Source organism: Sarcophilus harrisii, chromosome 3 (assembly GCF_902635505.1).
Source record: "Sarcophilus harrisii chromosome 3, mSarHar1.11, whole genome shotgun sequence".
Taxonomy (NCBI): domain Eukaryota; kingdom Metazoa; phylum Chordata; class Mammalia; order Dasyuromorphia; family Dasyuridae; genus Sarcophilus; species Sarcophilus harrisii.
In genome coordinates this window covers 518,723,482-518,867,660 of record NC_045428.1, presented here as the reverse complement: position 1 = coordinate 518,867,660, position 144,179 = coordinate 518,723,482, and the positions used below count along the sequence as shown (strand labels likewise).

Here is a 144,179-nt window from a genome sequence, read left to right as displayed (position 1 = left end):
GAAATTATGTGCTTCAATAAAAGAAATAGTTTAGCTAAGTATGGTGGTTTAAACCTGTAATCTCTGCTGCTAAGGAATCTGGGGATTGTGGATTGTTTGAAGTCATGAATTCTGCATCTGCAAATCTGACCTCAGACACTTAATACTTCCTAACTATGTGACCCTGGGCAAGTCACTTAACCCCAATTGCCTCAGCAAATAAACAAACAGATAGATAGATAAGTAGATAAATAAATAAATGGATAAATGAATGAGTGAATGAATGAATGAATGAGCAAGCAAATAAATTTTGCATCTGAGTTGAGTTAAACCAATCAGGTAGGTATCTGTAGTCTGACAACATTATGGTGAAAACTGAGAGACTGGGGAGGAGTGGGGCATAAGAGAGGCAACAGGTTGCCTAAGGAAGGATGACCCTCCTAATTTCAGAAAAAAAGCCAGATCAAAACTTTTGTGTAGTTCGGTAGTGGGATCGAGCCTATGAGTGACTTCCATTTAAGGAAAGACCTAGTTTTCAAAAAATCAATTATATTAAAGGGAGGTGAAAATAATAAACATTTACTATTTATTACTATTTATTACATGCTATATACTATGCTAAATGTTGTATACCTATTATCTCAATTGTTCTTCATGGCAACCCTGTGGTGTAGCTACTATTATTTTCCTCTTTTTTGCAATGGAGGAAACTGAGGCAGACAGAGGTTAAATGACTTACACAGATTTACAAATCTAGTAAATATTTAAGGCTGGATTTTAACTTACATCTTCCTGATTCCAGATCTAGTGAGCTTTTAAAATTTTAAAATAAAATCATAGTGACCACTCTAAAAGGTCTAGTTGTCCTGTCATTGACTAACCTTTTACTGAACTCTTTAACAGAATTCGTATTTGGTATGATCTCACCAAACTTATTATAGACCTATATGCTTACACCTGGGCTAGTAGTCATGTTAGAATGACTGTCAGTATATTTGAGCTCTGTGGGTTCAATCTATATCCTAGGGATCTCTTGCCTGTAACAATAGAAATAGTCTCCTTCACTGGATGCATCACGTTGATTGCCCAAACCTGAGTCAGAAAATCTTTGTACAACTGGGAAACAGTCTCTTTTCATCAACCTTTTTCTAGGTGAGTGACCACTAGGTCTCTCCATCTGCTCATTAAAAATGCAATTAATTCTCCTAGGCCATCTAGATGACTAAATAGCTAAAAATCACCAATTTGAAAAGGACAATCTAGGCAGAAGAATTTGAGTTATTATCAAAGAAGAGAATAACAGAAATAATACCATACTGGAAAAGTTGTAGATTTAGGATCATAAGATCCAAAATTTTTCATGGGAAGTCAATGTAAGAATAATGGATGATTATAAAGTCTGACCAATACAACCTGCAGTGATTTAAAAGGCAAATAAAAAGGGGATCTATCTAAAGATATCAAATTGGTTGTCAAAAGCACTAATTGGTTAGCTAAGTTTTTTTTGAAGAGAGGAACATAAAGATAATGAAAGCAAGAATGCATAATTTAGGATACATATAAAGAGTAGCATGCTTCCATAAGAATAATCACAAGAAGACTAATGTTCCGAAGGAGCTGATTTTTTCAATGAATGCTAAGGAAAGTTAACAAAAATATTTTGAAGCTATGTTTGGGGGCAAGAGAAAAAAATAAAAGGGAATGAACTGATACTTAGAATTGATGGAATATTGGAAAGAAAAAACAAAGGAGGAATTGACTCATATTTTACTTCATTTTTCTCTACCTTCCTAATATCCTAGACTCTATTCCTTATACTCATCAGTTCCCATAATCTCTACATTGCTCTTCCTCAGAAACCTGTTGGGATAGGTTTACCTTAGATTTCATGATCACTGCAAACTAGTCATCTCCCTAGAACCTGGACCTTGAAGTTTTTTTCTTTAGAACAGATCAGTGATCCTTCCATCTCTTCCCTAATTTTATTCATAGTGAGCCTGCTTTTTTTCATCTGTATCTTCACAATTCATCACTTTTTTGCTGATGTCACTTCTCTCTCTGCAAAATCATAAATTTCCAGTTAGTCATTTCAATTATCTATCCTCCTCCAACTCTGAATTCTTCATATTTTCAATTGCCTGCGTTTTAGGTCCTGTGAGTCTCCAAATCTGGAGATGAATCCTGCCATCTGTCTCCTTATTCCTAAGTCATGGAGGACTTCTGAAAAGAAAGTTATAAAATTACTCTGATGATATCAACTGCCAGCTTAGGCTCTCCAGCTTTACCTGAGTCATCACTACTACACACACACACACACACACACACACACCCCTCTTATACTTCTCTCTTGTTAATTCACTATCACATTCCCAGAATATCTACCCAAACTCCCCCAATTTCATCCTCATCCTGGTATTTCTTAAGTTTCCTCTTTTGCTGGAAATATTGTGACTTTCATATCTAAACTCCCTTATTTCCTCACACTACAAAATTTCAGCATCTTATCTTACCTTTTCATCTTTTAAATCCTTCAATAAGATCAGTGATGTCACTGATTCAGATGTGTCTACAATGATACAAATCACAATTCATCCCTGCTTACCCATTCTATGAGGGCATTAGATTCATTTCTTCTCATATTTTCAGCACATTCAATGTGCTAAGGAACTACCAATGGAATTGACCATCTTTCATCCAGTTCCTTCTTCATGACTTGACCCATCTTCTCTTCCTCTCTTTACCTCTTCAAAAAGGTCTCATTGATTATATGTTCTGTTTTTTAGCTACCTTGTATGTCTCCATTAAACTCCATATTTATACCCACTTACTGTGCTACATGTATTATAGTTATATGAAGAAGCTATAATTGAAAGACTGCAGGACTTGAAGTAGCAATTCCTGAATTCAAATTCTGCTTCAGAAACTCACTAGAAGTACAATTCTGGATAAATCACTTAAACCTCTTCCAAGCTCATTTTTTCTTGTATAAAAGAAAAATCATAACCTTACAGGACTGTTGGGAGAATCAATTAATAATCCACATGGAAAATATATTGCAAACCTTAAATCATTACATAATTATTATATATTATCAGAATACTGGCATTAAGAAGATAAGCCTTTGTCTCTGAGAAAAGCTTGGGGTCACTAAAACACTTTTGCAATTTCTCAAAGACATTCCAGCTAAGACAGGCAAGCAGGCAATAAGTTTTTATGTTCCAGGCACTGTGCTGAGATGTGACAAAACAAACAAAAAGGAAGAAAGTTCCTGTTCTCAAGGAGCTTATGTTTTATTGGAAGCAACATTATAAAGAGGAGTTTGAAAAGTAGGGGGAGAAAGAGAAAGTACTACTTGGAGACATCGAGGCAAAAACCCAGTTTGGAGAGGAAAGAAACATGGCCAGCTTGGGCCCGTTCCTATTTGTAATGATCTGAAGGTGTCATCAGTCTTGTGTGTGAACCACTTTTTCACATAATTTGACTACTACCCAGAAAGGTGGGAACTTTGGCATGCCACTTAGGACCCCTTCATCTCAGTGGCATTGAGCTAATCTATAGCTTCATCTAAACTTAACCATTCAATCACCTTTTTAAGTCAAACAAGCAAACAAACAATCAAATAAATAAATAGGTAAATAAATAAATGAAAATGAAAATAAATGAAGAAAACCTTTTCTAAGTCATCTGTCTGCTTCCTGACAAGCAAAGTGTAAGTTAAGTGTCCTTTAGGTCCTGCCCTCAGACCTGTTTTCCTCTCTCCCTTACTCTTACTTACATTTTAAACAAAGAACAATTATGGGAAAATCTATAAAGAGGCAGGATTATGCTCCAATGAAATAGCAAGAATGTTGGACTCAGAGGCAGCAGCCTCAGAGCTGATCTAGACTATATTGTTGCTGTTTATCCTTCATTTTTGAAGAAGACCAATGACATGAGGAGGATGATGTCTTGACTTGCACATGAATTGGATTTAAATGAGACAGAACTGTGCAAAGTCATCATCTCACTCTCTTCCAGAGTCATTAAAGTCCAATGGTAGGACACAAATCAAGAAGACTGGCAATGACTGGAGATGCAATGATAACCTTGAACTTTCTAAATCAAGATCATTTCCCAGACTTTCTCTAAGCTATCTAAACTTCTCAAATATAAATGTCATAATAAAAGTATACCATTGTTTAAAAAAAAAACTATAGATCTCCTATTGTCAGCTATATACTTAGTTTGGACTCCACCCTTAAATGAGTCATTGTCTTCTCTTCTTTTAAAAAGAAAAATTCTAAATGAATGAATGAATGAAACTCGATAATTCTAAAAAATAACTACATGGAGAGGAGGTTTTGTTAGTTGGGACAAAAAAATGACAATCATTAATGGGGGAACCTTCTGCATATCACTTATGCTCTCTGAACCTCAGTTTCCCTATCTGCACTAATTCACAGGAATATTTTGAGGGGAAGACATAACATACATAAAGTATTTTATTCAGAGCTATTGTCATGTTAGGATAATATAAAAACTGACTCAGCCCAATTCTGCATTGAATGAAACCATTCATTTGGAAAATACAGTTGTCTTCTTGTCTAAAAACAAACAAAAATTTCACAAAATAAATGAGTACTAAATTAGATTTTTAGATTTTGGTTCTATTCACTCATAAAACCTCTCTTTTCATTATTTCTTTCTTTATTAAATGAGGTGGGACTCAATGAAGTCTGAGATCATTTCCATTTTTAACATTTTGGCTCCTCCATTCAGAGGCCTGAAAGGGAGAGTTAAAAACTCCTCCCCAAGATTCCACATAAAAAGGATTTGGAAGGGCAGCCACATGTTCAGTTCTTCCTAGAAGCATTCCTTGGATTCTTCAATATGGGTGCCCCCTCCCTCCCTCTGAATCTATCGTTTAGTTTCCTTTGGTATATTGTGTTCTATCAAATTGTAATATCAAGAGCAAGTATTCTTTTTCTTATTTGTATCCCTAGTGTGAATTCAGCACAGTGAATGACATATATGAGGTAATTAATAAATGTTTATTGTATTGTACTGTATGAGCTCTTTTCTTTAAGATTATATAGTTATTTTTGTTGCTGTTGTTAATCAGTCATAACAACTCTTCATGAGAAAACTCCGGAGTTTTCTTAGCAAAGATAATGGAGTCATTTTCCATTTCCTTTTCCAGCTCATTTTCAGATGGGAAAACCAAGGCAAATAGGGTTAAATGACTTGTCCAGAGGGTGACATGGCTAGTAAGTGTTTGAGACCAGATTTGAATCCAAGAAGATAAGTCTTTCTGATTCCAAAACCAGTGCTCTATCTGCTGTACCATTTATGTAACTACACCAAATGTCAAATTCATACAAGAGCTTTTATTTCAGTTTAAAGTAAAACCCATGTCATAGGAGAGAGAGAGATGGTATTCTATGGCCAATTCCTTAGTGTTCCTCAATTTATAATCACTGGAAAATTACTTAAAATATTTTTCCATGTTAAATAATAGCCTAAAAGCACATTAGATTTCATTACTGACCAAGTTATTTTCTTCCCCTAGCAAAATCATTATTTGAGCCTGACTAAATCCTATAGGGACAGACCACCAACCTTTCTTATTTTTACCTTTCTTCCAAACAAGCTTCTTCATTAGTCATATGACCCTGAAAACAAATCTAACATAAAAAAATTCTGGGAAAGCTATCATTAGTGTCATTTTAACCCTCAAAATTTCATCTTTGCTTTTACTGCTCAGCCTTCAGAACAAAAGCTCAAAGGTGGAAGGCCTGTCAATTCTGTTGGTAAGATAACCTTACTGCTAGGAAAAGGTCAGCAGCACTGTCAGGACACTGAAAATCTTAGAGTTAAACATTTCAGAAATGGAAGGTGCCTCACTAAATCAGCTGGTTCAGACCCTGCATTTTCCTAATGAGGAAAAATGTGGGGGAAGGAGGACCCTCACAGAGAGTTTTTTTGTTGTTGTTGTTCGTTTGCCCAAGATTATAGAGGAAGTGCTTCTAGAACCCAATTCTCCAACCTTAGTTATTAAACTATATTCCCCCTTCAGTGATCACAAAGCAGACCAAAGAAAAACTGTCTAGTAGAGTAGAAAAAATCCTAAATCTTCGGATTTCTATCTATGATTGATAATAACTAATATTTATATCACATATGTATGATTTATGATAATATAATATATTGTGGTCTTTAATATTTGCAAAGGCTTTATAAAGAGTTTAACTTGCTTTTTGTTGTTACAGTAATTTCAGTTAGTCTGACACTTCATAATCCCTTTTTGTTGGCAAAGATACTGGAGTGATTTGCCATTTCCTTCTCTAACTTATTTTACAGATCAAGAAACTTGAGGTAAAAAGAGTGAAATGATTTCCTCAGGATCATACAATGAGAAACTGTACACATTAGAATTCAGAAAGATGAGATCCTGATTCCAAGCCTGGCAGTCCTACTGTGCCGAGAGAGAGAGAGAGAGAGAGAGAGAGAGAGAGAGAGAGAGAGAGAGAGAGAGAGAGAGATTTAAGATATTTTCTTAGGGTCTTTATCTTTTCTCTCACCCTCAAGGCAAAAGAGCAAATGAGCAGTTTGAATTCAAATTCAGTTGGTAGGAGCCTTTTGGAAAGCATTTGCAGAATGAAAAGATTCATTAGGAAAAAGTCTTGAGGGTTTTTGACTAAATTATTAAAATTTGACAAAAACTAGTGGAGGTATAGGAAGTATTAACAAAGACCAAATATTTTAGTATCCACAGGATAGGCTCTGGAGTTTGGCTTAGATACCTGGCCTTCTTAGGCTGAATAGGCTCTGCATAAAGAAGGAATAGAGAAAAAATTAACCACCCAAAAATCTTCCCCACATCATTCACCATTTTAGTATTGCTAAAAGTCTAAATTACGTGGTAATTATTTTGTATATATCTTTATCTGTATTTATTGCTTCTCTCCAATAGAATACAAGGTCATAAAGATCAGAAACTATTCTATTTTTGTCCCTATATGCCCAACATCCAGCACAATGCCTAAAAATTTGAGGGTTTTCAATAAATGCTTTTTGAATGAATTAATTCCTTTAGGTTAAAAGGTGCTCTAATAAAATGCAAATGATTCCAAGAGAGGTTCTAAAATAGGCTGTTATCAATCAGCAACACCTTAATGTGAATTAGTATATACAATTCAACTAAACCTTAAAGGAAGAAATGCAAATAGTGAGGAACCAATTATTCTAGAGTATATAGCCTTGGAAAGTGAGCTTTAAATATCTAAAGGGAATATGGAGGGGAGTAGAAGTCAGATAAGGATTAGGGGTACCCTGAAAAGATTCAGCAGCATTTCCCCTTGGACAATTGCTTCTCAAGTTGAATGCAAATAGTTAATGCTAGCATATGCCAGTACAAGTACAAGAGCTGAAAGAAATCTTAGAGCTTTTATAGTTAATTAGTCCTTTTCCTGTCATAGATGTATAAATTGAGACCCAACAATATAAAGTGACTACCAAGATCACAGAACAAGACAGTCACATTGCTGCAATAAGTCATTAAATATTTATTAGGTACCTACTATGTGCCAGTTACTGAAAACATAGATATGAAAAAGACAGTCCCTGTTCTCAAAAAGCTCGTAATCTAATGGGGGAAGACAACACAAAAAGGAAGCTGAAAGGGAGGGGGAGAGATATATGTTAGAGAAGTCCAAAGGAGTGGATCCAGGTGGTAAATTTAAAAAGTCAGAACTTCTGGTTTTCTGACCATTATTCTTTTCATGACATCATATATCCATCCCTAACTTAATTCTCTACTAAGAACATCTGGCATTGAGTAAATTTGCACTTTCTGAAAATGGTGTAAGAGTTACTATCCAACAACCATCTAGTCCCATTCTATCTCCCCATTCATTCCACTCATTGCTGGACCAAGATGGTACCTTCACTCTTTTCATATCACACGCACCTTTATTTTCTGTCCCCCATATAGACTAAGAAGACCTTGAAAAAGATTTTTTTGCATGAAAAATGGCATGTCATACCGGGATTTCCACTAAAGCAGTTATGGAGTCTTGCCCAGGAACTTTCATAAGTGCCTCCTACTTTTCAAAAAGAATTGGTAGAATGCCTTCTAGGGACTAGGAACTGAGCTAAAGGTTGAGAATACAAAAAAAAAAAAAGCAAAAGACAATCCCTGATCTCAAGGAGCTCAAGTCCAATGGGGGTAGATAGTATGTAAAAGAAAGATATATGCAGGATAAAACAGAGATAATCATAGAAAAAGACATGAGTGTTACTCTTATATGGTGCTTCATGGTTACAAAAGCTTTCACTCATCTTAGCCTCACAACAACCCTAGATTAGATAAAACAAGATATCATTATCATCTTCACTAAAAGATGGAGAAAGAGATACCCAGAGATGTAAAACTGCCTATCCTGAAATCTCACAGGATGGATATGGGATTGAATCTAGATCTTTCAAGTTCAGAATTCTCACCACAATATTTGGGCATCTCCCAAGATTAACAGCATCTAATGCGGTTTCGGATTGGACAGAAAACAAAATAGAACTGAGTTATGTATATCTTAATTCCCCCTTCCCACCCCAGAACAGAAACCATGTCTTATCAGAATTTTGACTCTTTCCCAGTAACAATATCAGAGTTCTGCATATAGTAAGTATTAAATATTTATTAACTTGAAATCGATTAATTAAATAGTACTGATGTTCACCTAATTACCTGAGTCAATTAAGTGAAATATTCTATATGCAGCAATAGATCAAAAGATTTGATTAGTGTCAGAAGAGATGCTTAGCATATTTTTCTAAAAGAAAATTAAAATGACCTTACTACATTTAACTTGAAAAGGCACTAAGAGGAGTATGCACAGATTTTTTTTCAAGACAGTGAAATTTCAAGGCAAATGGAAATCTGAGTTAAAGTCAAAAAAAAGAATGATATCTTCTAAAGAACAATGAAAATATGGATTTTGTTTAATATTAAGATTATGTTAAAGAGGAAAGAGCATGACAGTTGGGGACATGAAACCAAGTTTAAATCAGCTCTGCCACCATTTCTTAAATGAGTAGCCATGAGTCAATAAATCTCTCTTAATGTTAGGTGGGGTTTTTTTCATTACCTAGAAAATGAATCTGTAATTAAGTGAACATCAATATTAATTAATCTAATTCAAGTTAATAAACAAATATTTTCTACTAGGGAAGAATTAAAATCCTTGTGGGATAGGGAAGAAGAAAAGAGTATATAAATACATACCTATTATGTTCAGAAGACTGAGATCCTCACCAGGAAAGAATCATAATTCTTGGGGGGAGAGAAAGAGAGAAAAAAAACCAAATATATGTTTTTACTATATTTCAGGCTCTGTGCTAAGTGCTTTAAAAATATTTCATTTGATCCTCACAATAACCATGAGAGGCAGAGACAAATTTTATGATTTGCCCAGGATCACACAGCTAGCAACTATCTGAAATCCTATTTGAATTCTTGACTCTAGATCCAGGGACCTAAACACTAAGCTGCCTCTAGAAGATGAGATATAATTCTACTTGTACAACCTGTCTCACAGAGTTATCATGAGGAATGTGTTTTGCAAACTTTTAACACACTAAAAGTGTGTTATTTTTATACAAGATCAGTAGAACAAAGAGAATAGGGTCTTGTTCCAAGTGTGTACATAATTTAGAGACAGATTCTACAATAATAAAATTTTTCTCACAAAGTTGACCTGACTGTCCCAGAGACCCAAAGAGGCCTGAGTCTCCCCTATCCAAGAATCTTGAGATTAAGAGTATCACTAGCTAATCAGGCAACTTCCAATACAATTGTTGTTGTTGTCTGTCTTTTGTTCTCAAAGAGGACCATGACATTGGGAAGGAGATGCCATAAGGTGGATTTAAGTGAGGGAGAGTTGTCTCACTTTCTCCTCCAGAGCTATCTAGGTTCAGTAGCCAGATATAGATCAGGAAGCATGGAGATGGTCTTTCCAATATAATACAGCTAAACCCTAAGACTAAAGGAGATACACAAATGAGATTCCTACAGATGGAAAGGGCTAACAGAATCAACACAATATCCCTACCCACTTCTTGGATGGTTTTAACACAATATCACATGGTACCATTTGATCTCTACTATCCTTTTGGCCAAATCTATGATGAAATATAAAATAAATTATGTATCCACACAGATATAACTTATTTTCTGTGAAAGTCATTCTGAGAAGCTAATTCAGCAGAAACAAAAAAATGGTTTAATGCAGAAAATATTACTTCACCCTTCATGTATGCTGGACCCTTATTCTTTAAAAGTTCCTTTTGGACCCATAACTCAATTCTACAAAAGATAAGAAGTCTTTTACAAATGACTTCATAAAGATTTTACCATTAAACTTAATGAGTGTGATTTAATCCTAAATTATTTAATAGAAAAAATAAAACTTTATTAGGCAGGGTACTGAAATATTAGAAGACAGAAAAAACTAACCAATATATTGGAGACTTAGCTAATGAATATACTATCCTTGTCAACATACATTCTAAGTAACATTTTTACATTAGTTGAATCATTTATCTTCATTTTCATTTATCTCTAATGGTCTTATTGTGCCAACAACATAGGTATGTTCCTGTCTAATTGGCATTTCCCTGGATTTCCCCTTGAAAATCATTCAGATATTCTGACAAATGCAAAATGCTTCATCAAAGTGACTGTATTCATGAAAGAGAATTATGAGGCTTTATTTTTTGTTGTAACAGAAATCTGGAAAGAAAGTAAATGCCCATCAATTGGGGAATGACTAAACAAACTGTGATACATAGGTAGATAGATAGATAAATGATAGTTACTATGCTACAGAGAATTAATACAGAGAATGAAAAGGCTTCCATGAACTAATGCAAAGGGAAGTAGTGTCAAGAAAAAATTTGATTATAACAATGAAAATGGAAAGAATGGCCACAAAACATTCTAAAAGAAATGTACAAAATTATAATGATTTTGGTAAATAATAGATTATAGTAAATAGGCTCAGCCCCCAAAAAAAAAGAAATAGGAAAAAAACCATCTCTCCCTGCTCCTTTTCTGAGGTAAAGCAGAGGGTCCATGGGAATGGAACATTATATTGTCAGTAGACAGGTCAGTTTTGCTAGAATTTTTTTCTTTTCTTCTTTTTAAAAAAAAAAAACTTTGTTATAAGAAATGGCTCTCTGGGAGAGGGAAATGAGGCCATGAGAAATTTAAATGAAATAAAACAAAAGATATAAATTACTATTTTAATAAAATATTTTTAAGTGTTAAATGACTTTAAAACAAGGGGCTTGCTTCTTCTTTATTTTGTGACAAACTACAAGATTAGTTTGGTTAGGAATGAGTGATTCTACATCCCTAAGTTCATCAAAAAGATTTGTTGATTCAAGGTTCTAAGATCTTATCAATTTCACCTAAAATGGTGATGCCTATATAGTGGTTCATGAAACCCATAAATCTACAAAATGATTTAAGTGTTAATCCTTAGACGGGAGAAAAGTCAAGATTTTATATTGTAACTGTTTATTCTTGTAGATTAGTTAAATGATTAAAATTTGGGATGAAGAGTAATTAATTTCTATATATCAGCAAGAGAACATATAATAATTTTCTACCATTTTCCACCACATATTTTGGTGAACAGGCATTTTTATTTTATTTTTGCTTTAAATTAAAATGCAGATATAAATTTGATGTAGAACCAGATTAAAAACTTTTTGCTGGTATAGAGCCAAATACTGCAAACATTTGTTCTAATGTTTGCAAAGAAAAAAAGTCTAATAGAAATTAAGTCTATACATACATATAAATTATTCTGTTCCATAAATATCTTCAAGTTATAATTTATGGCACTTGAAATGTTATTTATATTCAAAAATTATAATATAAAAATCTTAATAAGAAGTCTTGCAGATAATAGAAAACACATAAGGTCTTGCTAGATTACTTTTTTTCAATCTTATGGGATGTCCCACTTAAATATTTGTAATTATTTTATAATTAGAATTTTATAATTTTATATTTAAAGTTTTCATTATTGTAAGTAGAATGAAAATTTATATTTCATTATTATAATTGCAAAAAGAAATTTTAATATTGATTTTAGTAAGAGTTATCATCATAATTATTATAAGTGCTTAATGAATAAATCTAGAAGAATATTATGAGTAGTATATTAAATTACCCTGCAGATTTCCAATTTTTTTTGTTGTTAAAAGGGGTTCACAGAATAAAAGTCATTTGGAACCACTGATTTAAAGGTGCATGATGGAAGTTCTTTTCAAAATTAAGATTACAAAGCTTCCTTAAAAAAAAAAAAATACACAAATTAAAGCGGTGTCATGCGCAGGGGTCCTCAAACTACGGCCCCGTGGGCCAGATGCGGCAGCTGAGGATGATTATCCCCCTCCCCCAGGGCTATGAAGTTTCTTTATTTAAAGGCCCACAAAACAAAGTTTTTGTTTTTACGATAGTCCAGCCCTCCAACAGTCTGAGGAACAGTGAACTGGCCCTCTATTTAAAAAGTTTGAGGACCCCTGGAGTCACTATAGAGAAAGGAGCACTAGTGTTAGAGTCCAAAGATCTGAATAACATTCTTGACTCACACCTATTAGTTATGGGATCCTGGATGTCAGGGTCCCTGAGACTTGTTCTCCTCATCTATAAGATTAGAGATAATGATATTTGCACTGCTTACCTGATTGGAACCAAAACTCTTTATGCCACAGAAACCATGCCATAGAATTGTGGTGATTATTATTATATAAAAAATATGGAATTTCTCCATTCGGGTTTGCCTTCATTCTCTACAAGAAAGAAGGTAGAAAAAGAGAATTGTCCTGTTGATAACAGTTGTTCTGGTACCTGGTTTCCTAACTGACTGGTTTCCTAATTTATTTGCTTTTTCTTTTATTTTTACAGCTAATTTAAATAACAATCATGGTGTATCACTGTAGAATGTTATGTCAACAGATAAATCAAGAGAAGGAATTTCTTTGCAAGGCATATGAAAAAAAATGTAAAATGGATAATACTTAAAAATCAGGTAATAGTCAAGGTGCCTCTATTAGAATTAGAAAGCCTTCAATAAACATTATTCTATTTATTGCCCAGAAAAGCAATTCTGAGGACCTATAACACACCACATATCTTACTGCCTAAGTTTGTCTAGCATTTATTGAATTGAACATTTCTATTAAGAAAAATCCATATTTAATTCAAATCAGTGTCTAGCTGATGTCTTGAGCTGCTTTAGCCAATCAACAGCTGAGCTGCCCTTTGTCTATAGCTTAAGCAGCTGTTAATGGGAAGAAATCAACCCAGCCTACACCTGTGGCCCAGATGTTCGCCATCAGCGGTTGTTTAAGCAAAAGTTTAGGAGAGTTTTGTTGCCCATCAGGCAAATATATAGAAACCTGGAAATGAGGAGGAGGCTCAGTTACTAGTGTATAAATTAAGGAGAGGGTAGATAAGGAAGCTTTTTCAGATCCGTTTGTACATCAGGACATAAAGTATTTCACTAACTACAGTGGAGTGTGTCTGGCAATGGGAAAGGGATTCACAAAGTCAGCCAGGAACATTCACTCAATAACAGTCCAGTCAGGTTTCAGCCTCAATATTGAAAATTGTGCCAAGTCTCCTGATGGATCTCATGGAAGCAAGACAATGCCTCCCTGCCAATTCTTCTGCATCAAGCAGCTGTCTTTGAGACTGTGTGCTTTCTTACAAAGTGTTTCTATGGCAAAGCCAATAGCACTGTCCTAGCGACTCTCAGTTCCTAGAGCAGCCAAAACCCTTTTCTCTTACTCCTGTCCTTTTCACCATCAGTGTAATTTAACTAGGCACAAAATAGAGTGCAAAGAACAGTAGATTTTGGAATCAGCCTGGGTTTGAATGTCAACTCTGCTACTTGTGACATTGAGCAAATCATTAGATCTCTCTGGACTTCAGTTATTCATTTAGAAAATGAGGATGCTGGGCCAGAGAACCTTTCAGGTACTTACTGGCCTAGAACAGAAAGAAGAAAATATGGAGAAAAAAAATTTGTCCTTGTTTCTCTGGTAATAATTCCAACATTTATTTCAAAGAGATTTTAAAACATCATGCTATCAAATACTGATGTCACTTGTCAACCCAGAGTGGTCAGAAATGTCATCCCTTTAGTTCTGATCATCATTCCCACCTTGCCAGGGTCTCTACTGCCACTTGCAAAGATGACATTTTGCTGTGGAGTGCTTCTGACTCCAGTCCAGAAATGGCAGTAGCCCAAATAATTGTCCCGAGCTGTGCCTCAAGTCAATTCAGGTAAGAACCTTAGCTGACTGAATCTTAGCCAATGATAAAGTGACATTAAATAACAGCAGAAAGGTTTCTGAGGAGGCAGTTAGGATAACTTACTTAGTCTTGGGAAGAAGAGATTTTGAAAATCTAAAAGCACTATACATATACATCTAATGTGTGTATATATACATGTGGATTATATATATATATATATATTTATATATGTATTTATGTGTGTGTGTTATATGTGCTATTATTATTCTCTCCCAATTTAGAATGTAATGAGGAAAAAACCCCTCTAAGACAGAGGTGTCAAGCACATAGTCCAGAGGTGCAATAAAGCATGTAATACTTCCTTGGTCATTTAATTTGGGGAATTCAAGGTCACCCTGTTAGTAAGCGACAAACACAGGATCTGAATCCAGGTCCTTTGACTCTAAAGCTGGTGTTTTTACTACAATATTTCTTCATTCTTTACTTTTCCTCCTCCAAAGTTCCTGCACCCAATCTATCACCAAATCTTGTCAAATCCATTTCCACAAAATTCTCCAAATTTGTTCTTTTCTCTCTACTAATACTTTGCTAGAGTTCTACCTTTATCACTGACAATTTAAATTCTGGCTTTGGCTTCTAACTGGCTTCCCTGAATCTAGGCTGTACCTTCTCCAATGCAGATTCCATACAACTGCATGACATATTTCTAAAATCCAGATTTGACCAAATCATCCCCTTACTCAGAAAATCTCTAATGGCTTCCTCTTGTCACTAATGTAACTTCTAAAATCCTCAGTCTGAAATTGAAAGGCCTCCATGATCTAACTCCCACAGAAATTTCCAATAATATTGTATTCTATATTGCCTTCTTTCATGATTCTCCAGAGGTCCTCAAACTACGGCCCACGGGCCAGATGCAGCAGCTGAGGACGTTTATCCCCCTCACCCAGGGCTATGAAGTTTCTTTATTTAAAGCTCCACAAAACAAAGTTTTTGTTTTTGCTATAGTCCGACCCTCCAACAGTCTGAGGGACAGTGAACTGGCTCCCTATTTAAAAAGTTTGAGGACCCCTGGCCTAAACCAAGGGACCTACTACCTGTTTCCTAAGCACAGCATTTCATCTCCCACCTTAACAAAGATTTCCCTCATTCTGGTATATACTACTCCCACCCCTTACCTCTACATTACAGAATTCTTAACATTCCTCAAAGCACAAATTAGATTCCATTTCCTACATTACATATTACTTCATTCCCCAGTTATTTGTATTCTCTTTCTCTTGAAATTATATTACTCTGAAAATAATTTGTATTTGCTAAATAAGAGTTGTGCTGATTCCCCCACCATGTAAAATGTTTTTTGTCTTCGTATATGTGGCACTTGGCAAAGAGCCTGTCACCGAGTAGACACCAAATAAATGCTTGGTGAATTGAATTGAAATGAGCAATCATTTTATTAAACTTTTGGACTAAGGTAGCAGGAAGCAAAGATGAAAAATTCCCCCAGTAGAGGTGCGCAGGGCAAGATTTTATGATTCATATTAATAACTTATATTTGTACAGCACTTTTTGGTTCCAAAATACTCTATTGCAGCATTTCATCTGACCTTCTGAATAACCATGTAAGATAATTCAAAAGCAGAGAGTATCTAGTGCCCTTGATTTACAAAAAGAGAAACTAAGGCTTTGAGACGCTGAATTACTTGTACAAGGTCATTATAGCTAGGAATGGTAAAGTCATTGCATTCATTTACACTAAAGGTCCAAATTAGGAGTTCAATGGTATAATTTGAAGGGTAACAAGAAAAGTAGGAATCCAAGAATATCTCCTCAGCTGATATCTAAAATTCTACCACTAAAGATCCCTTTCTTTGCATTAAGCATAGCATAATTTAGGGTTATATATATATATATATATATATATATATATATATATATTCACAACAGGGATAAGAAATAAAGTTCCATCTTACCTTAATGCTGATTGAGGCCTGTTTCTAGAACCCTGATTTTGTTCTAATCTAAATTAAATAAAATTGTATGCTGTGAACCCGATAATTCTGTAAGAACATTAGAATCATGTTATGTTTCTAAAAGATTTTCCTAGCATGTTAATCACCTTGCTGAAATCAGTGAGAACTAGTGAGTTCAATATGATTTTCAAAACTATCAGCCTGTAAAAGCAAAATTTAAATTAGAGAAAGCTACAGAAGAATTGGACTGGAAATGGACATTTTGATTGATCAGACTCACAATAGGATACCTTAACAAGTGACCAGCCCTGTGTTTTGACCATATAGATAATCAATAGATATCTAGATTGACTTTACTAGCTGATGTGTATCTAAGATACAGGCTGTATTGCATATGGATTTGACATATCATATTGGTATCTTTCTATGTCTTTATTTAGTTTTCTCTGATTTAAGAATTTTTAAAATGCCAACTTGCTGCACAAAAAGTTGTAAATAATCATTTTTCATCTGGTCAGATATTATGCCATTACTGTTGTTGTCCTTTATTCTCAAAGAGAACCAAAATGACATCACTGTGTTAGAATCAAGTTAGTGTGACCAACTGTGGCTGATCAGACTAATAACAAGTTTGGAATGTTTTGCTACAGGTTGGACACAAATAATCCCTATGAACATTTTTAATGCATTATCTAACTTGGAGCATCTCGTGTTTCTTCTGAGTTAATTCAATTATTTTTTTGCTCATACAATATGGAACCTTCTCTGAAGAGGGCACACACACCATACCAAGTAGTCCTGTGCCAGTATTTCCCTTGTCTTACAACCATTTGTAAGCTCCTGAGACTTGAGAATGTCTTTGTATCACTTTTTCTGACCACCTTGTGACTGCCCATTACAAAGGGTTGCAAGAGTGTATTATAAACAACATTAATTAATAATATTAACTATTAATTAACCACATTAATTATCAACATTACCCAAATGGAACATAATCTTCTCAGTTACTGTGAACATCTTAACTACTATTTTATATGTCATGGGAAAGTTGTATTAAACATACCGTATGAACTAGAAAAATCCAGACAGTGTAAACTTTAACTAATACAAAGTTATGGGAAACAAAGTCCATCTTCCAAAACAAAAACTAAAGCAATTCCCAAATATAACCAGTTAGAACAGACACAGCAATGTGCTATACTGGTCTTAGACTATGTGAAAACAAAACGACTTTTAAAACATTTTTCTTATGTTACAAGGCTCTAATATTCTTCCTTTTCCCATGCTTCTTTCATGCTTAGCCCTTATGACATAGCAGAATACTGAATATATCTCTCTGACTGGCACAGCATCTCCTAGTATGTAATTATATATGTACAAAATGCTATGAGAAAAGGGAGAGTGAGAAATCCTTTCCCCCCTCCCACCCCACAAGAGGCAAAAAATGATTGCCTCCTTCATAGCTGACCCTACACTAAAAGATGTCACACTCTTCAGAACTCTTCCAACTTCAGCTCCTTTAAAATTATCTCACTTTTTAAAGATCACTAAAGGCACAAACGATTCTTTAATCAAGTTTGATCACTCCTCTGAAAGGAATAACAAAGTATAAGTCCTACTTTACACTGTAAGACTTTAAAACCTGCTGTGACTATTATTTTCCCCATTACTTTTTTTTATTTCATCATCTTGTCTCAGTTGTTTGCACTCTTTAATTCTATAATTTCACCAAGTGGACTGAGGGAGCTTATCAGAATTTCCCCCCACCAATTTCCCCTAAAAAGATATATAGTCTGATTATAAAGTAGTAAGATATCCTTTAGAATCAGGACAGACTTGTTATAACAAAATAAGTAATTTTTCCCATCAGTGTCATAACATTAAAAGTCTAAAGACTTATTCCAATAAAGGTATCTTGGCTCAAAACATTTTAGGAACTCTCTTTGTGGATTGGCTTTCAAAGACATTTCATCTAGTCACACAAGGAAATAACACCTCAGGATTTTTTTTATATTAAATGATATGTGCTAACTGTATCAGCCACCTGTTCCCCAGATATACCTCCAAATTACTTTAGGGCTATTTCCAAAAATCATTTTCACTCTTAGAAGATAAATAATTGCTACCAATAAGAAACTTCAAAATAAGGTCCTAAATATGATTCCAAAAAGAGCAGTTTCAAGACTGTTTTAAATAATTGGTTTTAAGCATGTTTTAAGTTATTGCCCAGTTTCCCAAAAATGTAATTTTGAAAGAAACAACACTCATTTGGACATATTCAGTTCAACAAACACTATTTAGCACTTCCTGTATGAAAGGCTCTGTAATAAGCCTTTGGGAAGCCTCAAAGATGAAGGAAGTATATGAATTAGCAAAAGAATTTGAGAAGGAGCTATCCAAAAAGGTAGGAAAATGAAAATAAACTAGTATTGTAGAGTTCAAAGGAAAGAGATTACCCATAAAGAGAGATAGTCAATAGTGTCTGAAATTCTTAAAAGCATGAACAGTAAGAAAAATTCATTGAAGATGCCAATTAGCAGTTAATTGGCAACTTTGGAAGCTCCAAGAAAGAATTACAGATGGAATCCAGATTTCAAGGGACTGAGGAATGAATGAGTTGTGAGGAAGAGGAATCAACCACACTTAATGTTTTCTCTAAAAGTTTAGAGGTGAGAGAGAGAGGCACGAAAAAGAGATAGAAAAATATCTTGAGGGAATAGTAGGGTTAAGATTTGGGGGAATTTTGTTTGGATGGAAATTAAAGAGTTGTTGACTTTTTTTAAGATATGAGTGGCCAAAGTAAGTTTCTAAAAAGAGAGGAAATAGTGTTAGCAAGATTGAAGAAGAGAAATGGAACAAGGTCCTGAAGAAGATAAAAAGAAAAAATAAAAAAAAAAACAAATGGAAAGGTTAGAGAAGAAGAAGAAGAAGAAGAAGAAGAAGATGATGATGAAGAAGAAGAAGAAGATGAAGAAGAAGAAGAAGGAAGAAGAAGAAGGAAGAAGATGAAGAAGAAAGAAGAAGAAGGAAGAAGATGAAGAAGAAAAAGAAAAAGAAGAAGGAAGAAGAAGAAGAAGGAAGAAGAAGAAGAAAGAAGAAGAAGAAGAAGAATCCTCTCATGTCTGGGACTTGAGGGAAAGGGAACTAAGTCAACATCAAGTTTTGAAGTAGAAAAATAGCAGAGAAAGGTGGTTTCAATTTCTCAGAAAAGTTGAGTCAAGATCATTTACTGAGAGGTAATGTAAACAGAAACTTAGAAATTTACAACAAATGTTTAGGTAGTGCTGGAGCATCAATGGGAGATTAATCATGAGTTCCTCCAGCAATATTCAGCTAAGTTCAAATCTATGGTTTATGACTGAAAAACAGAAAGTGGAGAATTTCAGGTATGATGAATCTATTGGTAGAGATGAAGCTTGTTGAATTTAAACAAGTTGATGAACTGAGAGGCCAGAGAGAAAGAATGTATGCAATGTATAGATTATATATGCATATATGTATATATATGGAATGCGTATTATTACATGCTTAATTTTTTATCAATTTCTTATTTTATATAAAGCCAGACCTGGTATATTTCATCATGCACTAAATTCAGAAATAAAGCAGTTATTTGGTCATCAGCAGCTGTTGGAAGCATTTATAAAGGACATACTATGCACCAGATATATCTAGGCATAAAATTTTATGGGGGAAAAATGGATAGTAGAAAGCTACACCAGTGTTCAGACTTATGATTTAATTTGGTATGGAGAAATCCTGATAAGGAAACTCCTCTATGAATGCAGGGTAGTATCTTTTCTAAAATTTATAGTCTCAAAACATAGAGTTTTGGAGAGTTGTTTGGGGCATTGAATTCAAGGGCTTGCCCAAGGTCACACAACCAATATGTATTAGAGGTGGACCCGAACCTAGATTTTTCTGACTCTTAACTTGTCTCATATAAATTAAAACTCAACCCAAGAGTAGTAATCTAAGAAGCCGAGTTTCATGTTTCAAGGAAACTTCCCTGATTGTTCTCAATGTGGATTAAGAAGTATGGCTCTAAAAAGGCCAGTTATTCAGACACCCAGAGTGTTGGTTAATATGTTTCTTCAGTCATTAACTGAGAGCTACATATTCAATAGACCTTTTAATTAGGAGAATCACATTATCAATAAGAGACGCTCTTGAGTATTGTTTTTCTCCGGTGATAGAACTGCTTTGCACTCTATCCCCCAGGCACTCCATGGCCAATGAATGCAAAACCCTTGGAGAAGAGAACCATTAATACTGAATTCTGAAATAAGAAAGTCTTTCTACAAGTGTAAGGCAATCCTCAAGAGCACTGAGAAATTAATTCACTTGTTCAAAGCCACACAGTCAGAATGCACCAAACAGGGCTTGACCTCAAGTCTTCCTGACTTTAAGAACATACTTTCTCTTGTTCTCTCCCTCTCCCTCTTCCTCTCCTTCTCTTCCTCTCTCTCTCTCTCTCTCTCTCTCTCTCTCTCTCTCTCTCATTCTCTCTCTCTCTGTGTCTGTCTTTCTCTGACTTTCTTTCTCTCTCTCTCTCACACACACACACATTCTCTCTCTAATTCTCTCTCAACTCTCTCTTGTTCTCTCTGCTATAAATGCTCCCTGTCCATTTTACAATGCTAATTATCTACTAATATGTGATTATGTGAATGTGAACAATATGTCAACAAAATGATGACAGTCAAGAAAGCTAAAGCCCCTTTAAGGTACATTTAAAGAGTCATCCTGTGGAGAAGTGAAGCTAACAGTTCCACTGTACTCTGCTCTGATGAGACAAATTCTGAAGTGTTATGTTCAATTCTGAAAACCACGTTTAAAACTTCTGGAGAAGATCCGGAGACAAGCCGTTATTATAGTGAATTAGTCTCAAGTCCATGTCAAATGAGAATTGGCTGAAGGAACCAAGAATATTTAACCAGGATAAGTGAAGACCATGAAAATATAATCGTTGTCTTCAAAATGCAAAGGGATAGCAGATAAAAAGCGATTTAGACTTGTCATTTGGTCTTAGAAGCCAAAACTGTAATTAACAGGTAAAAGTTTGCAAGAAAGATAATTTCAGCTCAATATTAAAAAAAAAAAAAAGAGATTTCCTAACAATGAGGAATACCCCAAAATGAGATAGAATACCCCTGGAGGTGGTGGATTTCCTTCATAGGAAGTTTCCAAGGAAAGGAGATAGCATGCCTATTTTCTAGATATACTATACAAGGATTTCTTATTCACGTATTTTGCTGCAGTCCAATTTTTTTCAGTCATGTCTGATTCTTCATGATCCCAATTAGGTTTTCCTGGCAAAGACACTGGAATGATTTACCATTTCCTTTTCCAACTTATTTTATAGATAAAGAAACTGAGGTAAACAGGGTTAAAGGACTTGGCCAAGTTCACACAACAAATAAGTGTCTGAGGCCAGATTTGAATTCAAGGTATTGAGTCTTCTTGATTATAGGTTCAGTACTCTATACACTGTGCCACCAGGCTGCCCAGGTTGTTCAGGTAGGGGCTTAATTAAATGCCTGTAAGGTCCTTCTCACTCTAAACCTCTGTGACTCCTTGAAAGAAGAAATTTCAAGACAGATAGGTGAATTTGTGAGGATGAATTTATGGAAAAGAATAATCCCACAAAGTATTTACTTTTCCATTGTGAAAGAGATAATCCTGGATAGGCATCAATCTAAATATGGCAATGCTTACATTCCTAATGGGACTCAGTACACAAAAGTACATTTCATTTTAACAAATCCTAAACTATGAAAATGCAAACTCTTCAATTTTTCATTTTAGAAGATAATCCTCACAGAAAAATTCACCACTAGGATCCTTAAAATAATAAATCTCCCTTCATGTTCAGAATTTTTTAATCAATGATTTGGATGAAAGCATAAATGGCAAGCTTATTAAATTTGAAGATAACACAAAGCTGGAGGGATAAGTATTACACTACACAAAAGAAATAGGATTTTGTAGACCAGAACAATTGGCTAAAATGACAAGAATGAAATTTGGTAGGAGTAAATATAAAATTGTATTACATAATTACAGGATGAGGAAGGCACTCCCAGATTACAGTTTCTGTGAAGATTTAGAAGTTTTGATGGATTTTATGTTCAATATGAGTCAACTGGTGACATGATGACCAAAATTCATGTTATGATCTTAGACTCAGCTTCAAAAACAAGGAAAGTCATAATCTTCCTCTATCTCTACTTTGCTCTGGTCAAATTACATGTGAATATTGTGGGTACCTCCCACTTTGGAGAGTGCATAGAATAATTAATGAGAAAAGAAGTGGACAAACAAGTTATTCAAGTAGGGCTTATTAAACTTTTTCTACTCACAATCCCTTTTCATCCAAGAAATTTTTACATGATCCCAGTTTTGTAGGTATATAAGATAGGTATACAAATTGAACATTTACTAACAATAAGTCAAAATTTTATGACCCCCATATATAGTTATTGGACCCCATATGGGGTCACAAAGCACAGTTTAAGAAGCTGAGTATTACAGTATGGCAGATCATGCACTATTAGTATCAATTTATATGATCAAGTTCCTTATTGATAATACAGTCCAATTCTATCCATTAAAATGATAAAGAATATAAGATTCAGTGGCTTGCCCACAATGAAAGAAGAGGATGTTTAGAGAAAAGAAAAGTTGGATACAATATAATAGCTATCTTCAAGCACTTAAAGATTTATCCAGCTTGACTTCAAACAGAAGACTTAGGAGCAATGGGTGCAAGTTACAGAAGAAAATTTCAGGTCATTATAAGAAAAAAAAGGATAAAATGTTCAGAAGTTAAATGGGATTGAAGGGCGTGAGCTCCCTGTCATTTGAAGTCTTAAATCATCTCCCATCTCCACACCTTTGCATTGGCTGTAACCCAATCTAGAAGGGACTCCACTCTTACCTCCGCCTCTTAGAATCCTTCACTGCTACATGCAATTTGCCTTCTACGTGAAGCCTTTGCTGATCCTCTCCCTCTCAAAATTAACCTTGTATTTATTTCCCATATATTTTTGCAATATATGTATGTATGTATATATGTATGTTTAGTTTCCCCAGAATATCAGATAGTTCACATACTTTTTCATTTTGGTTGTATCTGAAGCACTTCACACAATGCCTTGTATTAATAAGTATTTAATAAACACTAGCCAATTGATTAAAGCAAGGATTAAAAAATATTTGCCAGAGATGTTGCAGAGGATATTCCTTTTTGGATTTGAAGTAGATAACTTCTCAAGTCCATTCAATCTTTGAATTTCTCTGCTCCTGAAAGTGAAATTCAGGTTTACAACAAATTAACTCACACAAACTTTTGAGGCATATAATTTTGTGTACAGCAAGGTGACTCCATGCTAGCTAGCTCTGTAACCCATTTTTGTTACATTTCACAGTTGTAAATACGCAAACTAAATTCTAAGGTGTGCTCAAGAAATCAGCAAAATTTAGACTGCCCAAAATAAAGCTAGTGAGACTGTTTTTATAGTGCCATGCATAAATCTAATCACATTATTATGACAAATGAGAAAATACTGCTGCAGAAAAACAGGGGACAATGGAGATCGAGCTAAATGAATTATGATAGGAAAATAATTCAGTCTAGGATAGTTGGAAAAGTTTCTGTACCTAGGTCTGTAGTTATTGAAAAAATGAAAAATCCAAGAGGTGATTGGATGAATGAATGTGCATAGGAATAGTCTTGGACTTAATAACAGATTTAAAGCTCTTAGGGAGAATAACTTAGATCAACTAGTCTAGAATCATCATTTCATTGATGAGGAATCTGAGCCCCAAGGAGGTGAAGGGAAACGTTTAAAGGGAACCCAGGAAATTGATTTTAAAAAACAGAATTCAAAATCACATCTTCTGATCCCAGTTCTAGCGACCACAGTTCTCACTAGCCTTTTAAGCCTGTTTGTTCACCTACAAAATGGATCTGATAAGACTTGCCTCACCAAATTGAACAAGTTTTTCTAAGGAAATCTTGGGAAATGTTGTGACTTTATGTACATGGAAATTACAATTACCATCATTTAAGATGAGTCTTGGCATCATGGCATGGTGGGCCTAAAGCCAAAAACATCTGAGTTCAAATGTGACCTCTGATACATCCTGCCCCAATGGCCCTGGAAAGTCATTTACCCTCTCATTGCTCTAGATAACTTTCTAAGTTGCAGAGCAGGCATTTCCAGAGAGGTTTTTCTTTCCAGGGAATTCCCTGTATCAGTTAAGTCTCAAGTCCAGTCTCCATCTCTATTATGTTCTGTTATGAATAATTCTTTTAATACAGACAAGGCCCAAAGATGTACTTCTAGAATATGCTACCCCAGCACTCCTATGCCAGTGATGGAAGAAAATGTCGGGGAAAAAATAAAACTTACCTTCAGGCAACCTAGCAGATTTGTAGCCAGCAAGAGACAGAAATGTATCACCAAGATTTTCTGTGTGTGACCTTTACTTTGGAAGGAAGGCATCCATTATGTATTTGAAAGGGCCACTCTTCCATCTGGCTTGTGAAAAGGTGAGCAAAGTAAAAAATGCCCTTTTTTATTTTCTCATGTACAAAGATATCTGATTAGATCCAACAATTACATATTTTTCTTTCTAAAAGGCTCTCTTCCTTTGTACTCAAGTAGAAACACACTATAGGTGTAGCATGAATATCTAGGAACTTCCCACTGAGAATATCAAAGTCAAACCCCTAGTTTTTATGTAATACAATTCAAGAATGAGGGCTTTAAAATTATTTGGATAACTAGATAGCACAGTGATAGAACACTGGACCTGCAATCAGAAAAGTCAAAATCCAAATCTGACCTCAAACATTTATTAAATGTGTAAAATCTGAACAAATTTTCAGTTTGAATTTTCTCATCTGTAGAATGGGAATGCCACCATCTATTTCACTGGGTTATTGTGTTACACATTCACTGTGTGAATAAGATGTTACTGGTAAAGCCCCTGGACATAATAAATATTTATTAAATGTTTTTCCCCTTGTCCTTTACAATTTGGTGTATAATGGGTGCTCAGAAAATGTTTTTTTAAGTGAATTGAACCTCTTCAAACAGGTATTATTCCTTTTGAATAGGAAAAAAAACAGGAGAAATTATAACAACTTGTAATGCTATATTTCTATTTGCAATATGGCTATAATATGTAATCATACAGGTATGAGTTTTACCTTGGAAGGCAGTCATGCATTGTGCACTTGTTTTAACAAGGTGGTTTTTAGTTAGGACCACTGAATTTGGAGTCACAAAATCTGGGTTCATGTTTCTGATTCTGCTGCTCACTCACTAACTGTACAACTTTAGATAAATCACTTGCTATAAGCTCCATCTAACTCATCTGTAAAATGAAGATAGGCAAGGAAATAAGTCAATGGATAAAGCTGATGGATGCAGTCAGGAAGACCTGAGTTCAAATCCCATGTGGTACTTCCTAATTAGAAGGCCTTAAGCAGGGATCTGACCCTTAGAAAGCTTAAAAGACTTCTTCCCTGAGTCTTAAACTGGATCAGTTTCCATTAAGGGAGCTCCCAAAGGAGGACATGGCACATCTTTGAATGAGGGACTTTAAACAGGGTTGATAATACCCGCCTCATATCCTAAGATTGCTTGTAAATGTCAAATAATATTATTTATGGGAAGCAACTTAAAAACAAGGTGTGACAAATCAGTTATTCTTAGAGAACTTAACATAATAATGTTGTTCAGTTATTTCAGTCATGTCCAATGCTTCACAACCCCATCTGAGGTTTTCTTGGGAGATACTGAAGCGGTTTGCCATTTCCTTCTCCAACTCATTTTACAGATGAAGAAACTGAGGCAAGCAGGGTTAAGGAACTTGCCCAGAGTCACACAGCTAGTGAGTGTCTAATACCAGATCTGAACTCAGGAAGCTAAGTCTACCATTCTAGACCCAGCATTCTATCCACCGTGCCACCTAGCTGCTCCAAGCATTGTAATAGCATTCAATATATATTAAGTAGTTTATGACCAAATTTTAAATTTGTGAATTATAAAACCTATTCTAAACTGCCCATGTTGAGTTTTCTTAAAGCAGTGTCCTTCTCTACAATCTGAGATTTTTTAAACAACCATTACCCAGTGACCAGATGAAGCTAACTATGATATGACTCAATATCCAAGCAAGCATTATTTTATTCTTTTTTTCAAGGTTAGACTTTACTTGCTCCATCCCTGCCTCCAGTGAGAAGATTGTGGTTCATTTCTGATGATACCTGCATAACTTTGGGCAAATTATCTCATCTCCTTGGTACCAAGTTTACTACCCTGTTAAAACAGAGGGTTGAACTAGATAACCTCTGAGGTTGCTTCAAGCTCCAGATCCAGGATGCTGACCAGCAGCATCCATCTTATTTAGAGTGGAAGCACACCTAGCAGATGCACAGCAGCCATCCGACAGAGAGGAAGGCTGCTCCTGGAGGCAGTGTAGGAGGCGTATCTGATGCCCAATGAAAGGTGCCAGAACACATTGACTGTAATGAGCTGTTTTCAAGAACAAGGGGTCACAATCTGGAATAAAGGTTACACCAGCACATAAGTACAACAGGGAGAATATCAACAAACAAAGTGGTGTTGGTATGTTTTGGACTGAACAAAACCAGCCACTGAATCCATATGCAATAGAAAGACTATTGGGGTCAGAGTGCATCACAGGAGTTTGCAATGAAGCTTTACCATGAGAAAGACAGTGATTGGTATATAAAAGAAGAAATTAAACACATAACATACTTATAGAACACTAGCTATGAAGTAATCCTTCCACTCACAGCTCTTTCTAGAGTTTTTTGTGTAGTGCTGGGTCCCTCACTTAATCAGAATTTAGAGAATATTGAAAAAAGGCACAATGAAGAGTACAGATTAGAAAATAAAACATAGAAATATAAGGGTACAGGTCAATTAAATTAATAGAATAATCATACCACCCAATCATAGCAACAAAATATTCCAGCCAAAATTCCAATAAACTTGGGATGGAAAATGCCAATCACATCTCAAGAGAGAACTACAGAGACTGAATATAGATTGAAATAGTATTTTCACCTTTTTGTTTGTTTCTTTCTCATATTTTTTCTTTTAGTCTGATCTTTCTTGTACAAAATTATGAATATGGAAATGTGTTTAAAAGGATAGCACACATTTAACTTATATCAGATAGCTTTCTGTCTTGGGGAGGGGGGACATAAGGGCAGAAAAAGAAAAATTTGGAACACAAAGTTTTACAAAAATAAATGTTAAAAACTATCTTTACATGTATCTTAAAAATAAAATACTATTGAGAAAAAAATCCTCTAGTCAAGATATGTTTATCAGGTGAAAATATCTCTCTACTAAATTAATCTATCAAACAAATACAAACCTTGACACATTCTGTGAATCCCTACAAAACAGTAAGACAGTTTGAAAATCAGTATTTGCACTTCTCTCTGGGCCAAAAGAGAAAGCATTCAAGACCTTGTGAGAAAATCATTGGGGTCCAGAAGGAGACTTCGGGAAGAACAGAAAACCTCTGCCTCATTCCCCCTAACCCCTTTGTTAGCAAGAGCAGGACTTGTATGAACTTCAGAGTGTCAGAGAATTTGGATTTCTCATTAGAGTGCCAACAAGGTCTTCTTTAGTATCTATGCCAGAAGTCAGGGCCAAACTAGGCAAACTGAGGAAAGAAAGGTTCAGAACTATGCAATGAGCCTGATAGAAAGTTGCACTATATCTAAAGGGAAGTTAGATAATAAATTAGAAACCTACTACAGGGAGAAAAGGATATATGAGAAAAAAAAAAAAAGATTTCCAATAGTCTAGAACCCTCAGTGGAGAATTAACTAATCACTCTGCAGGGACTCAGCCTAAAAGTGTCAATGGAGGGTGAGATAGTAAGCCCAGAAAATGCACTACAAGTGGCTCTTTTCTGGAATCATTTCTTTCTTTTCTCTTTTTCTATTTAGGAGTTTTAAAATATCATGCTAATTTTTGTTGCTGTTATTTTATTTGTCTTGTTTCCTCTAAAACATTACTGCTCAAATATTATATTGTAAACATTATTTATTTAAAATATTTTTATTATAACCAGCTTAATTCTGACCTATTAGCAAAAGAATACCAACTGTTTTATTACATCTGTAATCTGCTAATAACAATGACTGACATTCGTAATATGGCTATAATTTCTAATTTGCTTTGTTAGAATTTATTAAATTATTTGGTTACTCAGGTTTTGCTCTTTGATGACTTAGTAAAAATTGGCATCATGAAAAAATGTTGTGATTGTGGTTTTTAAAAAATATTGTCAATTTATTTAAGCTATTCATAAAGAACTGCTGCTGACATATAGAGTAGACCCCATATTGGATGAGGGGGATGTTATTAACTTCGTGAAAACCAGAGTAAAAGAAGTAAGAGACTGTAGAAAAATATATTTGGGAGTGAAGCCAGAGAGTTCATTAATTGTATGATCTGTGAATTACCAGAATCACTCAAACATGCAAAAGTAGTTGAAAAAAAATACAGGTAGGGAATAGTACCTGGAAATTGGTTCAAAGTTCTTCATCTGATGAGGAGAAGTTATGTATGCAATCAACTTGCATTATTAATGAATGGAAATGATGAGTCATCCTAGCAGTTGAGACTTAGTGTGAAAATATGCTTAAGGTTTCACCAATATAGAATCTTCAGGTAAGACTTTTCCCACTAAAATTAAGTCTATACATTAAAAGTCAAAGATGTTTCCTTTATTGCCACCTACACATCTATGATTATTATTTTTATGGACTAGAGAGGGAAGGAGGTCTTTCTAATCCTTAAAAATAATAATTATGACTTTGTTAAATCATTCTTATTGGGTTTTCTTGACTAGGGATCAGAGGTACTGATATAAAATTAACTAAAAATTGAGAATGTTGACTACCTTGCTGTGCTAGAAATTGGAGTAAGTAATCTTCATATTCCAGTCATTCTATGAGAAATATTTAAAAACTTATTTACAAAACCTCTTGAAAGTTTTGGTCTTGAAAGATTGTGACAAATATTACTCCTTATGTGAGATACATTTAAGTAACTTTCAAATTCCCTAAAGATATATTGTTAATACAGTAATGGACATTCTGACTCTGGTATGCCTTTGATGGGAACCAGTTTCTAGTCTATGTAGAATACAAGCAGAATGCTAGGATTGGGGTTCAACACCTACATGTTTTGACCATCCTTACAGCTTTTACAGAAACATATAGAAAAATAAAATCAGGTTTTCACAGAGAACAAAAGAACCCTGGGTCTTTAGCTTGTGAAAGAAATTCCAAGAAACTATTTAGCCAATTATCTACTAATAAGAGAAAAGAAAAAGTGGTTGAGACTTAACAGCAGGCACATTTTCAATCCATGAGTGGGTACACAATGTGCCCAGAGAGAAACTTATAAGATTCAAAGCAGTGATTCATAAATATTCTGAGAAAAGGTTAAAAAAATTAAATTGTCTATAATGAATGATTCCAAAGAACATTTCAAAAATATGATGGTGAATAGCATCATCCAAGAGTTCAATAATCAATATACCATCATAAACTTTAAGATGCCTTGGCTTATCTGTTCCACAGCTTTTGGTTTTCTATGTTGTTTCTGTGTGGTAGTTTTACCAAATTCTGATGATAGAATTATGAAGAATTAAAATTAGAATTAGAATTAGACAAGACTAATTTTGTGTCTGTCTTTTCCAACTGTGACTATATTTAGTGACTTTTAAGACTCTTTAGTTATTGATGTCCCAGAAGCAAAGAGAATTAAACAGAAGGTGTTCCAAAAAGTAGCTATTTCTTTCTCCTCATATTGAGTCATTCAATTAACAAAATTAGCCTTGATATCTTAACCTCTATTGACCCAGTCAGTCACAAGGAACAATCTAGTTCAAACAACCTATTTAATTGATTTGGAAAGATTGAAGGATAAAATGATGTGACCCTGAACAATAACTATATTGATGTTGAGTGAAAAGACTCTATTACATGTGTCTTCTATAAGATAACAAGCCAGATCAGAATCTAAGGTTTGAGAACCTAACTTGGATAAAGCACTTCCCACTGAACTGTGGGGTTCTCCCAGGTTCTCCCAAATCTTTTAGAGATTTGGAGAGAGAGGGATTGGGGAGAGAGACAGAGAAAGCAAGATAAAAAACTAAAAGGAAGATATGAATTTCAGAGCTGAACTAGAAAGAATTGATGGCACATGAGGCAATATACAAAAGGAAAAAAAAACAGAAAAGGGAAGGAGTAAGGAGAACCATCTATCCTAACAGATATCTTGGAGCAAGGCTTATGCTGAAGCCATCAGTTACACCCTCCTCTTCAAAAACTTACAAATGCACCAATAAATAGAACTATTCTTTCTCCATTTTTCTCTTGCTTACAAACTCTATAATATATTCTGCTCTGCTACCATGAATTTTTATTTCTAATATTAGAGACCATGGATTAACTATAGATAAATATAAATTTGACTCAAGACAAAGATCCAAACTTTTTCCTGTACGGAATTTTCTTTACATAATAGCTCTAAGTGATTTTGATCATATTTTTAACTTTTTATTTAACACAAACTCCAAAGAACAGTGGGAAAGAATCCCACTGGATTAAGGCCATTATATTCCCCTGGAAGTAAAAAATAAAGAAATAAATGTTTTTGGGTTGTTTTTTTTTAAATTTAGGTGTACCAAGGCTTAGATGATTAAATCTTTAGAAGCAAAGAGCATAGGGAGAAAAGAGTGTTGATATACTGGGAACTACTCTCTCTATAGTGACATTTACCTTCACTAGTCTTATATGAAGACTAAAGGGAGCTCAGACTATTTGGAATGAAGAAGAAAAACCTGAGAGATTATCAAATATCAATTTATAATTGCATTACAATAATTGTACAACCAGGTAAATTATATTAAGACAATTATAATGACCAATGTTGAAAGAATCAACACAAACTGTAAAGAAACTCAAGGCAAAGTCCTCAACATTATTACATGTGATTGATGTGGTAAATTCATACTTATTCTGGATAGTTTTTTAAATCCTGGATGACTTTATTTGTTGCAGTAGAAATAAGTTTGGCCCAGAATTAAACAGAAGGAGAGGAGTGGGCTGAATTGCCTTCAGGAAATTTCAAGGCTCCTTTAATGACTCCCACACCCTAGAGTTCTCAAAAAAAGGCCTTTATTTTCAAAACTAATAAACTATCAGTGTTTTGTGATTATAGGTTGTGGAACACTCTAATCTTCAAAGTATTCAAAATAGGCATTGAACAGAGAGCAATGGAGAGATATGTGCAGGCTGCAATGTGTAATCAATGAGGAATATTGAAGAAGTGAAAAAAGTATGCTATCAGATCAATGTGACAGTGGAAAAAAAAAGAAGATAGACTGATTATATGATAAAGCCCAGGATAGAAAGCTCAGGTGCTTTACCTATATTCTTATGCTGTCAGGAAAAAGCAAATAACATTCCCAGCGTATTGAGTGGACAAGAAACTTAGGAAGGACATGAAAAAGAGTTGACTAAGGTGGACAGGCTCTGTATCACTTGGTGGAACAACTACATTGATGAACTCAGATGAATTTAAGTATTCTTCCAGTAATAGCTTCAAGTCAAGGAACTTCACAATCTCAGAAAAATCAAAATTATAAGTGACCCAGGTGGCAACAGAAATACATACAAATGACAATAGGAGGTAAATAGACAGAAGTATATTACCAACAAAGATTTGGGCACAAGAAGGTAAATAAAATAAACCAACAAGGATATGAATAATTGGAAAAAGAGGTGGGCCAATCACATAGTGACCATAATGGGTGACCACTGAATACTAGACTGGTATCCATAAAATATTAAAAGACCCACATTGAGGCATCTAACATGTCAGCAAGATCCTCTGTGGAGGATTTAGAAAGGACATGGGAAAGAATTGTCTGGTGGTCAGAATTCTGTACTTCAAGTCATGAAAAACTGAGTTCAAATTCTAATTATTTGGTCCTGAACAAGTCACTTTATCTCTCTCAGCCTCATTTTTATCGTCTCTAAAGTGGGATAATTATAGCACCTCCCTAAAGAGAGTGATTCGAGAGTAAAAGGAAAAAACATATGTAAAGCCCTTTGCAAACCTTAAAGTGTTATATAAATAAATGTTAGCTAGTATTATTATTATCATAGGATGACAAAATTCAAACCTTAAAGAAACTTTTAGTATTGGTCAAGCCCAAAACCATTTTATAGATTAAACTGAAACCTTCACAATTGTTTTTAGGAAACACTTTGTAAATTTGTAGGAATAACATGGTACTACTATCTGTTCTTTTCACCTCTGCACTAACATTCATATGTATCACCTACCTAACTCAAGTCTCATTGTTTCTCACTTGAACCATGCCAAATAATCTCCTAATTGGCCTTCCCCCAATCTCTTCCCCTCTCCAATTCATCCTACCTATTGCTGCTAAACTTATTCTCTTATGTGACCTCCTTGACCAAAAATCCTCAAAAGCTCCCATTAACCTATGAAATCAAATTCAACCTATTTTGGTATTTAAAATCCTCCATAATGTAACTTCAAACTAACTTTTCAATGTCATTTTCCACTCTCTACATCATATTATATTGGATGATTTGATATTTCCCAAATATGCCCCATAATTTCTTGTTTCTGCTTTTGTTCATACTTCACTTCACATTCTACCTAATACAATCCCTATAAATATTTCAAGACCCAGATTCAAATCTCACCTCTTCTCTGAAGCATAAATTGTTCTCACAGACAGTGTTCTCTCCCTCCTCTAAACTAATTTGACACTGTATTTTGTTTGCTTATTGTACTTTCACATGGCATCATGTTTTATGTGTCTCTGTATATAGTCAAAAAGCATTATTAAGTATCTACTATATACCAAATACTATGCCAAGTGCTAGGGAATACAAAAAAGAAGCAAATGGTAAGGGGCAGCTAGGTGGTGCAGTGGATAGAGCACCAGCCCTGAAGTCAGGAGAGCCTGAGTTCAAATCTAGTCTCAGATATTTCACACTTCTTAGCCGTGGGACCTGGGGCAAGTCCCTTAACCCCAATTACCTCAGCAAAAAGAAAAAAAAGGCACAAAAAGACAAAGGGTAGTCTCTGCCCTTGCAGTCTAATGGAAATATGTACAAACAAGCTGGGTACAAGATAAATAGGGGCAACTAAGTGGATAAAAGACTGGACCTGGAATCAGGAAGACCTAAGTTCAAATCTAGCCTTAGAAAGTTACTAGCTTTGCAACCCTTGGCCAGTCACTTAACTCTGTTTGCCCCAGTTTCCTCATGGATAAAAGATCAACAGAAGGAAATAGCAAACCCCTCCAATATCTTTGCCAAGAAAACCCCAAGTAGGGTCATAAAAATGAGATGTGACTGAAGATGACTAAACAAAATAAGATAAATAGGAAATAAATAAGAGAAGGAAGACCCAATAATTGTGCAGTTTGGAAAGGCTTCAGTGAAAGGTAGGATTTGGGACTTAACCAAAGCCAAAACCAACGAGATAGGGAAGGAGAACATTCCAGATATGGGGAATAGGAAGAGAAAATGCCTACAAGTGAGATTTGGAGTGTCTTGTCATATAACAGTCAGGAGACCAATTTTACTGCATCAAAAAATATGTCAGAGAGTAAGGCATAAGAAAATTGGAAAGGTAGAAGGGGGTCATGTTATGAAGGGCTTTGAATAACAAAAAAGGGATTTTATATTTGATACTGGAGTTGATAGGGAGACATTGGAATATATTAATTGGATAGTGTGATGAAAATCACTTTATACCCCACATCTACCGTAGTGTAATAGCACATAATAATAGTAAAAGTAGTCATTTGAATAGTATGATTCCAGAAAAACCTAGAAAGATTTGCATGAGTTGATAGTGACCAAAAAACATTGTGCACAGTAACAGCAATACTGTACATTGAAGAATTTTGAATGACTTAGCTATTCTCTGCAATACAGTGATCCAAGACAATCCCAAAGGCCTCATGATAAAAAATGCTGTTTCCAGAGAAAGCATTGATGGCATCTGAATATAAAATGAAACATAATTGTTTTCACTTTCTTTTTTAACTTTCTATTCCTTCTTTCTTCATTCCTTCTTCCTTTCTTCCTTTTTTTCTTTTCTCTTTCTTTTATTCAAGTTTTCATACAGTATACGACTAATATGGAAATGTTTTGTATGACTACTTGTATAATTTATATCAGATTGCTTTTCATCTCAGGGAGGGGAAAGAGTAAGGAGAAATAGAATTTGGAATGCAATACTTTCTTAAAATAATATTAAAAATTGTTCTTACATGTAATTGGGGAAAAGTAAAATATTACTTTTAAATTGCAGTAGTCATTAATAGCCATAAAGCTCTTTAAAATTTGTAAAGCACTTTATAATATAGTCTCATTTGATCTTCTCAACTCTCTAAGGTAGATGCTAGTTATGATTATCCCCTAATTTTATTAGGGGTTTACAGAGATTTAAAGTCATATCCGTGGTCACAAAGCTGCTAAGATTTGAACCCGGGACTCTTTTGCTTCCAAGCCTAGATTTATTTCTATTATTCATTGCTCAATCAATGAAAATTCAACTAAATTCAATCAATGGAAATGAGAAAGAAGAAAAGAAAGTCAAATAAACTAAAGATGAATATGAGGAGGAAGGAAAGCTATTTCTTGGTGACATTTGCGTCTCTGTACCTGGGAATCAATAATAAAAGGCTTCCATAGTCCTTGAGGACAATGACGCTTGGAATAGATACTAACTAAATTGAAAGAGAACCTCAGACATAAGAGATCAATATATTACGACAGATATCTGAATATCAAATAAGAATGATTAAGGACAATGATGAAATGTTAATGCTTTGTTTTTCATTTATCATCTTTGAAAAGATTTAATCTTCCTTCTCTTAAATAGTAAATGCATTGTTTTTTGAAGGGGGTCTAGTGGGATGCAAATTTCTTCTGGCTTTCCTGGATTTTTTTTCAGAGATGTATCTCAAATTCCTGTTCTGCAAATGGTTTCTGTCTGAAATTATCTCCCCTTTACAATGCATATATCATATGTATTATTTTCTGTAAGCTGACTCAATCCATTAGAATTTAAGCTCCTTGAAGACAATGCCTCTGTTTTTGTATGTCTTAGAACCACCATTTAGCATAGTGCCTAGTACACAGTTAAGTGCCTAATTAATCCTTGTTGGCTGACTAAATAGGAAAAGGAACCACAGCCTTACATATGCCATCTGGCTGAGGGCTCTGACATATTCTCCAAGGAGCCCCAGTGTGAGAATGCAACAATTCTGAAATCTTAAGGATTTTGTGCTATAAAATTGACTGGAACCATTTTCTCATTGGGTAGAGTTCATCAAAAAAGCTTGTCACCAAATGTGGCTATGAGTTTTCTTGGCTTAAACTTGAATCACAAGTAAATCAAAAGAGAAGTATCCTCAGTTTGGGCATTTACTATTTTGTAACCTAAAAATCTTATGCTTATTTAACCCTTCTGTTCAAGTCACTTATTTCATAGACCTTTGTTTACACAATAGCAAGATCTGAGGACAGGTGAGAGGTTAAACTTATATACAGTAAGAAAGAGTTGGAGGGGGAAGGAAATGTGAAATGTGTGATTGAATCAAAATTTCCTAATCAAAAATTTCAAAGACACCCAAATATATAGATTTTAATTTTGTTGTTACTAGATTCCACCTTATAATGTCATGGTGGAAAGCTTTTATGGGTTTGATCAATATTTTCTCTTGAAAAGATTTCAGTGGTTTTCCTAGAAAACATTCTATACCTTTAACAGAAAGTCAGTTGTAGGAAGGAAATAGGCTATCTCACCTTACTATACTGTAGAAATTTAAGGTATGATGAATTCATTTCCCTATGCCCAAGTCATGCCCTTCTAGTATATTAGACATGATACCCACTAGGTCACTGACTATAGAACCACATAAAACACTAAAACATTACTGCTTTAAATGGCTTCCTTGTGACCTGAAATGCTTCTTAACACCTTAGTATGACTCAGACACTGGGAACAATCAGACTCAGTAATAATTACGATGATACCAACTGTTACTATCTTTATCTGAAGAGAACAATCTGTTTAATCTCCCTGCTGATCCCCTCCAGCTTCCTCTAGTTGTTACTCCACTCCCCACCCCACCCAAATCATTGCATTTATTTTGTCTGTATACTATACAAACTCATTTGTGAAGTCTTTGCAGTCCCTTAGTAGCCCGTAGGTTCCTTGAAGACAGGAATTGTCTTGGGGTTTTTTATTGTTGTTTTTATTTGTTTTATATTTTCTCTCTAGTGCCCCACACAGGACCAGGGATTGAACCTGTGATTTTATTGAATAAATGAAGCTTTATTAAGTGCTTACTATGTGCAAAGCACTGTACTAAGCTCTGATAATACAGATAGAAAAAATAGTCCTTAAATTCAAAGATCTCACACTCTAGTGGGGGAGACAACACATATGAAAGGTTTTACTTGCAAATTAGATGATCCTTTGGGTGCAATAGTAAAGAAGATCCAAATAACTCTTCTTTATAATCATTTATACTGATGAAATTATATCAGTTCTTAATGTTGAATCATTTGACAACACTAAGGAGTTTTGTAATAAGAATCCTTTGTTACCAGGACTTCAGCAGCTGTGGCTACAGCACCTCCAGGCCACTGTGGAAGCAGCTGCCAGAATATATTGGTATAGGAAAATCCCAACCCAACTCCAGGAAATCCCAGGAAACTCCATCTACTCTCTCTGAAACATATAATCTTAGGTTCCTAGAGCCCTTAGTGTTTAAGTGATTTAACCAGGATCATGCAACCAGCATAAATCAAAAGGCACTAAGGTCCTCCTGGATTCAAAGCCCATGTGTCCCTGGACACATGGTACATACTTTAAAAATGTTTATTTGAGTTATTGGCTAGTTGCTATGAAATCAGAGTTCCCATTTACTCATAATAGGGAATAGGTTTCCCTAAAAGCTAACATAAGCAAAACAGATAAGTCTTGGATTTGGTTGACGCTTTCATCTCTTGACATAGCTTCCTAATCATCTAAGGAGACAAAAAATCCCACCTATGTGGGACCCATTCTACTTGGTGAATTTCTGAAGATCACACAAATCCCTGTACCCTGACATGCTAACTATAGGCATTTCTGTATGAAAATGAGATTATAGATTCTTGATGCATATCCTTGCTGTGTTAGGGCAAAGGAAACTTCCATTGTTTATCTTCCCAAACACTTTCCATTGCCTCATTTAATCTCAACATCAAAACTTTTATAAGAGAGAGCCATTGGCATTGGACCTGCCACTAATAGTGTTTGTCCATCAAGGTAAGAATCATTCAATCAACAAACAAGCATTTGTCAAGTGTTTGCTGTGTGCCAGGAATTGTGCTAATCACTGGGATACCACAAATCCGCTCACTCTTTTTTCTTTATGCGATGTCCACATATTGACACACAACATAGTTAAAAATAAGGTACTGTGGGAGGAAGAACACTAGCAGTTGGGGGGAAGGGTGAAAAAAGGGAGTGTAAAGAGAGAGTATATTCCAAATATAGCAGACTGACAAAGTTAGGGAGTGGGGTTTCATGAGTAAGAAACAAAGAGACTCAGCTTGACTATCTTGTAGAGGGCAGGAGGAAAAACCCTTCATCATTCTCAAAGTGAAGGACCTCTTCTACCCACATTCCTCAACCTGCCTTTCATAATTGCTTTTCCCCTCCACAGATGACAATTCATTTTAACTTGGCACCAACAGCATACAAGTATTAGAGGCAAGGAAGAAGAAACAAAAGGTGTGATTTTCTCAGTCCTCCACCAATGGATGGCCCTGTCTGGTCCCATCCAACATAATTAAACAAGACTACAGAAAATCAAAATCTGTCAGCCACTCCGAAGGGCACTCCATTTCTGACTCGATAGTCAGGTATGTCCTGAAAAAGACAAAATGTTATACAAGAAAGTTTAGATGAAAAGCAGTAGAATCACACAGATTTGGCAGTTTAAAAACTTTATTACTACCCACAAGGAGAAAAGGAGAACAAATGCTGATGGGAAACCAATGTGGTGAGAATTCCCCATTGCTTCTAGCCAGTGGCAGCAAACAGTGAGGTAGCTTCCAATGTGCAATGGCTTTCTGGTTGAAGGCCTAATGCCTCTCAGGGCTAAAGCTTATACAGAATTTTAGACAAAAAGCCAACTGGCACAAGTAGGGAACTACCCTGACATCCATAGGGAAAGATAGTAATATAATCAGGATCCATGAAATGAAGATATATTCTAAATTGCCTAATAATGGATGAGGAATATGGGTTAGAGACATAAGGAACTTAACTCCAAATGGACCAGTCCAGCAAGAGACTGGGGATGGACGGTAATGCCTTGTCTCACAGTTTATTAGCCTTGGCTTATTAACTATGAGCTTGCTGGGGCCACACCAAAAAAGCCAGTTTTCACAGGCTCATGTGATAGAAAATAATCAAGCTTCTAGAATAATGGTCTTTGGGGTTTTTTTCACAATAGAAAATAAAATTGAATATGCATCCCTAAAACAAATATAATTACTTATTTACAAATTATATACATCTATCACTCTAATAACAATGTTTAGCAATGGTTTCATGTTGGAGTTACTTGACTCACAGGGAAGCTAAATATTCCTCTTGGATGGCTCCCATCTTAAAGGATATGAAGACACTCTTCCAGTTTCTCTCTTCAGGGGCCCATGTTTATGGATCCTTTCCTTTATTCAATATTTTCACTCCACCCCTAAAGAAACAAATGGGACCCATTGAATCTAGAGAAGAAATATGAAAGATATTTTCCTGAAACCACCAAGGTAACTCTGAAGAAAGTGGCTTTAGCGCTCATCTTATCAGACTTCTATCCCTGTAACACTACTGTTTAGCATATTCTTTGCTCCAGAGAAACCAAGATGGTCTGGATTTATATTGTTTATTCTCTTCCTTCTCTAATAAAATGAACTGCTTCTGGGCCCAGAGGACTAGACACTATGTTCTCTTCTTTTTCACTAAGAGAACCCTTTCATTTTTGGACCCACTTCTAGACTGGGTTAAGTCCTGGAGAGCTTGGATTCTAATGATATAGATTATGACCCTTTTGTGATACTGTGACTCCATAATCCCTACTCTTAAAACTTGGATTTATGTTCATTTCTATGCTCCCCATAAAGAGGACAACAGAATGATACTCACTGTTAAATTATATGATATATAATTCATCATAATGTAATAAATAAGATAAGGAATAGGTATCCTATTTCCTACAAACAAGAGAAGTCCTAAGCATAAAACATTTACAGAAAGACTTAAAATGATTCTGTAAGATAACTAAAAACTATTTTTATATTCTCCTTGGAGACTGAAACTGAAGCATCATCAGACTATAAAGCAGTTTTAGAGATTGATGAAAAGACATTGCTACATTTCACCTCGGCTCAGCACTGTCCTCTCTAAGTCCATATGTACTGAACCGCCACTAGGTCTTGGGTTCCTGCTCTTGTAGATGAATGTCTCCTCTAGTACAAAGATTCCCCTTGCTTCCAGGAAAATCTAAGACCTTCAGACCTCTTGAACATACAAGCCTGAGCATATCCATTTTGAGATAGATTTTCTGTCACTAGCTAGGATAAAAAAAAAGAAAGAAAGAAAGAAAGAAACACAAAGCAGAAGAGGTAGCCAAAGGTCCAAGCTCCAACTCATCTATCTAAACCCCAGCTGTAACTGCTACATAGAAATAGTCAACTCGCTGCCAGGGTGGAAAAGAGTCAACCCTACCCAACCATTCATAGTGTGGTAGGAGCAATATTTCTTAGGACACTAAGCTAATCCCGCCCCCGCCCAAAATCTTTTTTTTTATGAAGACTAGACTAGTTATGTTGCATTGTGTTTTGTTTTTTATTTCTCTTTAAGAGGAAACTATTAAAACTTTCCTAAAGCTTAATTATTAGGAGGAACAGCTCAGTTTGTTGATGTACTTTCCTAATCTCCTAGGTACAAATATTCACCGAGAACTCTGGATCTTAGTCTCTCTGTTTCTGTCTCTCTGTTTCTCTGGCTCTCTGTGTGTCTCTCTCTGTCTCTATCTTTCTGTCTCTCTGTCTCTGTCTCTCTGTTTCTCTCCTCTCTGTGTGTCTCTCTCTGTCTCTATCTCTCTGTCTCTCTGTCTCTGTCTCTCTGTTTCTCTCCTCTCTGTGTGTCTCTTTCTCTCTGTGTCTCTTTCTCTCTGTGTCTCTTTCTCTCTGTGTCTCTTTCTCTGTCTTTGTCTCTCTCTCTCTCTCTCTCTCTCTCTCTCTCTCTCTCTCTCTCTCTCTCTCTCTCTCTTTCTCTCTGTTTTTTTGTTTTCAACTTCAGAAAACTGTCCTCAGCTAACAGCATGGAGTTGTTGAATGACCTTCCCTTGCTATGGTTGAGAAGACTTCTCCCTGTTCCCTGTTAACTGTTGAATGAACCACAAATGTTTCATTTCATTCCAGTACGAGACCTAAACTAACGAGATTAGTCTACAGGAGATCCAGTCATAACACATGGGAGTCCAAGTCACACTATACTACCTGGAGCGTCAAAGAGAAAGGGGGGTGCGGGGGAAGGAGGGAAGGAGGCAGGAAAAGAGTTGTTCTCTTCTTAAAGACCCATTGACTCAGTGCTCTTCCTGCTCAGTGGCCAAAATGGATATTGCTCTGCTATTTCCAAAAATGTCCAAATCTTAGCTGATACATGAGTTCTGTAGAACAAAGAAAGAAAAGGTATACATATCTTCTGTGCAGTCTCTAGTTACATCTGCTTTTGTAGGATCCTAATACTATTATTTATCAGTAAAAAAAACTCTGATTAATTTTGAATCCCTAAAGGAAGAAATCCCCCAGAATTAAAAAAAAAAAAGATTTCCTTCTTTCCATGTAGCCAACTATAACTTCCCTCACAGCTCTCTCTGAGCAAATGAAATACATACAGATCAGTCATGCATTGAGCTAACCACAGTATTATCTTGATATGTGATTGTTGAGAGTAAGTAAATAGTAACGTAAAATATGAGTTTTAAAGAAACAGAGATAAGCTTTGGAACAGATACTCTCTCAAAGGAAGATAGGGAAGCTAAAAAAATGACTCCATTACATGGAGTTGATGCATAATTCAGCTACCCCACAAAAATATGCAATAGAGTTCTCTAAATCACACTGCAAAGGAACTCTATCCTCTCCTAACCATACTGCTCACTTCTTGCTTCTTGTAAGAAATTTTGACTCCCTCTTTCTTCTAGGATGATTAAAAGGAAGGAGTTTCTATCTTTTCCGGTACCAATACACTCTCATTGCTCCCAACAGTTCATTGAGGTAGGCATCCAGGAGTTTTCATCTACCTACTTACATCTCTAATGTCCAACTATATTACGAAAATAGAAATAGAAATGTAAAAGGATAAAATAGTAATGAAGTAGTATTTGATCCTAGAGTGAATAAGAATTTATATGAGTAAGGGGGTGATGTTAAAAAGACATTCATTTTAGGGAAATCTCTTTTGCAGCTTTGTGGAGAATAGAGCAAAGAGAGATTTGAGTCAGGAAGACCAATTAGAAATGGTTCCTGGCAAAAGATGAGAGTTTGGCTCTACAGAGAAGAGACGGGTGTGAGAATTGAAAAGGTAGAAATGCTAAGATATAGCAAATGATTGAATAAAAGGGGTAAGGAAGAGCAAGTAATTGAAGATGATACCAAAGGGAATTAGAAGGATACCCATGCCCCTCAATAGTAATAGTGAAGTCATGAAGAGTGTGAGTGGGAGGGGAAATTCATATAATGAGATATGTGTGATTTGTCATATCCCATCCAAACCCACCTATCTTGTCCCACAGGCCCACCAACTGAGTAGTACTTACCAAAGCCATGAAGTAATAATTGGATGTGGGGAAATGATGAGGGAGAGTTTGTGGAAGAAAGGGATGGGGAATAGAAGCTTCCCAATGCAGATACTCTTATGAATGACAAGTAACAGGGCATTATGACCCTGACTACTTGGCACTTAGCTAAATAGAGGGAAGATTAGAAGTTAGCACAAGTGGGAATAAGGGAGTGTTGGAAAATAAGAGTGGGATTGAATATATTAAAAGCAAATCCCCAAACTAGTAACTCATTCTTTTTTTTTAGGGGAAATATTATTTTTTTTCAGAGTCATTCTTTTAGAACAATATTGTTATCACTTAGTATACAGTGTTCTCTTGGTTCTGCTCATTTAGCCTTTCATTTTTTGTGCAAGTTTACTCACAGTTTTCTATTATTGAGATCATCATTTCTTATAGCACAGTAGAATTTGATCTCTATTATATAACACAACTTATTTAGTTATTCCCCAATTGACAGACATCCACATAATTTCCACTTCTTTGCCATCATAGAAAAAAAGTTGCTTTAAATATTTTAAAGCATATAGGGTTTTTTCTTCTTTCTCATTATCTTTGGACATTGGCCCAGTAGCAGTATTGTTGGGTCAAAGGATTTAGGCAGTTTAATAACTCTTTGGGCATAATTTCAGATTGCTCTCTAGAATGGTAATTCACAATTCCACCAAGAGTGAATTAGTGCCCCAATTGTTCCACATCCCCTTCAAATGGTATACACTTCTTCAAGGAGTCATGATTCTGATTCTGTGGGAGCTACTGTTCCCTATTTCACCTTTCTAAGCTCATTTCAATCTGGTTGAAACATCATCTGATGAGTAGATTGTATGACAGAATCATAGATACACAGCTAGAAAGGACTTCCAATATCACCTAATCCAATCCCCTCACTTAACTTATAAGACAACAGAACCAGGTGACACAGACCCAGTATGCAGGGCACTAAATCTGGAATCAGAAATTTGACTGTTCAAATTCAGCTTCAGATGCTTTGCATGACCCTGAGTCATTTAACCACTGTTTGCCTCAGTTTTCTCATCTCTAAAATGGAGATGATAATAGCAATTACTTTTCAGGATTGTTATGAGGAGCAAATGAGATAGTAATTGTAAAGTGCTTAACACAGTGCCTGGCTCATAATAATTATAACATAAATGCAAGCTATTTAGTGTTGGAGTTGTTTTTTTTTAATAATAATGTTTTGGGCAAAAACTTAAAATCATCACAATTGGGTTTCTCTTGTATAAGCTCATACTATACTTTAGTCATTCCATATAGCCAAAATATACATTTTCATTGCTAGCAGGAAGCTTTGGAGCAGCTAGTTTTTCAATCTCAGGATTCTCTCAGCATCTTTCTTCTTTCCAGGTGTGATGGAATTCACTGGCAATAAAGTCTGATCTGTAAAGCAATAGATAGGAGTTCTGGATTCTGCTTCCAGTTCTGCTTCTCATTCAATCTGATTTTTCAGGAGAGTATCCATTTCCTTGTCTATAAAATTGAAATGTGTTTTAAAAAAGACTTCTTTCTCTAGAAATCAAGATATAAAAGGGTTTCTTTTCTTAGACAAAATAGGCACTTTCTCAGAAAAATGCTATACCATTTTCACTAATGATCAGGAGACCATTTTGTTAATTCTCTTTCCAGATAGTGTAGATCTCTGTGGGAGAAATACTAGCTGAATTTGATAGAAATAAATTCTTCACTACAAATGGAAATAAAACTAATCATTTAGCTGGATTATATAGCTATTTGGTTATTCTGAGCTAATTTAGTTATTTTATATAAGGTTATCATAAAAGATGAAGTCTTTCGATTTATGTAGTTTTCTGAATACAAGTTATTTCCTTAGCTTTATTTGCCTTTTCCCTTCAGTCTTCACCCTGCAAAATATAGTGGTGCATACTTGCAGGGCAGAGAATCTTTACAAATAGCAATCTTTAGTGTTTATCTTTAAAAAAAAACTGGCACTCCAAAAATAACATGTAGTAAAAAAAAAAAAAAAAAAACACTTCTATTTGGTCTGTCCTCCTTTTCTGTTGCTACCTTGCAGTTTGTGACATCTAAATAGTGGGAGGTCTGATGAACTGAACTAGACAGGCTGCAAGGAATTCCATTCCTGTTGAAATCCGCGATCCCTTGGTGGAGACAGCTCCTTTCACTTGGTGTGATTTCTTCTGTGTGACTTTGCAAGGGGCTCTGGTATTACTGCTAAATGTATGGCTCAAAGAGGGAACAGCACAAGGCAAAAGGAAGCAAGCTAACTGGCTCACAGACGGGAAAGAGAGAGGAGCCCACAGCACAGCAACTGGCTTCCCTCTAACATGCAATTTTGAAGTCAGCAAAATTGAAATCAAATTACCATCATATTGTGTGGGTGAAGGATTAAAAAGAGGAGACTACCGACTGGCTTAACGAGGATGAAGGATCCAGTAAGTCAAAGAACAACCAAGTACATCTAATGTCTGGACTCTGAAGCCTCATGTAAGTTTTCATTATGCTCTGTATTGCTGAAAACTATTTTTAGTGCTATGTTATTTGCCTTCCAGTGTGAAGCTGTGCTTGGCTAAAAGGCAGTCATTACAATTAGTATTTCTAGTGTGGCCAATTGCCTGGTAATCGGTACCGGAGACTTTCTTTTTTGTTTTCTTTTGTATATGGAAAGGCATAGTTCATGCTGAAATTGCCAATAGAAGTCTGTAACAATCCAAGTTTAATATGGCATGAGAGCTATAATCAAAAACATATCCAATTACAATGAGAGTAACACTGGATGTATTTTTCATTAATAGGTTTAAGGTAGAAAATACAGAGACTTGTTCTGGGGGACTGCAAGCTATGTTAATAAAACTGTGTTTAATATAGTGCACTCAACAGTATCAACAGAATAAGATGTAGCTAATGAGGGAGCCTGGGTAGTTACAAAACTTTTTTGCTCAAAGCATATTTTTCTGCCTGAATTCTCACTTTCCGTTTTACAAACTCATTCTGCTTTGTAACCTTGTTGAAAGAGAACACACACACACACACACACACACACACACAACCAAAATAGATCTGTTAGTGGATTTGATTTGGGATTGTAGAGGAAAAAATCACAACCACATACTTCTGTCATTCCAATCAGTTCTTTAAATATTTCTTTAATGATGAAGGGGCGGGGGGGGGGGGGGGGGGGGGGCAAATCAACCCACTGCCAAAGCCCATTACTTTAGATTTACATGGTGTGGAGATAAAAAAAAGATGGATGAATGGTGACCAGAGGTTATAACTTGCTAATTTGTTTTTTCACATTTCCTCTTTGCAAAGTTCAGGCTGAGAAATGGATATTCTTGTGGAAGAGGATAGTTCTGTGACCCCAACTACAAACTCCTTAATACAATTAAACCCTGATAGGAGACTCTACAAATCTGATTTCCTCTCTGGGGAGAATAGCACTTCTGATGCACTTAACTGGACTGTGGACGCTGAAAATGGCACAAACTTCTCCTGTGAAGGTGGCCTTGCACCCCCGTGTTACTCCTTACTTCATTTCCCAGAGAAAAACTGGCCCGCATTGCTGACAGCTATAGTGATTGTTCTCACCATTGCCGGAAACATACTTGTCATCATGGCAGTCACACTGGAGAAGAAGCTGCAGAATGCCACCAATTACTTTCTGATGTCACTTGCCATTGCTGATATGTTGCTGGGCTTCCTGGTGATGCCAGTGTCAACATTAACCATCTTGTATGGTGAGTGTCACTTGTGTTCCCTGATGCACACTCACTCACAAGCTGGTCATGAAGGATGTGTGTATATGTGGGATCCAATGTGAACCAGAGAAAAATAGAGAAATAATAGCCATGTTTAAGAACCATCTTTCTCATGATCTGGTAGTTCAGGAAACATTAATTAATATGGATGTTAGGTCATATGGGAAGGGGAAGCCAGTTACCATGGAAAAAGTCAGAGTATCAATGTTTAGGGATAAGTATATATAATTTCTTCCTAACTCGTCTAAGTTTTAATGCTTCTAAACCAATATTTGTTTCGTATTGGTCCCAAAGCTATCATATCATCCCAAAGCAACAACTTATGGTTTACTTCTCATTAGGAATCTGTTTGATTTCTGGTCTTTCGGATGCTTCCCCAGAAAATATTCCAGCCTTCCTGATAGAAGAGCTTTATCTTTGTCACCCAGTTTTCTGCGCTTCTAATGTAGCAAAGCTTTCCAATTACTCTGGAACATTTGCAGAGCAAACGTTAATGGTGCAGTGAGCTCTGCGTTAAAATATGCAAATATCTATTAGAATAAAATTAATTACTCCCGTTTTTAATCATTTTTTCCCTGGAAGTTTTTTGACTGTGCACTTTTCAATGACATCATCAGCCATTCAAATATGTGTGCACATATTAAAACGCAAAATATGCAGTGGTTAATGGTAATGAAGGTAGATAAGGATTCACAGCATTTGAAACAACAGTCAAATAAACCTATTTGTGAAGTCTGCAAACATTGGGACTACTTCTGCTGGGAGAGTGTATGGTACCCTATCCGGAAGATGAGTAATACAACTGGGTTTAAATAAATAAAAATATTTCAGGCAGCTCACACACAGAAACTGACAGCCAAATAAAGGTTAAAGAAAGAAGTTGCGAAGGAGTTTCCAATTAGAGGCGTTTTCTGGACAATTTTTAGGACACAACTGGGATAAAAAAAATCAGTGTGAGAAAGGGGGCCGAGGAAATGAAGGGGCCAGCCTGCACACGAAGGGGGAAGGCTCTCTCCCTAAAAGTCTTAAAGTTCACTTTGCGGCCGGGCGGTCACCCCCAGACCAGCCAGAAATGAACGTTGTCTTTCCACCGCGCCCCACTCCAAGGTGAACACAGCCTGGAGGTTATTCTAGCAAGTACAGAGGGAGAGAAGGAGAAAAGGAGAGAAGGAGAAAAGGAGAGAAGGAGAAAAGGAGAGAAGGGACCGGTCCTGGATGAGGGAAGAGCAGGCGCTGGGGGGAGGAGTGGGGAGAGCAGGGACGCGCCCCGAGAAATGAGCGTGATTTGTAAGAATAAGTAGCTGGCTACACTTTCTAAGTAAATGAGTGGAGAGCCGGGAACAGGTCGTCACTTGAGAGAACAGCAGCACCCCCTGGTGGCCTTATGCTGGCAATCCTTTCCCTCTGCTCCCTTTCCACCACTTGATGCTGTGGTGAATACCGGGCTGGATACTTTTCACCCAGTTATGTTCCTCCTTCTTTGGGGGTGTCACTTAGCGGACTGAAAGACCCTTTTTAAAGTTCCAATCTCCACTGCAAAGGTTCCTAAGCCCCTGCTGCTTAGGAACCTGCCAAGGCAAATCAATCGGCTTAATGTGGCTTCCTTAACAGAGACCAACATCCCTCCTGTCTAGATTTGGGCTGTTTGCCCAAAAAACCTCAGCAGAAGTCCAGCAGTGAGGCTGGCGTCCCACACACAGCCCCTACGTTTCCGAGCATTCGCGCAGGCACTTTCACGAGAGTATTTTTACACTGGGGAGAGTTTCTGAATATATTTCTGGTCTATCATGAGGTATGTAATCTCATGATAGGTTATAAAAGCAGTCATTGCAACTTGGCACCTCACACAGAAAGCTGACGCCTTTCCCAAGCCTCAACAAGACTTCGGGAATTGTTAATATGAATGAAACCATTAATAATTGGGTAAGATCACCTGATAAAAGTGATTTAAGCAATTTAGCTTTTAAAAAAATCTCATACTCCTATACACTTTGAATAAAACAGAGAAGGCAAGTTTTAAAGTGTACAAGCACCTAGTAAATATATAAATGTTGCGGATTGCAGAAAGCTGTTGCCGCATTCATGCTGACCCTTTTTTTGTTATTGTAGGATACAAATGGCCCTTGCCCACGAAACTCTGTGCAGTCTGGATTTATTTGGATGTGCTTTTCTCCACTGCCTCCATCATGCATCTCTGTGCAATCTCCTTGGACCGCTATATTGCTATTCGGAACCCCATTCATCACAGTCGCTTTAACTCAAGAGCTAAGGCATTTTTGAAAATAATTGCTGTTTGGACCATATCAGTAGGTAAGTGAGAATATTTTGCATCTGTGTCCAAGCTGCAGTTCTCTGCTTTGCCAGAACATTTGATACACTGGATGCCCTTTTTAAAAATGACATTCAAAAATGTATAGTTTGGTTTGCTATGTAATGTAATAATCTCATGACTTCCAAAATGTTGGGAATATATAGCAGGACAGACAGCACAATTCAATTCTTCAGGCATTTATTAAGTGCTTTTATATTCCAGGGAGTACTGTGCTAGACACAGGGATTGCAAACAATAAAACAATACTTGGCCTCAAGAAGATTAAATTCTACCAGTAGACTTAAATATACTTACATAAGGAAGAATATCTTAATGAGAACCAGCATGGAATGGTAAATTCCTGAAAGGCAGGAAGCCCTGATTTCAAGTCTTGCCTCAAAATACTTTGACTGTGTGATCCTGGATAGTTATTTAATCTCTTAATGGCCCTGAGCAAAATTTCAGAACAATTGCTGTTTTATACTGAAAGAAAGAATTTCTTCATAGGAATTGCTGCCTAGACTGAAGAAATCATTATTAGGTCTGGAGATCAAACAGATGGATGGACAGAGAGAACTAAATTTATATTCTATATGTCAGCATATGTACATAGATATAATTGTACATATTATATATATATATATATATATACATATATATTCAAACATACATACATATGCCATAAATTCTTCATCACATTCCTCCAATTTACAACTCCAAACTCTAAGTACTCACAAGAACCAAATCAAAAAGATACTCAACATCTGCTAAACATCCATGATGTTCAAAGTGTTGTTAATAATAGTTCTAGCCTAAGAATAGGCTCTGACAATGGCTAGAAGGGGTGGGATTGGAGTGAGGTGTTGGGGCTGAGTCAAACATCCCCTCCAGCCACATACTCCATGCATCTGAGTGTTTCTGTTTACCTTCTGATTACACACTACGCATCAGAGGTTTTTAAGAGCAACACATTTGCCAGGATGATCTCATATATTTACAATAGACTAGCCTTGATCATTCATCATAACTGGATGTCCAGAAAAGGAAAAGCTCATGGTTATCAGTCATTTGTTGCTGACAGATACCTTCTCAGCATGTTTAGCTTTTAGATAAGGATTCCTTGAGATTAATTTGTTTTAGAACATCAAAATGTGTCAGTGGGTGATGTTGCATCTTTCCTGGAGTGACTGTGTGTATGGACTAAGGAAATAGGCAATTTTAGTCTAAGAAGAGAAATAAGTTCTAGTTTACATGGCTGTAATCTAAAATAAATTAAACCAAGGATCTAATGAAAATCAAGCAATGAGTTAAAATAAATTGAATGCAATCAAACTTTTTTCTTCTTCCTCTTTTGTTTGGTTTTCATGGGTATAAATAAAACTTACATTCCCTATAGCACATTTTAACTTTTGCAAAGCTTTTTCTCTTTTTATATACACTTTGAGAATTAGACTTATTACGTATGTTCATCATTGGACAGGATTGAAAAGTGAAGCATGGGGAAAAGCAATATGATGTAGTGGGATAAACTGGGAATTTGTTGGCTAAGATCCTACATTCAAATCTTGACTCTGGCACTTACTATGTACATATTCTTGGGCTCTGATTGGAGTCTTGATCTTGGGCCTAACATCATTTAAGTTCCATATTTCATTTTGCTCATCAGAAGGGGACTGAATTTGTTGACCTGTAAAAACCCTTCTATCCCCAATTTATAATCCTATGAGATTAAGGGATTTGCCTTAAGTCTAGCAATTAACTAAACGTAGATCTAGTTCTAGAATCCACTTTTCCTCATTCAGAGTCACAGGCCTACTCTCCCTCCCCACTCCATTTACCAACAAGTCTACTATAGATGAAATATCCCAGTTATTTATATTTAGTCTCATACAACATGTCATTTTTAGCCTCTTCACTGTACCAATCATAATAGCCTGGACATCTGTCACTATTTCTTCTAAAATGTGGCACTCAGAACTGAACACAATTTTTAACACAGTTACTCAATTGGGTTCTGATCAAAATATAGTGAGATGGCTTAGTCATTCAGTAGACTATGTTTTTTATCAAAGATTTGTAGAAAATTAGCTTTGAAACAGATTCTACAGGTCCTGCATTTAAACCCATACTGATCAGGAATCCCCCTTCAAATTATCAGTCATCCTCAACTTCACTGTACTACCTAGCTAGTTGAATTTTTGGTAGGCTCCTTACTCTATTTTGCCTCAGATGCTTACTAGAGTTAACAACATGGTGGTGAGTTTAGCCAAGATGAGTTTATCCTGGGAGGGGCATCTTGATCACTTTTCATTTATTGAGGGTGGAGAAACTTGACTCAGAGAGAGACCAATTAGGAAGCTACTGCAATAATCCAAATAAGAGGTAATGAGGACCCAAGCTAAGGTATTAGCTATGGGAGAAAAAAGAAGAGGATGAAAGTGAGATATTGTGAAAGTAAAAAAGAAGGTAGAAAATGTTCGGAAGCTGATTGGATAGGTAAGGGAGCAAAAACTGAGGAGTTGAGAATGACACTACAGTTGTGAAGTTGTATGGCTAGAAAGATGGAAGTGTCCTCTACAGAAATACAGAAATTTGGAAAAGTGGATCTGGAGGCAAAAATGATCTAATGAAATCTGTGAGCCAGATTTGGAATCCATCCATGTCAGTTCATCTTGCACAATTCACATATCCACTGAAAATGAAGAGAGGAAGGTTCCTATTCACAGTTCACTGGCCCAAGATTTAAAGTTTGCTCTCCCCTCAAAGCACTTGCCAGAGTCATGAAATGATCTTAGGGCAGAGATCTGGAGGATTTTTACTTGGGCAGCTGTTAGTGTGAGCATCTGGGAAGGGTCCACACCCAGTAGGAAAGGGTAAAGGTTGGGATTTAGTCACAAGAGGCCTTTGCCAAGGTATAAAAGCGATCAGATAGAGTGGGGAGTGTTAGTGATCATGAGTAAAAGGGTGGTCTTGTTGGAGACAAGCACAGGGTTTGGCTATCAGGTAGGAGAGTCAGGTGTGACCCATGTAGCCACACTTTTCCTCCATGAATAACTACCCCACTGCCCCATTGCCATAATCTAGGAGCCCTGTCAAAAAAAACTGGTATGAGAATTATAGTACATAACATGAATGACCCTATACTGGCTTTAAGCTATTCATCAGTTCCCCTTTTAAATGTTCACAAAACATCTCATTAATAATACAATAAATTTCAAAATCTTGCAAAGAATCAAAGCCAAACACAGTAACCTATAGTTTTAGAAAATCAGTCTATTTCCTCTTTATTAAATAAGAATGATGTTGACTCTAACTCTGTGACACTTTTCTCTCAATGATTTTTCAAAGATAGTAGACAAGGAAGCATTTATTAAGTACCTACTACATGCCAGTCACTGTGCTAAGTGCTGGAAATACAAAAAAAAAGAGACAAAAGACAGTATCTTCTCTCAAGGAGCTCACAATCTTATTAAACAAAGAAATATGTGCAAACAAGCCACATGCAGAATAAATAGGAAATGATTAACAGAGGGAAGGCTCTAGAATTAAGAGAGATTGAAAAAGACTTGCTGTAGAAGATGGGATTTTGATTGAGAATTAAAGGAGGCCAAAAGATAGAGATGAGGAGGAAAAGGGGTTACAATCATATGTTGTTGGGTTGTTTTTTAAATTCATGTGTTCTTCATAGCCACGATAACAATACTCATTAAAAACTGATGGGGGAGCTCTATCTTCAAGAAAAATTAGTCCAACCTGTGGCCATCACCCAATTGGTGAAGATAATTAAGGGTGATTAGTACAAAAAATTAATTTTGGATAAACATAAACACATTTTAGGAACAACAAGAAGGTCAATTTAGATTTACCAAAAAGTGCATGAAAAAAGTGATGTATAAAAAGGCAGGAAATGTAAAAGGGTTAAATTGTGAAGAATTTATATGCCAGAGGACAATATGTTTGATCTTAGAAGTAATTGACAGTCATTAGAGCTTATTGATTATGGAGGCTGATATGCTGAGACTTAGATTTTTAAAAATTCACCTTGGCAGCTGTATTGTTGATAGATTGTAGAAGGAAGAGATGAATTAGGGAGGTCGATTAATAGGTAATTACAATAATCCAAGTGAGGGGTGATGAGGGTCTCAACTGGAATGGTGAATGTAGTAGTAGAGGGAAAAAAAGATGAGAAAATTATTGCAAAGAAAGAAATGATAAAAATTGGAAATTGGATATGTGGGATAAATGAGAGTGAAAAATCAAAAATCAAAATCAAGGTTGCAAACCAAGTAGCTAAGGTATGGTAGTATCCTTGACAAAAATAGAGAAGTTTGGTAAAATAGTGGGTTTGAGAGGGAAGATAATGAGTTTTGGTTTGGATATGTTGAATTTGAGGTGCTTCTGTAACATCAAGTTTGAAATGACCAAGAAAATGCCAGTAATATGAGATTGGAGCTTTTAAAAGATATTAGAGCTGGATATATAGATCTGGGAGTCATCTGTATAGAGATGATCACTGAACCATAATGAGATAACTAAATGCTAGAGTGGAAAGAAAGAAGAAAAGGACAAAGCCTTATAGGATAACCACAGTTAGGGAGATGATGTTTTGCCTTGATTTATGTATGTCTTCCCCCATTAGATTTCAAAATCCTTAATTTTGAGGGAAATAGAAATATGAGGAATTGTATAATGATAATGGATCATCTGATGGAAAAGATGGGAGGTGATGTGTCTATTCTTTCAACTGATCTTTATCTGGTCACTGGACCCAGATGGCTCTGGAGGGAAAAGTGAGGCAAGTGACTCTGCAAAGTTCTATCTCACTTTAATCTAATTTACTTGATGTCATGATCCTCTTTGAGAACAAAGGACAAACAACAACCTTCATCTCTTAATCAGAGACTAGAGGAGAGAATAAAGGACATAAAGAAAGGAGGGGTAAGTATGTAGCAAATGCCTTTTATTTTCTCATTAAATATGAAGCAAGTAAAATCTAAACCCAAAGATCAAGAGATTATCCAAATATATTTGTTGCTTTCTTCTCCCATTTAAATAATGGTTCATCGTTTATTAAAAATCAACAGGAACCTTAGATATCATCTACTCCAACACTTTCACTCTGCTAAAGAGAAACCACCAAGGTACAACCTAGTCAAATGACTTCCATGGTCTACTTATTTGCAATGTTGAGAATCTAATCCAGTTCCTCTGACTCTTACCTTAATGTTCTTTTCACTACTTGCTATTTCATCATTTCACTGCTCCACTCTAACAGGATCAATGTTTATCAGTCAGACTATTTCTTAGTTTCTAAGATCTGTTGAGGGAAAATACTGAAACCATTAAATTTAGTGAGATTAGTTGATTTTCTATGGCTTTCATTTTTCCCTGTTAAATCTGACCTTATTAACCATGGGCAATCAAGCATTTACTATCTTAAACAGTAATTCTTTCTCCCTTCAAAATTAACAGTGGCTTAAATTAAATCTATAACAATAAATATCTAAGAAGGAAAGAGAAATCATTTTAATACAAAGGGAAAGAAATGGAATTTCAGTTAGCAGAGACTTATTAACTAGTAAGAATTTATTAACAATGTTAAATAAAATGTTTCATCAACTTAGCATAAATATGTAAAAAAATACCTAAAAATAGATATATATGGATGTTTTCTCACCTGCACAACAAAGAAGATGAAATAGATGGTCTCTAAATTCTCTTCTATCTCTAAATCATATGACCTTAAGATCTATATTCATTTATGCATACACTAACATATTTGTACATACACAATCTATAGCTACAAACAATGAGCTAGAAGGGTGGGGAAAGAGGGAATATAGGCCTTGGTGAAATCACTAAGAAGCAAAAAGTATAATAAATTTATTATTATAAATAATAATTTTATAAATAAATTTATGGAAAGCTTATCAAATCATTCAGAAGAGTCTATGTATTTGTATAATGGAATCTGACAACTCATTCTTCCCCAACCAAAGAATCCCCATTGCACCAGATTATTTTATGCAAAAAATACCCAGTAGTTATTTCTTAAATCTCTTTGTGTTTTTCTTGTGTTTGCATTGCATTAAACCCAGTGAAATGAACACTACCATCTCTTGTTTGAATTTCCATCTCTCCCTGGAGTGTTTGAAAATGTATTGGCCTAGATGAGGATTTCAAACTAAATCTCCCACTGAGATACATTGTTAGATAGCCTAATTCATTTTCAAGTTCCTGATCTTGTGTAGAAATAATCTTCAGCCCTTTATCTCCTGGTAATTCTATAACTAGGTAAAAGGTGGTATTCATCAGCAAATTTTATAAAAATTGACATTTTCATACAGTTCTTAAAGTAGAAATAATTTGCTTCTTGTGGTTACATTTCATTCATCCAATCAGTCTACCAATACATGTCCAGACACCAGACTTAATACTCGGAATACAAAGACAGGTAAAAAGACAGTACCCATGAAGTTCAAAATCAAATAGGAGACACAATATGCAAATAAATATGTACAAACGAACTATGTACAGGATAAAAAGAAAATAATTAACAGAGAGAAGACACTAGAATTAAGAATTGGGAAAAGGGAAGCAAGGAAGCAGAGTTAAGAAAGGAAAGAATTCCAAGCATGAGAAACGGAAAGAAAATGCCACAGAGCAGAGTATCTTGTTCCTATAAGAACAAGGATGTTAATTTAATGGTATCAAAGAGAATTGTGGGAGGGGATATAAGATGTAAAAATAATGTAAGGGAGTAAGTTATAAAAGGCTTGGATGCCAAACAGGATTTTATAAAGACACATATGCACATATATTGAAATTGAGTTGTTCATTAGTATAATAAGCTTTACTACATAGTTAAGTAAAATGGTCATATATTGATTCAATAATGATACTAGCTGGGTGACCTAAAGAAATAGTATTTTCAGTCATTTTATTAATGATTTGTCTAGGACCTCATATTGACAGCACAAACAGCTAAATTTGTTTTAGATTTGGTCTAAAAATTGCTATTCTTAGCACCCTTAGCACCCTCTGTTCCCTTATATTTAGAAGGACAGGATAGTTAATTTTAAAAAATGGATATGGAAGGCTTGGATTCAATTCCTATTTCAGATATTTGTTAACTGCATGAACCTGAGAAAGTCATTTAATTTTCTAAGTGCCTATTTCCTTATCTTTAAAAATGATACTATAATAATGGCACTTACTTCATCAACTTCTTGTAAGGATTAAAAGAGAAAGCATGTAAAATACTTTGCAAAGTTTTAAAAGCTGTGTAAATATAAGCTATGATTGTATTATTGTCATCATCTCATTCTCATCTTCTTCAAAAGAGTTCAAGTATAAATAGTATTGGGATAAATTGCTAGTCTTTGATCACTTTTTGTATTTATATTTAATGTTCAATGGATTATTGTAAAAGTCAACAAGATACTTTTTTCTATTGAATAGCAGTAGTTGGAATGTTATTGTTATTATTCTGATAATGCTGAGGAGGAGGAGGAGGAGGAAAAGGAGGAAGAAAGAGGAGGAGGAGGAGGAGAAGGAGCAGCAGCAGCATAAGTTTAATGGATGATCATGATTAAAAATTCTTCACCAAAGTATAAGATGCCTAGTAAAGTATAAAGGTGAAATGTTACGAAGAACTTTAAAAGTCAAACTGAAAATTTTGTGTTAGATCATAGAGGTTGTGTGGAGTTACTAGAATTTATTGAATAGTGAAATAATATCATAAGAACCATATTTAAGGAAGATCATTTTGACAGCTGAGTGAAGAATGGATTAGACAATGACAAGAATCTTGAGGGAGACTAACCAGCAAGTTATTGTACTAGTCCAGGTATGAGGTGATAAAAACATGAACCAGAAGGGCTGCAATTTCAGAGGAGAAAAGAGGGCATATAAGAAACATGTTACAAAGGTAAAAATGGTAGTATGACTACTGATTGAATAAGTAGGATGAGAATGAGAATTTCAAACCTGAGTAAATGGGAGGATAGTAGTACCCTAAAAATTAATGGAAATGCAAGTCTGAGTGACTGGGAGGATAATAATACCCTCATAAATAATCAAAACTAGGAAAAGAGACAGTTTTGAGGGAAAGATAATGACTTCAGTTTTAGACAGGAGTTTAAGGTGTCTATGGAAGATCCGGTTCAAGATTTCTAAACAATAATTGGAAATACAACTCTGGGGTTTATGAAAGACATTAGAGATTGACAAATAGATCCAAGAGTCATCTGCATAGAAAGGGTCGTTGAAAGCATGGGAGCTCGAGACCATGAAGTGAAATAGTATAAAGGGGGAAAATAAGATAGTCCAGTACAGAGCAATGGGGGTCCCCCATAGTTAGTGGATCTGATGTGGATGAAGGTCCAGTAAAGAAAGCAAAAAAGGAGCATTCAGACAGAAGAGAATCAGGATTAAAGCACTGTCACAAAAACCTAGAGGGAAGAGAATATCAAGAAGAATGACTAACATTGTCAAAGCTTGAAAAGAAATCAAGAAGAGTAAGAATTAAGAAAAGATCATGAGAGCTGACAATTAAGCAATCATTGATTACTTTGGAGAGAACAGTTTCAATAGAATGATGAGGTTAGAAACCACTGCAAAGAATTAAGAAGAAAGTAGGCATTTGTAGATAGTCTTTTCAATAAGGTTAACCACAAAAGAGGAGATATAAAGATATCAATCCTCTGACAGCTTGATTCTTAGGATATTAATAAAATATATTTAGGTAGTATTATCATTGTATTATATTGTTTAACTTTCTCATGCGCAATTAATATGTGTCCTGTTTTTAAGTCTAATTATTTCTTTAAAAGGTATTTTATCAATGTATTCATAAAGTTGCTATTGGTAAATTGGCAAGAAGACCTCAATCTATTTTACATATTCCTTATTTATTTTATTTTTCCCCTGAAGCAATTGAGGTTACATGACTTGCCCAGGGTCACACAGCTAGGAAGTATTAAGGAGACTAGATTTGAACTCAGGTCCTCCTAACTTCAGGGCTGGTGCTCTATTTACTGCGCCACCTGGCTGCCCCTCCTTATTTATTTTAAATGGGATTTCTTTTTCTCTTTTCAATTCTTGCTATATTTTTATTGCTAATATATAGAAATGTTGATGATTTTGGTAGAACTATTTTATGTCCTAAAACTTTGCTAAATTTATTTTAATTAACTTAATAATTTTCTTAGTAAGCCATCATATCATCTGTAAAAAGCAATAATTATGTTTTCTCTTTACCTATACTTATTCCTTCTATTTGTCTTGACTTTTTGCTATGGCCAGCACTTCTAGCACTGTATTAAAATGGAGTGGTGATAATGATATCCTTGTCTTTCCCCTGATTTTACTGGAAAACTTTTAAATTTACTCTTTTATATATGTTTGTCCTTGGTTTTAGGCAGATATTATTTACCTTATTAATGAAAGAGCCAGTTATTAATATGGGTATTTAATATAAACATGTCTGAGATTTTGTCAACAGTATATTTAACATCTATTGATGTAATCATATAGCTTTTATTACTATTAATATTATCATGATTTTTTAGTATTTATAATATTCAATATATTGAATTAATCCCAAATTCTTTATATAAATGCACATTGGTCATAGTGTATAATCTAATGTTATTTTAGGCTTTTGATAATAGATTATTTAAAATTTATCAATTTCATTTGTCAATATTATTTTGAGATATTAGTTTATGTTTTTCTCCTTTTTTTGTTGTTGTTTTTTTTGTTTGTTTTGGCTGAGGCAATTGGGGTTAAGTGACTTGCCAGAGTTACACAGCTAGGAAGTGTTCAGTGTCTGAAGAGCATTTGAACTCAGGTTCTCTTGACTTCAGGGCTGCTGCTCTATCCACTGCAGCACCTAACTGCCCCCTAGTCTACATTTTTCTTTCTCTGATTTGTCCCTTCCTGTTTTGGGTATCAAGATAATATTTGTAACATAGAAGGAAATTGAATAGAAAGGTAGGTACCTTCTCATTATTCTATTATTGCAATCAATTTATGTAATATTAGAATTTACTATTCTTGGAATTTTTGATAAAATTCATCTGTAAATCCATCTGATCCTGGAAGTTTGGGAAAGGAAGTCCATTTATGGTTTATTCAATTTCTTTTTTTTTCTGATATTAGGTTATTTAATTTCCTTTGTTCTTTTCTTTCCTCTTTAATAGTGAGTTTTTCATTTTTCATTTTTTCTCTTTTTATAAATCAGCTGTTTTTATCTACTCTATTAGTTTTTCCAAAAAAATCAGCTTTGATTATTAATTCAATATTTTTCTTTCAATTTTACTCATCTCTTTATTTTTCAGAATTTCTCCTTTGTTGCTTAGCTGGGGGTAAGGAAGCACTCAGATTGGTTAATTATCCAAGAATAAACAGGTTATAAGAATAGAACATATTATTATGACAGATTAGTGACACTGACAGTAATCCCTGGCAAAATTCTAAATCAGGTGGCTAGATACCTTTATTAGGAACCATCATGGGTTCACTAAAAACAAGTCAAATCAGAACAATCTCATTTCTTCACCAAATATGTACTATCTCTTGAATTCAGAATAAACAAATTATTTCATTTTATCTCTATGTTCAGGTGAGGAAATATAGGTTGAATTAAAAACAAAGCTATAGGGAATTGAAAAATATATTCAAAAATTTTATTTAATGATCTGAAATATTGGTCCTGTTGTGTTTGGCATTTGTATCATTGGCTTTGGAAAAAAAAAAAAAAAAACAAAGAAAAAATTCCATTCAATTTTTTAGATGGTCAAAGGTAAGAACAATATCTCAAGTGTTTGGATGACAGAATCAAAATTGAGGAAAATCCATAGATTGAAATATGGGATTTTAGCTAACAAAATGATATTTTAAGAAGGATAAATATAAAGTCCTGTACTTTGGTTTAAAATTTCAACAAGATAAAGAATACCTGGCTTAATACCTTTTCATATGAAACAATCCCAAACATTTGGTTCAACTACAACATCAATGTGAGCCAAAAGTTTGATGGAGCTGCCAAAAAAAGATAATTTGCTATTATGCTACATTAATATTAGCACATTAATACTACTAGTGTTAAGGACAAGGAAAGCAATTTTCACATCGACCAATCAAAATTGTACATTATATTTTTGTCCTATTATTTTTAATCATAAATTCTTTCCATATCCATAAATCTAAAAGATTATTCTTAGCTCCTCTAATTTGTTTATGATGTCACCCTTTTTATCTATTTATCTATTTATCTTGATAAATAAGGTTATAGGTTGATCCATTCCTAGCTCCAGTCAAACTGATTTCTAGTTTTCTAGCAATTTTTGTTTACTAATGAGTGAAATTAGGGGTTTCTTTATTTCTTAAGCAGTTTTTACTATTATTTCTGTGTAGTATACCTTGGAGCCCCTTTCTTTCCACTTTTTCATCATTACCCTTAAGATACTTTTTGTTCCTCCAGATCACTTTATTATTTTTAATTAGTTTTTATAATCTTTTGGTAATGACCACTGAATGAGTAAATTAATTTGAGTAATATTTTCATTTTTGTTATATTTACTCAAATCTACCCACAAGCAATTAATAATCTTTCTATTATTGTCTGTCTTCATTTCTGTAAAGAATATTTTTAGTTATATGTGTAGTATGGATATATTTCCTGTGTGTGTCTTTATTGGTAGATTTCCACATGTTTCATATTCTTTATTTTCCATGAAATTTCCCTCTTTTCTTCTTGCTGTATTTTGTTGCCAATGTGTAGAAATGTTGAAGATTTGTATGGATTTATTTTGTATCCGACCACTTTGTTCTTATTTCAATTAATTTTAGTTGAATTTCTGGGGTTCTCTCAGTAAACCATTCATATCATCTGCGAAAAGTGATCATTTTATTTCTTATTTTTCCTAGGTCTAATTCCTTTATTTCTTTTTCTTGTCTTATTGCTTGAGCTACTATTTATAGTATTATATCCAATAGTAATGATGATCATGAACAGCCTTGCTTTATAATGTTTGAGAAAAGACCAGATTATCATCTCTCAGGGACATTATAAAGGGATTGTTACATTAGTTGGGAAGTTCTACTAGACTAAAGATTCTTTACCTTTTGTGTTGTGTGGACACTATTTATCATTTGGTGAATTCTATAGACAATGAATAATTAATAATTTTTAATAATAATTTTAATGTGTAGAATACATGGCATAGGATTGCAAAGAAAATCAACTGTATTGAAATAAAATAATATATGTGTGTATATATACATATAATGTGTGTATATGTATATGTATACTTATATATAAGTATATGTGCATATTAAGTAAATTCACAAACTCAAGGTTAAGAATCTCATATACTAGGTGATCTCTAAAGTTCCTTCAAAATCTATGAAGACTGGGTGGTTGACAAAATAAGTTTGCTTCTATGTTTTGTTATATACCTTCCTCTTAACAATGATTAGCAGAAAGAAAAATTGACCTAAACCATAGAACAGACTCTGCATAAAATCAAATTATGTCCTTGCCCTGATGTATTTAGTGTGTCAAAACTTTGTCCCTTAAAGGGATAAGAGAATGAGGAGTTTGTATATTTGCTGGTGTTTAAGTATAAATAAGTCAACTGAGAGAGGAAAAAGTGTGGTTCAAGCTGTGAATAAAGAGAATACCCTACTGAAATCAAAATTCAAAGAACCAATTGAGAGAAATGGACATCCAGGTATGGAATAATACCAGAAATACCAAACCTAGGAGGAAGGTCAATGGAATTAGTGCTGGGAAGCATCACACTGTCAATGAATGGCAGTTTGACTCATCCAAAAATAATGTGCTTTTATAGTGCCGTGCCAGCCTCTCCCTCCCCACTTACCTGCCCATCCTGCTGCAGACTCAGATATCACACAATGAAGATTCATATCAAGATCCAGGATGAGGATTTAGGCATCTTAGACATAATCTCACACACATGCCAAACAAATTACCTCCCAAACCACTGCACTTTATTGCTATCTATTGAAGGATTTGAACCTTCATTGTAATATATGTGATTTAGTGACAATTAAATAAAGTATTCATTTATTAAGCATCTATTAGGCACAAGGCATTGTGCTAATAAGTTTGAAAAGACAAAATAAAAACTGCTCCCTTCCCTCCAGAAACTTACATTCTAGTAGGGGGAAAGGGTGGGGTGGAAAATCAACATTTACACAGAGGTATTTAGATGGCACAATGAATAGACTTGGAAGCAAGAAGACCTAAGTTCAAATTCAACTTCAAACATTTACTAGCTGTGTGAGCAGGGGCAGATTACTTAACTTTTCTCCCTCAATTCAAAAATACAGAAAATAATAGCACCTACCTGATAAGGTTATCATGAGGATAAAATGAGATAATGTTTGTAAAGCACTTTGTAAACTTTAAAGCACATTATAAATTGTAGCTATCATTAGATAAATGTATAACTTAAGAAGAAAATACTAAGAGGGGCAGCTAGGTGGAAGGGGCAGCTAGACGCCTCAGTGGATAAAGCACCAGCCCTGAAGTCAGGAGGTCTTGAGTGCAAATCTGATGACCCTGGACAAGTCACTTAACCCCAATTGCTTCAGCAAAGAAAAAAAGAAGAGAATACTAAGAACTAAGAGAATCTTAGGGAGTAGTGACTGAGTCTGCCCTTGAAAGAAGCTAAGGATTCTGGGGAAATAGGTAAAGAGAGGGAGAATTCTGAACATAAGGTACAAGCTGTACAAAGATATGGAGCTAGAAAATGGAATGTAGGTGAAATGAAAGGGAGTAAAATATAAGAGACAGTTTAGCTAGAGACAGTGAAGGACTTTAAGTGTCAGTGTGTAATTTATATTCTAAAGGCAATAGAAAATCATTAAAGATTCTTAATCAGGAAAGTACTACAATCCACTTATCTCTTAGAAATATTATTTTGACAGTTATATTACCCTCCCCACTTTGATTCTCTCTATTTTTCTATTATCATATCTAAATTGAGAGACAATCATAACTATTGTGGCAATCTCAGCAGCTTAGCTATAAAGATGTTTAAATACTTAGCTTCCAAAACAACAGAAATGAAAAGGGAACCATAATGGGTTATGTTTGCATGCAGAAAGTAACAGTGTAGATTTTTTTCTTATGTACATACTCAGAGCATTGGAATATTCCAAAGTTGGAGAGCATTGATATTTACAATAACTTCTTTAATCCTGAAAGTATCTCTGACATGAAAATACAGTAGCCTATGCTTGTTGACTGACTGACTAATCAAACAACTCCCAACAAACCTCTGCCCCTGCCCTTTCCATTTAAACAAATTAGCCAAAATTATATCATTAACTCTTAATCATGGAATCTTTACTAAGAGAAGGTCAAAAGATAGAAATCATAATATAACATAACAAACATAATGTTACGTTACATAACAAAAACCTGGGTTGCTCTTTATACATATACATGGTCCATGGAGATGAATGGGCATAAACTAACTGAAACCTGGCAGTGACGCATATAAATAAGAAAATCCATGTTTGTAGGACAGGTCTCAGGACTATAGACCTTTGTGTTATTGAAACAACCTACACGATGGAGGAAAAAGAGGAGAAAAATGAAGAGGAAGAGGAGGAGTAACTCCTCATCTGAATCTCCCCACTCTCCTGCTGGATGAAGCCTTTTCTCTGCTACTCTCCAGCTAAGGAAATAATACTAAGTTCTTTGAGCTAGCAGTACTCTTAAGCCTGGGATATTCAGAACTTCCCAGATATTGTTCCTTAATTCTAGCATCTATCTACAGATCTTTTCAAGTCAGATCACTAGAGTTTGAGAGGTTTTTTTTCCTCTAGAACTAAAGAAGGAATTAAAAGGCCTCTAGACCAGTCTGAGTGGAGAAAGGGTTCCACTCTCTTAAGCTATATTTCATACTAAAGAGCAAAACTATCTTTCTCTAATCACCTTATCAAACACCAGAGGATTCTGCATTCTCTGGTTAACTCAGTATCAGAATTTTTCCCTAATCAAAACAGCTTCTTTCATCAACTATAGAACAGTCTTTGGAGAGCTGGTTTCAACTGAGCTCAATTCAAAGCAACTGCTTTGAAGCAGTTTGAGATAATGTTTGTAAAGCACTTTGTAAACTTTAAAGCACAATATAAATTGTAGCTATCATTAGATAAATGTATAACTTAAGAAGAGAATACTAAGAGGGGCAGTTAGATGCTGCAGTGGATAGAGCACCAGCCCTGAAGTCAGGACGTCCTGAGTTCAAATTTGATGACCCTGGGCAAGTCACTTAACCCCAATTGATTATTAATAAACCCAGTGGAAGATTTTTATCTGCTTCACTTCTGTTCTGTTGACTTTTTAGTCCTGTTGTCTTATAATGCTGGCTTCTTTTTTGGCTTCTCTTCTGTTTTCTCATCTGGTTTCTTCTGTCTTTAGTCAAGGTCTACTCATTTGTGATGACCCACCTTCCCAGCTCCAAACTTCAGTATCTTAAAAATTCACACACAGATTAGTTTCTGGGAAACAATGCCCCGCAGTCATCTTTACTATCCATAAATAAGTATTTTGGCTGCTTTCTCTCAGGTCCTCTCAGAAATGTCTTTATTTCTACTCCAGCGGCTTTTCTCTGTTTTAAAAATAGATACCCTTTTTTCTGTCCCTTTCAGTAAGTAAATAATCTACATAAGAAAAGAACTGAACCTTATATAAATGAGGAAACTCAATTACATTTAGAATTGTAAAGACAGAATATCATCAAAGGAAGTTCAGGGATAGATAACCAAAATTGCAGTTATAATGATATCATTATTTTACATGAAAAAGATGTGAGATTTTGGGATTTTAAGCTCAGTATGAATATGATATGACAGTTATAAAAGCTAATTCAATTGCTCCTTTGAGAAAGGGATTTTCATCAGAATAAGGAAGGCATTAGTCTTTCTATACACTAACCTTGTCAGATTACATATGGAATAGTGTGTTCAATTCTGGATAGCACAATTTGTAAAGATATAGACAACTTGATAACGAAGTTGTTACCTTGTAGAGAGGACTGAAAATCATGTCATATAAAGATCAATTGAAGGGATTTGTTTCATGATTGGAAAATAGAAAACTTCTGGGGGCATGATGATTATTTTCAAAGAGCTGAAGGCTGTCAAGTGGAAGAAGCCTCTATCTCATCCTTCTCTTATACCCATATAATAAGTAGACTGGCAAATATGAAAGGAAAGTTTTGAGGATCTCCAACTTCTGAATATCTTTTCCCTTGTTTTCCATGTACTCAATGTGGGTTGCTATAGAATCAAATATATCAAGACTCCTAGGAATCGGCACCCAAGAGTGAAAGAAGCAAACCATGAGGTTTTGATTTTTGCTGTTGGCAAAAAACGAAAAGTCACACTTTGTCTTTTCAAGAACACAATGTATTCTTTCAGAAAGAAGCCTAATTAATTCAGCAGAAACCTTTTGGAGCATTTTTTCATTAAGTAAATGGGATTAGTATGACTTTCATTAAGAAACATTTACATTTCTTATAGAAGCAAAAACAGTTCAATGAGAGAGATTGCTGCTTCTAGGTAGTAAGATTACTCAGGGAAAGAGGAGACTCTTAACTCCTTGCCATATGTTTACAACTCATCTGAGAGCTAGCAGTGGGGACCTACCATAACTATATTCTTTAGGAAGATTCTTCAACTGATCCCATGTTTGCTGTCATTATCAGTAAGAGCTAGGAGGCAAATTCTAGGAGTAAAAAAATTAATGGGCTAAACCAGATCACATGGGAGATTTTTCTTTGTGCTTCCATTACAAATTCCCCTTAAACAAGAAATAAAACTTCCTTTATCAATGGCAATATTCCCTAAGCCATGTTCATCAAACCCTAGTATTCTATACAATGTGAATAGAATTTCTATAAGAAATCTATAAGATTTCTATAATAAAATCAATGCTAGAAATGTTTTTGTCTTTAAAATATCAAATGTGAAATTACCTATGCTTTATAACTTCTTATGTATTATTTTGATCCTATAATGAATCTGTTCTCTAATCAGTGCTCCCTCCAATTCACAGATTGTGCATATCCATTTGCTTTCTCTTATAGCCTCTTGTCCCTGGTCTCCTAAATTATGAGCACATAGAATGTGCCTATCCAAGATGCTGGACCCATCCTCTAATTCTTTTAACATTATATGGATACTATTGTGGCACACAAGATACTTATCTATAGAATCAGATAAAGCAAGACCCCTGGGAGTTAGTTTTAATGATTAGCCCACTTCCTTTTATTCTTCCTTCTTACCTCCATCTTTTAAAAACCCGTTTCAAACATCACTTTCTAGAGGAACCTTTCCTGAAGTTCCCAATCCAACTTTCAGAGCCGTCTCTCATAAAGCTAACTTGTATTTATTTTATGTGTGCATATATACATAAATGCTTATGTATGTATATATTTCCTTGCACAATAGAATATAAATGCCATGATTACATGGGATATTTTATTTTTGCCTTTGCAACCCCATTCCTACCAGTGCTTGATGCTGAGTGGGTGCTTAGTCACTGCTTATTGATTATCTCATAAGTATTCTCTATACCTAGGATCCATCAGCATTTGTAGGTCAAATGCAAAAGATGTTCGATAGACAAATGCAATTGCCAAATGCACATGAGTAGAAAGGATTTCTTAAGATGTCAGTTTGGGTCTTTCTTCTATGGCTTTAATATGTCCTTTTCATGGTTTGTAAATGCAAAAATGTCATTTTACTTGAGCAATTTAGAGAGGATTGTATATTTATAAAGTGCTATGCAAGCATTTTCTTTAGCTGCTCTTACCTACAAATAAGTTTTACAAAAGTTGATTATCATTGTTATTCAATAGAAAATATATATTAAAATTAAGAAATAATGTAAATAATAGCAATACCATGCTATTCTAATGAAGACAAATAAACAGTCCATCAGACTGATAACATAGTCATGCCATGAATTTCTAAAGTACTAGAGTCAGCCTACTTTCTAATTTCTTTATTTTATTTTATTTTTATTTTTGCTGAGGCAACTGAGATTAAGTGACTTGCCCAGGATCATATAGCCAAGAAGTGTTAAGTGTCTGAAGTCAGATTTGAACTCAGGTCCTCCTGACTTCAGGGCTGATGCTCTATCCACTACACAAACTAGCTGCCCCTATTTCTTCATATTTCTGCAAGATTTCACCCTTACCTTCTTTTCTAACTTTCCTTTCCTAACTTGCACTGAAAAGTTTAAATTTCAAAATTTTCCAGGTTTTTACAAACACATGTTAATATCTAACAAAGCATTATTTTTTAAAGATGGTTATATCACTTTTAAAATATATTATTATATCTTTATTTTTAAAGGAAAAACAGTGACTATGGTAGAGCTGATTTCTCTTTTTTTTTAAAAAAAAAAGCATATTTAACTTACTAACTGACTTAAATTGTTGAAACAATTACACAATGATAAAGCTGGAAAGAAATCATTAGAAGTCATTTAGCCAACTTCCTCATTTTATGAATGAAGAAACTGAAATCCAGAGATATCAACTGAATTGACCAAGGTCACACAGCCCCAGATCACAAGTGGCACAACTGAGATTCAAACCCAGGCTTTATAGACTCCAAGTCTAGTATTCTTACCAGTACATGAGATTTGATTTGCCCAGATGTAAAGAGCTGAAAAATTGATCAATCAATTCACAAGTAGTCATTAAGTGTCTAATATGCACTGAGTCCTGTTTTAAATGCTGGAAATAAAAATATGAGTGCTCAAGGACCTTGAGGGGATGGGAATAGGGGTACAAAGAATACAGCATGTTCACACATAAATAAATATAGGATAAGTGTAAAATAAATTCACATTAATGATATCAAAAAAAATCCTTTCTAGCTGTGATTATTTTTAATTTCTTCATACAGCTGGTGAGAACCTAAAGAGAGATACTTTTATATAGGCATAAAGTTTCTCATCCTAAGTATAAATCATGAGCTTTCAAAATTATATAAGTAGCAAGTCATATGTCAAACGTATATAACAAGGAACAAGCTTAGCACTACTTTGGTGGGCTGACCAAAGCATTTGATGCAAATAGTAACTTTTATCTAGATATCTAGGTAATATAATACATAAAGCGCTGGATTTGTAGTTAGAAAGAATTGAATTCAAATCTTCCTAGACACTAGCTGTATGAATTTTGGGCATTAGTCTCAGTTTCCTCATCTGTAAAATAGAAAAAGACAAATAATTATTAAGCTTCCACAATGTGCCAGTCATTGTGCTGAGCATTTTGTTCATTTTTATTTATATTTTCAGTTCCACATTATCTTCCTTCATCCATCCTTCCCCCACCCATTGAGAAGATAATAAGAATAGCTGTTATAGAGTCATGCAAAACCTATTCCCTTACCAGCCCATCTTCTGCAGGTAGGAAGGGAGCAAGGAAAATAAAGAAAGGAAAAATACACATACTTCAGCCTATTCTCTGAATCTCTCTGGTGGTAGATATGAGGTGTCCCTTGGAGTTGTCATAGTTAATTGTATTGATTAGTTACTAAGTCTTTCACAGCTGATTTTCTTAATATTGCTGTTGCTATGTAGAATCTTCTCCTGATTTAGCTAACTTCAATTTACATCAGTTCATATAGGTATTCCCATCATTTCATATATATATATATACCTATATATATATATATATATATATAATAGTATTCATATACCATTCATATACATTTATATACCATCACATGTTCAACCTTTTCTCAATTGATGGGCATACCATCAATTTCTAATTCTTTGACACCACAAAAAGAGCTGCTGAGCACATTACAGGTATTATCTCACTGATTCCTCATGACAATCTTGTAATATAAATGCTATTACAATATGGGGGACAAGCAGAATAAAGAAAGCACTTTGTAAACCTTAAAGCACTATGTAAGCACTAATTATTATTATTATTATTTGTCATTATCATCATTATTATTTCCATTGGATGGTTTTGGCCATCTTACTAACACAATGTAATTTTTAATCAAATAACCATAGAGGCAAGGACCCAGTTCTTACAGCAACACTGAAGAGAACATTTTTGAGCTGATCTTTTTCTTGCCATTGTACTGGATGAATGCTAACAACCTATTTAATCAATAGCCATTTGATGGATTATTCAGCAAGGAATTTGAAAAAGATAGGTTGGATACATCAGCACCTTGGTGTTAATATTGCACAAGGAATTATTTAGTACAGTTTCTAACATTCAATTTTGATTGTACATGAAGTAAGTGTCTCTCTTCTGATTTATGTTCTTTTGTTTTTAAGCTACTCATAACTCATATTTGTATAGCACTTTGTTGTCTACAAAGGACTTTCTTCACAATACTGAGAGGTACTATCTTCATGATATCTTGGTATCTTGCTAAATACTCTGCCACAGGACTCTCTATCCCACTCTCCTCCCCAACTTTCTGTTTCTTAATCTTATTCATCAAATGATTTTTGAGCAAGTCATTTTATCTCTGACCTTTGTTTCCTCAGCCATAAAATGAAGAAGTCAGAGTTAGACTCCAACTAAGTGACCTCTAAGAGCTCTGTTCACCCTGATTCCTTTGACATATGTATATCTCTAGTTTGTTTCAAGCTCTTTTCTTAGTAAATCACATATTTCCACATCCCCAGGAGATGTTCCCTGACTGTTATTTAATAGGTATCTGTGAAGGTCAAAAAAGACAAATATTAGCAGATATTTTCCTACAATTTCTCTGGTCTTGTTTACTTGCAATTCTATTTTGTAGAAGTTTTTTAGAAAGTAAACTGGACATTTTTCTTTCATCTATTTAAATTCCTTATTTTTAGGAATTTTTTCAGAACATCCTCCAGCAATAATCTCTTAGATTTACTGGCATCTCCTCATCCTTGAAGTAATACAAAGGGCTTTATATTCTTCACAGGAGTTATTCCCCTCTTCTTGAAATACTCTTATCTTCCCAAAATGTTACAGGACTAGTACTTCTTCTTAAGCAAAGGAAAATATTTTTAAAGGATGTAATTATATACATTTGCAATGGGTTTTGTTTTCCTTGCCTTCTCAATGAATGAGGGACAGGGAAAGGAAGATGAGGGGAAAAAATTCACAAATGAAAACAAAATTGAAATTCTAAATAAGGAGAAAACAGATGTGGAAAAACAGCAATCTCTATGAGTGACATTTGGAGAAAACATGAAATAAGCAGAATATAATTTTCTGAGCTGCCACTTGCCAAGATCTCCTAAAATGATACTTTCAACCCAGCAAGCCCCCAGAAAGTTTCCATGTAGCTTCGTAGCCCACACAAATCATAAATACACATTAAATCTTAATAACAAACATCACAGCTTCTGCTTATACTTCATTTTCAGCCTGTGTGAACAGACACACAACTTCCCTTCATAAAATTTTTCAGCTTGATGTTCTTAACCCAATCTATGCCCCCAAAGCCGCATGCCCCATGAGCACTTAAAAGTTTTCAGATCATTCAAATGAGGATATATTGGGATTTTGACTTCCCTAGGAGAAAAAAAGAGATCCAGGATGCCTCTATTTATTGCCTTGGAAATACGGGAAAACAACGTGTCTAAAAATAGTAATAGACTTTATTTTTCCCAATATGAATACCCTGTCAAATTCTCTATAATAGTTTGTGTTATCTGGTTGTCCACAGGAACTGGTTACTTAAAGGAAAATTTGCTCTCTCTTTGCAGAACCATAAGCTCTCTCCAGCTGGGGCAACTAATGAATCACTTTTTTTCATTCTTTTTTATAATCCCCAAATTCTGCACATTAGATGGGAACAAAGAAGAAAAGAAGTGAAATTCTAGAACCTCTCTTAATAGCTTCTTACTTATATATTTAATAAATTTTCTTAAGTTTGTTTTTAAGGCTTTCATTTTTTAAAGAAAACTTATCAGTTCATAATGTTAGACCCAATTCTTTTTGCTTAACATCAGACAGCCATATTAACATAAAATGATAAACAAGGAGTTGGAATGAGACAGTGAGAAAAGTCCTATGATTGCTTGAAAACTCAGCTGTACTAAGTACAGATTGGGGAAGAAAAGTCTAGATAGCAGCTCATGTGAAAAGAATTCAAAACTGAATGAATAAGCAAATCCAAAAAATGACTACATGTCATCTGGGAAGAAGGTCTATAGTAGAATCCCCTAGAGAATCTGTGTTGGAATTTGTGCTCTTCACTGTTTTTGACTGGTACAGGTAGCAGACAGGAAGGAAGGGAGAGAGCAAGGGAGAAAAGGAGAAAAGGAGAGAAGGAAGGAAGAGAAGGAAATAAAGGAAGAAACTGAAAATTAGAGAATGAAAAGGAAATTTAATAGAAGATAAGACATTAATTATTTTTAAGAAGTCAAAAGATTTAATGAATGAATAAAAATGTCCTTTACAATTCATTCCTATACCCTCTCATGTGATCCTCTCATGTCATTGCTCATGTGATGACCAACAATGCATAATAGAGAACATCAGAATAGATGACTTAATTAACCCATTAATATGTTGGCATAGAGTTTGTCTATGCCAGATTAACCCCCCAAAAAGGAAAAGAAAATGTTCTGCTGCTTTCAACAAAGGATGTTTTCTTGGCAAATAGAATAAATGACCTGACTTAGCCCATAGGAACCCAAAGAAATATAAGCACAGCCAAGAACAACAAGAGGTAGCATCCAAAATGATTTGCGAATATATCAGCCAATAGCCCAGTGAGAATGCCCAGAAAATGTATTAAATGTGCAACAGAAATAGATGTTAGCATAATGAATTACTTTTCTAAAGCCAGCCAATTAGTGACATCACAATAATATAAACTAAAAGTGTGCTCTTATTTTATTACCAAATCATACCCTCAAATGAAACCACATTAATTGAGTAAAATATTATAAATAAGAACTAAACTCATCGGAAAAAAACAATTTTATCAAAATCTATGCTATCCAACAGGAGAGTGGTAAAGAAATGGGCTCTAATACCATGAAAAGAAGAGGACTATTAGTTCTAGATCAAAAAACACTGGGATTAACAAATGATTCCCAAATGTCAGAACCAGAAGAAACCTTAATAATTATCTAATCCAATATTATTGGATTATGTTATCCATATGCTAAGAATTTATGTTAATTGATTCCTAATTCATGGTTCTTTGTATCGCACCATAAAGAATCAAAAGTGATTAAGAAAAAAGGCAAGAGATGAATTCTTTGTTTTTGTGTTTATATCACCAGCTAGATCCCCAGCTAAATGCTAGGTGCATAGTGACTTGTACTTGGCCACTAGAGCAGTCTTTTCATCATTTATTAGTACCTCTTCCAATAATGTAGTTCATCTTAAGACCATAAGTCCTCCAGAAAGGATATAGTCAGTATGTTGAAGGCCCCTTATGTATTCTTGACATTGTGAAAAAATTCCAATGGAGCATATAGTATTTCCATTAGTGGTTTTTTGGTTGGTTTGTTTGTTTTTTGCTCTTGACATTTGACTGGCCCATATTGCCCTTTAATAAAATCCTTTATGTTGCTTCTAAGACAGATATCATCAGGATTCTATGTTATTGGGCATGATAGAAATAATTTCTTTTATTATTATGGAAGCACTAATATAAGTTTCTACCATTTAAAATGCATGCATTCACTTCAATAGGCACTACTAAGTATCTAAACAGGATTTAAATTCAAGATGAGTCTTACTGACTCCACTTACATATGTCCCAACAGGACATATATAAAAACTTCTCTAGCTGAAATGAGGAGTTGCTGAAATGATCATTGCCTTCTTGGTTGTAGCACATAATATAGTCCTACATACTTTACCCCATTCTATCAATTCTTGTGAATCTCCTGGTCCCTGACTATATGACTGTACTTTATTTTAAAAAATCAATCCACAAGAATGTGCCGGGTACTAACTATGCTATATACCATAGTATAAAGACAAAAATGAAAGAATTCCTGCTCTCAGAGTACTAACATTCTATTGAGAAGGACAAAATATATGAAAATCACAGATATATAGAGAGCATAATTCAATGAAATCTAGAAAAGCAATCACAATGACCTTCCCGTTCCTCTTAGCTATCTGTACTTTTGAATGCACTTTCTCTCATTCACACGTTACTCTACCCTTTAGTGTGGATATCTTTCTAATTCTCATATGCTTACTTGGTTTCTGGAAGACTACTTAACCTGATCTCTAATGCATGAAAATGTCCTGACTTCCGTTTTCATATTTTGTTTTCTAATTTATTGACATTCCCTAACTTTTCATTTGTCTTTGTAAAGACTATAATTAAAAGGCTCCTGATCAATGAAAGGTCAAAAAGAAATTATGCAATGCCAGGCATCTCACACTGGAGATATGGAGTACTGAATCTGGAGGCCCAAGCAAAGTGTAGATCAAATTATGAATCCTTATCAGTATATAAAGGGTTTAAAGAATATACAAAAGATGTAGTGGGGGTCAGGTGGAAAGACTTTATTTAATCAGAAACATGAGACTGAATTTAAGTTTATCAGAGTCCCAGATAATTGGCCACTGACCCAGCTTCCTGTAGCTAAATTATGCTGTGGTGAATGGGACTTTTCCCTGACTCCTCAATTGCCCTAAAAGAAATTCAATTATACTTCACCCTATTGCCTCCAGCATCATTATTCTTAGGGTAAACAATTGTCAAAGAGAAAATAGATATCATTCCTTCCCTCTTCTATTCCCCCATAGTTTTCCAAAGCCCTAGAGCCATGACTCAATAGGACATTGTCAGCAGAAGGTCTTGCTCACTTTGGGTTCACACAGGTGATATGCAAATTCTTGAAAATTTTTTAACTCATATCCTTCCTTCTCACACCATTCAGAACTGGGGGCAGCTTCAATGGTATGTTTGGGCAAAGTCATCTAGTTTTTCAAGCATGAGCTTTATCTGGGCTACCCCCTGTCACCACTGGCTACATTAACCTCTTGGAAAATGGTTGCCTCTAAGCAAGAGTAGACCAATAAACAGAAAAGATTTCGAAAATTATCACAAGATTACAAAGACTAAATTAACATAGATTGAATGATGAAAAAAAAACAAAGAAATTTGATAGTAAACTGGAGAGATCTTTAAATCTAACATCACCAGTGTCTCATTACTGTTTTGTAGATATTTTGAAAGTTTGTAAGATTGACTCTTCAACTGTCAATTTCTTGAGGCATAAAATGAGCATATAAAATGCCATCGTACATCTTTCATTGAAGAAAGATACTATCAAAATGAGAATTATGACTTTTTTGTTTCTTCTTTAAGATAAATCTATTCTGCAGAAAAAAATAAATAAATATACATAAAGTGAAAGAATAGAGAAAGCATTACATCAAAAATAATTTGCTCACCTGGAAAACTTGAGGTTCTATATTTATTTTAAAATAATTTCAGAAATTATTGAAAACTAGTAAGAACATTAGTTATCATATATAAATCGAACTTTAAATGCTTGTTCATACTTATATGTCAATATAAATAGTGAAGACAATTTACTGTGTTTCCTTATCAACAAAAGTCATATTATTGTGGATATAAGTGCAAAGGGAAGACTATGAATATCTAGACAAAACATAGAATCCTAGTATCTCAGAGTTATAAATTTAGATGCCAACTCATACTTATCATTAATTCTGTCTACATTTTCACCAAGGGGAAATTCATGCCCTTGACCTAGAGCTCTCCAGAGGGTTCCCTATTTCTTCTAGACAACCCACAACACTTTTGAGAAGTTCTAATTTTAATTTTTCCTCACTTTGAGCAAATATCTATATCGTTTTAATTTTTGTTCATTGGTCCCAAAGATTTACAGTATGAGAAAGTCAAAATTCCATGCATGAAATGTTTTTGAGAATATTTTGAAAACAAGCATGAATACTTGGTTTTATTATGCCAGAAAGTAGTTTCTTTTTTGCCAGAAGATTGAAAGATTTCATATTCTGCTAAATATAGAAAATTATAGGTCCCCAGAAGGAGTTAGGGGGCCCAGTGAATAGAGGGTTAGACTGGGAATCAAGAAGACCTAAGTTCAAATCCTGTCTCAGACCTTTCTAACTCTGTGACCTTAGGCAAGTCATTTAATTTTATTTGCTTCAGTTTCTTCAAACTATAAAATGGGAGACAATGACAGCATCTAATGATAGCAGAATTTATTTAAGAATTAAAAGATAACAATAATAAAGTTTGAATTTAGATAACATGCCATTCATGTAAAGTGTTTTTCAAGCCTTAAAGTATTATATTTATTATTATTATTATAATCAGCTATTGAAAAAAAATTTTAAATGGCATTCATTTTGGTGAGAAAAATAACATGCCAAATGATGTACTGTTTTTTCTGATACTAGGAGAGCAAAGGTGACTCTACCTGCTCCACAGAACAAGTCAAATCTTGTTTCCCCATTCTCTTTCTTCAACTGAGATTAGGGACAGAGAAACTAAACAAATGCCACTGAAAATATTAATTTAATGTGCAAAGAATATATTAAACACATCACATTTCAGGGAACAAAATAAAAGTTAGAGGAAGTGGTATAGTCAAATAAATGTTAGCTCTATAATTAGAAAATCTGGGTTCAGATTACTGTCCATCAATAATCCTGAGTAAATAATATCTCCTTTCCTCTGTAGGATTCAATTCCTTATTGATAAAATGAGATTGCTACTAGAGTAGATCATCCCTAAGATCCATTGTAGCTCTAAATCTCTTATCTTATAACAATAAATCTGTAGTGTTATTTTCAAATACAAAAAAAAATCATTTTGTTAAGTTTAAATGTGAAAAGAGTACTAATGATAAATGCCTGAATGTATAGGAGGCAGCTAAATGACTCAGTGGATAGAGCACTAAGGCTGAGATCAGGAAAACCTAAGTTAAAATTTAGCTTCAGATACTACTATCTTTGTGAACCTGGACCATGTGATCACTTAACCACACCTGTCTCAATTTCCTCATGTGTAAAATGAACTGGAGAAGGAAATGACAAACCACTCCAGTTTCTTTGCCATGAACTCTAAATGGAATCACAAAGAGTCAGATATAGCTGTAATGACTGAACAACAACAATATTGATCTATTAACTAAAATCTACAATTATTAAGGTTATTCAGTCCCTTCGAAATAGTGAAAAAGGAAAATTAATATCAATAGTTTACAATGTTTTCCGATTGTAAAATAAAGTAACAACAGCCATTATTTACATATCTCTTCATAGTTTGCAAAGCACTTTCCTTATGTTATCTCATTTTATCTTTACAACAACCCTGTAATATATGTGATATCATTATTTCATTTTATAGATGAGGAAATTAAAATTTAGAAAGGGTAAATGATGTTTTTAGGTGACATAACTAAGAACTATCTAAGGTAGAATTTTAATTCAGGTCTTCTAAATACTATGCTATAACACTCTATCCATGATGCCACCTTGATAATTTAGTTACTTCCATGAAAAGCTTGATCAAAAATATAAGATCCATTTTATACAACTGAAACTTGGGAAGATAAGCTTAATCCAACTGAAATCAAAATAGACTCTGTGTTATCAATCTATATGGATTTATTCAAGTGAATATAGACTAGATCATATCTGATTTATGAATAAAATAAGGAAGTTATTGCTGACTTTTTAAAATTTGATTGAAAATGTGGTTCTCTCCATTAGAAACTGTCACGATTACACAATAAAGGAATAGTTAATTTATTACTACATACATATACGTAAGCATATTATATATGTATATATATGTATATTGCATTTATATACTACTTTAAGGTTTACAAACTGCTTTGTTAATGTGATCACATTTGATCCTCACAATAATTCTGTACACATAGGAGCTATTATTAACTTTATTTTAGAGACCAGAAGACTGAGGCTCAGACAGTATGTAAATGTCTTGTCTGAAACAACATAGTTCATGAGTATATATGGTGGGATTTTAATCCAGACCTTCCTGACTTCAATTCTACTTTCTTTCTTTCTTCTACTCTAGACTAATTCTTAAATAAGGCAATTCTTTGGTTTCTGTAGATTAGATTACTATGCATAATCATGTTTCAGCAAAAACAGGGCTATTTAAGAAATTATTTGCTCTAAGATATACTAGAATAGAAACATAACTAACCAACATATTTGATCAACAAGCTGGACATTTTATTATTTGAAAAGCCAATAAAGCATTTATCTCTTTGAGTAAAAATATCATGAAATCCTAGGCATAAGAAAATAAATACTTCACTATTGATTCATGCCTTCCATGGGTTCAACCATCCACAACACAGAAGAAAGAAACAAAAATGGTCCTAATACAGCCAAGACAATATTCATCAAGCTCATGAATTTTTTTATGTTCTACTTGCTTGTTTAAGAAAGCAAGGAAGTGTGAAATAATTTTTAAAATCCTCTTTTGTTTTTAATTGCTAAAGAGAAAAGAAGTTATGAAGAATAAAGGGATAAATTTAACTACCTGAAAAAATCTCTTATGTGGAACAACTCATTCCCTGATAAAACTAGATAAAGGCAGCATTATGGGGTGTACCTTTTGCAGAATATGTATATCAACTATGAAAAATAAGAAACATTTAATTAAAACCAATTATGTCAGCAAGCAGATTGGTCCATATTACAGGCCTGGGAATACAGAAGAATCATTTCCAAGAACTTCTCACTTGTCCAGGAAATTTCAATGAGCTCCATCCAATCATGCAGTTTACAACCAAGTCTTTTGCTCCCAGTTCAATACTTGCAAAGTGAAATAGAACATGGAGGTAATTAATTTAGGTTATTCATTTTTCCCCAAAAACAATTATTGACAAACTTATCAACTAATTGATAAAAAGGGACTTTTTTGTCTTTATCTGAATAATTACTAAAGGGTTCCATTTTGTTTGTCTGGTGGACTCACTATCATTTTCATGAGGCCTGAGTTTTCATGACCATCTTTGGCAACTGAATCATTTTAACTAAATTAGGATCATTTTCCTTTATTTTTTTCCCTTATGTACTGATCTTGAGTTACTTATAAGCTTCCCTTCCTTTTCTTTCCACCTTTCCCTTCACTGAAGTTTCTCTTTTCTTAGTCATCCATAATTTATTATGTTTTGAAACTTGAAAGAAAGACTAGAATTACTCGTTATTATCCTTTTGGTAGAGTAAGAATTAATGCACTGAGTCCAAATTAAAGCTTTACTACCATAAAGTCAGAGCAAAATCCTGACTCGAACCCATTTAAGTTACTCTAGCTCTTCTTGAAAGTTATTTGAAATCATCCTCAAGACTTTTGGTTGGCTTAAGGAACTAATGGCTTATACAGCTGACTTTACTAACTGATTGCTTGAGTAAAATGCAGTCATAAGGAACTCCAGGGGCTCTCTGATCCTTGACTGATAAAAATGGTAGGCAACTTTAACAAGGGGACTTCCCTCAGCTAAATCAACTGAGGTCCTTCCTGTATATCCTTGTAGATGATTCTTCTGCTCTAACTAATTCTCATTTTTGTTCATTGTTCAGTGACCTCTGAGTGTCAGATATAAATCTGGGGACTGATCTGTGTCAATCAGAAACCAAAACCTATACTATTAGATGCTCTTAGAAGAAAGAGCCTGGATTAATTTTGGGGATTAATTATACTTCTTTTGGTTTAATGTAAGATAACAACAACAACCTGGAAAAATCGCTAAAGTTCTAGATGGAACCAATTTGAACTTAAAAGACTCAGGATCCAAAGAACAAGGTGTACTTTACAAGTTAATTATAAGCTTCTCATTCCCACAAGGGCCCAGTCTGCTTCTTTGTGTTTTTCTCCTTCCTTCCTTCTTTCCTTCCTCTCTGTACCTGGTTGTTTTCTCCCCCTTGTTTTTTTTTTCCCATGTTCTCCCCAGGCCTACTATTATAGAACAAGAAGTACTGATTAAAATTCAAAATCCATATTTCCCTTTCCACTTAATCTTCTATTTTTGCTTGCAACAATAACAACAAAAAATAAAATCTAATAAGACTCTTTTAAGGGATCAATTTTTCCCACTGCAATGATAAAAAGATACCTTTGCTAACATTTCATTTGTGGAATCTTGCCCATGTCCCAGTTATTTTTTCATCATGAAAGCTTTTCATGATTTTTTCCCAGTCATGAAATGTAAATGGAAGCAAATATATTCTACTCTGGCCTCAGGCTCTAGAAGTGTTAAAGCCATAAGCAAATGATAATAATAGTAACACATCAGATTTCATTATCTCAGTAATGGAATTTGTCAGGGTCAGCCACGGATGGCCATTAATGAACACTTTGCTGATAAATAGGTCTCCAACTAGGTGGTAGCTTCCGTAATGCTCCTGCTTTAACAAATAAAATATATTTTGATTAAGGAGCTTCTGCTCAGCTAGAGAGCAATTAACTAGCTTCTGGTGGAAAGATCATTCAGGATCTCTTCACTTAAGGAAATATCCTAAGCATTAATATAGATCACTTTTGACTTTTCCCATCAAATAAAAATATTTTTCTACCTCTAAATAACCAATCTGAAGCCATATTTCATTATCTAAAATAATAACAATAAAAACACATGTAAATAGTACTTTGAAGTTTGCAAGACACATTTCTCACTATGACACCATCTGGTAGGTACTTCATTGATCATTATTTCCAACTTTCCCATTCCTAGGAAACACATACTCAAAAAGTTTAATGGCTTATCTAGGATCATACTGTTTCTAAGTATTTGAGCCAAGACAACAAACTGAGGTCTTGTAACTTCAAGATTTCTTCCAGTTACCCCATGTTTCAAAGGACTTGGCTTCAGTCCTCTCTTTTCTTCCCCTCCCCCTTTCTTAAGACCAAATCAAATGCCACCTCCTACAAGAAGCCTTCCCTAAATTTCCCATTTACCTTCCCACATAGACTCAAGTATGTTGTTTGCACCTTTCTTCTGAATTTCTGCATTTTCTTGCATCATAATTATTATCTATGATTAGAAAGTAAAAACAGGATTGCAGAGTGTTGTTTTCAACTGAATCAAAAGACCATGATCCTATATTAATTTTCTTTAGGATACATGTGGCAAAGAGGAAACAATATGGAGAAGTGATGGATAAAATACTAGACCAATAGTAAAGAAGATTTAAGTGCAAATCCTACTTCAAACACTTACTAGCTGAGTGATTTTTGGCCAGTTACTACCCACAGAAATTATCTCACTGATCCTCAAAACACTCCCAGGAGACAGTGGCTGTTATTATCTCTATTTTGCAACTAAGGAAACTGAGGCAAATAAAGACTTTTTTTAAGAGTCAGGTAGCTAGGAAATGCTAGAAGCAGGATTCAAATTCAAATCTTCCTGACTCCAGGTTCCCCATTCTATCCACTTCATCACCTACTGGCTTTCTGCTTATCTGAGAAAATACAAAGGAAAGATACTATGTAAATTCAAAGGCCAGAAAGTGAAATTTGCTACTTTCTTTTTGTTGATTACTGATGAGTCCAACACATTCAGTATTCTAGAGAGAAAGACTTCTAAGGTAAAAGCTAGAAGTTCATAAAATTATATGTTCACAGACTTTAGAGCTAAAAGAGACCTGAGAGGTCATCCAGTCTAACCTCTTCCTGGTGATTTTCCATTCAATTCAATTAACACTTATTAAGCACTTACTATTTGCCAGGCATAAAATAAGAAAAAGAAAATACCTATCCTTAAGGATCTTATAATCTAATGAAAGAAAGGCAACACCTAGAAGAAGATGAACTATTATACTTCCTAACTTTGGGTATAGTCCAAGACTCTGGATTTTATCTGATTGCGGTATCACTGTATATTGCATCCAGAGTAGTTCTCTGGAGATCTCAGTACCAGCCCAAGTCCTTTATCTCAGAAGAGGAGTGAAGAGGTGGGACTCACATAGATGGTCAAACATGGAGTCTGTTTATTCCAAATTTTCTCAATCTTACATATCCTAATACCCTTATATAACTATAACACACTGCACATGTGCTAACTGTAAACTGTGCATGTGGAACCACATAAACAACTTGCTATTGTGTGTAGATGACTCTTTGCCACCTGGGATCACTCTGCTTCAACTACAACACAGGTTGTCACCACCCCCTGACTTCTCAGGCAGTCTGAGAGCCATTAGGGGAGATGGGGAGCTGAACCAGACATTGTCAGCAGGTTCCCTCTAGGCTGAAGGATATTTATTGTACCTCATTCCAAGTTTCCCCACTATCTGTGACCCTCTATAACTGTAATTACTTTGTAGCTCAGTTTCCAGATCTATCAGGTATGGGAAATGGATTTAAAGTCAGAGGATTCAAATTCCAGACTTCTTCAACTTTATGAACATACCAACAACTACCTAATCTATTTCCTTCCTGGCCCTACTACAGATTTTTTTTTGTTTTGTTTTCTGAGACTCAATTGTAAGACCTACATACTGACAAATTATCAAGAGAATAAATGTATCCAGTTTGTTCTAGGGCCAGTAGCAATACCTGAAAAATGCATAGCTTCACTTGGACTTCAGGATACAAGTTTTCTCCTTTGGGAATTTTCTTTAGTTAATCTTCACTTAGGATAATTGAGGTGAAAGCTGTGAAAAATGGATATTTTATCTTTCTTAGCCTAGATTCCTTCTCACATTAGAAGTTAAATAGCGTGCAAGAATGCCATGGATAACAAAATGTTTATTAATGAAACAACCCTAACAAGATAAAAATATATAAAATATGTGCAAATAAAGAGATGCATTTAATAGTGACTACATAGGTACTGTAAGCTCCATGAGGGCAAGGAAAGCATTTTATACAGTTTTGAATGCCTCATAGTCCTAGCATAATGCCTTGAAACCAGGCAATGCTGAAATGAATGTTTGCTGGAGTAAACAATTGAATAGGATGGATGAAAATGGTAGTTAAGCTGTTGCCCAATATAAAGCTGTTCCATTGCTCACATAAATGTTTAAAAGTGACCATATTAGAGGATGTAATTTTTCATATCATGCAATTTTAATACTAACATTTGTGATTCAATTCTATTCCATTTGCACAAGGAAAGAAAATAGAAGCCCCCTTTTTCTACCCTATACCCTCAAAAGCCTTATAAAATGTTGAAAAATGCAATTGTGCTATGATTAACCATCTAACATTATCACAAGTGGGAGAAACCTATTCTCACTTAACATTTTCATTAGTATGCATTTCTTCCTTGGAAGCACACTAACAATGAAGAAAAACCTAGCTAATTCATCAAAGCATTGATTTGGTTGGAGTTGATTAAATATCTTCATTGCTATCCACAAATTTAGAAAAGTGGGAGAATACTACATTGGAAAATTCATTTAATTATTTATCAGAAAATACAAAACATTCAAACTTTTTACAACTCCTAAAATCCTGCTACATTGAAAAGAACATCTTCACGGGAAAGACATCTTACTGGAAATCTTCAGCTTTAGTGAATGGGCACATAGGAAGTCAAATTTTCTGTCTAGAAGTATTTTCCCATTTAATTCTTCTAGCCTCTATTCAGAAGATACTCAATAATCTCAGAAACTGCTCAACATCAATGTGACTGCAATAGGATGCAGATGGGCACAGATTTCAATGAAGAGTACCTCTTCCCCCTTTGTATCCAGTATGGCCCTAGTAATATATTATTGCTAGCTCTAATCTACCTTTCTCTGTCAGAGAGTATATATAATAGCAATAAGGAGGATATGGGAGCAACAACCTAGAAAAGAAAATCCAATGAAGTCTTACACTAAGACAGGTACAGAAATTTCCATAGTAATTATTGTAAGTAACAAGGACCAACATAGATAGGCTGGAGCATTCATCACTCTCTGGATGCAGAAAATGGAGCAGGATGACTGGAGAAAATCTAACAAATGGCCTCTACCAACTAAAAGGAAAATGAAAAACTCTCTTACTTTGGAGTATGTGCATTTTTCTCTCTCTCTCTCTTTCTCTCTTTCTCCTCTCTCTCTCTCTCTCTCTCTCTCTCTCTCTCTCTCTCTCTCTCTGTGTGTGTGTATATGTGTGTGTGTGTGTGTGTGTGTTTTAACCAGCTCATGGTTTCATTTCTAAATTCCAAATGCATTGCCAAGTTGGCAACAATTCAATATTATTCTCCCACTTTGTCCAACTGTTCTAAAGTAACTCCAAATCCCCAGGTTAATGTCTATTGATCAGAGTCTCATTTTTTAATAGGGAACATTTTTTCTCCCCTTCTTCTGTACTGCAGGCTCCAGAGATTACATCAGAGAAAGTGTAGATGTGGATGGAAGAAAAATATCTTTATTTTCAATATCCTCTAACTGAAATTTATTATTTTTTTTGATTATTGAAAAATATTTTGATAAGGAATCTATAGGCTTCTCCAAACTGCCATAGAAATCTATAGTATAAAAAGGGGGGAGGGAGAAAGGACTAAGAACCTCTGTTCTGTATTATAGGAACAATAAGTAAAGTACAGCAGGTTAAATACATAACAAACTTCTAAAAATCATAATTAAAAGCAGAAAAATCAAATGATGCATTTAAAAACAAAGACAAAACCTCCTCAGTTCAAAAGAACACCAAGTTCAAGTGAGCAAACAATTCACAAGGACAGTCACCCTCCTGTCGTGTTCATTCTCCTCTCTATGCCAGAAGTCAGACCAGTTGCAAATAATGGCTTTGGCATTGGTTAGATGCTGAAATCTCTCTCTCATTATTATACCTCTCACTCATGTCTGTATCTGCTTCTCCTTCCTATTTGCATAGATTCTCTTGTTTCCATGTCTCCTATACATAAACCCTTTTTCCAAAGGTGGAAGTGATAAACTTGGAAAGCAAGATGAGGTTAATTTTCCATCAGCCCTTGATGCCTCCTCTTAGGTCTTTCTAGCTCCCTTGTAATCATGATTGCTAAGCTGGACCTATATCACAATAGAAAAAGAAAGTCTAAAAATGCATATATTCATTCATTTTAAGGCCTCTTCTTTAAAAATTTTTTATGGAAACTACTAAAACTAAAACTAAAATGAAACATTTTCTATGGAAACTACTAAAACAGGATTTCCCTACTTTACTTCTCTCAAACTCCACATCCTTAAACTTCCTAATGTCAGAAAATGATTCTCTGCTTTGCCTAATGAGTTATTTTTCATAATAAATGTTCCTCTTTGGTTGTCTTCCTTGTCCCCAAAGGCCATTCTTCTTGTTTGCTCTCTAATAAACTGTAACTGTTGCTTTTTGAATAGATTGTACAGGGGATGTAGTACATTAGGGGGCCAAATTTTAAGTCTATAGGTTACAGAATAGAACTCTTTCTTCAAGTATACAGCTTGAATTGGTTGTTCTCCTGTTCCCATTTCTATTTGCTCTCCTCACTAGGGTATTATTAGACTCCATTTATCTTTCATACAATGCTTAGAGCTTCTCGGGAACAAACAATATATAAATTGAATGAATAAATGAATAAATTTTAAAATATTAAGAAGAAAAAGGGGAAAATTCAGTATTTTAACTAAACAGCAGGGACAAGGAGCAAAGGGAAAAAAGATGTCATAAGAGGAGGAGGTTAAACTAAATTATCTTAAAAAAAACTCTTTTTCAAATATAATTTTTTAATGCTTTGAAGAGATTGAGGCTCTACAGCTGTAATTGCTACTAACTCCTGTTAAATTAGAGAAAACATTTTTCCTCTATGAACTTCTCTTTTCTTATCTGCAACACTAGAAGTTTCAACCAGATGGCCTCTGAGATCCTTTTCAAGTTCTTTGCAAAAAAAAAAAAAGAGGAGAAATATGTAAAAGATCTTTTTTGGCAAATTCAGATTACTCTTCTTAAGTTAGAACTATTTCTTATCTTACAAGAAGTGTGATGAAAAGAGAGAGAGATTTGGCATCAGAAAACTTGGTTTTAAATCTCTGATGCCAGTTATATAGCTTTAAGCCCACTTCCTAATCCATCCAAACTTTAAAAGCATTTATCAAACTCTTAATTAAATAAGGCACATTGTTAGGCTCTGAGAATATGAAAAAGAAAAATTTGTTTTGAGATATGTCTGTTTTAGCTTGAAATGGACAACTGTTTAATTAAACAATAGTTGTATATTGTTTTCCATGCAAATATTCTTAGGTTCTCCTCTCTAAGACATTTTTTCTTCCCTAAAAAGAAAAGGACAATGTGATAATTCCTGAATGGGGAGAAAGCAAGAGCCCTCTGACTTACAGGTAAATTGATGAGAATGGGAGAGAATGTGAAAAGATTTTGGAGGTGTTGTAAGTTTATAAAGGAAATGAGTAAAAAAGAGTGAAGTGGAAATCTAGGATAAGATAATCCTAAATCTAGGATAAGAGAAGACTTTCACCTCACTAATCTTATTTAGCTATAGTTTTAAAATCTATAAAAAATATTTTCCCCATAGAATTCTTGTGAATTAGGTAGGATAGCTACTATTATCCCCATTTTACAATCGAGAAAACTGAGGCTCAAAGAAACTAAAAAACATGTCCAAAATCATGTAGCTAGTCATTAGCAAAGCCAGGGTTTAGAGTCAGAACTTATGTCTATAAATCCAGCATTCTTTTCCCTCTAATACATTGTCTCTGAGTAAAATTATCAGTACTCAAAACCAAAGGGAAATGCTAGCCATGGTGTGTATGGGCCAGGAAACAATCTGATACCAACCAATCTAATAGAAGGAGGCTGAGTCAGGAATTTAGGTGGACATAAGGAATAACATATTGACTTCGGTCAGGAAAATGGGCCCAGTGCCCAGATAATAAAAAAAAAAACCTTGGTTCTCCAAAGATCTAGAAAAAAAGGTTCAGCTACCTACAGATAGAAATAGGGAATTGAGGGAACTTGAATGAAAAGAGAATTTCTTTTCTCTCTCCCCATCCCTAAATAAGAATAAGGATATGATTTATACTATATGGAGACTATAATACATTAAAGATATTACCTATACTGAAGTTTCTTAAACTGTGGGTCATATCCTTATATGGAGTCACATAACTGAATGTGGGAATCATGAAATTATGATTTATCATCAGTAAATGTTTGATTTGTATACCTATTTTATATGCCTATATACCCTGAGTCATATAAAAATTTCTCAACACAAAAGGGCTTGCAAATGGAAAAAGTTTAAAAAACCCTGACCTATCCAAGGCAATACAACTACATAGCAATGAGATGGATAGTCACTTTAGGTGAGCAGAGCAAGGAGAATCAGTGTGGTTGATCTCAAATTTCTTCAAAATTTCCAAACTTTTATTTGTTCTAATATCTGAAGAAGAGACCAATTTCCTTTCCAGGAGCAATTCTAAGACCCAATATCCCTATCCTATGTCCTCCAAGACCTGATTTCTTTGGTTATTCTCTCCCTCCTACTTCCCTTTATCTCCTGGTTCCCTCCCTACTACCTACAAGGTCATTCAGGACTTTCTTGTCCTTAAATAAATCTTCATTTTGCATTGCCCACCCCTTCAAATTCTCATCTTATGTCTTCTTTACACAGACTTCTAGAAAGTCACTTATACTCATTGTTTCCATTTCCTAACCTTACAATGACTTTTCAATCCTTTATAATCAGGGATCACTCTACTGAAATTACTTTTTTTCTAGACCATTTATTTTGATTTGCTAAATCCAATAGTATTTTCTCAGTACTCTTGGTTATATTTGAAGCTTTTTATACTTTTGGCTGTCATTGTCTTTGGCTCCAGTAACATAATTCTTCCTTAATCTGACTGGACCAACCAGGACATACTCTAAAAGTAGCAAATAAAAAGATTCATGCAAGCAACATATTGATTTAGAAAACCACAAATTAACATTATCTATGTTATATTATATTTTTATTTATTTTATTGAATGTTTACGAATTACATTTTAATCTGCTTCTATATACTCTAAAGTTTGGCTGCCACTTAGGGTCCATAATTAATACCTCAGTTCTAGATCTGTCATAGACTCTGTGGTGGTTTGTCCCCATCATTTCACTCCAAAGGGGGAAGGAGGTAGCACACAAGGTTCTTGAGTTTTGATATATGGATTACCTAGTCATATGTCATGATATTTCCCAATGCTGTTAATTATTCAATTTGGTTTCTGTGTGCTTCCTTAAATCTCTCAAACTCATTATATAAAACTTTAATCGGAATACCAAGGTGAGCATCTAAGGTTAGGGAGGAATAGCCTCTATCTGACAGGAATGCTCAACTACGAACTTCTCAGGAAAGTTTTGCACATTTTTGTCTGAAATATCTAGCTCTGACAAGACAATATATATATATATATATATATATATATATATATATATATATATATCAAGGTTGATTAGCACCTTTCCTTCTTGTTATTGTTGCTGTTTCAGTAGCATCAATACTCTATAATTCTCTATAAGCCCATTTTGGTTTGCTATTTCCTTCTTCATTCAGCTCATTTTACAGATGAGGAAACTGAGGCAAAGATGATTAAGTAACTTACCCAAGGTTACACAGCTAGTAAGTGTCTGAGGCTAAACCTGAACTCAGGAAGATGAATATCCCTTACTTTAGGCCTGGCACTCTTCCCACCAAACAACCTGGCTGCCATAGCACCTTTCCATGCCTTAGCAAATGACCTTTCACAGGTTGCCAAAATTCATTGCCTGGTGGAAAGCCACCATGAACTGTTAGACTGGTCCTCTGAAGTAGATACACAGTCCATCTCTGGTTCTAAACAATTCCAAGTTTTTCCAGCTTGACAGAATTGATCAGTTTTTTTCAATTTATGGGCTTCACATTCAAGGATATATAAAGATTTGAGTCTTCTTGACTTGAAATCAAAGACTATTTATCAATTGCACTACCTAGCAATCTACTGCTTACTGCCTATTATCAATTAGTACTATTCTTTTTACACTGGGGCAAGGAGTAGGAGGATGGGGAGGGGGCATCAAGGAAGAAAATGGAAACTAAAGATTCATCCAGAAAAATCTAAGGATTGAAATCACCCTACCTTTTCCTACCCAAAATAAAAATAAAGTTCAAAATAAAACAACCATCCACCTGTAACAATTTTAAATGAAATCAAACTAAATGAAACTAAAAATTACAATTGTGCATCACGTTTTCACATCTGAAAAAGAAAATCTGTGCTAAAGGATAGATAACAACTAAGAATCTACTGACCAGATGTCAGCATTTCACTTGCATCTCATTTGTTTAAAAGAGAAAACATAAATATGCATTCATTTGTTCTACTCTCATCCTCCTTTGATGTCTCATGGATCATAGATGACTTGGCCATGATCCTGAATTTTGAAAGGCTCTGCCAATGGAGTTCAGTCTCCAGAGGGACAGCGCTAGACCTCTACTGGGTTCATTACCAAAAGTTGTCTACCAGGAAATGAATTTTTCTGGTCATGGCAGCTCATAAAACAGTCTATTAAAGGACAGCTCAGTTGTAAACTGTTCCAATGAAAGACGAAACCACAGATCTTTTACAACATTTAAGTGCTGTATACATGCACTTAGTGGCCATGGGTGAAAGGCCTATACTCTGAATAATGTTTTTCACTGTTGTTGTTCAATCATTTTTAATCTCTCTATGTGACCTCCTGTAGGATTTTCTTGGCAGAAATACTGGAGTAGCTTGTCATTTCCTTTGTCAACTCATTTTACAGATGTGGAAAATGAGGCAAACAGATTTAAGTTGCTTAATTTAATTTAAGTTGCTTAATTAAATTGCTTGGAATCACACAGGTAGTTAAGTATCTGAGATCAGATTTGAACTCAGGAAGATGAGTCTACCTGAGTCTAGGCCCAATACTCTATACACTGCACCTGCGTAGCTGCACTGTTTTTCACTAGTTTAGAAAAATATATTAATTAAAATAGACCACATAGTTCAGCTACTGTCCTCATTAAATCCACAAACTTAAAGTGTAGAAAGATTCCATATCTCTGAAAATTACTAATATTGAACAAAAACCTTGAACAGTTTCTGTTTCAGTGATGGCCAGGGGTATCAGTGCATCCACTCTAATTTGCATCACCTTGATCTTTGAACAATTTGTCTTACCCACAGGATCCATCTTCAACACTGAAATAGTTTCCTTGTTTGAGCAATAGTAATGGGATACATTGTATCAGGGAATGAGAATATTAGCTTTCATAATTCTCTTCTCTGATATCATGTAATATACACACCTAGGAAAGTGACCTACCCTAAGAAACACTCAACTTGATTCATCTCCTCAAGTAAAGATAAGTAAAGATGATTATTAGAGAATATACATTCTTTTTTTTTTCTTTTTGCTGCAGCAATTGGGATTAAGTGACTTGCCCTGGGTCACACACAGCTAGAAAGTGTTAAGTGTCCAAGGCCAGATTTGGACTCAGATCCTCCTGATTTCGGGCTGGTATTCTATCCACTGCGCCACCTCGCTGCCCCTAGAGTACATATATCCTAACAGCTATAGTAAGGAATCATTATCTGCCCCCTTTCTCATAGTCTTTCCTCCCTAAAGAGGAAAGAGTACTTTCCCAGTCACAAACTATGTTCCATTTTTCAATTTTCAGGGAGCAAGTACTCTGAATCTTAACTGAATCTCAGAGATGATCTCATCTCAGGATTCTTAACCTAGAATCTATAAACTTGTTTTTTTCAATATTATGATAACTAAATTTTAATAGAATTGGTTTTCTTACTTGTATTCCTATGCATTTTATTTTATGCATTTAGAAACATGATTCAGGGAATAGGTCCTTAGGCTGGACCTGTTCTGACATAGCATATGTAGATAATACATAATTATGGAGCTTTTCCCTGCTTCCAGCTTCTAACTTCAGATCAAATTCTCCCTATGATGCTCTCTTCTTCATGCAAAGAATGTGCTCAGTCATGTTCTTTCAGTTGAAAGTATCAAGGTTTTCCACAGTTCTTTCAGAGCAGCAGCCCTCAACCAAGGACCTCCTTAGGGAAAATAGAAGCGGCCCATTTGTTCTCAGTACTTTGGCTAAAAGAAGCTTTTCATCTCCAGCAGGAAATTTCTTTTGTGTTCTCCCTCGCATCTGAGTCGGGGTTAGGGAGTGAGAGGAAGAGTCTCAGAGCCAAAGCTAAGTCTAAGAGAGAAGGTTATTATTTGATATCCCCTTCTCCTCCAGGTACACTCCTGATTTTATATGTACGTGTATGGGTGTGTTCAAGTGTATGTATGTATACAAATATGCATATCTACTCATAAATATAGCTGACTTTGCATGTACTGCTTACATGTACCTGTAAATGTATGTGGCCGAATGGGTGAGTATGTGTGTATGCTTAGAAATATACATAGAATATTATCCAGTTCATCTGACTCCCAGTTCCAGAATCATTGAATATCAGATTTGGATGGGACCTTTCAGGCCTTCTAGCCCAGCCTATTTTGTGCCTAAAAAAGAATTTCTCTTCAGCGATGTCATATTTACATTTGACTGAAGACCTTAAGAGAAAATCACACTTTTTGAGGTAACTTGTTCTACTCTCAGATAGTTCTAACTTTTTGAGGTAACTGGTTCTACTCTCAGATAGTTCTAAGTGTCAGGAAGTTTTTCTTTATATCAAACCCAAATCTGTCTCTCTGCAGCTTTAATACCTTACTTTGTGGTGGGTCTTCTTGGTATAAAGAGAACAAGGTTAGTCCTTCTTCTATATGAGAGGCCTTCAAGTACCTGAAGAGAACTATCTTGCCCCTATCCATCCAAGTCTTCTCCTTTTGAAGCTAAACATCCCTTACTTCCTTCAACCAATTCTCCCCAGGCTTTCTACCATTCTAAACACCCATTTCTGAATGTGCTTCAGCTTTTCAATATCCTTCTAAAAAATGATACCCAGAATTGGACAAAATATTTACTATTCTTAAAAATAATAGTTAATAACTGAAGCCAAATTTGAAAGAAAAAAATTGAAATGGCTGAATTAAAGAGTAGATAAATATATAGTTATCAAGAAAGAAGCTAATCATACTGCTACTTCTAAACTAAAATATATATAGTTAAACTCATTTAACTTTTTTAGCTTAAGAATACACCTCAAAACCAAGGAGGCATTGCTGCTGATATTGATAAACAGTCAATTTATCTCTCTGGCCTTCCTTGCCAGCTGGTACAAAGCCAAAGCAAACTAGAGCAAGGGAAGGTGAATTAAGAGCTCCAGGCTGAATAATTCTGAGGGATTAGTGAATGAGATCCATTCATTATATTACCATAGACTTGGTACTATAGATTAAAAACACTGTATATCTCCCCTTTATTGTATGACTGTGTTCAAATCACAGAAGGAAGTACGGCATTCTTATTAATCTTATCCTAATTCTTTACAAAGAGCACTCCATAGAAAAGTAGAATAGAAAAAGGGAAGAGGCATCCAGAAGGACAAGATTTGATGTAGGAGATTTTCAATATCCTAGTCACCTTATTAAACTGCATGGGCAAAGTAAGAAGACTTACTAGACCACAATAAATGCACCAGATATATTAGACAAGGTTTAATTGGTTCTAGTTCTAATTGTCAACATTCTCCTTGACATCCCAAGAACACTTGAAGAATCTTTCTCAAAAGAAAAAAAAATGTTAAACCTTGTCAACTAAGACTGAGAAATTAATAGCATATGTCAACAAGAGATATCAATTAATCATTTCATTGAGTTAAGTATTGTAGTACATGTCTATAATCCCAGCTACTAAAAAGACTAAAATTAGTGGAATTCTTAAGAGTAGGAGTTCGAAGCTATAGTGAACCAAGTCAATTGAGTATACTAAGTTCAAAATCAGTGTTATATCTTAGGAGTATGTTGTATGCCAGATTGCCTAAGGAGGGAAGAAGCAATCCAAATCAAAGTTTCTATACCAATCAGAGTGAGAACAGGGCTGTGAGTAGCCTGAATTCTTCCATCCTGGACTATTAAGTCCAAATAGGAAGAGTGAGTTATTAAAATAGTAATATTAATCATTTAACCGAAGTCAAATTTCCCTGCTTGCTCAGTTGGCCAATGAGCTTGAATTTTTTGTTTGTTTTTGGAAGGGAAATCTGGTGTCTGCTATGTATATGTTCTATTTTTACTCCTCTGTGTATAGACTTTCCTTCCTCTTCACCTCTGTTTTGTTACTCCTCCCCCACTGTGAAAAAATTAAGTAAGGGAGGAATAACAGGAGAGAGGGAGGGAAGGAGGGAGGAAGGAAGGAAGGAAGGAAGGAAGGAAGGAAGGAAGGAAGGAAGGAAGGAAGGAAGGAAGGAAGGAAGGAAGGAAGGAAGGAAGGAAGGAAAGAGAAAGAAAGGAAGGAAGGAAGGAAGGAAGGAAGGAAGGAAGGAAGGAAGGAAGGAAGGAAGGAAGGAAAGAAAGAAGAAAGGAAGGAGAGATGGAGGGAGGGAAGGAAGGAAGAAAGGAAGGAAAGAAAGAAAGAAAGAAAGAAAGAAAGAAAGAAAGAAAGAAAGAAAGAATGGAGGGAAGGAAAGAAAGAAAGAAAGAAAGAAAGAAAGAAAGAAAGAAAGAAAGAAAGAAAGAAAGAAAGAAAGAAAGAAGAATAAGAGAATGTGAGCTAATTCAGAAAAGAAACTGTTTTGTTTTGTCCTTGCATCCCCAGAATCTAGTACAATCCCTGGTACAAAGTAAGCATTTAAGTGATTGTTGATTGATTGATTGATTGATTGACTGATGACTTCTTCTCATGCAACCAACAAAATTTAATTCTGGTTTATCTATACAACATTTCTATTGTGCAATTTCTAAAAGGAATTAGACAGAAAGTAAGGCAAGTCCAGAGAGCATAATGGCACAGTAATCCTTATATGATATTTGTCAGCTCTATCACATTACTCTGATTAGACTTGATTTAAGTAACACAGCTAACAGATGTTTCCTTGAAGCGTGGTTGCAAGAAATGGGCTTGTCACTTTCTAATATACTAGAAGAGGGGAGGCAGAGGCAAGATGGCAGAGTAAAGCAAGAACTAATACAGTAGAAGAGATGGGAAAAGGAAGATGCTCAGAAGGGAGCATAGGTAATGTCCTAGTCACACAAAAATCAAGTTTGATAGAGCAGAAAAAAGAGGTGTCATATTTTATTCACTTTTTCTTTTCTTCTATTACCTCAATTCTTCCTTCAATTACAAGGAGCAAGCTGTCATCAGCTTGCATTAATCTGACCAATATGCCCAAGCAAGCAGGAATCACTTGACCACTGATACCACAAGAAATATGCTGTGCTTACAGGGATCATCACTCAGCCAACAAACCTAATGGCACCTATAATGCCCCCTCAGAAAATACTCAATAAATCACCCAAGACTTAGAGAGCCAATATTGAATTCCCATCTGGGTCTAGCTGAACACAGAAGTGTATATCAATTAGGAAAGTAACTTAGTTAAGAAATGATTTTTACTTTTTTTTTCTGTTGTTAGTTTTCTATTTGGTGGCTCTAAGTGACTTTTAACTTGAAATCCATTTTAATCATAAAAGATGGATTAATAATAGCTAGCATTTACACATAGATCAATAGCTACAGAGATATAACTGACAGCTATGTGCTGCACTGGTTAGAGAACCAGGCCTGGAGTCAGGAAGACTCATCTTCCTGAGTTCAAAAGTGGCATCAGATATTTACTAGCTGTGTGATCCTGGCAAATCATTTAAACTTGTTTGTCTTAGTTTTCCTCATCTGTAAAATGAGCTGGAGAAGCAAATGGCAAGCCATTCCAGTATCTTTGCCAAAAAAAAAACGCAAAAGGAGTCACACAGAGTCAGATGGATTGAACAATGACAACATAACTTTAAAGTTTACACAATAGCCTTGTGAAATACATTCTATAATTATCACCATTTTACAAATAAGGTAACTGAAAGAGGTTAAATTACTTGTTCAAGGTCACACAATCAATAAATGTCTGAAGCAGGATGTGAAATCAGGTCTTTCTGACTTCAAGTCCAATTCTCTCTCTCTCCACTATGCCATGTAATTACATCATTAAATATATGTAAAATTTAACTCAGTACCATTGCATTTCCTTATCATTGTTATTATATAGATAAATGTGAAACAAATTTTGAATTTCCAAAAATGCTCTCCGAATTGAAAGTTTTTAACGAAATGATTACTTTAAAAATCCCATTATGATACAGTCCACCTGTGAACAATGAACATTAATTACATTTGCAATTTTTTTCACATTTATGACATTATCCTTAATAACCTTCTTTCTTCTGATCAATTTCAAGGTATATCAATGCCAGTTCCAGTCATAGGCCTACAAGATGACTCCAAAGTCTTTAAAGAAGAGAGCTGCTTACTGGCTGATGAGAACTTTGTCCTGATTGGCTCTTTTGTGTCCTTTTTCATCCCCTTAGCCATTATGGTGATCACCTACTTTTTAACAATAAAGACACTTCAGAAAGAAGCTACTTTATGTGTGAATGATGTTGGCCCAAAGAACAAATTGTCATCTTTCAGCTTCCTCCCTCAAAGCTCCCTGTCTTCAGAAAAGCTCTTCCAGCGTTCCTTGCACAAGGAACCCGTGTCTTATGGAAGGAGGACTATGCAATCTATCAGCAATGAACAAAAGGCTTCCAAAGTCCTGGGTATTGTTTTCTTCCTGTTTGTTGTAATGTGGTGTCCTTTTTTCATCACTAATGTGATGGCAGTCATCTGCAAAAAATCATGCAATGAAAATATCATTGGGATTCTGCTGAATGTATTTGTTTGGATTGGTTACCTCTCTTCTGCTGTCAATCCATTAGTGTATACACTGTTCAATAAAACTTACCGGTCTGCTTTTTCTCGTTATATTCAGTGTCAGTACAAGGAGGATAAGAAACCTCTTCAATTGATTTTAGTGAACACCATACCTGCATTAGCTTATAATTCTAGGCAAGTCCAAATGCCACAGAAAGATGATGAAAAGAAAGACTCTGAGGTGACGGATAAAGACTACACTGGAATTGATATCGGGATACATAATTTAGATAATTCACCCAAGGATAGTGTCATCCCAGTGAATGAAAAGGTTAGTTCTGTGTGATCACATTAGATAGTGAGTGGCAACCATGGAGTACACAATGAGAAAGTATTCACCTAACTGAAAAATAGGAAAAGACTTGGAAAAATTAGGCCAGTTTAACAGATCTATAGATATCATCAACATATTCCTAATGTCATTCTATTAATGAAAAGCAGAGTTAAATACCATAAAATTGCATCTTTTTAAAAAAAATAAAAGAATTCATAAAGAATTTCAGCTATTTTAAGCATAGCCTTTACTAAACTTATTTTTTAATATCTTAAAAAATATATTTCTTAAAGGCAAATACCATTTATGGTATAATTTTAATGATGGCCACAAATAAATCAATTTTGATATTTTTTCTTTTGAAAATAAAAACTATGCCACTGTGTCATTTATTGACAGCATAGGATTGAATTAATTACTTTCTGGTATAATTATTAATAGAAAGAAATTTGAAAATAATAAATATTTTTAGAACCTTTGGAACAAAGGATAATGTTAATTAATCTGTCAACATATATTAATTTTGAAAAAAACACCCAGGTACTTGTCTTATAATAATTGTATTAAGGAAATAATTACATAGACAATTTGGTAATATTTTATTATTATTTATTCAGATACCATTCTAAAGTATAAGTGTGCCCTCTGCTATTTACCATATGCTGTGTTTCAAGTTAATTTTCCTCAGAAGTTATAAAATGCCATTCAGTTAAAACCATTTCTAGTTTCTTTTCGGGAAAAAAAAATTCTATGCTTTATTCTCAATTTCTCTTGTTTCCTCATGCCAGATTTTGGACATATTGAAAGGACTGAGTCATTCTACCAAACAGATTTATAGAAATTGTTTGTGGAAAAATTTGCTTTTAATATGTCCTTTGATTTTTTCTGTGATGCCATGTCTTCATGACAACAACAATAACAAAGTTTTGGAAATGAATCAGAACAGATGATTCTTCACAGCAACATCTGAGGTCATGTCTAAGATCATACTAGTTGGATGTGTTCAGTCATTACAACTATCTACAATTGCTACTAATCAGTAGAAATGACCCTATTCATATTAGTCATTAAAACAACAGAAGAAGAATTAAAGAAAATTGAAGTCATCTTTAGTTCAATTCACAGACATTTACAAAAAATAACGTGGGAATAAATTTTTTTCCTTTCAGTTTCCTTTTCCCACTACCACCCATCCACTCAAAAAAAGTTGTTACTGGTACATTGAGAGGAGTCCTATAAACCAAAATCTACTGATTAGTTATTAAGGCATTAGGTTTACACACTGCCTTATTTTTACGGTGGCTACTAGCTCTGAGGAGAAAACCAAAGGGAGAAAAAAGAAAACATCTTTGGCCAAACAACTGAGTAAAATTTTTTATATAAGGAACATCATGGTGTAATTGAAAGAATTCTGGATTTGGAGACAGAGTAGTGGGTTCAATCCTGGCTTTTCTGCTTACCATTGATGCAACTATGAGTAAATAGGTCATCTAAACTCCTTAGGTCTTAGCTTTCCCATTTGCAAAATGAGCAGTCTGGACTATTCAACAAGCATTTATCAAGCATTTGGAGTTACAGCAATACTTCAGTTTTAACATTTGTCCTCAAAGAAATGGCATTGTACTGAAGAGGTGTCAACTAAAATTTCTTCCAATTCCAGGTCTGCAATATATATAATCTACATTGCTAAAAATGTGAAGTATGCTTTTATTTTAAGTTTGTTCGTTCTTTCTAGGAGGAAAAAAAGGCCAATTTTCATATTAGTGATACTAGAATATATAACAGCAGAGGATCTGTTATTTCATTAAAGGGTTTTCTGTTTTAATTTTTTTAAGTCACTTAAACATAGAATATTCATGCCTTGATCATGATCCTTTCAACTATTACACTGTCAAACAGCACATTGGCTGCTATTGAAACAGAGATTAATAGTGATAACCAACAGGGAAGTTCCATATTAACAATTCTGTTGAGATACAAAGAATTACTCACCCTTCCCATCCCAACTCTAGGCTTTCAGAATAGATTATTCAAATGAATTATGGGGACAGAAGGGGAGAGAATTCCTGGGGGGTTTGTTATTCCTATAATTTACAGTTGCTTTAAGGATAAATTCAGTAGTTATCTCCTACCAAATGTATTGCTGACTGAAGCAATGGTAGTGTAACTCAAAAGCTAGAATATATAGTATACAGCTGATATCAAGCCTGTGTTTGAACTGAATTATTCTTTAATGATTATGTAGATGTATCAGATAAAGTTCAAATGCTATCAAACTTCTTATTTAATGTATTTTGCCTTAGTTCGTGATGTTGCACATCTTTTTATGTATATCAGAGAAAAATTGGAATTCCTATCCCCATATAGCCTATTGAATTGAATGTACATAATTATTGCCTGACAACTACTTGATAACTATATAGATATTATCAATGTTCATCAGTGTGTTTCTCACTTTCTCCACAAATTATACATCTTTTATTATGTATATACAGATGAAGATGGTTATGTATATATGTATATACACAGATATGTTCAAACAGTTGGTCCAGTATTTATATATTTATATGGAGGAAGAGAGAGAAACTAATGAAAACACATTGTATTTATATACATACATATATATATATATAGACATTTATGGGCATGTTTGTATTTTGTATATTTCAATGTGAAACAGCGTATAAGATTTTTAATATATTCCTTGACTGTCATGATAGATTAAGGTGATACAGTGCCAGCAGCTTCTTTATAAACTGGAAGTTTGTCTTAAATAATTTAGAAACTCAATGTTAATTTAATTGTGATGGAAATGAAACAATATAGTTGTGTATATGTATGTGTGTTTAAAAACATACATACATATATGTATGTAAATATATATATATATATATATATATGTCAATTCCTCAGACATCTGTGATTCCACAGTTCTGGGTGCTCTCTCCACTAACACAGATGTACAGCAACCTCCTCATACCTTGATAAATGTGTCTTTGTCAGTTGCTGTGACATTCACCATCTGGTGATCAGCTTGTTAGGCTGGACCCTGGAGAAGAGACACTTGGTCTTTTGCTGGTCCTGAACTTAATGCTTTTTCATCTTGCAAGATCTAACAGAAATCGCCCTCCCCTGGAGCAGCCACCGAGAACCATAGTGGCTTTAATCTACACCGTAATAAGGCATTGAGAAAGCACTACTGTGAAGGAGGTTGTATATAAACATAGGCATTTGGTTTATTGATCTCAGATAAACCAAAACCTTAGGGCACTTTATAATTTTAGTCTGAGGGTTTTCTGACAACTTTTATCTTTTCCAGTGAATTCTTCTTTTCCATAAGAATGTGGACTCTTTGGACTACTGATAGATCTTGAAAAGACTGGCTTTGAAGGATTCACTCAAGCAATAGTATTATTCATAGTATTGAGAGTTTTTTTTTTTCATTTAGTAAAACTCACATGGTAAATCCTTCTAACATGATGTAAAAGGATAAATGCCATCACCATCTCAACGAAAAGTTCTCAGGAGCAGAACACACATATTTCAGATGCTTGACCACAGTGCCATCTCATGGTCATTTGAAAAAGTGCTACTCTAGCCAACCAAGTTACTTACTGTGCTGCTTTTAGCAAATGGTGCTGTTGCCGTTTTGTGCGTCACTGGAAAGTATTCATAAAGCATTGAATTATTCTGTATGATATGATATGCAACAAGTACAGTGCAAATTATTTTGTGTATGAAGTGTTATTAAAGCAAATTTAGGATTTCAAGGAATGACTGTAAATAAAACATACTTGAAAGTGAACAAATGGCAGTGTGATGTGTCTGTTGATGTGTTAGTACTCCAGAGACTGCAGAGGGGACATAGGATCATGAAGTATCATTCTGCCTGGTTTGTCATTTTTGAGGAATCAGAGTGAAGAAGAATATGTACCAGATTTGAAGACAGAAAACCTGGATTCAAATTCTACTTCAGTCACTCTGGAATCTTGGTCAATATACCTCACCTTTTTACACTTTGCTTTCCTTATTCATATGAGAACTTCTGCTAAATTTCTCCCAACTGCTAAGCTTATGATTCTAATATCTTAATTTTATTTTCTTTAATTGTACAAACATTTATTAATTGTCATAGAAAAATGAATCTTAAAAATCAACATTATTATTGTTATTATTACTCCATTATCTCCTGTCTGACAAAAGTACTTGGTGATTCCAATATTAAATTAAGTCGTTATTAATCATCTACTGGATATCCTCAATGTACTCTACTTAATAAGAACGTGGAACTCTGAATAACTCAGTATTTAGAATCAAGTATAATGAATCAAATATAATGGAATCAAGAGTCCTCACTCTTTAATTTTAGTTATGTAACCTTAGGCAAGTCACCAATCTTTCTTCATCTTCTTCATCCAAAAAGAAAAATAAATACAGTATTTTCTCTAACCACATAATAGGGTTGATTTGAGAATCAAGTAATATAATACTTTAAGATATATAAACAATCTTAATATTTACAGAGCCATGAAACCCTGTTCTTATCATCTGACTGGAGACAGGAATAGAACTCACACCCCTACTTATCTAATTTATTGCTGTATCTACTTCATCATCTCAGTAAATGCTGTTAATCAGAGCTGGCAATAGAGACATAATAGCCTTTATAATGTAGCATGAGGGATGCTTTTCAGTGTTAATTTTAATAAATGAATATATTTTAAGACCAGAAAAATTTTTAACCATGACATTTAGATATTGATATTGTAGAAGAGGCAAATACAATTTTTAAATGCTGCTTGGAACACCTAAATGTCTTGTCATGGTTCTGCAAATGACATCTTCCAGTCTAAATATTTAAGCATTGTATTACGCACACAAACCAACATTAAAAATTCAAGCAACTATCCATACTAGTTTTTGTCCTAAACATGTGAGTACATTAGTAAAAGAAATTCCAGTTTAAAAAAAAACTTTTTACCAATACAGAAAGTTTTTAGAAAGTTGACTAAATCCTTAATTTATTTGCTCAGGGTTACACAGTTAGCATATGCACATAAATTTAAAAAGTATATTCATTTGAAATATCCTGGGATATTTCAATCCGAAATTGGAGGAAGTCAGAAAAGTTTATTTAAATAAAGCAATTGCCTCAATTTGACCTTACACTTTCCCTGAATAGAACTTAAAATGTTGAGATCTCATTTATCATACAAGTCTCTAAGGAATTACATAGAGACCCAAGATAAAGTGGACAATTTTTGTCTCTGGCATCATTCAAACACCTTTTTTCTTTTTTTATGTTGTTCTTCTTTTCTCCTACCCTTACTCCCCACCGGCTACTGAGTACCCTAATGACCCAGGCTTCTTCCAAGATCTAATAGTATTATATTATGTTTCTATCTGACTTCTGTTCAATCAAAACTATCCTCTTCTGTGTCCTATTCCCTCAAGGACCTGTTCTCTGATAAGAAACTGATCAGAACTAAGCATAGCTAATATTTTCATAAGTGAAACTGGCTCAATGCATTATCTTTCCAACTCAATCACTTTGATGACTTTTAAAAAGTGACATCTTTTGCTCAGTTTCTGCATTTATTTAGATATTGATTTATTTATTTATGAGTAAGATGAACATTTCACTTTCACAGCTATTTAAAACATATTAGTCCAAAATCTAAGACCAATATCTGACACGAGAAGAGAGAAAAGGTTGGAGCAAGTATATTTTTTTGATTAGTGACTTTTCCTCATGTTCTTTACATTATACCACTGTTATCTTCTCTCCCCAATATGTTTTGCCAATCTTGTCTAATAGGTCACAAAACTTAAGCAAAGATATTTCTTGCATATTTTAATCACTTGGAGTAGTATAAGTAATAAAACAAAATTATTCATCTCTCTCTTTTTTAAACCTAATAGTTCACTGAGATGGACACTCTAAATATGTCAATCTGGCCAGACACATTTAAAGAGCAGGCAGTTTTTATACCCATTTTGGGTATCAGAGCTCTAAGATGAAGTTGAGAATCAGAAGTCTGTCTTCCAGTCTGCACTATAGCTTTAGGCAAGTCACAACTTCTCTGGATTTCATTTTCTTTCTTTACAAAATGAATAGGTCACATTATAGGTTCTTAATTCCCTTCAGCTATAAATTTATATGAGTCCATGACTGCTAGGAAGGTCCTGCCACATATTTGATGAAGTAAGGCATAGCTTCATCTACAAAAGTGATAGGAGGCACTCAAAGAATTTCCACATTTCCCCCCAAATTCCTCAGAACTAAAATCTAAAGCAATTTTATTTTCACATTTACATGGAAAGCCTGTGTCAGTATTAGGCTACACTTGATCTTTGCCAACAGTTGATTGTCACCTGGGAAGAAGTTCTCCTGCAGAGGATCACAAGGATCTATGATTTTTTCTGACATAGAACATTGTTGTCAATAGCCTGGATAAAGGCATAGGTGGCATACTTATCAAATTTGCAGATAACACAGCAGTGAGTGATTGCTAACACAATGAGTTACTAGAATCAATATTCGAAAATATCTTTATAGGAGAAAATATGCTAAAGAATGTAGTAAGATGAAATTTTGTAGGAATAATTGTAAAACCAACTTCCCAAGTACAAGATAGGGAAGACACTGAAAATCTAAAGGAAGTAGCTTAGAATAGTAAAGAGATTTAATGTTATATGAAGAATTAGTTGAAGAAACTTAGGATATGATCCTGAAAAACAGAAATCTTAGAAAGGTATAATAGTGCATACTCCCCAACCCAATGATTCTAATTCTACAGTTTGCCAATGTAACAAACCCTATTCCCCACCTCCAGGTGTCTGCCTTACTGCCAAATGTCTTTTCCTTATTCTTAAATTTATATATCTAGCCCTTGTCTGTACAGTACTGCACCACCAATTATTTGTGGGACATATTGAACTAGTTGTCTAGTAGACATTTCATACTCAACATATACAGCACAACTAATTTTTTTTCCTTTTGTTCCCCCTTCCCTAACTTCTCTATTAATATAAAAGGATTATCATGTCACATGGGCTCACAACTTTGGTATTATTTTCAAATTCCTACTCTGGTTCATCCCACAAATTCAGTTCATTGCAAAATACTTTTACAACATATCTTGTATACATCATCTTCTTTCCAATCACACACTACCATCTTAATTTAGGTTCTTAACATTTTTGTTTGGACTATTGTAATAGTCTTTCAGCTGGTGTCCCTTTCTACAATCCAAATCCCATTATCTATCAAAGTCATTTTCATAAAGTACTGAACTGACCCTGTTGCCCCACCACCCAAACACCTGAGTGGCTCCCTATGACCTTCAAGATCAAATATAAAATCCTCTGTTTAAATTTGATATTTAAATTCCTTACAGCCTTAATACACTTAGATTTTATCTCTTCTCCATATAATTTATAGTTCAAAGAACCTGGAATTCCTGCTATTCCTTGCACACAATCCCCAATCTCCTGACTGCAAGTTTTTTCACTGGATGTCCTTTGTGACTGGAATGCTTTCCTCTACCCCTTTGTGTCTTCTTTCACGAATCAGATCAGAGTCTTCCCTCTTCCCCCAGATATTCCTTTTCTTCTAAAATGTCTTCCCATCTAATCTATATGTATCTATTTAAAAATCCAGATATGTACATATGATGCTCCCCATTAGAAGCCTCTTTGAGGGAAAGCACTGTATTCACCGTTCTTTGTATACAAGCATATAGACCAGTGATTTACACATGATAGATTTTTAATGTGTTTTTTGATTGAGTGAACAAAGTATTTACAAAAACCGCCTCGCAGAAAAGGGATTATACCTGTTCTGCCTAGTCCTCTAGGGAAAAACTAGGAGCAATCAGAAAAAAGTTTCAAGCAAGGATACAAATTTGAGCTTTCTCTTTATAAAAGAGATATTTGCTTAACATTAAAGTTATCCAAAATTGGAGTTAGGTGCTCCAGGAGATAGCTTCACAGGTGATCTTCAAGCAAAGGTTGGAACACCATTTGTTGCTTTTATTGTGAAGAAAATTATTATTCAGGTAGAGTTTGTTCTATCTAGATGGACTTTCAATTCTCTTCCAAATCTGATATTCTATCATTGTATGAATTAAATTATTAACAGTTCTAAGAAAAAAAACTAAACATCAAATGAAATTGTTCTTACTGGAATAATAATTTAGTCTTTTTCATAATTTATTTTATTTTCAATTCATGGTACAAAACAAGCATTTTCATAACACAGTATAATAAAAAGATGATTATATGTGAAACTATAAATCCACCATGTACAATTTGCTATTCCTTCCCAAACATACCAGTTATTATGCAAATTTCTTCCTTTTTCTTCATGTTTTTCCTAATAATCAAAATGATTTAGTTGCTCAAAATTGTTCTTAAAACAATCTTGCTATTACATACAATGTTCTTTTTCTTGATTCTGTTCACTTTACTCTTCCTCATTTAATGCAAGTCTTTCCCTAACTTTCTAAAACATTGAGCTCATCATTTCTTATAGCACAGTGGTACACCATCACAACCATACATCACAACTTGTTCACCCATTCCCCAACTGATGGAGATCCCTACAATTCCCAACATTTTGCCAACAAGAGTCATTATAAACATCCCATTAACGTTCTGTTATAATTACTATTTGTGAATTTCACTTCATGAATGAATATATATATTTACATATATTTTAAATATAAATATATATTTATGTTTATATATTTTTCTTCTGTTATAAATACCTGAAAGTCTTTAGATTTATCAAATGTTCATGAATGAAAAAAAGAAATGAACATGAATATATATATATATATTTTAAATATATAGAAATATAATAAATGATATATAAAGGTATGTATATGCATATATGGATAAATATAAAAAGAAGAAGAAATAGAACTCAATGGAAAATTTGATATAAAAATTTAGAAGAAATACGAAGAAAATATTAAAGGCATAATAAGGTACTCATCAAATTGTTTATTATATATATATATGAAAATATAGTCAGAATTCTTAAAATTGTTATCATTACTAAGATAGTTTGAAAGAAAGATTGGGTCTGAGATGTGTACAATGGGGTACTTATAAAAACAAAATTGGATAGGAAAAGGTAAAGGGAATAAATTATTAAAGTGGGGCATGAAAGGAAGAACTAATCCAGAGGAAACAGGTTGGGGTGGAGGCCTGATGATGTTTGAATAATAATTAGGTATTAGAAATGGTCTTCTTCATTTGCAGAGACTTTTTTTAAAAGTTATCACAGTGTCTCTGTCAATATTCCTCAACCTTTTTAAGGGGGAAAGAGGGGAAGGAGAAGGAGGCCAGAGGAGGAGAATTCCTTTGAGCACTCTCACCTGCAAAAGCTAAAGGATAAAACCCACAGTGATTAAACTTTGAGAATATAAAAGTGGACCAATCTTTTTAAGTGATGATACTATTAAAAGGAAGCCAAGATAATTCACTTTATGTTTTTATTGCCAAGTAAATTTTTGGGAAATACAAGAGAGAAGAAAATTCTAGCATTTTCCTATTATATAGAGAGCCAAAATATTTGAAATTTATGCTGCTTTCCTCATCACATTACATTTAGTTAGTCAGATGCTGCCAGAAATATGTATTTTATTAATCAGATGAACTGGCATGAATAATTAGTTTGGTCAATGGTAAATCGCTGAATCAAATTCAATATTCTTTGGTTCAATAAAAAGTAAAACTAAATAGAACACTAAAAACATTTAATATACATGTATTTATATAAAATATCTAAAAACCTTTTGAACAAATGAGTTTTTATTCACAAATATGTACCTCAGATTCTTACAAATAGTACTCAGCCTCTTAAGGCCATTACTAGCCATCCTGACTTTTGTCTTACCACTGGACTCTGAATGACTCTAGAGGAGAAAGTAAGGTTAATGACTTTGAATACTCTGCCTCACTAAATAAAATCCAATTCACTTGCAAGTCAATTCATTACCCTCCTGATGTTATTGATCCTCTTCAAAAACTAAGACCGACCAACAAATTTTGTAAGTTATAGACATACAAAATCAGGAGCCTACCACAGATAATGCCTTCTAATCATGATAACTTTATTATCGTTATCAATGATATTCACTTTAATAGTCTTCTTCATTGTTAAAGTATCCTAGAATCCTAGAGTGCAAATAACCAAATATCTGTTCAATTTTTTCAATCAGATAAATAAGCTTATTTAATCTGAAGTTGTTGAAATGGTTTGAGAAATCATACAAAATCACAAAATTTATGAGGAGAAAAGAATATTAGAGATTTTTAAAACATTCAAAATCCCTATTTTACAAATGATGAACTATGTCTCTGAAATGAAAATACTTGTCCAGTGTCACAGATTATGACAAAACTGAAAAGAGAACCCAGCTTTCCCAATTCCTAATGCAGACTTTTCCTTAGAATAGAAATAGGGTATAATAATTTTATTTGATATTTATCTTTATGTGTTAATTAGGCTGTTGGAGAGAGAATATAATTCTTCCAACAAGTATTTAATGAATATCTACAATAAAAGTAAATAAAATTTGTGGTGAATAAAAATTTACCTGAACTCATTTATAAAATTAATTTGGGATTTCTTTTGACTAAATCTCTATTTTTATGTTTTATCATCCTTTAGTCCCTTAGAAATGACTATGAGATTAAAAAAAAAAAAAACTCTATGCAACAGTTACCTTGAATTCCATGCAGAAATGACTTTGATAAGTCGAAGCACATCCTTTAGAAAGTGACAAGGATGGTGAAAGTTCTCAAGTTCAAGTTATCCAAGGCTAACTTGAAAGAACTGAGAATGTTTAGCCTAAAGAAGAGTAGACATACTCATAAGGAAGGCATAATAACTTATATGTATGCAAGTGTATGAAAGATGAAATAGACTTCTTATGACTGACTTCAGCTTGAAGCATGATACAAATAATTAATCAACAAAGATATATTAAGATATATCAACAAGATATATTAACAACATATATTAAGTGCAATGTACCAGGCACTATTTTAAGAACTCAAGATACAAAAAAAAAATTTTTTTTAAACTATGCATAGTCTCACAAATCTTCCAGGGGCAGCAGGAAAGGCCTCTTGCAGAAGATAGAATTTGAGCAAAGTCTTTGGATAAATTGAGAATTCTAAAAGGCGAGGTAAGGGAAGTGAAGGTAAGGAGGGGGAAAATTATGAAGATTTTAAGTGCCTTAATGGGAAGCCACTAGAGTTCATCAAATAGGAAAAAGAATATGGCCAAAATCATACCTAAGGAAAATCAGTTTGACAACTATGTAAATGATGGAATGGAGTAAGGATAGAACAGAAACAGAAGTTAATTAAAAGACTATTGCAATAATCCAAGGAAACATATAGTACACCAAGATTGTGAACCGAAGTGACTACAAGAAAGGCACAACCCTTAGTATATTTGGGAAATATATTTGGGAAAGGAGTGAATTTGGGGAAAATGGTTCTGCTTTGAACATGTTAAGTTTGAGATGCCTTTAGGACATTCAGCCTGAAACATCCAAAAAACAATTAGCAATGTGAGCCTGGAATTCAGGAGAAAGACAATGGTTGGATATATAGATCTGAAAAGAAAGTAGATATTGGATTAACATGGTTTGTAAACTGGATACAACATACTTTGTAAATATTATCTTATTTGATCAATATAATAACCTTCTGAGTAGATCTCATTTTTATTCCTATTTTACCAATAAGGAAACTGAGTCTGAGAAAGTAAGTGGCTTGCCAGGATCACATAGCTACTAAGTTTCTAAGATGGATTTTTTTTACTCTGAGTTGAGAAATCTTTCTACTATACTGTGCTAATATTCTTGTCCAAGAATGAGCTGGACTAGATGACCTTTGAGATCCCTTCCAACACTGATTCTTTGCAAAGTCATGTCACACCCAACAGATGCCATTTGGCAAATGCCCAGTGAAATAATGTCAAGACTCTGCTTGAAAGCCTTACATTATGCTTAGATCACAAAAAGCAGATGCTAAAGCCCATCAAACAAGATTTTAAAGAAAGGTATATCTCTGGAAAATATTTTTAAGAAAAACTAATAGAAAGAGCATATCCTTTTCAGTTCTCATATAACCTCTTTCTAACATTTACATTACTTTTCTCTGGACTCCAAGCTTCCCAAAGGCATAGATTAAAAAAAGAAGAAGAAATGCTTCAAGTAGACAGAACTAAAGAGCACTGGATTTGGAGTTGGAATTCAGCTTAAATCACAGCTTTACCATCTATTCTCCTTCCAACTTTACACAAGTTATTTAACATTTCTTGTTCTCTATTTTCTACTAGCTCAATCCAGCAATCATTTATTGTTGGCATAAAGACAGCATAGATGGCATAGTGGATAGAGATCTGACCTTAAATCTCAACTCTGATGATGGCTATATGTTCCTGGGAAACTCATTTAATAACTTAGTGCCACATGCAATTCTCCAAGACTATAAATTGAAGAGAAGGTGCCAATGTGCATAGATATAGAAGGTATTCTCTATATGCATGAAGTCACAAGTTCTTTTAAAAATATACTAGACTGTTACTACTGGGCTAATAATATCCCAAAGAGATGATAAAGAAGGGAAAGGGACCTGTATGTGCACGAATGTTTGTGGCAGTCCTCTTTGTAGTGGCTAGAAACTGGAAACTGAGTGGATGCACATCAGTTGGAGAATGGCTGAATAAATTGTGGTATATGAATATTATGGAATATTATTGTTCTGTAAGAAATGACCAATAGGATGATTTCAGAAAGGCCTGGAGAGACTTACACGAACTGATGCTGAGTGAAATGAGCAGGACCAGGAGATCATTGTATACTTCAACAACAATACTATATAATGACCAGTTCTGATGGACCTGACCATCCTCAGCAATGAGATCAACCAAATCATTTCCAATGGAGCAGTAATGAACTGAACCAGCTACGCCCAGAGAAAGAACTCTAGGTGATGACTAAAAACCATTACATTGAATTCCCAGTCCCCATATTTATGCCCACCTGCATTTTTTATTTCCTTCACAGGCTAATTGTACAATATTTCAGAGTCTGATTCTTTTTGTACAGAAAAATAACGGTTTGGTCATGTATACTTATTGTGTATCTAATTTATATTTAAATATATTTAACATCTACTGGTCATCCTGCCATCTGGGGGAGGGGGTGGGGGGTAAGAGGTGAAAAATTGGAACAAGAGGTTTGGCAATTGTTAATGCTGTAAAGTTACCCATACATATAACCTGTAAATAAAAGGCTATAAAATAAAATAAAATATAAAAAAATATACTAGACACTGGGGTTTCTGAGAGAAAATGAAATCATTTCTGGAATAATGTACTATGCAGTCAAGGATATATAATTTGTTTTTCTCAAACTCTAACATGTTGTTTCTCTTGGTTAATTATGGATTGAACTGAATGACTTTTGAGATTCTTTCCAACTCAATTTTAAGGGTAAGAGGAAAGTATAGTCATAAGAGGAAAGTATGATCATAGATCTAGAGTTGGAAGGGACCTTAGGGGCCATCTCATTCAATCCTTCATTTACAGATAAAGAAACTCAGGCCCAGAGAGAGTAAGTCATTTGCTTAAGGCTAGATTAGGTATTGTGTACCAGTGCCAGGATCGAAATCCAGTTCCTCTATTTCTAAAGCTGATACATTTTCCAAATATACCATGCTGGGGGTAGCACTTCAGCTAAACCTAGAAGGGAGATATGAATTCAAGAGACCACAGTGCAGAAAAAAAAAAAAAACATTCCAGACATAAATGGTCTTAAAGGTCACTTTCAGCCTAAAAGTCTCTGATCCTAAGTCACAGAATCAGACTGGCAGGAAAGGATGAAAAGGAAGCAGTGAAAAAAATTTTTTTAATTTTATTAAATAAAGTAAAGGAAGAAATACAAGAACATACTATACCGAGATTGCTTCAACATGTTACATGTCTAATGAGATAACTGGAAGATATTCTGAATATAGTTTAATAACCCTTTTATTTCCAAAGATGAGAGGTTGAGATGTTCTTTTTCCCTCTCCATTGAATTGAAAAATGAAAAATGTTACTTATTAATGCATGAATAAGACAACTAAAGTTTCTGATCACTTCAAAATTTTAAAAAGAGAAGATATTTTCAAGACTGATAATATGCTGGGGAGAGAGCATTATGCTTTTACAAAATGACATTACTATCAATCTTCCAGGAATCACCAAGATAATCAACTAGTATCAAACTGATATTAAATTTCTCTACTACAACACATGAGAGTTCATTTTTGGAAATAGTATCTACTGAAAGTAAACTATTAGTAATCAAATGGCAGGTCATTTTTGACTGTTTATAGTAACATGGAGAAAAGCACTTAGGATATTTGGGCTCAGCGATATTTACTTGAATGACTTTGGAAAGGCAATTGAAATTCTTCCTACTTGGAAAATAGATATTGTTCTTGTGTTTTGTTGAACAGGAGTCAAAGCTAACATCCTTAATGATCTTAAATAATATAAAATTGTTCTCAGAGTTGGAGAGAAGCCAAGTTCTCTTGAATACAATTAAGCATTTGTCCTTCATTTTCAGAAAACATCACAGAGTGAAGTCTTGACTTGTTTTCAAATTAGCTTTAAGTTAGGCAGAGTTGCAAAAAACCCATCAGCTTTACTCTCCTGCCCAGTCATTGAATTCCAAGATAAAAGTCAAGATGACTGTCAGTGGCTCAGGATGCAATGGATGACTTTAGCATCTTTGATTCTCACCAATCTCTATGCATTCCACAGTACCTGATACAGTTACCCTCATAGCCTTCATTACAACAAATTGTCCTCCACGTATTTTGCTGGTGTAAGGCTCCACATACTTAGGGCAGTCACCCCCTCAACAAATATTTGTTACCCTCAATCTAGTATAGCTTGTCTGCTGAGAAAGTTTACTGGGCTATGACCACTGCACATGCTGTCTTCTTGGAGCTACAGGTAAAAGTTGAATGGTAGATTTCAAAAATGTCTGAGCAGCTCTGAAAAGGATTCATCAAGTCCTCATACTAGAAATGGCAGTCCTCCTTGAACACCCTATCTGCTACATATATTATGCCTTTTTCCAGACTTGAAAGAAATAAAGGAACCTCAGGATGGTCCAACTCAGATCTCTTCTTTTTACCAAAATATCCTAGAATCTATCTAGGATCCTAAAATCATAGATTTAGAGATGGAAAGGATCTTAGAGATCATTGAGTCAAACATTTTTTTACAGATGTACCTAAATTATTCTCATAAGAAGTAACACAACACTTGAATTACAAAGTGCTTTGTTTTTCCAATAATCCCATGAGTTTGGGATTTTAGGAATTATTCTTATTTTACAGATGAGGAAACAAGTTTTAAGAGATTAAACAATGTGCTCATAATAGGAACAAATGACTAAATGTCAAAACCTGAATTTGAACCTTAGTCTCCAAACCTTAAATCAGTGCTTTTCCCACTGTGCTATGTTGTATTTCATGACTTATTCCCATAAGTTATACATTTAAGAATGGTACAAAGTAAAATTCAAGTCTGGTGAAAAATCTAACACTCTTTCTGAGTTACCACAGCAGAATGGATCAGGCACTGAGAAGTAAGTGGTTTAATAAAATTATACCAAAATATGATTAAAGTTGGCTTCCTTTGATGAGATAACCTTATGATTCAGCTTTTTTTCTACTCTTTTTCTCTTTTTGGTATACTTTCATATATAAGGTAACATTACTTGTTATTAGCATGTGAGTTCCCCCTGCATGAAAGAAAAGATACATTAATCTTTTGAACTTCACTCCACTAATAATGGCTTTTTAAAAAAGCTGTTTCTGATTAGGGCGAAATAGCCCTAATTACTTTACTTCAACTGATTAGCATATATGTCTCATACTATCCTGGTTACCTTTTCTGGATCAATGTCTTCCATAAAATGTCACATCTAAAGGAAGACAGTGATATAAATTGGTCTCAAACCCAAAGAGGTTTCTTAGAATCTCATACTTCAAAAGGTAAATAAGAGAGGTAGAAGAAAAACTGAGAAAGGAAATGAGAGGTATGTATGTGAGAGTCAAGAGTTGGGAAAAGGAAGGAAAAAAATTGTCTGAAGAAAACAACTCTTTAAACAGTAGAATAAACCAAATGGAAAAAGAGATACAAAAGATAACTGAAGAAAATCACACATTAAAAAAGCTTTAAAAAAGCGGAAAAATGAAAACAGTTCCTGTCCCCGGAAACTTGTATTCTAGAGCAAAGAAAGAACTAATTGGAAACTTGTAAACCTAATCCTCAAAATAAGGTAACTCCAAAAGGTAATTTAAAATGCAGTTTTTTTGATATTCATTATGAAATGGAGTTGTGCTTAAGCAGCACCTCCATTAATCATGCTTTCAAGATTCTCATAAACAGCAATGCACTTATCACAGTAAGTAATTACATAAACTGCATTGCAATATAACAGAAATTAGATGATTTATAAATTGAAAACTTCAATATTCAATGTAATCTAAACTCTGAGAGTAAGGAGTAGGGGAAATCTTAGCAAAAAATAGCATAGCTGCTAACAGATACCTTTTTTGCAAACAGATGAACTTGAAGGGACACAGGGAAATTGTTCCCCTGGACAAAGTGAAAAAGTCACGGATACGTTGCTATCTATACTAGTTGGACACACTAATGAACCTACAGATTCATGAAGTCAAAATCATAGAATTTCAGATGTGAAAGGAATCCCAGAAGTCATCTATCTAGTCCAACTAATATCTGAACAGCAATTCTCTCTACAACATCTCTAAAAATGAAGGGGTGCCTGTTACTTTCCAAAGCAGTCTATTCTACTTGTGGGCAATTCCAAAGTTTTCCTTATAAGTCCAACCCCATCTCTCTATAACTTTCACCTATTGGTCCTAGTTTTGTTCTTCAGAGCTAAGCAAAATAAAGTTCTACATGACAATCCTGCAAAATTTGGAACCAGTAATGATATCTTCTTCTATTACTTCAAGTATTCTCTACTCTAGGCGAAATAGCCCTAATTACTTTACTTCAACTGATTAGCATATATAAGTCTCATACTATCCTGGTTACCTTTTCTGGATCAATGTCTTCCATAAAATGTCGCATCTAAAGGAAGACAGACCATAATAGATGTGATCTGATGAGAACCAATTAATGTGGAATTATCATCTTCTTCTGCTTAATCACATATCTCATAATGCAGCTTAAAGCTCTTTGAACATCTTTTTTATTGTTCCAGTATACTATGGTCCATTAAAATCCATATCTTTTTCTTTACAAGTTATTCCCTAGTCATATCTCATTTGAAAAATTGGCACGGTAAAAAAATTTAGTGAGCACATTATTCCTGGGTTTATATCCCAAAGAGGTATTAAAGAAGGGAAAGAGACCTGAATGTGCCAAAATGTTTGTGGCAGCCCTGTTTGTGGTGGCTAGAAACTGGAAAATGAATGGATGTCCATCATTTGGAGAATGGTTGGGTAAATTATGGTATATGAATGTTATAGAATATTATTATTCTCTAATAAATGACCAGCAAGATGAATACAGAGAGGCTTGGAGAGACTTACATGAACTGATGCTGAGTGAAATGAGCAGAACCAGGAGATCATTATATACTTCAACAACGATACTGTATGAGGATGTATTCTGACGGAAGTGGATTTCTTTGACAAAGAAACCTAATTCAGTTTCAATTGATCAATGATGGACAGAAGCAACTACACCCAAAGAAAGAACACTGGGAAATGAATGTAAACTGTTTGCATTTTTGTGTTTATTCCTGGGTTATTTTTACCTTCTGAATCCAATTCTTCCTGTGCAACAAGAGAACTGTTCGGTTCTGCACACATATATTGTATCTAGGATATATTGTGACAGAACACTGGGAAATGAATGTAAACTGTTTGCATTTTTGTGTTTATTCCTGGGTTATTTTTACCTTCTGAATCCAATTCTTCCTGTGCAACAAGAGAACTGTTCGGTTCTGCACACATATATTGCAACTAGGAAATACTGTGACATATTTAACATGTATAGGACTGCTTGCCATCTGGAGGAGGGGGTGGAGGGAGGGAAGGGAAAAGTCAGAACAGAAGTGAGTGCAAGGGATAATGTAAAAAATTACCCGAGCATGGGTTCTGTCAATAAAAAGTTATAATTATTAAAAAAATTAGTGAGCACATGCCTCTGTTTTATGGATTTCAAATCAAGTCAACAAGAATTTATTAAGAACCTCCTCTATGGGAGTAGTTCCAGGGGTGGAGCCAAGATGGTGTAGTAAAGTCAGAAAGCTGCTTGAGTTCTTCCAGCTTCCCTTAAAAACATGAAACCAAGCCTCTGAACAGAGTCTGATGGAATGAAACCACTCTCCAGCTCAAGATAGATTGAAAAAAAATTTCAAGAAAGGTCAGTCTCACTGAGGTGAAAAGGGTGTTCAGCCCAGGTCACTCTGGGAAAGTTCACGCAAGGGTCTTAATCACAGAAAATCAGCAACTAAGACCCTCAGTCTTGATTCAATAGAGGAACAAATCAGGGAGGCAGCTTCCAGTCTCAGCTCAGAAGGCAATCTCTCCAAAACCAGACTCTTTTCTAAACAGAGCAGGCAAAGCTACCCCCTACAAACACAAGGGGCCCCTGTACTCAAAGCCAAAGTCAGAGTTACACAGAAAGCTTGAGACCATGTCCCCTTTACTTCAGGAGCAGAACTCTACCTTAAAAATAAGAAAAGAGAAAATACAAAAAAAAAAAAAAAAAAAGGAAAGAAAATGAGCAAGAAACAGAAAAGAAGAACCTTGACCATAGAAAGCTACTGTAGTGACAGGGCAGATCAAAACACAAACTCAGACAAGGATAGAATTTCCACAGAAGAAATCAAAGAGTGATATAAATTGGTCTCAAACCCAAAGAGGTTTCTTAGAATCTCATACTTCAAAAGGTAAATAAGAGAGGCAGAAGAAAATCTGAGAAAGGAAATGAGAGGTATGTATGTGAGAGTCAAGAGTTGGGAAAAGGAAGGAAAAAAATTGTCTGAAGAAAACAACTCTTTAAACAGTAGAATAAACCAAATGGAAAAAGAGATACAAAAGATAACTGAAGAAAATCACACATTAAAAACTGGAACAGGGCAAATAGAAGCTAATGACTTTATGAGACAGCAAGAATCAGTAAAAATAAAAAGAATGAAAAAATGGAAGAATATGTGAAATATCTCATTGGCAAAACACCTGACCTGGAAAATAGATCCAGAAGAGACAATTTAAAAATTATTGGCTTACCTGAAGGGCATGACCAAAAAAGAGCCTGGATAGCATTCTACAAGAGATCATTAAGGAAAACTACCCCAATATTCTAGAAACAGAGGGGGAAATACTCATTGAAAGAATCCATCAATCATCTCTAAAAAGAGATCCCACAAGGAAAATCCCGAGGAACATTGTTGTGAAACTTCAAAACTATAATCTCAAGGAAAAAATACTGTAAACTACCAGACAAAAACTATTCAAATATCAAGGAGCAATAGTCAGGATTACCTAAGATTTGGCAGCTTCTACAATAAAGGATCAGAGGGCCTGGAATGTCATATTCCATAAGGCAAAGGACCTGGGGTTACAACTAAAAATTAACTACCCAATGAGATTCAGAATCATCTTTCAGGGGAGAAGATGGAACTTCAATGAAGTAAGACACTTTCAATCATTTCCATTGAAAAAAAAAAGAAAATACATATACCTCTTCAAGAAAACCATAGAAAAGAAAACAGGAGGAAAAAAAAAATATATATATATATATATATATACATATATATTTGAAGACTAACTGTTTACATCCCTAGTGGGAAAATCTAGGTGGGAAGAGTTTACATCCCTAGATGGGATGTAAACTCTTGAGAACTATATCTGTTACTGGGGCAGACAGAGGAGGGCATCACATGGACTGAGAGTGTGGTTGTGAATGGTCTCTAATGTGATGACACCAAAGAAAAAGACATTAAGGAGTAGAAAAAGGACTGTACTGGAAAAAAAAAAAAAAAGAGGAAATGGAAGTTTTAGTAGGACAATTAGTTCACATGAAGACATGCAAAAAGGGAAAGAAGGGAAGAGGGATGAGCATTGTCTGAAGCTTGATCTCATCAATTTGGTCTTTAAGAGGGAATAATTTAAGAAATTTTTCTAACGCTATAAAGAAGTAGGAAATGAAAGAAGAAAAGGGCAGGATAAAATAGAAGGGAGGACAGAAACGCTAGGGGGAAAAGGTAAGAGGCGGGAAGGATTGGTAGAAGATAAGGTAGTGGGTAGAGTGGGTAAAAAAAAAACACATGATTAAGGACAAGGTGGAAAGAGAACAAAAGCATATACAGGGGAGGAAATACAGAGCTGGCAATCATAACTGTAAATGAGAATGGGATGTACTTTTCCATAAAATGGGGGCAAATAGCAAAGTGGATTAAAAAACAGAATCCTACAATATGTTGTTTACAAGAAACACATTTGACACAGAGAGACATATACAGAGGTAAGGTAAAAGGTTGGAACAAAATATATTGTTCCTCAGCTGAAGTAAAAAGAAAAAAAAGCAGGGGCAGAAATTCTGATTTCAGATAAAACAAAAGTAAAAATAGATCTTATTAAAAGAGATAAGGAAGGAAAGTACATCTTGATAAAGAGTACAGTAAATAATGAAGTAGTAACAATACTAAATATGAATGCATCAGTAGTAGATCAGTAGTAGTAGTAGTAGTAGTAGAAAGAAGAAGAAGAGGAGGAAGAAGAAGAAAAGAACAGGCAAATTCCTAGAGAAAATTTTAAGCCAGTTACAATAAGAAATAGACAGCAAAACTATTTTAGAACTTTCCCCTCTCAGAATCAGACAAATCTAACCACAAAATAATAAGAAAGAAGGTTAATAGGATCCTAGAAAAATTGGGTATGATAGACCTCTGGAGAAAATTGAATAGGGACAGAAAGAAATATACCTTTTTTCTTAGCAGTACATGGTACCTACACAAAATTGACCAAGTATTAAGGCATAAAAACCTCACAATCAAATGCAAAAAGGAAGAAATAGTAAATACTTCCTTTTCAGATCACAATGCAATAAAAATTATGTTCATTAAAAAGCCAGGGAAAGATAAACTAAAAATCAATTGGAAATTAAATAATTTAATTCTAAAGAATGAGTGGGTCAAACAGCAAATCACAGAAACAATCCATAATTTTATCCAACAAAATGAAAATAATGAAACAACATAGGAAAACCTATCAGATACAGCCAAAGCAGTTCTCAGGGGAAATTTTATATCTCTAAATATAAAGTTAGAAACTAAAAAAGCTAAGGGGAAAAAACAAATTAAAAACCCCCAATTAAATGCCAAATTAGAAATTTTGAAACTTAAAAGAGAGATTAATGAAATAGAAACTAAGAAAACTATTGAACTAATAAATAAAACTAAAAGTTACTTTTGTGAAAAAACTAACAAAATAGATAATCCTTTGGTTAATTTAATTATAAAAAAGAAAGAAAAAACCAAATTGCAAGTATAAAAAATGAAAGGGGTGAATTTACTACCAAAGAAAAAGAAATTAAAGCAATATTTAGAACCTATTTTGCCCAACTGTATGGCAAGAAGTCTGACAATCTAACCAAAATTGATAAATATTTACAAAAATACAAATTTCCCAGATTAACAGAAGAGGAAATAATACTTAAATAGTCCCATTTTAGATAAATAAATTGAACAAGTCATTAATGAACTCCCTAAGAAAAAGATCTCCAGGCCAGATAGATTCACAAGTAAATTTTACCAAACATTTAATGAACAATTAGTTCCAATACTGTATAAAGTATTTGGAAAAATAGGTAAAGAAGTACTGCCAAATTCCTTCTGTGACACAAATATGGCACTGATGCCTAATCCAGGAAGTGCTAAAATTATTATTTTAAATTAATTTAAAATATTAAATTAAAACAAAATACAGACCAATCTCCCTAATGAATATTGATGCAAAAATTTTAAATAAAATATTAGCAAAGAGATTCCAGCAACTTATGAGCAGGATAATACACTATGACTAAGTAAGATTTATACTAGGAATGTAGGACTTGTTTAATATCAGGAAAACTCTTACCATAATTGCCACATGTCTCTCTAATTATCCTGACCAAGTCCTGACTCAGTTTCTCTGCTTCAGCTCAAACCCAGTCCTGCAAAACCACCTCTCCCTCTTTGTCAGAATATTTGATAAGGACAAACGATCTTATGTTTTAGAATATCAGAATGCCTCTCCCCATCCCAAGCTACCAGAATGTCAAACATCATCTTATCAAGATGCCTCTCCCCATCTCTGGTGGCTCACACCACTCTGTCAGAGTCCTGTTTCCACTCTCAGCACCCTGATTCCACCCCTGCCTCAGTCTACCTCCTGTATCTGAGCCACCTGTATATATGTCTTTGAGAACTCTCATTGTTTGCTGGATTCTTGGAGACCATAATTTCATTCAACCCTGGGACCAAACCATGGATCCATTTGATCCCAGTAAATCTCTCCATTTTATAAATTATTAAATACTCTCTAATCTTTATCTTGCTCAGTTTCTCCAGCATCACAAGATAAAAGAATGTAAACATATAGATCAAGAGTTTCTGATATCTTCTTGGTCACATTTTTAAAATATTAATCCTATCTGTGATCATTTCTATACTTTCAGAATCTTACATTTTTGAAATATCCTAAAAATTAATCCATGAGTGTTTTAAAATTATGCTGCTTCCATCACATAAATCTATATATGATCAGTTAGGTTGAATTGCTTTTTCTGACTTTTTATGTCCTTCAGTTCCATTATGACTTCCTCACATAGCACATTAGGTCTTTTGGCTTTTATGAAGCTATTCTCTCCTCTTCCTACTTCAAAAAACACACCTTTTCTAACCCTTCTTCCATTTCTGATCCCAAGTTATGAGAGTTTCCCAAGGTTCTCTCCTCATTAAGAGAACCTTATACATTCACCCTTGCTATTGTCATCATCATTGTTATCATTATCATCAAAATAATTATAACTGATAATGTATGTAGCAAGTGGCTGGAGGGCTCTAAGACTCCTCAGAACTAGAAAGACTACCTCTGGCATGTAATGACCGGGCACTTAACCTCTCAATATCTCAGGCAACTGTTACAGATTCTAAGGAGAAGGTGCTGATCTGCAGGAACTCACTACACCCACAAAATCAAAATTCCAGTTCTTATCCTTATTTATAGTTTAAGAAAAGGAATATCTTGATTTGTTTGAACCCCCAGGTAACCAAAAGAATTATAGAAGACTATATTGGCTAGGCATGCCAACAATACTTTGCAGAGACTGAAAGTAAACCTAGCTGGACATGCAGAAAATTAGCAACACTGAAGAGAGTTTAAGTTCTTATCATTTGGTGGTTTATGGATCCTTAAGAGAAATCCTTATCCACAGAGACTCCCTATTTTACTTCCTCTTTGTGCTCAAACCTTAACTGTCAGGCTGATTTGTGTATCAAAGGGCCACATATCAGAAATCTGGAACAGGGATTGACCATTTCCTGCCTTTCCCCCCAAATTCCCTGCCTCCCTTTGTTTGAAAAATATAAATATCTCACTCTTTAGCTTGCAAGCTTCTTCTCAGGCAATAAATGCATTGATAATCTGTGTAAACTGTGATCAGACTGATTCATTCCACGTTCCCCTTTTGGAGCTTGGAGTTTTTTTTTTTTTTTTTCATTTAATACTTTACAGAAAGTCTATTCTAAAGTTTTCAAAAACATTTTATATACATGATCTCTTTTGAGAATCACAAGAAATTCATGAGATAGATGCCTTCTTTAGTTGTCACATCTATATAGACAATTTTCTGATCTCTATCTCCAGCCCTGATTTCTCCTATGAGCATGAGTCCCACATTTTCAGTTGCTAATAGATCATCTTACTTCAAACTGTACTAGATGAGATGAGAGCTCTCAGGACAGTTGTGAAAATCGAGTAAGGCTTCATCTACTTCAGAGTTTGCGTAGGCCTGAAGGACTTTGAAGATTGGGTCAAGGGCATAACTAAGTCCCCTTCCTGCTCTCCTTCTATTGATGAGGTGTAGATTTGGGGTACCTAAATGAAATTAGGGTTTAGTTAAGGTCTAGTGGCAGTTTGGGTACAGGGAGTCAAATGGAGCTCCCCTGCAACCCCTTGGGATTTGGTGCAAGGGATAAGGCGCTAAATGAAGTTTAGTAGCAGCACGAGTCCCCAATAAAAGCATTTATTGGCCCAAAAAGCTAGATTGATAAAAGAAGTTTATTATGGGGTTTGGAAGCAAGGTTAAAGCATAGTTAAGGAAATAGGTGAAGGTAGAGATAAGAAGGGCGCCAGACACAAGGTTCCAGTGGACAGAGAGTCCTGATATGCCAGGTGTAAGGCTGCCATGTTTGGAACCTCTGCAAAAAGAGGGTCCCAGTTTGCCCCTTTTATAATGGGAGATTTAACTAGAGGAGCCTGTGGGTGTTGTCCCAGATTGGCTCATATCCGGATGGGGGCTGGGACAGGCGGATCTTCTATTGGAATTCAAAGGGACCAGGATTTGTGAATCAAAAGGTAATTACATTAACTAGGGGGGTTGGGAACACAAAGAAAGCAATCTTAAAGGGACCGCATTCGCATCACTATGACATCAGTTTCTCCCTATTTCAGTCAAATATGGGCAACTACGCACTTATTGGTCAAGTTCAATTTCTTGGGCAGTTCCTGTGTTTAGAATGTAAGATCCTCAGCCAATGGGGATGAGGGTCAGTGGTGGGAGGGGCTATTTGTATTAGGGATTAAAAGTGTTAACCCTGCCCCTATGGTGCTTCCTCCCTTCAATTGTCTGCTCGAGGGGTGGGACACCCTTCTGGGCGTATAATAATGTATATTAATGTATAATAAACTTTGCTTTGCTTCTAGAGATCTCTCCAGCTTTTTTTATTAAATAGTGACCCCTCACCATTTCTGAACCACACAAAACTCACTGTGTCTCAAATTGAATTCATAATCATCCCCCCTCCAAATAACCAATCCTTTCACCAGATTATTCTATATGCATTGATACCACCAGCATCTTCCCAGTTATTCAGAATTGAAGCCTCAGTTCTATCTTTAAATGGTCCTTTTCTCCTTACTCCCCATATTAAATCAATTCGTCAGGTCCTGGTGGCTTTAATGCTGCAGTACCTATAGCATCCTTCTTCCTCTTTCTGATCCCATTGTTACTGCCCTCATTTAGGCTTTCCTTGTCTCTTGCCTTGATTGGAAGAGTTGAAGAAAGAGAAGGAAGGAAATAAGTATTTATATTCTGCCTGCTATATATCAGGTACTGTACTGTTTTAAACATTTTACAAATATTATCTCATTTGACCCTCATAACAATCCTGTGAAGTAGGTGCTATTAACCACCCACATTTTACAAATGGAAAAACTGAGGCAATAGACTTATCTAGAGTCACATAGTTAGCTATGTCTTGGACCACATTCAATTAAGATTTTCCTGATTCTGTCCACTGCCCAGCATTCTGTCCACTGTGCAATTTAGCTGCCTAACTGAAATAATCTCCAGCATTCATTTTCTTCTTATCTTTAGCTTCTAATTGATTATAGTCTAATGATTAGGAACATTGACTAATTGTTGATTGGTGATTTTGCTAATTTGCATAATTTCCAATCAGTTTTTCATATGTCTTGTCTTGTCCTACTAATATTTACAGGTCCAATCATGTCATTTTCCTCCACAAAAGTCTTTAGTATCTCTTTTGCAGCATCAATAATATGGTTGATTTCACTTTATTCCTCTTCACACTGCCAAACTTAACTCACTCTTCTTTTATCTCATCATGTCCTCTCCAATTTGGGGGCATTTACCCAGAGTAATCATTTTCCCTTGAATAAATCCAAATACAATCTATCTATTAATGATCCTTATCTTATTGGAGAATACTTAAACAAATGATAATATATAAGTGTAAAGAAATATTATACCATAAGAAAAAAGACAAAATAGATAGTTTTAAGGGAAATCAAGGAGATCTCTATAAATTAATGCAGAATAAAGTGAGCAGATCTACAAGAACAATTTATGTCAACAGTAACTACATTGTAAAGGAAAACAACTTTGAAATTCTTTAGACTTTGATCAGTGTAATGATAAACCATGAATCCAAAAGACTAAAGATAAAATATGCCCAGAAAGAGCTTATGAACTGAAAAAGCACAGAGGCAGATTTAATAACATAAAGAATAGAAGACTATTTTGTTAGATTATGCATGTTCATGATAAGGGCTTTGTTTTGAGGAATTTTATTATTGTTGAATGGAATGAGGAGATGAAATGAAAAGAACAAATTATCAACACATTTAGAAGTAAATAATTTTGAAGTCTTTTTTTTCAAGGCCCAGTTGAGACCTTTTCTATAAGACTTTTCTTGATCTCTTCTCCCAGAAATATTTCCTCCCTCTTCAAATTTCTCATGTCACTCTGACCTGAAAAGCTTTTTTTATTCACTATGCCATGCTAACCCTTGAGAATAATCATACAATAAATTTCATAGATTTTTGTAACAGTGACTATTTTCTAAATGGCCCTTTTGATCTATTCACTAAACCAGGGATTTGTGCCTTTTTCATTTCTCCTTATTGCCCTCAACATTTTCAGGTCAACTTGACCTTGAAATCTAATTCCCATTTATCTTTTCTCCTTTTTTATTTCCTCCCTTCCTCTTGTCACTATATACCTTATTTTTTTTTTCACCTACTATAAACACACAAAATATTCCAACAACAAAATGTTCTACAGAGTAATAGCTTTCAGTATGCCCAGGGATTTCTGGGGGTCCCCAGACCCTTTCAAGAGATTTATGAAGAACAAACTATTTTAATAATAATACTAACATTTTAATTTTTATATAATAAATATGTATATATAAAAATCTATATAATTAAAATCTCTTGAAAGAGGTCCCTTAACATTTTTAATAGTGTAAAGAACTGTGCTTACTTTGGCAACACATATACAAAAAATGGGAACAATAAAGATTTTGATGGTCCCTGTACAAAGATAGCATGCAAATTCAGGAAAAGTTCCATATTTTTTACACAATACACAATAGAAAATGACCCTAGTAATCTAGTATTTGACAAAAATAAAGATATGAGTTTGGGGGTTAGAATTCACTATTTCACAAAAATTGCTGGGAAAACTGGAAAGAAACTAGATATAGGCCAACATCTCACATTGCCAAGATCAAAATGGTTACATGATTTAGACATTAAGAGTGATATCATAAGCACAGTAAAAAGCATAGAAAAGTTTACTGGTCAGAGCTATGTATAAGGGAAGAATTTATGACCAAACAAGACAAAGAGAATTATGGGAAGAAAAATAGATAATTTTGATTACATTGAATTTAAAAAAAAAAAGTTTTGCACAAACAACAACAACAAATAAGCTGCCAAGGATTAGAAGGAAAGTAGGAAACTGGGGGAAGGAAAGTGGAGAATTTATAATGTGTTTCTCTTTTTAAAAAAGCCTAATTTTTCAAATATATAGAAAACTGAGTCAAATTTATAAGAATGTGAGTAATTCCCCCCAAAAATGTTCAAATGATACAAACAAGCAGTTTTCAGAAGAAGAAATCAAAACTACCTATAGTCATAGTAAATTTTTAAATTTTTTTTATCACTATTTTATCACATCACTTTAAATCACTACTGATTAGGGAAATACAAAATTAGAACAACTCTAGATTACTATCTCACATTTATCAGATTAGCTCATTTGACAGAAAAGAAAAAACGGCAATTATTAAAAGGGATATGGAAAAATTGGCACATTAATGAACTATTGGGGGAGTTGTGAACTGATAAACATTCTGGAGAAAAATTTGAAACTATACCCAAAAGGCTATAAAATTATATATACCTTTTGACCTAGCAATACCATTACTAGGTCCATATCCCACAGAGATCAAAAAACAAAAGAAAAGCACCTATATGCACAAAAAAATTATAGCAGCTCTTTTTGTGGGGTAGAAAAGAATTGAAAATTGAGCAGACATACATCAATTGGGTTATGACTGAACAAATTGTAGTATAAGATTATGATAAAATACTATTATGCTATAAGAAATGATGAACACAATAGTTTCAGAAAAAAAAAAGAAATCTGGGAATGAATATGCAAAGTGAAGTCAGAAGAATCAAGAGAATAATGTACACAGTAACAATGATATTATAAGAATGATTAACTGTGATAGACTTTGGTATTCTGATCAAGACAATGATCCAGACAATTCAAAAGGACTCATGATGAAAGGTGTTATCCATTTCTAAAAAAAAAAAAAAAAAAAAAAAAAAAAAAAAAAAAAAAAAAAAAAAAAAAAACTAATGAAGTTTAATTTACATCAAAGAATAATATATTTTAACTTCCTTTATTTTTCTTGGGTTTTTGTTTTCTTTTGCAACATGACTAAAATGGATATATGTTTTGCATAACAGCATATATATCATCTATAGAAATCTGCTTGTCTTTTCGGAGAGAGATAAGAGAGAAAGGAAGGGAGAGAATTTTGAATTCAAAATTTTCAAAATGAATGCTTTTATGAGCTCCTCGAACAGAATTCAGAACTAACAGTGAGGAAGATCTATATATACAAATTTTTTCATCTCTAATAAATGGTATAACAGTAAATATTTGATTTTTACATCAATTTTATATACCTATATACCCAACATCATGTGAAAATTTCTTGGGCAAATAAGATCAAGTGGAAAAAATTTAAGAAGCCTTGGTGTAAAGTAAAAATGTTGCATTAAAAACAACTTTCAGCAACTAAATCATTTTGACTATTACACAAATTAAAAATAAAGAACATGTGAAGATAGATACTATCTGCATTCAATAAATAGATGTATAGAGTAATCACACACACACACACACACACACACACACACACACACACATACCTCTATATATACAGACACTAATTTGTGCCTAATGGTAGCCATCTTTAGGGCAGGGTGAAGAGAAGAAAGAAAAAAAGAAAAGAAATGCATGATAATTTTGTGTATGCAAAAGGAATAGTGGTATATGATGGTTTTGCACTTTCATATTCAATCATCTTTTTTATTATACTATATTACAGAAATACTTGTTTTCTTCCATAAATTAAAACAAAAATAAATTTTAAAGAATTTGTAAAAGAATGTTAAAAAAAAAAAAACAAAACTATGTATATGTAATTGAGAAAAAAGTTTTAAGGGTATAAAGAGCTGTGAGACCAAAGACTTTGAGAACCACTGCTGAAATTGTCTGATATAGGTTTTTAGTTGTTGCATTGCATTTACAAAAATTCATTCATTTACATTCTTTTTTTTTTTTTTAATAAAAATGACGTGGTGATATGGATCAGTTGTTTGCAAGAATTCGGAAGTAGGGAACCCAGATTTGTGATTTTAGCCATGTAGGAAACAGCCATTTTGGAAAATCCTTTTAAGAATGCAGAGAGCATCAACTCATGTAACTTATGGATTTAGAGGTTTGCCTGAAGTACTGATAATGTAAATGATTGGCACAGGGTCAGATAGCCAGTATATGTCAGAATAAGAATCTTAATGCAGCTCTTCCTGTAGGTCAGGTCTCAATTTGCTATGCCACAAGTAACCCTTCTCTATTAATAGGTAAATTACTACTAATATTATCCGACTTCTTAGGATTTAGGAGATTATATTATATTAAAGGAAGCCAAAAATGGGAGGAAAGCTACCAGAATAGGATGCTGACAACAGTCAATGTCAGCAATGACAAGTGACAGCCCAGCAGGAGACAAGACTGCAAAAGAGCAAACTGTGCAACTATAAGAGTTCAGCACTCTGGGAGCTTTTCAGGAAAGGACAAATAGGTCCTGAGGGTACAAGTGTATTTAATACATACAGCTTAGGAGCTTTATTGATGTTCAAGATAATGACTCTGACTCATCAAGAAAAAGATTAAATTATGTTCAGCATATTATGTTTAAGAAGACAGAGAAATATATATATTTTAGAAAGATTTGTATAAAAATGGTTATGATAATTAAATTTTTGACAGTTAACATTAAGCTAGAGTTATCTAGAAAATTCATTTATATAGATGTCATTTCCCTACAACAATAGGTAAATAAACCATAACTAAGATCAGACCTGCCCAGATCATCATAATTCCTGATGGTTTGATCCTAATTTCAAAAATCCCTTTTATTTATTTGTGTAAAACTTAAAATCTGACAATGTAAATTTGGAAAAAGATTTTTTGAGTAAGGCCATCTTTAAAACCACACATAGGTTAATTAGTAATATTCAAACCTCAATGTCATTTTGAGGTCCGTGCTGTATTTGCCAAACATAACCAGAATTTGTAAAGAATATTTTTTTCTATTCACAGATGCTATAAGATAGATTAGCCAATTTGTTTTCATTCAACAAAGTTTTCTGATCTTTCTTATTTGTTCCAAGATCTGTATTTCTTTGCTCAAATTGAATTACATTTACCTTTCAGTTTCTTCAGTTATTAAGGAGTGAAACTGGCCTATCCCTGTATATATATCTTCTTTTATAATGTATTGTTTATCTCTGAGCCTACTATTATCAAGGACTGTGGAAATCATTATGTTGAATTCATATGTAATTTGTTTGTTAAGGAAGAAAAAAAAATTTCATGAGAAGAGTATCAATCAAGTGATCATTTATGTATGGTAGTTATTGTTGCTTTGTCCTAGACAGTCTTTAAACTTATTGCATGAAGTTTTAGATTAACAAAGTTTACAATCTGTCCCATGGCACAAAATAATAAGCATTTGTATCATGTTTTGAGATTTACAAGGCACTATACAGATTTATATATGTGTATATATGCATATACAGATATATACTTACACCCATTTGAGCCTCAAAACTACCCTGTGAAATAGGTATAGTCATTATTTTCATTTTATAAAGAAGGAAACTAAGGCACATAAGCCTTAAGTGATTTGACTAGAATTACACAGTTGATAAAGCAAAATTTGAATTCATCTTCTTGACTCTGAATCCTATACTTTTATCCACTATATCATCAAGTATTTTTCAACAACCCAAGAAAACAGAATAGACTATATTTAAGGAGTTGTAACTCTCTAGAATTTTAAAATAATTTATTTATTTTAATCAATAACTATAGCAATCTAGTGTTTGACAAACTCAAAGATCCCAACTTTTGGGATAAGAATTCACTATTTGACAAAAACTGGTGGGAAAACTAGAAATTAGTATGGCAGAAATTAGGCATGGACCAACACTTAACACCGTACACCAAGATAAGATCAAAATGGGTCCATGATTTAAACATAAAGAATGAGATTATAAATAAATTAAAGGAACATAGGATAGTTACTTGTGGAGGAGGAAGTAATTTGTGACCAAAGAAGAACTAGAGATCATTATTGATTACAAAATAGAAAATTTTGATTATATCAAATTAAAAAGCCTTTGTATAAACAAAACTAATGTAAACAAGATTAGAAGGGAAGCAACAAACTGTGAAAACATTTTTACAGTTAAAGGTTCTGATAAAGGTCTCATTTCCAAAATATATAGAGAATTGACTCATTTATAAGAAATCAAGTCATTCTCCAATTGATAAATGGTCAAAGGATATGAACAGACAATTTTCAGATGATGAAATTGAAACTATTTCTACTCATATGAAAGGGTGTTCCAAATCACTATTGATTAGAGAAATGCAAATTAAGATAACTCTGAGATACCACTACACACCTGTCTGATTGGCTAAGATGACAGGAAAAAATAATGATGAATGTTGGAGGGGCTGCGGGAAGACTGGGACACTGATGCATTGTTGTTGGAGTTGTGAATGAATCCAGCCATTCTGGCGAGCAATCTGGAATTATGCCCAAAAAGTTATCAAACTGTGCATACCGTTTGATCCAGCAGTGCTACTATGGGGTTTATACCCCAAAGAGATACTAAAGAAGAGAAAGAGACCTGTATGTGCCAAAATGTTTGTGGCAACCCTTTTTGTAGTGGCCAGAAACTGGAAAATGATTGAATGCCCATCATGTGAAGAATGGTTGGGTAAATTGTGGTATATGAATGTATTGTTCTGTAAGAAATGACTAGCAGGATGAATACAGAGAGGCTTGGAGAGATTTACATGAACTGATGCTGAGTGAAATGAGCAGAACCAGTAGATCATTATACACTTCAACAACAATACTGTATGAGGATGTATTCTGATGGAAGTGGATATCTTCAACAAAGAGAAGATCTAATTCAGTTCCAATTGATCAATGATGGACAGAATCAGGTATACCCAGAGAAGGAACATTGGAAAATGAATGTGGACTACTTGCATTTTTGTTTTTCTTCTCAGGTTATTTTTACCTTCTGAATCAAATTCTTGTGCAACAAGAGAACTGTTCAGTTCTGCACACATATATTGTATCCAGGATATACTATAACATATTTAACATGTATAAGACTGCTTGCCATCTAGGGGAAGTGGTGGAGGGAGGGAAGGGAAAAGTTGGAACAGAAGTGAGTGCAAGGGATAATGTTGTAAAAAAAAAATTATCCATTATTCTGTCAATAAAAAGTTATTAAAAAATAATAATTTATTTATTTTTTATTTTAATCTATCCTTTCTTCAACTGACATTGGGCAATTTTCTAAAAAATCCCTCAATATATAACTACATCGTCCAGCAAAACTATTTCCCACATTGGTCATGTTTGAAAATGTACATTTCATTTCATTTTATAAATACATCATTTTTTTGTCAGAAGGTCAGTGTTATGTTTTATCTTCATTCTTTTAATCTTATGGTTTATCAGCATATTGATAAGAGTCCTAAAGTTTTTCAAAAGTCTTTTTCTCTATAATATTATAATTGTACAACTTGCTCTTCCAGTTTGGATCACCTTACATGGGTTCATAAAGGTCTTCCTGGTTTTTCTGAAAATGTCCATTTTATCATTTTTATAGCTTATTCCTACAATCTTACATCATAATTTCTTTCATTATCTCCTAAAAGAAAGACAGCTTCTTGTTTTCCCATTCTTGGCTACCATGAAAAGAGCTACTTCTATAACTTCTTTTGTATATATAGATCATTTTCTTCTTTCTTTGATTTCTTTGGAGTAGTACAAACTTAATAGTGGTACTGTTGGATAAAAATATAGGTATGGTTTGGTGACTTTCTGGGCATTGATATAAATTACTTTCTAAAATAAGTAGGCCAATTCATAGCTCCATCAATACCTCAACATTGGTGTCCTTCTAACATTTGTCATTTTCTTCTTTCTTCATTTTGTTTAGTCTGATAGACAGAAATGGACTTTTAGAATTGTTTTCCTTTGAATTACTTCAGTTATTAATGACTTAGAGCACTTTTCAAATATTTTTGATATTTGAATTTCCTCCTTTGAAAACTTCCTTTTCATATCCTTTAACTTTTTAATCTATTGGGGAATAGCTTCTTAGTCTTACAAATTTGAATCCATTCCTTATATTGTATATCTTGGAACCATAGCTTGAGTAGGGACCCGAAACAAGAATCATAACCCTAGACCACCTATATTGCATACAAGTATGTGTGTGTGTATGTGTGTGTGTGTGTGCACTTTGGGCTATGACTACATATCTGGACTATAGAAGAGGAACTGGTATAACCTGTCAGCACGGAGGCCTCCACTGACTTGTCTCTAGATTCTATACTAAACTTAGAATCATAAATTAAAATAAACCAGCCACCTATAATTCAACTCTGACATTGTGATGTTATTTTGGCCCTCTTGCAGACAACAAGCAACAATATTCTGGAAATAAGGTCTTTATCAGCAAAACTTGTAATAAAAATTTCCCTATACCCCCAGTTACCCATATATTTCATCATTTTAACTATACTCCATTTAATTATATAAAAACTTGAAACTTTCATATAATCAAAATTGTCTATTTTATCTTGTGAGATCCTCTCTATCACTTGTTTGGTCATGAATCTTTTCCCTATCCACAGATCTGAAAAGCATTTTATTCCCCCTTCAGCTATTTTATTTGTGATGTAAGTTTTTATATTTTAGTCATGTATCCATTTGGTGTTTATCTTGGTGTATGGTATGAAGTGTTGGTCTAAACCTACTTTCTGCCAAAATAATGTACAGTTTTCCAGAAGGTTTTGTCAGAGAGTGACTTTTTCTCCCGGGAATTAAGTCTTTTGGGGGGTCTATAATATGTTTCTATTTTTAGGAGGGGTTTGTTATTGTTGTTGGGTTTGGGTTTTTTTCCTTCTCTATATTGTATTATCTGTTCTACTCATCTAATTTGTTTTTTAAGCAGCACCAAATCATTTTAATGATTATTGTTTTGTAGTTCAATTTAAAGTCTTATACTGACAAACCAACTTTTCTTACTTTTTTTGTTAGCTTTTAAACTCTTGCTCTTTTATTCCTTTCCATATGAATCTCATTATTATATTTTCTAGCTCTATAAAATATTCTTTCAGAAATGTGATTGGTGTGGCACCAAATAGGTAAATTAATTTGCATAGTGTTTTTATTAGATTGACTCAACCTACCCATGGGAAATTAATATTTGTCCAATTATCTAGACCTGTCTTTATTTCCCAAAAAATTATAGTTACATTCATATAGTTTTGACCCAATCTTGAAAGATAACTTCTTTGGTTGTTTTTGGTGGAATTTCTCTTTCTAGTTTTTCTTAATAAATATTGAGAAAAACATATATGCATATATACATACATATATCAAAAGTATGACTGATATATACATATATGTCCTATGTGTTACAACTTTATTGAAATTATTTCCATTTTTAGTTAACTCTTGGAGTTTTCCAAGTATAACCTATATCTTTTATAAAAATGATAATTTTATTTTCTCCCTGCTTTTGCATATTAACCCAATACTTTTTTTTTTCATTTCATAATGAAGCATTTCTAGTACTATATTAAATGGTAATTGTGATAATGGACATCTTGTTTTGCCCTGATCTTATTGGAAAAGCTTCTAACTTTTCTCTAATACATATAATGTTTTTCTCCATAGAATTAGATCAATGCAATTTACTAAGTTAAGGAAAAATCTAATTATTTCTATTATTTCTAAAGTTGCAATGGAAATTATATTCTGTTAAAGGTTTTTTCAACATTTATTGATATGATCATATGATTTTCATTATTTATATTATTAGCATAGTTTATGTTATTTATAATCTTCCTTATATTTAATTAACCTTAAATTCTTGGTATAAATTCAACCTGGTCATATTGCATAATCTTTTTAACATATTATTGTAGCCTACTTGCTAATATTTTATTTAAATTTTTTTGTATTAATGTAGGGATCTTAGTTTTCTTTTTCTGTTTTGTATCTCTAGAGTTAAATGATTCTTTAGAATTCAGAACTAGCACTTTAGAGATCATTTTATTCAATTCTACTATTTTACAGATGAGGAAAGTAAATCACAAAGAGATAAAAGTAATTTACCCAAGTTCACACAGGTCCTAATATTATGTTCTTTCTTTTGTACTCTACTACTTGGTAAAGAAGATTCATCTGTTGTATATTGGACTACATGGATGGACTGGAAATTAAGTTATTTATCCACACAAAACTAAATAAATTTTTCATCAATGATTTAAAGAATGATATCATTACTACATGAGATTATTCTTTGATAAAATGAAAGGCCTCATAGGTTTTTTATTTTAATTTATGATTCTAAGTTTAGTATAGAATCTAGAGACAAGTCAGTGGAGGCCTCTGTGCTGACAGATTATACCAGTCCCTCTTCTATAGTCCAGACATGTAGTCATAGCCCAAATTCATTTCTAGAGGATATTGATCTCATCTCCAGGATTAGGCTGCCCATTTTTATATTCACTAGCTCAACATAACTACTTTGGCTTCTCCAGCAATTTTGTCTTTAATCTAGTATTTATACAAATTCTGAGTGTGTGTAGCTATGTGTATACAAGTGTGTGTGTGTGTGTGTGTGTGTGTGTGTGTGTGTGCAAGCATATGCATGCATGCATTGCATTATTGTTGTTTTTGGTTTTCCATTTTTAAGAAGGACCGATGACATCACAGGTAATGACTTGACTTGAGTGAATTGGATTCAAGTGAGGCAAAGTTGCACAAAGTTGTCATCTTCACTCTCTCTTCCTGAGTAATCAAACTCCAGTGGCAAAACGCCAGAATGACTGCTGATGGCCCAAGATGCCATAGATGACTTTGATGTCTAACCAAATTCTAACTTCTCCATAGTGCTTGCTTCAGCTGTCTTTATGACCACTGGAACTAATTGCTCTCATTTCCCATTCCATCGAGTAAGTCTTTATATGCATGTTATAGGCATCTATACATAACTGAGGCTTGTTTGGTTATCCTCAACCTGGTTTAGGCTGTCTGCCAAGATGGTTTATAATGTAAAGTTCCTTTATGAAATATCTGTGAAATGCTATAACTCAGAATTGCCCATCATGAAAATACATGAATGGATCTACCCCAGAGAAGGGAGTACCCACAATGATGATCTCATGGACCCATTTAATTATAAAAAGAATTTAGAGGAAGAATAAAGAATTAATGAGAAAGAGACTACTGGCAGACCTATACTACCTAACTGGGTTAACCAATCAAATATAGAAACAAGCACATATATAAGAGGGGAAAAAAAGGATCATCTACCAAGGTGTCCACATCCTTCTGTTCAGCAAAATCTCAGTCCTTTCCTATCCTATTTCCATATACTCAATCTTCTTCCATTTTGTATTTGTACAGACTTGTCATCTAAACTCCCTTGTAACCAAAGGCACACATTTCCAAGCTAGATGACTAGGTTCTGTTGTCATTAAAAACTATTTCCTAAAAGTCATTTTTATTTCATGAAAATATGTGTCTTTTTAATAATAGCTTTTTATTTTCAAAATACATGGAAAGACAGTTTTATCATTTACCCTTACAAAACCTTGTGTTCCAAATTATTCTCCTTCCCTTCCATCCCCTTTTCTAGACAGCAAGTAATCTAATATATGTTAAACATGTGCAATTCTTCTATATCTATTTCCACATTAATCATGCTGCACAAGAAAAATCATATCAAAAAAAGAAAAATAAGAAAAAAGCAAGCAAACAACAAAAACTTGTATTGTATTATTATTATTATATGGGATTATTATATTGTATTCCATTTTGTACTGTATTGTATTATGTTTTAATATTATTTTGTATTGTATTATATTGTAATCCATATTCATTCCCCAAAGTCCTATTTCTGGATACTAGTGGCTCTCTCCATCACAAATCTATTGGAATTGGCATGAATCATCTCATTGTTGAAGAGTCACATCCATCAGAGTTGATCATCACATAATCTTGTTGTTGCTATGTGCAATATCCTCTTGGTTTTGATCATTTCACTTAGCATCTGTTCATGTAAGTCTCTCCACAGCCCTTTCTGAAATCATCCCATTGATCCTTTCTTATAGAACAATAATATTCCATAACATTCATATATCATAACTTATTCACCCATTCTCCAAGTAATGGGCATCCACTCAGTTTCCAGTTTCTTGCCACTACCAAAAGAGCTGCTACAAATATTTTTGCACATGTGGGTTCTTTTCCCTTTTTTATGATCTGTTTGGAATATAGACCCAGTAGAGACACTGCTAAGTCAAAAGGTGTGCAATGTGACAGCCCTTTGGACATAATTCCAAATTGAAAAGCTGTATGTCTTAATCTCTAGATAACTGCTATATTAATTTATTATTGAGAGTCTAATTCATATAAGAGAAAATGTGGGGGAAATCAATATAGCAAAAGAGTCAGAGAGAGACAAAAAAAAACTAATAGAAATCTGTATCTATTACATTTAAGGCTGATGTTTTTATCTTACTATAAATGTCGTTGTTGTTGCTATCATTGTTTTTGTTGTTGAGTTGTATCCAACTCTTTATGACCCATATGAGATTTTCTTGGCAAAGATACTGGAGAGTTTGACATTTCCTTATACAATAAATATTGGCATTTCATATGACCTATTTGTTTTACCTTTTGATTAAAAATTTTAAATGCCTTTGTTTTTGAAATTTCTTAGTCTTAGAATAAATGAGCTATGGATTATTTTCCCAAAGCCAGCTTGACTACATTTATTTGTCAGTGTTCTGGGGTATCCTGATGAATCTGTTGATGTCTCTACTGCCATTCTAGATCTGTTTTTCTTGCTCCAACCACTGACAAGTGCAAGTAACTAGCCCCCAGTTCCATTTAACCGTCAATTCCACTGTAAAAGTCAATAAACTTTTATGCAAAGGATATGATATGTATGTATTGTCCATGTAATTTATACATGTCCTTATGGTCTGTCTAGCTGTGGCTCACAGGAAAACATGAATAAATTTCTTTACTCTCTTTACCCACTCTTGTCCAAGAAAGATGCTGAGGGAGGACAGGAAAATACACAAAAAACTGACTATTCTGGTCACTTCAGAAAAAGGTGCTAAGTTATAATTATATTTACTTGCTCCATCTAAGTATTGTTAGATTAGAGGAAATAATTTCTAGATTCAATCTGACCTTCTGACTACTATTCCTTAGTGCTCCCAACTATATATCCAAAGCTTAATTCTCCACTAAATGCTAATTACACAAAGATCATCACCCATATTGAAAAGCAAATACATCAATTTCTCTGAGCCAGGAACAAACAGTTCATTCAGCAGTAATGAGAGCTTTCATGATTCATGGTTTGAAAAGGATGAAAAGACTGGAAAGGATACATAGGGTAACAAGACTATTAGGAAAGCAATGGAGGAAATGAACAGAAAATAAGGAATGAAATGAAATGTAGTATCTATGGTTTTCCTAAAATAGTGGCCTGGGAAAAGCAGTCAGAAATTAATCCCCATGATAGGAGTTTCTCTAAAATAGTTGATGAGATGGGAAATGAGTTTTAAAATTTCAGAAAAGCAGGAATTTGCTATTTAGACTAACATTAAACTAACATAAGATTGACTTGTAGGAAAGATAATGCATATATGCTTTATTTAAATTCTGTAATCTCATCAATATCTCATAGCATGAGGGTAAAATTGGATCTTTAAAGGCTACAGTATTCCAGGCTACTGCCTGAGTCTACTTTCTGGGGACTGGTGTAGCTAAGTAAGCTTCCTAAAAGTAGAAACTATTTTTATTTTTTACTTTTTTTATCCTCTAGTATAATACTTGACCTATGGTTGACATTTAATGAAGGCTGTTTAAGAAGGGATGAATGAAAGGCTCATCATCTAGTGATGAATTGTTTGATCATGGGAACTCATGAAACAAAGAAAAATGTTAATAGGTTCTCATTCCTATGTGATATTCTGATTCTGAAATGACCATAGTATAAATGGCAGAAAAGGGAGTTGCTGAGTGCTAAGAATCACATAGCAATATGCAATAAAGTTTTATCCAAAATCTTTGTCTAATGACCAAAAAGTAAACAAATTAATAAGGGGGATTGAATCACATCAATCTTAGCTGTGTAGTCATAAGATTTGGGTTCAAATCCCAGTGTCATACTACATAAGATCTACATATTGGGGCATAACATATAAAGGGTCATCATTTTTTCTTCACATTATTCTCACTAATCCTATTCTCAATAGAACCGCTCCTCTCTGGGCTTCTATCCCTATCATTCCACCAAAAATCACTCTCTCCAAAGTTACTAATGATTTCTGAGTTGTCAAATCCAATGACCTCTTCTCTATGTTCATTTATCATCTTTGACTTTCTCTGCAACATTTAACATTGTTCATCACTCTTTCTTTCTTGGTACTCTCTTCTCTCTAGGTTTCTGAGACATGACTTTCTCCTATTTCTCTTATCTGACTACTCCTTCTCTGACTTCTCTAGTTGATTCTCTTCCAGATCATTCCCTCTATCCACAGAAGTCTCTCTAGGTTCTGTCCTGAGCCTTCTCTTTTTCATTCTATCATTTCACTTTGTAATCTCATCAGCTCCCATGGACTTAAATTGCCATCTCTCTATTGATAATTCTCAGATTTGTCTAGCCTGCTTCAATCTCTCTGCTAACCTCCAATCTCACATTTTCAACCGTCTTTCAGATATCTTGAACTAGATTACAATAGATGTCTTAAACTCAATATGTCTAAAATTAAAATCATTATCTTTCTCCCTAAACTGCCCTTAATTCTTACCTCTTACTTATTACTATAGTAATATATAGTAATTACTATAGTAAGAATCTCTTCCTATCCTCCTCCCCCTATCGCTTTCCTGCCACTTCTCACATCTCTCCTTGATTCATAGTCAGTTCTAAATGTTTGATTCAGTTAAAGGAGTCAAATATTTTCACATATTATCACAATTTGTGATAACCTAGTGCTGCTATTTATGGTCTGTGTGTTTGCTGAGGGAAGAAAAAGAAATAAAGTGGGAGAAATTAATAAATTAACTAAAAAAATTTTATCAATCATATATTTACACACACATGTATGTCTGTAAACATGCATTTATGTAATGGTTATATATGCATATATACATAAATATATGCAGATATAGAAATATAACTTCACACATATACATATAGTGTATACATATATAAAATGAAGTAGTCCTGTCTTTAAAAGAAAATAGTCTACTGTCCCTCCAAACATAGTTTAGCCCTCAGTCAAAAATTCTAATTATATATTAAAATATTGGAGGGATCAATGTCTATAGGAATCAATTATACTATAGATACACTTAGGACCCAACTATAGATTGGAAGAAGATCTTTTGATTCTAAAATCAAAATGTTTTGTCTCTATGGGAGGACTGAACCTCTAATGAGAGTGTGTATAAGAAATTCCACCTGTTTTTCAGCCAGAACATTTCAGAGCAACCAGTGAAAAATTTGTGAGAATTCCAGGTATCAATTCATTTTTACTATTACTACCCACAAGAATTAAATATTTTTCAGAGCCATTCAGACTTCACACAGAATCTCCAGAATTTCTGGGACCAAACTAAGCACAATATGAGAGGTGTTTTTTTTTTTTTTTTTAATTTTTTTTGTCTTGTTTGATTGGTTTGTTAGTTTGGTTGGGGGCTTTTTTTTTATTTGGGTGTTTTACTTTGTTTTACTTTGTTAAAGCACATAAACAGATTTCTGTAACAATCTCTGCCGAGAGGCGGCAGGTTACGCATGCTCGTGGTCCTCGGCTTGAAGCGAGGTTCCTACAGAATTGCTGCACGTTGGCGCATGCACGCGCCGCTGTGCACACCTCGTACGCTCCTTGTCGCTCCGCAGCAGCAGCAGCAGCAGCAGCAGCAGCAGCAGCAGCAGCAGCAGCAGCAGCAGCAGCAGCAGCAGCAGCAGCAGCAGCAGCAGCAGCAGCAGCAGCAGCAGCGCAGGGAGCTAGGGGCCGGGATCTGCGCGGCGTGCGGTGGGGAAGCTAGCCGGGACCTTGGGTGAGACCCAGGGGGAGGCGTAGCCAGCTTCTAAGCACTGACAATGCGCGCTTATAGGCTACGCGCCGGCCCTAAGCCCGCAAGATTCGGGGCGAGGAAGAAGAGAGGCCTGGATTCTAACCGAGCCCCCGCAGTCCGCAATTTATAATCACTCTGGACCCCATCATCCTGCGGAGAAAGGCCAGCAGGGGCCATGGCTTGATTCTTCGGTTGAGAAAGCAATTTAGTTAGGGAGGAAATAAAGATAATTAGCACCAGCCAGGAAACAGTAGGGTGGAGCCAACTGCCAGCCGCCGTGCATGCGAGCCCCAGTGGCCTAATGGATAAGGCATTGGCCTCCTAAGCCAGGGATTGTGGGTTCAAGTCCCATCTGGGGTGGCTCCTTTTGGACTAGAATAAAAAAGGCTCAAGTTTAAACTGTGTTTACTTGCTGCAATAAACAATTAACTACCCCAAACTAAAGGTTTAAAAAATAAGGAATCCCTTATTGCTGATGAGGCGGTGGCCTAGAAGTCTCCTTACATTCTGGGATCATATACAAAATAATTATATAATGTTAGCCTGGGAGCACACAGTAACAGCAAGAATATGCGATGATCAACTAGGAAAGACTCAGTTCTCCGCAGCTCAGTGACTCTAAGCACTTTCAAATTGGACAGAAAATGCCATCTGCAGCCAGAAAAAGAACTAAGGAGATTGAATGAAAATCAACACATGCTATGTTCACTTCTTTTTTTGTTTTTTTTCTTATCTCTTCCATGGTTTTTCCCTTTTTCTCTGATTTTTCTCTCCCAACACTTTATTGGAACCAAGTATCTACTCTTCAAACCATGAAATGCTTTCTCTCTTCCTTCTATATATGTGAGTAATAAATAAAATATTTTTAAAATAAAAAAAGAAAAGAATCAATGTCTCGTCACCTCCTGTGTGATTCTAGTGCCTTTCCTCTTAATTATTGCCTATTTATTCTGTATATAATTTGTCTATATATGGGTTTGCTTGTGGTCTCTCCCATTTAGATTGTGAGCTCCTCGAAGGCTTTCCTTTGCTTTTCAATATATCTCTAGTATTTAGCACAGTACCTGGAACATGGTAGACACTTAGTTAACTCACTGACTGGAGATTCAAAACATCTGCATGGGGAAAAATCTCGAATCCATCCAGTTCTGCTCCTGATCAAGTAGACTGAAATAGACCTAAATAACCCCCCAACTGTTGCATGAAAAAGGCTAAAAAGAAAGAAAACTCATTACACTTGTCTTACACACTGAAGATGAGGTTTTATTATCTTTTTGAGCTTTTTTTAATCTTTTTCATAACTCTAGCCATAAGAAGTTTTTAACATATATAAGTCAGATAAACAGGTTTCTCTCTATATGTAAGATAGACAGATAAACGAGTCTCAAGCTAAGATCTGTTGGGTAACTCAATTTTTCTCAATTATATTTTCGTGTTGTGTTTTTAAAAGTAACTCACCCCAGATGGGACTTGAACCCACAATCCCTGGCTTAGGAGGCCAATGCCTTATCCATTAGGCCACTGGGGCTCGTGTTGTCAAAGATCTTGCTAGTATTCAATTTGATTCTATTATCTTCTTTTTGGTTCTAACTAGTTTAGTTCTCTACGTACTATAGGATTCAGAAATAATGATTTTATCTAATCCTATTTCCTCCTTTTATAATTTAACAAACTCAATTCCAATAGAAGAATTTTTCCAAGACCCCAAAGGTAAGTAGCGGAGTCGCTCTAGAAGGGGGAAGAAAAAAAAAAAAAAAAAAAAAAAAAACTTGTTTTGTGATCCATGTAGACTGTAGTAAACCTACCAACACGAGCGCCCCAGTGGCCTAATGGATAAGGCACTGGCCTCCTAAGCCAGGGATTGTGGGTTCGAGTCCCACCTGGGGTAATAAGTTTTGAAATCTCTGTAACCACTAAAACGACGCAAGAGAGGTGGATCAAATCGGTCTTAACCTACCGTATTCGGTTTACTCCCTTGTAAAACAAGGTAAGAACTTGCCCAAGTCTGCTCCTAAATAGGATTTCGTAATTCAATGACTTACAAATGGACGCAAAGTCACACCGCGTTCGGATCTCTGTTCGCTCGGACTTTTGAGTTTTGTAATTTTTATTTTTTTCATATTCTGAGCTTAATAAACATTAATAAAAATGGATATTTCCGTATACAAAAAAAAACAAAAAATGAGGATCGATTATGACGCCGCGAATCTCTTACGTCCAGTTTGTGTGTGTGTGTTCTTTTAAGTATGTAATGAATTCAGCACATGGGCTTCAAAGCTGTGCTGCCTGACTCTGTCTCCCTCTGATTTTTTTTTTAAGCTTCAATGAGCTGTCTGAAATGGCGGACCACGAGCTTGGAGCCATTGCGTCCCCGCGGCTTCCCAAGGAGTTGAACCGAGTGCATGTCTCTCCAGCAACTCTGAATGGGGAACGTAGCTCCGGATCCCTGACGAGAAAATTGTAGAGGTTTAAAATCTAATTAGAACTATCCAAGATGCTCGGTTCTTTAGAAGAGGTGAAAGGGGCTAACAAAGTCGGATTAAAGATATAAGTGAAAAACACTGTCGGGTTACTGTTATGCCACAGTTCTCTTTTATCGTCTTGACTCAGTTTCCCTAAAAATCCTGACTCAGTCCGGCTCGTTTTCTAACATGTTGGTGGGAAGCCTCCAAAATGTAATGCCGGAGAAACTGAGCAAGATAGAGATTAGAGAGTATTTAATAATTTATTAAATGGGGAGATTTACTGGGATCAAATGGATCCATGGTTTGAATGAGATTATCATCTCCCAGAATCCAGCAAACAACGTGAATTCTCAAAGATACGTGGCTCAGACGCAGGGGGTAGACTGAGGCAGGGGCAGATGAGAGCGGGAACCGGATTCTGATGCGGTGGGTGAGCCGCCAAAGGGGAGGACGACATAATCAGGGGGAGGCACCAGAGATGGGGAGAGGCAGCTTGAGAAGGGGATCTGACATTCCCATAGCTTGAGATGGGGGGAGGCATTCTGATATTCTAAAACATAAGATATTCTGTCTTTATCAGGTATTCTGATAGAGAGAGGGGGGGTTTTGCAGCACTGAGAAGCAGGGAAACCGAGGCAGGACTGAGTCAGGATAATTAGGGAAACTGAATCAGGACAATAAAAGAGAACTGTGGCATAACATTTACATTTATCACATTCACATCAGAAGTTAGTTTTATTTTTCCTTACTTTCTCTTTCTGCACTAGAATTGGAAATAAAACTTCAGAGGTTAAATTGGAAATCTCCATTTCTGGAAGAATTAACTACATAAAAAAACAAACAAAACAAAACAAAGAAACCAAAAAACCTGTCTCTTGAGATTGAAGAGCAGTTATTTTGAAACTATAACCTAAACTATAATCACTAGATACACTTCTTTAAACCCAATATTTTAATACTTGTCTTTAATACTTAGAAGAAATCTCCCTAGCACTTTTAAAAAGACCATTTCCTGATCATCAGAATGATTTCAGAAAGGCCTGGAGAGACTTACATGAACTGATGCTGAATGAAATGAGCAAGAGTAGGAGATCATTATATACTTCAACAACAATACTATATGATGACCAGTTCTGATGGACGTGGCCCTCTTCAACAATGAGATGAACCAAATCAGTTCCAATAGAGCAGTAATGAACTGAACCAGCTACGCCCAGAGAAAGAACTCTGGGAGATGACTATTAACCACCACATACAATCCCTCTATTTTTGTCTGCCTGAATTTTTGATTTCCTTTACAGGCTAATAGCACACTATTTCAAAGTCCTATTCTTTTTGTACATCAAAATAACTGTATGGACATGTATACATATATTGTATTTAATTTATACTTTAACATATTTAACATGTATTGGTCATCCTACCATCTGGGGGAGGGGATGGGGAAGGAGGGGAAAAATTGGAACAAAAGGTTTGGCGATTGTCAATGCTGTAAAATTACCCATGCATATAACTTGTAAATAAAAAGCTATAATAAAAAACAAAAATAAAATAAAAAAGCCATTTCCCAAATAAGACAATTATAAGACAATATTTCCTGTGCTAATAAGATAGATGGTTTCTCATGTTTGTTACATTTGTTAATTAGGCTGAAGATATTTCCTAGTTACTGTATATAAGTAAGATACATTACTATTCTTCTACTTGCTTGTTCTAATCCTTCTAATTCTTTGTGAGTAAGCTATACGTTGTACACTAACAAAGTTTAGGCTTCATTTATTATTCTATAAAATTTAAATAAAATGAGGATGAATCTCATAATGTTTTTTTTAATTTGAAGACAAACATTAATCTTTTCTCTTAAAAAAAATCATAATACTTGCCTCTCTCACTTCCACTAATTTAAAAAAGAAAAATAAACAAAAGCTTCTCTTGTAACAAATTAAAGCAAACCTACATATTGGCCATCACAAAAACATCTGTCTCATTCTTCATCAAAGAGATCTGATTTCTGTCCATCACCTCTCTGTCAGGAAAACATGCTTCATCTTACATTTTATCCAATTCTGATTAGACATTGTGTTAATCAGAACTCTTAAATTTTCACAATTCATTTTCAAAATTCTGTAATCTTTGTATAAAATCAGGGCTTCTTAAACTTTTCCCACTTGTGGCTCCTTTTTCTGACAAATTTTTAGCTGGCCTGGATATGTAGGTATATGAAATAGGTAGGCAAATCATATACTATAATAATGATAATAATAAATCAAAATTTCAAGACTCCCACATTCAGTGACTGGACTCCATAGAAGCTCCTTAACCACAGTTTAACAACTTTTGCTATAAAGCACTGTCTTGGTTCTGCTCACTTCAGTCTGCATTAGTTTATATACCTTCCCAAATTTCTTTGAATCTACCTCTTTTCTCATTTCTTATGGCACAATAATATTCCATATTCGTATGATAATTTGCTCTGCCATCTCTCAATTGTTAGGGATTGCTTTAGTTTCCAGTTATTTGCCACACAAAAAGTATTGCTATAGATATTTTTGTAGGTATGGATCCTTTCCTTTCTTTAACTTTTTTTTAGATGTATGTATAATATGTATAGTGACTGAGGGCATAGTTCTAAATCATTTTCTATAATAGCTGAGCCAATTCACTGCTCAGTGTGTGACTGTTCTTCCACCTCTTAGAACAATTTTCATTTTTCTTTTCATATCATCTTGGCCAATCTGATGGGTATGAGATTGCGAGTTGTTTTAATTTGCTTTCTCTTACTATCATTACTGATTTGGAGTATTTCCTATATGATTGTTGATAGTCTGAAACTCTTTTGAGAACTAGTGACTTCCAATTTACTAGATCTATATAATTATGTGTGTATATATTTTTACATATACACATACATGTGTCATGTATGTATATATGTACTATATATACATCATGTATCTCATATGTACATACAGTAGTTGCTGGCATTCTACCTTCTCTAGGGTAGAGACTGTTTTTGCCTTTCTTCCTATCCCCAAGGTTTAGCTCAATAGGTATAAGTTTTAACACTAATGCTGTTGCTGCTGCTGTTGCTGTTGTATATAGGTTATCTATGCACAATTCTTCAACTAAATATCATCTAAGAAAGAGAATATCCATTCAAATATGTGATAGCTCATGCCCTATAATATTTAACCTAAATAGTAAGTATCATTCTAACACCAATGGATTAGTTTATTTGTTATAATGCTGTGAGATCATTTTTAAAACAACAATTATTTTCCATTATCAGATAAGCTAGATATTTTATTGTAAGCTTTTATTTTTCTGGATTCCTAATATAAATGCCTTTGGGATTTGAACCACTTGTTATTCACTTGTTATTTTATCAGAAATCTAAATAAGATTTAGGGTAGCTAGCTGGGACAGTAGACAGAATACTGGCCTTCCACTCAGGAAGACCTAAATTCAAATTTGACTTCAGACACTTATTAGTGTAATCCTAGGCAAGTCACTTAAGCCTCTTTGCCTCAGTTTCTTTATCTGTAAAATAAGCTGAAGAAACAAATGGCAAACTATCTTTGTCAAGAGAATCCCAAATGGGGTTATGAAGAGTTAGACACAAATGAACACCAACAAAATAAGATTTAACTAACAAGACAGAGGATAAATTAAGAAGATATCTTCTATATCCTATATAATCCTAGACAGTTTGTAATATTCCCCCAAATATATCATCATAGTTTTTTCTCACCTAAATGTTCTCCATTATGTTTCTGTCCTCAGGGTCATGGATTTCCATTCAGGAATATGTCTATTAAAATGTCCTGTTATTCCTCCCACCCATCTTCTTCTTTTCACCCATCACTTCTATTAAATCTAAAAGTAATAGTACAAGCCCTCTCCTTCCGGTAATACTAAATGTCTCCTTGAGATTTTCCAAAATTTTGAGGAAATCTCCAAAGTTCATGAGCTATTTTCTAGGGGACACAATGGGAATTTAAAAGAATCACTGAAAAGTAGTACACATTTTTTTTTTTTTTTTTAATCTCTATCTTCAATTAGACTAAGTAGGGAATTACAGAACAAAATTGGGAGGGAAGTGAGATGAGATAGGGAGGGATAGTCCATGAACTGAGCTATGGAAGATATAAATGAAATTTATTCTTCTTGACCCTACAAGAAATAAAGACTGGGAGTATTTGTTGGGAGTGAAGCAAGTGAGATGATGAGTCTTCTTGACATCCACTGAAGAGGTTCTTTTATGTACCAGTTCTTGTTGACCCAACTCCACTTCCCCAAAAGAAAGCAATAACACCTTCCCTTGAAAAAGATGGACAATAGTTGATAGCACCTGCAGCTTGGTGAAAAGCATCAAACATCTGCTTTGGAGGCAAAGAAGAATAGCAGACATAGAAACTGAGGTGTAGACAAAACAAAAGAGCAACTATGGAAATTAAGGGAGGGTGCCAGCATTAAGATATCTCTGGAATCAAACCAAGGAAGCTGCAAGAGGTGGGGGACAAGAAACTCAAACACATACAGATGATAGCAGGAAGATGGAGCTGGGAGAGATACTATAGCTCTGATACAACCTTTCCTCACTTAGAAGCATGAGTTTTCTGGGAGAAGACAGCCTTCCCTATTGTCATGGAAGTCTGGAGAAAATTAAATGTGTAGCTAAGAATGATGATGTTATTTGATTTTTCTTTGTTAGTTTATTATTCTTTTTAAATGTTTTGATATTTTTATTTATATTCCTAAATGATGTTAACAAACTTCAAATTCTATTTTTAAGGCCCATATATCAAATTCTTTTGGAAGTTTTTAGCCTGTTTACCACTTCATGTTAATATGAACATTTAATTCACTTAATTTATTAATCACATTTTGTACACTGGCATATAGATACTGGAGGCCATAAAATTATTTCTAGTCTCTTCTCTGTGTATTTTATCACAAATACTATTTTTCCTATTTTTATTTTTTCTATTCCATTTTTATTTTTTAATTTTTTTCTATGCCATAATTTGCATACTTTGATGATGTGTGGTTTTGCATGGTTAGGATGTCCATTGATGTGGAATATTACCTACATTTTAAGGTGATTTAAAAATATATATTGATATATTTACTGATTATTGTTTCTAGTCTTCTTTTCCTTAAAGGAAATTCTGTTATATGAAATGGCTCTGTAAGAGGGAAAGGGAAAGGAAGCTATTATGGACCAAAACTTGAAACAGGGTGCTAAATCAGTGGAATTGATAGAGACAATGATTATTTAGCATGGTATTTAACAGTCCTCTAGTTCAGTACATGTACTTAGTACTTACTAGAGTTCTACAAGATTCACACCTTTAAGAGAGCATATATAAGCTAGGAGCCTCAACCAGGATTCAGTTGGGGAGATTCAGAAATCAGAGTTCAAGCTCTCAGAACCAAGACTACAGAAGGCCTCTAAGAAAGCTAACCCGGCCCCAGGAAGGGAAATAAGACTTGGAAAGAGACAATAAAGGATTTGGACTTTAATACCTGGCTGCATTTGGGGTGATTACTGAACTGAAACTAAGGCTGCCCA

The 144,179-nt window shown here is 34.5% G+C and overlaps 1 protein-coding gene and 4 non-coding genes across 6 annotated transcripts; 4 read left to right on the top strand and 1 right to left on the bottom strand.

Moving 5' to 3' along the window:
* Positions 1-44,341: 44,341 nt before the first annotated feature.
* Positions 44,342-95,702, top strand: HTR2A (5-hydroxytryptamine receptor 2A). Of its 2 annotated transcripts, none has more exons than XM_031961921.1 (4): positions 44,342-44,781; positions 45,607-46,031; positions 48,162-48,362; positions 93,692-95,702. In XM_031961921.1, the coding sequence occupies exons 2-4, from the start codon at positions 45,620-45,622 to the stop codon at positions 94,489-94,491; spliced, it is 1,413 nt and encodes a 470-aa protein (XP_031817781.1). In that variant the 5' UTR covers positions 44,342-44,781; positions 45,607-45,619; the 3' UTR covers positions 94,492-95,702. The 2 variants fall into 2 exon arrangements, with proteins under 2 accessions (XP_031817781.1, XP_012400748.1); XM_012545294.2 differs by having other exon boundaries at positions 44,343-44,781; positions 45,612-46,031.
* A 25,896-nt stretch (positions 95,703-121,598) lies between these two features.
* On the top strand, positions 121,599-121,701 carry LOC111719843. Its single transcript, XR_002769801.1, has one exon. It is a non-coding gene; the product is annotated as a U6 spliceosomal RNA (small nuclear RNA).
* A 14,728-nt stretch (positions 121,702-136,429) lies between these two features.
* TRNAR-CCU lies at positions 136,430-136,502 on the top strand. The gene has a single exon. It is a non-coding gene; the product is annotated as a tRNA-Arg (tRNA).
* Positions 136,503-137,597: 1,095 nt separating this feature from the next.
* Positions 137,598-137,670, bottom strand: TRNAR-CCU. Its single transcript has one exon. It is a non-coding gene; the product is annotated as a tRNA-Arg (tRNA).
* Positions 137,671-137,957: 287 nt separating this feature from the next.
* On the top strand, positions 137,958-138,030 carry TRNAR-CCU. Its single transcript has one exon. It is a non-coding gene; the product is annotated as a tRNA-Arg (tRNA).
* The last annotated feature ends 6,149 nt before the right edge of the window (positions 138,031-144,179 follow it).

Coding starts and splice junctions, on each gene's coding strand:
- HTR2A (XM_031961921.1), top strand. CDS start 45,620: ATGGATATTCTTGTGGAAGAGGATAGTTCTGTGACCCCAACTACAAAC. Junction 46,032..48,161: donor AACATTAACCATCTTGTATG/GTGAGTGTCACT, acceptor TTGTTATTGTAG/GATACAAATGGCCCTTGCCC. Junction 48,363..93,691: donor TGTTTGGACCATATCAGTAG/GTAAGTGAGAAT, acceptor ATCAATTTCAAG/GTATATCAATGCCAGTTCCA.